The sequence below is a fragment of the Bufo bufo genome, chromosome 4, assembly GCF_905171765.1.
Source record: "Bufo bufo chromosome 4, aBufBuf1.1, whole genome shotgun sequence".
NCBI classification, from domain to species: Eukaryota; Metazoa; Chordata; class Amphibia; order Anura; family Bufonidae; genus Bufo; species Bufo bufo.
The window spans coordinates 348,680,053-348,824,231 of NC_053392.1; the positions used below are offsets into that span (position 1 = coordinate 348,680,053).

Here is a 144,179-nt window from a genome sequence, read left to right on the forward strand (position 1 = left end):
GGCACTGTTTAGGGGGATCTGTGGATGGCACTGTTTAGGGGGGATCTGTGGATGGCACTGTTTAGGGGGGAGATCTGTGGATGGCACTGTTTAGGGGAGGGGGATCTGTGGATGGCACTGTTTAGGGGGGATCTGTGGATGGCACTGTTTAGGGGGGGATCTGTGGATGTCTTTGTGATTAATTACTCTGCTTTAATTATGTTCAATTTGTAGCAATAAAAATACATCCTGCATATCAGATATTTACATTACAATTCATAACAGTAGCAAAATTAGTTATGACGTAGCAAGGAAAAAAATGTAATGGTTGGGGGTCACCACAACATGAGGAACTGTATTAAGGGGTCACGGCTTTAGAAAGGTTGAGAACCACTGCCTTAGATCTATCTGCTGCCTCTCAGATTAATGCCCTCCTTGCCCGGTCCGTGAGTTTTGGTGGGCGGCCGTCTCTTGGCAGGTTTGCTGTTGTGCCATGGTCTTTCCATTTGGTTATGATAGATTTGATGGTGTGCCTGGCGATCATCAAAGATTTGGATATTTTTTTAGAACCTAACCCTGACTTATACTTCTCAACAAAATTGTCCCTTACTTGTTTGGAGAGTTCCTTGGTCTCAGTGGCGTACCGCCAATATAGGCAGACCACGCCGTTGCTATGGGGCCCGCAGCGCAGGGGGGCCCGGAGTGCACGGAAGGCCCCGCCCCCTCCATTTATTTTAGCTAGGCAGTACTAGTACAAACACACACTGTGGGCGGCGCAGGCACAGCGCGGGCCCGCGGCACTTGCTTTTGATCGGCGCCCGGCGCCCTCCACTTGTATTAACCTGCTCATGCTGCCTCACTGCTTGAACTTTATTCTCCCGCCCGGCCAGCCTGCAGGTGTGTTCTAGTTTTCACAGACACTGGCCAATCAGCGCAAGTCAGCAGCACAAAGAGGCAGCTGCTGATTGGCCAGTGTCATTACACATTCATTCTCTGAGTCTGTCTGACCTGAGCTGAGCCACGACTCGAGTGAAGTAGGCAGCCTGCACCCTGCATTGATCCCTTCCCAGCCCCAGACTGAAGGACTGCTTGCCCGCTCCTGACCGGACACGGTTGGTGCCGGTGGTTTGTTATATTGGGAAGGGTCCCCAGGGATAGATAGATAGGTTAATGCAGGCTGCAGCATTGCCGGCCCAGGCAGCAAGAGAACTCATAGGGAGTGGGGGCCCATAGAGGACAGTCTGCTTTCCTCCTACTCTGTCCTGTATGAGCCGCACCCCCCCCCCCCCCCCCGAATCCTCTATGAGCCCCCCTAATGCCCCCATTACCCCAAAATGTCCAGGGGGGGGAGGAGTAGGAGGAAAACACACTGTCCTCTATGAGCCCCCCCCCCCCCTCCCCGAGTCCTCTATGAGCCCCTCAACCCCTAATGCCCCCCAAAATGCCAGGGGGGAAAGGAGTAGAAGGAAAGCACACTGTCCTGAGCATTTTGGGGGGCATTAAGGGTTTGGGGGGCTCATAGAGGACAGTCTGCTTTCCTCCTACTCTGTCCTGTATGATTCCCCCCCCCCCCTGAATCCTCTATGAGCCCCCCTTATGCCTCCATTACCCCAAAATGCCAAGGAGGGAGAGGAGTAGAAGGAAAGCACACTGTCCTGAGCATTTTGGGGGGCATTAAGGGTTTGGGGGGCTCATAGTGGACAGTGTGCTCTCCTACTCCTTCCCCCCCGGGCATTTTGGGGGGCATTAGGGATTCTTTAATGGGGGTGTGGCATGGGAGGAGCCAGGACAGGAGGTGGGACGGGCCAGGGGGTGCGTAGTGGGCGGAGTTAGGGGCCCAATTCAGTTGCTTGCTATGGGGCCCAGTGATTTCTATGTACACCCCTGCTTGGTCTTCATGGCAGTGTTTGTTTGGTGATGCCTCTTGCTTAGGTGTTGCAGCCTCTGGGGCCTTTCAAAAAAGGTGTGTATATGTAATAACAGATCATGTGACACTTAAATCATGTGGACATCATTTCACTAAATATGTGACTTCTGAAGGTAATTGGTTGCACCAGAGCTTTTTGGGGGGCTTCCTAACAAAGGGGGTGAATACATACGCACATGCCAATTTTCTGTTTTCTATTTCTAAACTATAGTTTTATTTATATATTTTTCTCATTTCACTTTACCAACTTAGACTATTGCGTTCTGATCCATCACATAAAATTCTGATTAACAAAACATTGAACTTAAGGGCTCAAGCACACGACCGTATGTATTTTGCAGTCCGCAAAAACGGATCCGCAAAAAATACGGATGAAATCCGTGTGCATTCCGTATTTTGCGTAACGGAACAGCTGACTCCTAATAGAACAGTACTATCCTTGTCCGTAATGCGGACAATAATAGGACATGTTCTATTTTTTTGCGGAACGGAAATACGGACATATGGAAACAGAATGCACACGGAGTAACTTCTGTTTTTTTTTGGGGACCCATTGAAGTGAATGGTTTCGCATACGGTCCGTAAAAAAAACGGAACGGACACGGAATGAAAATACGTTCGTGTGCATGAGCCCTAAGGCTGTAATTAGAGATGAGCGAATTTCATATTTTTAAATTCGTTCACACTTCATTTGTTGGTAAAAGGTGAATTGTGTTATGGATTCCGTTACCACAGACCATAACGCAATTCTATGACGGAATGCATAACGGAATGCCTTTAGAGGCATTCCGTTATTCATTCCGTCATAATAGAAGTCTATGGGCTGCAAAACGGATCCGTCCCGTTTCCGTTATGCAGGGGAGTCCTCTCCTGATCCTGAGTCCTCTCCTGCATAACGGAAACGGGACGGATCCGTTTTGCAGCCTATAGACTTCTATTATGACGGAATGAATAACGGAGAGGCATTCCGTTATGCATTGCGTCATAGAATTGCGTTGTGGTCCGTGGTAACGGAATCCATAACGCAATTCACCTTTTGCCAACAAACAAAGTGTGAACGAATTTCATAAGCGGAAATTCGCTCATCTCTAGCTGTAATGTAACAAAACACGAAAAAAGTCAAGGGTGGTGAATACTTTTGCAAGGCAATGTAAGTGGCATCAAAAGTGTCTGGCAGACATCTATTCCCCGTATTTATAGAAATAAATCTGCAGACTGGTTCAGTCCAAGAATGCGCGTTTATGAGCAGGACAACTGTTCTGCTGACAGTTATCTAAGTGATAATGTCTTAACGTGGAGCAGGAATGTGTGTGGTGGCTTCTTAGGGACAAATGTCAGCATGTTTGCCTTGAAAGCGTCTCCGTGCATGACACCTTTACTTAGCCTTCATGCCCATGGAATGTGATATGTGTTGTTTTGGCAGAATGGTTGACCCGCAGCTCTTGACGTGCTTGAAATGTTTAGAAGTGGGTGGTATATAATATATATGCTCAGCTTCCTTACAGCTCTGGCTTCATAAAGTGTAGGCCTTCAAAGCTTCCTAAGAGAACACTATTCAGACAGGGGAGTAGCTTTTGGGTAGATGTACCTAGTGAAATCAATGGCGCCTAGGTGGTCAAGATGGGATTCACACAGAAATGCAAGTCTCGTAATATGCTGCATACCCCAAAGCTAAAGACACAACCTCTGCTGAGTATACAGTTCCACAATAATATTTGCTCAGACAGAACTGGTTCCACAATGCACTCAGCAGGTCACACAATGTATCAAGAAATAAAGGCACATCTTGAAAAAAGGGAAACTGGAACACAGAATGTGCCATTGAGGAGGAGGACATTCTAGTGTAAATGAAGGCACACTGGCTGATAGCGCTCGAACAACTGGGGGGCCAACGTAGTGGTCAGATGGGTGGTGATAGTCCTCACTATGGTAAACTGACCCCAATAATTGCCAGTACACTTTTGGGGACATTTATCAAACTGGTGTAAAGTAGAACTGGCTTAGTTGCCCATAGCAGCCAATCAGATTCCACCTTTCATTTTCCAAAGGAGCTGTCCAGAATGAAAGGTGGAATCTGATTGGTTGCTATGGGCAACTCAGCCAGTTCTACTTTACACCAGTTTGATAAATTACCCAATTGGTATTTATGTATCTGGGCTCATGCACATGAACGTATTTTCTTTCCGTGTCCGTTTTTTTTTTTTTTTTTGCGGAAGTTACTCCGTGTGCACTCTGTTTCCGTATGTCCATATTTCCGTTCCGCCAAAAAATAGAACATGTCCTATTATTGTCCGCATTACGGACAAGGATACTACTGTTCTATCAGGGGCCAGTTGTTTCATTCTGCAAAATACGGAATGCACACGGACACCATCCATGTTTGTTGCGGATCTGTTTTTTGCGGACCGCAAAATACATACAGTCGTATGCATTAGCCCTTAGCCAATTTGTTCTCCATTAGGGCTCATGCACATGACCGTAAGTATTTTGCAACCTGCAAAAATGGATCTGCAAAAAATATGGAGGACACCCGTGCGCATTCCATATTTTGCGGAACGGATCAACTGGCCCCTAATAGAACAGTCCTATCCTTGTCCGTAATACGGACAGTAATAGGACATGTTCTATTCATTTGCGGAACGGACATACAGAAACGAAATGCACACAGAATAACTTCAGGTTTTTTTTTGGAACCATGGAAATGAATGGTTCCACATACAGTCCGCAAAAAAAACTGAACGGACACGGAAAGAAAATACATTTGTGTGCATGAGCCCTTACACATATGCCTATCCTGGGATATGTCTTCACTGTATGATTGGTGGTTCTGACTTCTGGACCCCCACAATCACTGGGACTCCTACTTTTGCCTTTTCTCTGGCACCCCATAACTGTAACATGTTTGGAAAAGATGTAACCACTGTTTATGTAGTGCTGACTAGAGATGAGCGAACTTCTGTTTTAAGTTCGGCGTCTAAAGTTTGGCTTCCGGTTAGCGGAGGATCCCGATATGGATTCCGAATTCCGTTGTGGTCCGTGGTAGCGGAATCAATAGATTCCGCTACCACGGACCACAACGGAATTCGGAATCCATATCGGGATCCTCCGCTAACCGGAAGCCGAACTTTAGACGCCGAACTTAAAACAGAAGTTCGCTCATCTTTGGTGCTGACCTATTCTAGAGTGTAGCACAAGGAGGCTCTGACAATATAACCAGGCCCAATATGGTCCCGCAGTGGACGGCCCCATCTGAAGCTGACAGCGGCCCCATCTGAATTTATAATTTGTTAGGTTATTACAGCCTGTTAAATGTGTGCAGAGGTTATGGTGCAAGCAGCGGACATGCTCCTAGAGGCCCTTATACACACTGAATAGTAGTCAGGCAAAGAAATCGTTCGTAGGACTTTTTTCCATCTGAAATGGCTCAAGCAGATGCCAAATATGCATAATGGATGCAACAGGATCCGTTTTTTTTTTTTTTTTTACCGGATCCAGTTTTTTTTTCTGTTCTGACAGAACAGAAATGATACAGTGATGTGAACCCGGCCTTAGCTGTCCAGTATGTGTTTGAGGTTTGGGAAAATCCTATACGGTATACATTGTACAGGTACACATACATTTCTAGATTATACTAGCAGTAGATTATAGGCCATCCTTAAAGGGCCCGCTCACACAGTGAAATTTTCCATTACAATTTTGGTGCAAAATCTGCGCCAAAATTCTGCCCGGCAGTGTACTGTCCTCCTCCCACTGGCTTTTTTGCACCTGAATTTTTGGCGGTGTATTTTTTATGTGGTAAAAAACTCCAGCTCCAGATGTTAGATACAGGTCTATAGGAAATATGAAATGTAGGACATTTTTTTTGCTCCTGGTGTTTTTGTTCGTTGGTGGCATTTTACGGTCTTCTGCCATGTCAGGTGTTTTTACATCTCCTTCTCTATAAGTCCTCTTTCACACGAAAGTGTGAGCTCCGTGGCCGTATTGCAGACCGCATTTGCGGATCCGCAATACACAGGCGCCGTTCCGTGGGCATTCCGCATCACGGATTCAAGTGAATGGGTCCGCAAATCCAGATGCGGAATGGTGCGGAACGGAAGCACGGAACAGAACCCGACGGAAGCACTACAGAGTGCTTCAGTGGAGTTTCGTCCCGTACTTCTGTTCCGCAAAAAGATAGAACATGTCCTATCTTTTTGCGGAACGGGCGGATTGCCGACCCGTTAAAGTGAATGGGTCCGCGATCCGCTGCGGCTGCCCCACAGTTGGTGTTCGGGCATTGCGGCCCGCTGCATGGCCGTGTGCAAGAGGCCTAAGGGAACAGCGCCATGAAGAAAACGCTACTCTTAAGACATGTGTTTGCAAAAGAAAAAGTGCTACAAAAAACAGCAAAAAACGCAGATGACAAAAAAGAAAATGCTTGCACGTGGCAAAAAAAAGCCAGTGCCAAATTTTTATAATAATATTTTCAATAACAGTTTAGTATTTAGTACTCATAGCATTAGTTAAGTATATTTATTAATTTTGTATTTATAATAGTTTAGTATTGCAAGTATTTAGTACTCATAGTGTTAGCTTAGTATATATATATTAATTTAGTATTTATAATATCTGCTACTTTAGCATTTATATGATTAGTATTTATAATAGTTTAGTATTGCAAGTATTTAGTACTCAAATTATTAGTTTAGTATATATGTATTAATCTAGTATTTATAATATCAGTTACTTTAGCATTTATATCAGATTAGTAATTTGTAATAGTTTAGTATTGCTAATATTCAGAACTCATATAGCATTGGTTTATTAGTATATATGATATTAGTAGGTTGCTATATATAACATAGGTATTATTTGTATCATTAGTTTAGTTTTCATAGTATTATAGTTTGATGATTCCTTCCATAGTCTGCCCGTGTCAGTAAGAGGGTTTGCCCAGCAGGGGGCAGCGCTAGGTCCATAACAGAGCGGATTCCCCCTCCCCGGGAGGAGCATGGCAGTGTGTGTCAGTCAGTGTGGGAGTACGGACCGCACGGAGGGCGCTCGCTGCGGGTCGGTTGTGCGGTTGTCCTGGATGGAGATCTCGGGATATCCAGTTCCCAGCCTGCTGCAGACCTCTGCCTAGTGGAGGAGAGTGGGCGCAATGGCCGGGGGCAGAGTTGCGTGCCAGACCCCTCCGGTGAGCGGACTGCTGCCCCTGCTGGGACTATGGCTGGCAGTCCCTGCCCTGCTGCTGGCGGAGACCCTGGGTGAGTGCTGCTGCTGATACGTGTCGTGTGAACTGTGCTGAGGGCTTGTCACCTGAACTTTCACTGCGTGTCCTGTGATCCATGTCCGGGACTGCTGGAAGTGGAAGGGGTCGGCTTCCTTTTCTTCATTTGGGTCTAGTCATCTCTTTCTTAATTATATCTTAACCCAGGAAAGCTGGGTGACCATTATTATAACTTCCAGGTGATGGGAGATTGTGTAACAAGGTAGATTCAGGGCACTAGGAAAGCTGGGTGACCATTATTATAACTTCCAGGTGATGGGGGATTGTATATCCAGGTAGACTCAGGGCACTAGGAAAGCTGGGTGACCATTATTATAACTGCCTGGTGATGGGTGATTGTATATCCAGGTAGACTCAGGGCATTAGGAAAGCTGGGTGACCATTATTATAACTTCCAGGTGAAGGGAGATTGTATATCCAGGTAGACTCAGGGCACTAGGAAAGCTGGGTGACCATTATTATAACTGCCTGGTGATGGGTGATTGTATTTCCAGGTAGATTCAGGGCATTAGGAAAGCTGGGTGACCATTATTATAACTTCCAGGTGAAGGGAGATTGTATATCCAGGTAGACTCAGGGCATTAGGAAAGCTGGGTGACCATTATTATAACTTCCAGGTGATGGGGGATTGTATATCCAGGTAGACTCAGGGCACTAGGAAAGCTGGGTGACCATTATTATAACTGCCTGGTGATGGGTGATTGTATATCCAGGTAGACTCAGGGCATTAGGAAAGCTGGGTGACCATTATTATAACTGCCAGGTGATGGGGGATTGTATAACCAGGTAGACTCGGGTATTGGGAAAGCTGGGTGATCATTATTATAACTTCCAGGTGATGGGGGATTGTATAACCAGGTAGATTCAGGGTATTGGGAAAGCTGGATGACCATTATTATAACTGCCAGGTGATGGGGGATTGTATATCCAGGTAGACTCAGGGCATTAGGAAAGCTGGGTGACCATTATTATAACTGCCGAATGATGGGGGATTGTATATCCAGGTAGATTCAGGGTAGTGGGAAAGCTGGGTGACGGCAACTGCAATAGGGGCACCATTGTTGTGATTCAGCTTTTCCTGAAGCAGAGCGGCTAGTGATGGCCACATTGTCTGGCGGTATGAAAGCCATTGCTGTACCTGTGTATATGTGGCAGGAATGGTCACTTGAGTTTGATTAGTTCAGCTTGAAAAGTAAAAGTCAAAGGCCTCGTGCACACGACCGTTGTTTTGGTCCGCATCCGAGCCGCAATTTTGGCAGCTTGGATGCAGACCTATTCACTTCAATGGGGCCGCAAAAGATGCGGACAGCACTCCGTGTGCTGTCCGCATCCGTTGCTCCGTTCCGTGGTCCGCAAAAAATATATAACCTGTCCTATTCTTGTCCGTTTTGCGGACAAGAATAGGCAGTTATATTAATGGCTGTCCGTGCCGTTCTGCAAAACACACAATGGTCGTGTGTATGAGGCCAAATCCTCATAGACCTTTTATTTTTGTTAAAACACCTGTTTTTGATCACCCCATAAATGAAGTGTCTCATGGACAAAATGATGATTACTGGCCTCAACTTGAAGGCTTAGTGCATCCCTGACTGGTGTGATCACTGAGTTATCGCTCTCAATGTCGGAATATCACAAATAAAGATCTTCAGAGATGAGATAAAAAAGAAAAAAAAAATTGTCCAGTAGGTAACCTCATCATTTTTTTTTTTTTATCATATTATGTGATAAATGGGTAATGGTCAAGGGGGTAATTCCGATGCTGGTTGTGAGACTTGTAGTCCGCCTAATGTCATGGGCAGTGGCACTCATGTCAGCCGCCATGTGATAGTCCTGATGCTGGCTACGATCTGAGCCGTTTTCTTTTTATCAGAAGGCTCTGTTCACACCTGGAATAAGCTCCGAACCCATGGATTTTGGTGGGACCAGCAACCATCTACTGGCAAATGTCAGGAGAGATAAGGATCAGAATGTTGGATTTTCAGATGCCCGATCCTTTTTTGCTAGGAGATAAGCTGCCTTGTCAGAGGTGTCTGGAAGCACTTACCACCCTTCTCCCCAATCAGAACATACGTACCCTCAGACGAGCAGAGTGTGCATCTTTATAGGGGGGAGCGAGCATTCGGCCAACAGGTATCTCATGAATGTGGTCAGCTGGCCATGCGATCAATGTTGGGTCATCTCAGCAGGACCAGCTGACCATCTAATGCGTATACGGGTCATCTGACTCAACACTGATGGCAGATGTCTGGGAAGGTAAAGAACTCAACACGTCTGACGTCGGCGTACACCCCTGCCCTCATTCATAATACATACGGGTATGGGGCAGAGATGGCTATCAGCCAAATGAACTGACAGCCCTCTAAAATGTATGGCCCGATTCAGGCTCCTCAGACGGCAATCAGGAGACCTGTCTGCGTTTTGGCCAGAAACGTGGCCGAGTCTTAAAACACACGGATGGAATCCATTTTTGCCACAGACCTATTCATTTGAATCAATGAGTCTTTCAGGGAAAACGGATAAAGTTAGTACATGCCGCAGTATTTTTTTGCTTGGACCAATGATCCGTGCAGAAAATCGCCCAGTGAAATGCATCCATTCAGATAGCCCCCCTAACGGTACAGTGGTTTGTCTACAAGTGCCTTCCTTCTTTCCCGTCACATTTCTATTGCAGTTTGATGGTCATAATGTCCCAGCTTCCTGCATTATTCTGTCCAGTAGAAGTCATTGAGACAGACCCATTGAAAGCTGATCAGATCTGTCAAGATGTAGAAGCCATTACTCCAGTGAGTACAGATCTAAGTCTGCATAAGGGCTGATTCAAACAACCGTGGTGGGCCCGGGAAATACGGTCCGTGTATTGTTTGCTTCTCCCAGACGGACTCTGAACCAAATTTTGACTGTATCATAGTAATTTATGGTTTGGATGAGGCCTTAACCAGAGTAGAGCGTGTACTTCATGGCCTGTGATCTGTTCATCAGCAAGCTACACAGTTGCTGGATCGGCAGCGATCAGCTCATGACTGGTTTTCAGCAGTTGGAAAAGGGGTTGTCCAAGTTAAGCTTGTTGAAATGTGACTTGTAATAAATACTCTACAGAAGTGCGAGCTAGAGTTTGCTTGAGTTCTGTGGACTACTACTCCATTTCTCCTTTAGGGCTCTTTCACACTTGCGTTGTTTTGTTCCGGCATAGAGTTCCGTCGTCGGGGCTCTATGCCGGAAGAATCCTGATCAGGATTATCCCCATGCATTCTGAATGGAGAGAAATCCGATCAGGATGTCTTCAGTTCCGGACCGGAACGTTTTTTGGCCGGAGAAAATACCGCAGCATGCAGCGCTTTTTGCTCCGGTCAAAAATCCTGAACACTTGCCGCAAGGCCGGATCCGGAATTAATGCCCATTGAAAGGCATTAATCCGGATCCGGCCTTAAGCTAAACGTCGTTTCGGCGCATTACCGGATCTGACGTTTCGCTTTTTCTGAATGGTTACCATGGCTGCCAGGACGCTAAAGTCCTGGCAGCCATGGTAAAGTGTAGTGGGGAGCGGGGGAGCAGTATACTTACCGTCCGTGCGGCTCCCGGGGCGCTTCAGAGTGACGTCAGGGCGCCCCACGCGCATGGATGACGTCATCCATGCGCATGGGGCGCTCTGACGTCATTCTGGAGCGCCCCGGGAGCCGCACGGACGGTAAGTATACTGCTCCCCACTACTACTATGGCAACCAGGACTTTAATAGCGTCCTGGCTGCCATAGTAACACTGAACGCATTTTGAAGACGGATCAGTCTTCAAATGCTTTCAGTTCACTTGCAGTGTTACGGATCCGGCGGGCACCTCCGGCAAATGGAGTACATGACTGATCCAGACAACGCAAGTGTTTTCTGAACTTCTCATTCTTGCTGTAGACTCGTAAAGTATTGAACCATAGCGCTTGTGGTGAATCATGCCGCTCACATGGCACCGTATTGTCTTATATGTGTCTTTCACACGGTGACGAGCAGCCATGGTGGACACGTATGACCTCTAAGTCTAGCATGAAGTGGATGTTGCTGGTTTCATTGATACATTACTAATTATAGAGTCATATTTCGGTTCAGATCTTCTCTTAGTCACTGTCTGAGATACTCTACAGACTGGTTTTCTGACTGAGCCTCCTATTGATTCTTTTCACCAACACGTAATGTGAATTCTGGTTTGATATAATTAGCGTGGGAAAGTAGTTTTAGATACTGACACATTTTCATATTGGACATATTCTGACATGAAGCACCGTTCAGTGTCCCATGGGCGCCATCTGTGAAATGGAGTTGAATTTTAATATCCACAGCCCATTTGGATGGACAAATAGTTGGCATGCCAAAAATTTATACATCCCATTGGTGTCTATTAGGGTACCAAAAATGGGTTAGGGCTTGATACAGTGATTTTAAAGATGCTGCGTAACATGGCTGTCTTAAGGTGGCACAAGATTGTTCAAAGAAAGATCTCATGAAAGACCTTTCTTTGAAGGAGCATTTCCAAAAAGATCTTTCCTTCATCATCCTGGTTTCATTGAACATGTATGGCCAGTTTGAAGCACTGTTACAACCAATATGGACTAAAATGTGTATGACCGTGTCTGAGAAACGAATGTTCACCAGATGATTGTTCAACCATCTATCTAATGTGTATGGCGACCTTTATGCCATATGGCCAGGGATTGGGCATGGATTTCATCAAGGAGGGTTTTTTTTTTTATGCGTTTTTTTGAGATCAGAAAATTATGGAACATGTCCTATTCTGGTCCGTTTTGTGGAGAAGAATAGCTATTTCTAGAAAACGGACGGAGAAAAATGTGCACACGGAAGATGTCCATACTTTGCAGATCCGTGGTTTGTAGCCCACAAAAAAAAATACGGTTGTGCACAGGAGGCCTCAGTTTAGTATATAACCAGTAGTGGTGATTGTAGGAAAGGAGACGTGATATAAGACAGCTCCAGTGTATCCCAGTCCCTCCATCACAGTTCCTGTTTGACCGTTGGATCCTGAAACCCCTTCCGATTTTAGTATTTGGACACTATTCGGAGCTATACATTCTTTTAGCTTCATTGTGTTTTCCGACCAAAGGAAGTAGTGTACGCTATTAATGGACTGCGAAAACAAAATGCCTCGCAAGTGTCTCTGTTTCCTGTCTCCAAATATACGTGAGGAAACCTGCAGTTGGCTACTAAGTATGCCGGGTGGTAAAACTGTATGGTGTGAACATGTAGGTTTCTGTGTGGACTGCATGGGGACAGTGGGGAACAGTACAACCATTTCCATTACTGCATGATGTGAGTAGGGCCTCAAGTTCTTCACGTCTTTATTGAATAGCCCAGCTATGGGCACAGTACTGTGGATTTGAGGAGCCAGTAAGGGCCCGGGCAAAGAGAACCTGTAAAAAGACCTGGGCCTGCGATAGGTACAAACTTCTTTAGTGAGAAGTGATGGAAATGTATTGGTAATTTACAGCATTGACTGAGTGTGATGTCCAGGCATGTCAAGGATCCATGTAGTGAAATGCAGTGAGACTCGTAGGACTGAGCAAAGGAAAAGCTACCAAGCGCTTGAGCCCTATCCTAATAACCTGGGCAGACATGCATACAGTATGAACGCTGTGTGGGAAATTAGATTTCATGGCGGTTAATAAGTGGTGATAGTCCTTATCTGTTGCTTTGCAAATGAAATAAATTCTCTGTTCATTGTGCCTAATGACCGATGACCCAGTTTAATAAGGAGCGAGCATCTGTGGGCTCTCCGGCTTCATCCTGATGGTTGGGAATGCATGTGTGGTGTGCAGACATTAGTTTATCTGTTTGTCCTGCTTTCAGCACAAATTGCCAGGGGAATGCTGTGTCTCCAGCATCTGCAAGATAACATCCCACTCAGCGTGGTCACAGCCCAGCGTCTGCGGAGCCTGGCCATAGGATTTCCTGCTCCTAGCGACTGGAACGTAGTGCAGAGCTGCAGACATATTGTTATCCTATCCATCTATCTATCTCCTATTTATCTATCCCGATCCTCCTCTAAGTATCTCGGCCAAGCATGTATATGTAGTGAATGGGGAGAAGGAAGAAGGCCCCTGGCATAAGCTTATTTCCTGAAGGGTTAAAATAAAGGATCAAGCAGTTGAAATTCAACATGCCCGATCCTTCTCTCCACATTATCTGCCATTGGAGGCTGGGGGTCGAGAGGCTCCATATACATCAGGTGGTCAGTCAAGATCAGTAAGGGCTGTATTACACTGGCAGATTGTCTGCCAGATCATCGGTAACAAGCATTCGCAGGAACGCTCGCTAGCGATGATCTGGCAGTGTAAAACTACCGCCGATTACCAGATGAATGAGCAAACGTTTATTCATCGGACAATCCAGGCTTAAAATCATCACTTGCTGGCGGCAGATCACAATCTGCTGCTGGCAAACAACTAGTCGGTATGGGGACGAGGGATAGTGTAACGATCGCTCCTCCTTATACTGTGGAGGAAATCGCTGCATGTAATAGCAGTGGTCTCCTCCGCTAGTGAGCAGGCGATTGCCGGGAAGGAATGCTTCGCTCCCGACAGTCATCAGCTGCATCGCTAAATGTAATATTGCCCTAAGACCGTGGCCTTGGGGCTCCAGGATTTCAAACCTCACTCTTGCTTCTATGTAGCCTCCTATGGGTGCATTCAGGGCCTATTCCAGGCCGATGGTGAATATTCCTGCGTGCCGAGCCTACCTTCTTCACATTTGACCACACACACACTGAGGAGTGATCTGGTAGTGTCCTGGGGGGTGACAGGCTGTCATCTGAGATACTTTCCAGTGATCCCTGACATCTGTAATGGCAGCATTTTGGTTTGCAAGTAAACAGAGAAAATGTGATTTGTCCACATTCTGAGGTGTTCAGTTTATAGAAGGAAGCAGAGAGGGCTGTTCTGTACTTGTAGAATATAGTATGTAATAGAAATACAACAAAAAACCTTGTGAAGAGCTTTTCTAACTGGTATAGTACTTCTAGGTAGCCACACTGATCCAGAAGATCCAAAGTCCAAATCTTTGCACATTATACAATTCAGCCAGTTAATAATGATACTGCTGGGAACAGGGTTGTGGGAGTTTCCACTCATGAGGTCAGATTGTGGCAAACGTTCCTGGACATTTCTGAAGGCTCTTCCCTTTGTTATGTGGAGATTGTGGTTATAGGTCCAGGATGATCCTTCCATGTGCACACAGAGAACAGCTTGTCATCTACACCTAGGCTTTACTTGGTATTGTCATCTTCTGGAGAGACACCAGCTGGCAGACTCGGCGCTGACTTCAGCAATTTCTGGGATTTGAATGGCATTTTAGTGTGCTGATCGGTTTCAAACAAAACACAACATGCTCTGCTGCTTTTCTCTTCACCTTCTTTCTTATGGAAATTGGCAATGACTTGGCCTGTGGATCTTTTGGAAAGTGTTTTGTCACGGGTGAGAGCTGATCAAAACCGTCGGTGTGGGAGTCATGTTTGCCACTGTGCAGATTTGGGACTAATAAATAGCACAATCAAGGGAAATCATGGATTTTAGTAGTGGGACCTGTGCTCTGTACAGTTTTATGTACCTTCTGTAAGGAGAACCTGTCACTAGGTTTGGTACCACAAAGCCACCAGGATGTAGTCAAACAGCTGGGGTTTGGTGTTCTCAACATGACCACGTCAAAACTGTCCGCTTCTGAATTGGGCATAAAGCGTGCACTCTCTCGCTGCAGATATTCCTGCAACTGAAAATCGGTTCAATCATCTGAATGGGTTTTTTTTTGTTTTTTTTTGCAGACAGTTTTCTGCAATATCCATTCAAATGAGGGGAGACTATTTTTAGTCGCATCAATTTCTGCAATAAAATCTGCTATGTGACAAGTGCTTGCATATCGCGCTATTCTCATAGCAGGGAATTGAGATGGCCCATAGACTTTTCATAAATCCAATATATTACAGATTGTGACTTTACCTTCTGTAGCAGGAATCCGTCAGCCCTTACCTTGATAAACTGCTGACAGCACTAGGTGGGGGCTGGGGAGAGCGAGACAAGCATACTTTTTGCTGAGCTTTTATTATCGGGGGGGGGAGTAGTGGGAACATGAAGTTTTATCCTGCCAGCTCCTGCATGTGCCGAGGGGGCGGTGCTTCACTGTGAAGTGCTTTCTACGTTGACAGCCCTTTCTATCTGCTCTGAGTGACAGCTGTAGCATCCACCCAGGAGACCACCTGTAGGGAAGGGACTAAAAATCATTCACAGTGAAGCCCTGTCTACTAGGCACTTGCAGGAGCAGAATAAACTGTCATATTCACTCTACTCCTGATAATAAAGGTTCACAAAAGTACTTCTCTCCCCAGTCCCTCCATAATGCTGTCAGCAGTTTACCATGGTCTGTCTGCTGACACTCCCTTTTAAGATCTGAATGTTTTTATGGGAGAACACCTCTGTACACATTCCATCTGATCAAGCATATAACATGTCCGTCCTTGTGAAATCAGAGGCATATGAAAGTACAGAAGGTGCCCTTAGGGTCTCGGTTAGAGCTCCTTAAAACTTGGAGGGAGTACAAAGCTGTACTATGGCTATGTGCAAGCGGCTTCCATAACCAAATAACAAAAATTATGCAATAGCAATACAAAGACTATCACAGAAACAACCATGCCCTGGCTGTGTAGCATTACTGAATATTAATCTTGTGGTTGGTTGGGGAAAGTATAAGGGTACGGCCACAAAGGGCGGATTTATCACGGATTTCTCCCTATGTATTGCAGAGAGTGAAATCCATGGTAGAAAATCCACAGAATAAGTTCACGTTCCGGGTCAGTTTCCCCTGCAGATTTTTTTTCCTTATGGCCCATGGACGCTGTGTGTTTTCCTTGGTGCCTACCCTCCTCGCTGACATGCTGGAAAAAACTGCTGACTACGCGCCACCTGGACGCTCCTCCAATGTGCATTTGGAGCATGAAGTTTACACAGTCAGTTATGTGCAAGCAAATACCACATGTAGTTGACTCTTGACTGTTTAACCACTTTGTAGCTATTAGGCTACAATCATATGACCGTGCAAAAAAACAGCCGTTAAAAACTGCTAACAGTCCATTTTTAACAGATACCTTTCTGAGAAACGGATGTTAAAAATTGTCCCCTTCAATTTTATGGGAGCTGTTGGTCTGTGAAAACGGACACGATAGGATATGTCCTTATTTTTGACGGCCGTTATACATGAGCCGTCACACGGCTGTTTTTCACTGTCATGTGAATATAGTCTTAAACTCCACTCTGTAGCAAAAACCTGCCATGGAGGCCATATTGGAAACCTTTCCTATATCGTGTCACATGATCACCAAATATGTGATATGTTGGGGGAGATTTGTCAAACTGGGGTAAAGCAGAACTGGCTGCGTTGCCCATAGCGACCAATCAGATTCCACCTTTCATTTTTCACAGCTCCTTTGGAAAATGAAGGGTGGAATCTGATTGGTTGCTATGGGCAACTCAGCCAGTTTATCTTTACACCAATGTGATAAATCTTGCAGCTGCTACGTGGCGGAACGTTTATGCAGGGTAATAAGGCCATATAGATGTTTATAGCCTATTGCCGGTCTGCAAGTGGTTGAATTGCAGTTTTATGTTCATGATTTGCCCTTTGGTAATACGAAAAAAGAACTATGGCAAAGTAATAAATGGGGGGGCCCTATCATTTCTGTAGACACCTATAGGGGGGGGGGGGTCGTTTTAGAGTCACAAGGAAATTGCTGACAATGTGGAAAGATAACTCGATGGCTCCGTGCTCAAATATTTACCAACTGGGTGAGTGTAAATGGGTGCCTGAAATTACACCAGAAACTAGCTCCACTGTTTGTCCAGAACACGCAAGTGCTTTTATACCAATGAGGACTGTCCACCTATTGTCCTTCTGATGAGGTGTGCCGTATCAGGATTTGCGCCAATTCCCCTTCACTTTAGTATTGATAACTATGAGACGATGCGTTGGGTTCTGCTGCTAAAATATCCTCGTGTCACACCAGAGTTTTTCTGCAGATTTCGCCCATTGCAATAAAGTCGGTGAATTGAATGCGGCCACCTCTGTCCACTACGCAGTGGACACTGTGGACTGGATCTACTACAGAACAGCTGGGGTGTCAGACGTATTCTACCCGTGGTTAATTTTACATATCTCATATACAAGCACTGCTCTCTATATACTCTTCTAGGCTAAATGCACACGATCAGGAAATCCACACCTTTAGGTCATGTACATTGTATTCTATGAGAATTTGAAATTCTCACGCACATAATGCAGATTTTTTTTTTCTACGCAGATTTTGACCTACGGTGCAGATTTTAAAATCTGCAGTATGTCAATTTTATTTTTCCTGACCTTTTCTCCATTCACTTAATGGGTAGAGTAAAATCCACATGTAAACATGCACCAAGGGATGCGGGTTAACCGCACGGATTTCAGTGTGGATTGTCCGCACATAAATCCTGAATGTGTGCATTTACCCTACTGAATCAGACTTGAAGCACTGCAGGCTCCTAGGGTGCTGTAATCCAGTGGGCATCTAAATGACACTTTCTTCTTAGGCTTTTAATGGATGTGCTTTTAAAGAGCATCCATCAGTAGATTTGTACCCATGAAACTGGCCGACCTTGGCAGCTGAAGGCATCTGTGTTGGTCCCATGTCCATATGTGCCCACATTGCTGAGAAAAATAACATTGTAATATATGCAAATAAGGTTCTAGGAGCAACCGGGGCATTGTCGTTGCTCCAACAGGCTCAGCTCTTTCCAACTGCTGTGCCCTCTCCACTTTGACTTTAGGAGCGTTTTCCCAATCTATCTTTGTGTGTGTGTGTGTGTGTGTATAATATTATTTATATATATATATATATATATATATATATATAATTTCATCATTCATTCACTCAAAAACGCAACCATTGATTTCAACGAAACTTGGTACATCCCTTGCTACCTAGAAAGAAATCTTGTGGGGGTCACAGCTCTCTAGGACGTACCGTTCCTGAGATATTCCCAAAAAATGACCTACATTAGCTAATACAAGCCTGCAAGTCTTTCTCTTCATATCCCAACTGCCATACACATGGTCACAGGTCACTATAAGCCAACAGAAGCTCACAGGCCCTTAGTCTCCACATACACACACACACACACAGTTTTACTCCAGGTTTCCATAACAACCCAGCCATTTTTCTTCACTGCTGTAGGTCAGCTTTAGGCTAGGGCTACACGACGACATGTGTTGCGCGACAATAAGTTGCACGACACATGGGGCACAACTACACTGCTACATGTGTCGCGCAATAGATGGATTTTTTGCAACTGTTGTGTCAGTGCGACACCATAGCCTATCATTATAAAAATTGTGCGACATTTTGTTTCAACAACACATGTTGTCGTGTATCTCTAGTATTAAAGGGGCAAGGTGCTGTGGAGATCACTGTTAAGGGGGCAGGGGCCACTATTAAAGGTGCAGCTGCTGTGGAGGTCACTGTTAAGGGAACGGGCCCCTGAGGAGGTCACTGTCAAGGAAGGGAGTGGGGTGCTGTGAAACCCACTGTTAAAGGGGCGGGCTGCTGTGGAAGTCCGATTTTAAAGTGGCGGGGCACTGTGTGGGGGGGTCAGTGTTAAGGGGTGGGGGCTGTGGAGTTCACTGTTTTTTTTTTTTTTTTTTTTTTAACGACACACACACACACACACATTAAAGGGAACCTGTCACCGGGATTTTGGGTATATAGCTGAGGACATGGGTTGCTAGATGGCCGCTAGCACATCCGCAGTACCCAGTCCCCATAGCTCTGTGTGCTTTTACTGTGTCTAAAAACCGATTTGATACATATGCAAATTAACCAGAGATGAGTCAGAGCTTGAAAATATGACTCTTCTCTGGTCACACAAACAAGATATGACTCTTATGTTAATTTGCATATGTATCAAATCTGTGTTTTTACACAATAATAGCACACAGAGCTATGGGGACTGGGTATTGCGGATGTGCTAGCGGCCATCTAGCAACCCATGTCCTCAGCTCTATACCCAAAATCCTGGTGACAGGTTCCCTTGCGAAGCCGGGTCCTTCTGCTAGTATTTGATAAATACAGTTACCGTAAGCCAGTAGTTTTTCAACCTAGAAATGTTCCCTAAAACTGCAGAAAGACATTTTGCTACTTTCTGGGTAAATGGTCAATGGAAAATAAAGAGTTTTAATGCGTCCTTGATGCTTTTTTAAAAAGCAACAGAAAAGCCAAGTGTAAACCCGCCCTAATATCGTCAGGCAGTTGTGCAGATAGATCATCCCATCTGTGTGCTAGTAGGGTCCCGAGCACACAAAAGGGCCTGGCAGTTTGGCCTGCAGCAATCCTTCCTGTCAAACTATGGAGGAGATAATTAGATTGTAAGTAAAGGCTGAGTCCCGGAGAGGAGGAACATCTGCAGGTGGGGGGGAGAGGCATTCATGGCTTGTCTTCTTTTATATTAAAATCCGAAAAGGATTTCCTGAGGTTTGTGGGTGTGCATGGTCGTCAGTCACAAGAATGTGTTTACCGCAGCCATTTATGAGATCATTGACCCATCAATATGCTGTAACGAGACTGCAGTAATCTCGCAAGGGAAATTCCAGCGATAAGACCTGTCGCCTATCATGAAGCAGCCTATATGGTACTTGGATTTTTTGGTAAAGCCCTGTGAGGCAGTTGCTAGAATCTTCAGTACTCTATTAATCTCCATCTTTGTAGGCATCCAGTGTATAGTACTGTATATCTACTTCTGTACAGGCAGTCACTTGCAAGTGCATCTTCATTTCCAGGAGTTCGATATTGATGACCTATCCTCAGGATAGGTCATCAATATCATTTTGACAATGGTCCAACTCCCAAAACCCCACCAATCAGCTGTTTGGTGAACGCTGCAGCCTCCTCACCGCACTCTACATTGAATGTGACTGAGCTGTGCTGAGGCTTTGTGATTGATGAATGTGACGTCACTGGCCTAGGCCGGAGAACTGTGGCCTCTTGGGTGCGGGGAGTTGGACCGTCACTGATCTGATATTGATGACCTACCCTCAGGATAGGTCATCATCAAACTCCTGGAAAACCCCTTTCTACAGATGGACTACTGAGCAATTATACCAGCTATGATACTTACTATGTGTAGGTAGCCTTCAACATAGCAAATTATTATAGACATTATTAGCCTGCATGTGTGCTCCCCACAAATAAGGGAAGCACTTCATACCCAGATGTAACATCAGAATACAAAGTTGTACCGGATTTGAATTACACAAGGTCAACAATATATGACAGTGTTCATATCTTTGTTGGAGCTTCTGTGGCAGGTTCCATCAAAAGTGCCAGAAAATATAGCACCGCATTCTTCATTATGACAGCACCGTTGGTGTCCATCCTGTAACAGATACATCACTGCCACCAATTTTATTTGTTTTGCTCTTATGATTGAAGAGAACAATGTAATTGACTGATGCAGATGGGAACAGAGCCTAAGTTTTCTCCAAAATTGGCCTAGTTACATTAGGTATATGTCTTGCCAATGACTAGGACTACGGGGTCATACATTTCTTCTGGATTGTATTTGTCATTCGGTTCCTGTGATACATCTCATGATCTTTGTCTAATCACATATCATGCAGTGTATTGCTTCTTGTCTTTCACTACATCAGCTTCTGCTCCCACACGCAGAGACCCCCAGCTGGGACTGTGTTATGTAAGAAGCAGGACACAACCAGGGTAGAGAAAGTCAGAAGATCCTGGTGCACTTTATGATTGGGAGATATTGGTAGTGCTGTAATTGTTGCCCCATATCGGTCGAGATGGTCATGTATTTTTTTGTAGTAGCCTTTCTTTGAAGTCAGTAAAGGGCTGTATCCAGTAGATTTTGTTGGCTCTATGCCGGCAGTGATAGAACTAGTGTTGGGTGTGGGGGCTGTATGTGGCCAGAAATACTTTACACCCAAACAGTTGTATTAAGAGCCATAAACTCTGTAATGTGAATACTATTATATCTTGTAATGTAGCTGTGGGACTCTAGGACTGGGATATATCCCTGGAGTTACTTGGGTTTGGACTGGGAAGCTGAATGAGAACACAAGTTCTAACATATCTGCCAAAAGAAGGCAGGAGCCTTGGGAGGCATAGAGGCTGAGTCATTTCGTCCTAATGGAGGATGTCGAATGGGACCTGGTAGCCGATGTCGCTCCCTACACACTGACATTGGCTAGCTGGACGTGTGCTTACCAGTTGGGCCACCAATGCAGATGCATAATAAGTTAACATGGCATGGCAGTAGAATACACTGACTTCTGGTGGGGTGTGACTGAAATGCTTCAAAACCTAAATAGCGAAACCTAAAAAAACTCATGTCACCATCTAGGTGGGACTGAAGAGACATTGTGCTGGTTGTGCCTATTTGATTGTCACTGTTCTTGAAGGATCCTACATTATTGTTTCTGTCTATGTACACAGAGCATGAGGCGCCAACAGATATGTTCTAGATGTAGAACAACAGATAGACGAAATGTAAGGTTGGGTCGGGAGGGGCGAAAGCATGAATGAAGAAGGGAGGTGTCACATTCGTAAAATAGCTTCCCAGGGACTCTTTCCACACCTTTCTCATACAGATAACATGGTGAGACTACTTGTATGCAGTGAGAGTGCTGTATAAACCACAGATATTTCCACCTCTACTGGATGGAGGCGTCCAGTATATTAGCGGCTGACTTCTGAATGTCATTGCTTCATAATGGCTCATTGAAACCTTTTAAAAGGTCAAATCCATGTATATGATCTAAGGTAATGACTTACTAATGGTAAAGTTGTAGGTAACTAATAATCATATGTTAAAGTAATAAACAGATGCTGGATTATCAGATTGAAAAAGAAAACTAAATACATTTTTAGAATAGACAGCCAGAATTGGTGCTAGGTTTGAGGAAGTGCAAAGGGGGAAATTGCCAGGAGCCTACACCGCCTTTGTCCTCCAGCCCTTCTGTGACCGCAGCAGGACATGGCCGTTTGAACATTTTTGAAGTGTAGCTCTAAAGATGACCATACACATTCAATAGCTGTCGGCTGATATTGCAGCCCCCCCCCTGGCTTCCCCATGCAAAGACTCAGCCGAATGTGTGTGTGTGTGTGTGTGTGTATTCTGTGGGGAGAAAGCCGCTGCCAGACACTTCTGGCCGCAGCTTTTCTGTAGGGAGATCAAAAGGATCGGGTGAAAATATTAATTTCACCCCTGAGTCAGGAGCTCCCCATACACATTAGAGCGTTGGCCGAACCTGCCATTCTTGGTAGGTTCATCCGTCAAATGAATGATGTGAATGGCTAGATAAACAATCAAAGCTTGGTTCACATTGGCTTTAATTTCCATGATATACTCAGGATAGGGAATAAGTGTTCGGTCACTGGGACTTCCAGCGATCATGAGAATGGAGGTCCACAAGTGCTGCTGTACTGCCTTATGAGAATTGAACGGCATGTGTTAACACTGATCCATTCATGCATCATTTTTGTGATTTGTTGAGGGTCCCGTAGGTCTGACCCCCAGCAATCAACCACTTGTCCCCTACCCTGTGGATAGTGAGCAAGTGTTACAATGCCAAGAGTGCATTCTCACCAGTTCAAAACTATGTTATTGATGATTGACTATTTATTGTAATTTAAACCGCTATGGATCATTAACATGACCAAGCGTGCGATCATAAGAATGCTCATTCTCCATCGTTGCCGGTGAGAATATGGTAGCCATCAGCTGACAAACAAGTAAATAGCTGATTGGATCTCTTAGGCTACCTGCACACAATGCGAATTGCCCGTGTTTTTATGTAGATTCTCATGAGGCAAAACGGCAGTCTAGTACAGTACCAATAGACAAATCTTGTGTCCAATTTATTTAATTTTTTTATTCATATGAAAATTTACCTGTGTGGATTTTCAAATCTGCAGAATATCAATTCTTTATTCAAATTAAATTTTTTATTTTTTGTGCAGCCTTTTCATGCAAGGGGGAGATCTGCAGAAAATCTGCACCTTAGGCCTCTTGCACACAGTTTTTTTTTTTTTTTCGTTCCATATACGGAACTATTCATTTCAGTGGATCCGCAAAAAAAAAACGGAAGGTACTCCGTATGCCTTCCGTTTCCGTTCCAGTCAAAGATAGAACAGTACTATCCTTGTCCGTTATGCGGACAATAATAGGACATGTTCTATCAGGGGCCAGCTGTTCCGTTCCGCAAAAAAATGGAATGCACGCGGACCGCAAAATACTGAAGCAGCCATACGGTCATGTGCAAGAGGCCTAAAACTGCAAGTAAGGCCTCATGCACACGACCGTTGTTTTTGTCTGCATCCGAGCCGCACTTTTGGTGGCTCGGATGCGGACCCATTCACTCTAATGAGCCGCAAAAGATGCAGACAGCACTCCGTGTGCTGTCCACATCCATTGCTCCGTTCCGTGGTCCACAAAAAAAATATAACCTGTCCTATTCTTGTCCGCACTTTACAGACATAAATAGGCAGTTATATTAAATGCTATCCGTGCCGTTCTGTAAATTGCGGAACGCACATGGACGCCATCTGTGTATTGCGGACCGCAAAACACACACCAGTCGTGTGCATGTAGCCTAACACACGCAGCTTTTGGTGCAGAAACAGCACAGATTTTCTGCTTTAAAACCTACACCCATGTACAGGTAGCCTTATAGCGCCTTCACACGCTGCAGATCTTGTTCCAGAAAATTCCGCGACTGAAAATCAGTTCCATTCATTTGAATGCAGCAGCAAGCACATGGATATCTGTAAGCCCCTTTCAGGTGAATGGAACAGATTTTCAGTCGCGGAAAATTCTGCAGCAAAATCGGCAGCGTGTGAAGGCAACCTTATGCTGGCATGAAACTGCTGAATAAAGAGGGGATGTGCCGCAAAGAACATACAAACTGTATGGACTGGAATGGTCGTACTGATTGTTGCTTCTCCCATGCCGTTCGCATTAGCATTTTGAAAAAGTGCCAATCAACTTCTTATATGGTCGATCAGCAGTTGTTCCTGCCGGCCCACGTAAAAGGACAAATGTTTTTTCATTCCTACAGAATCTAACAGGAAGAAAACTGTCATCCATCAGATGCGTGCTTCTAGGGAGAGGACGGTGCAGTATGGAGGCACATAGGGACAGATTCGGCAGTGTTTTTACAAACGTTTTATGGTATAAAAAAGTGGCTAATTGCTTTTACAGTCTACACAATTTAAAGAGGATCTAAGTATCCGGATACGTAGGGCATAGTCCAGGGATCTAACTGTACTTACTATTTTTTTCTGGGCTCTGCTCCGTTCGCCCGCTGTGGCCCCTGTTGTATTCTCCCGCCTGGTATGTTAATTAATAGCATCGGAGCAATGAGGAGGAGACTGAGTCTTTCTCCGTGGGCGTCTCCTTCTCCCTGGCTGCGGCGCTGTCGAATCGCAGCGGAGAGCGTCACAGCCAGGGGGAAAAAAAAAAACTCCCCTTCTCCTTGGCTGTGACACTCTCCTCTGTGATTGGACTGCGCCACAGCCAGGGAGAAGGAGGCGCCCATTGAGAAACCAGGCAGTCTCCTCCTCCCTGTACCGATGCTAAAATTAGCATACCAGGCGGGAGAATACAACGGGGGCCACAGCGGGCGAACGGAGCAGCGCCCAGAAAAAAATAGTAAGTGCAGCACTATGCCCTACGTATCCTGATAGTTTATAATGTTTGGACCCATGAAAGGTCCTCTTTAATCTATACCTGCAGTGGGATCTGCTTGCAATGGGGGCAATTTAATATTTGAAGTCTGTTTTGTAAAAATTTGCGTCAGATTTATGAAATATCACATGCTATTTAAAAAATTTGCCACAATTTTGGTCCAGATATGTTACTCCACTTTCTACGACGCTCCGCCAATCGAGTGGGTGTGTGCCTTTTTTGTAACGTTTTTAAGCTGATAAATTTGGAGCAAAACTCAAAGGAGTTTTCTGAGATTATTATCATCCTCTGGTTATCCTATTAACTGACTGGTGGGACGCCAACCAGCTGTTTTAAAAGGCACCAGTGCTTGCAAGAGTGGCGCAGCCTTCTCTCAGCTTTCCCTAGGCCAGTGACGTCATGTTCAACGGTCAAATGACCTGGGCGCAGCTCAGTCCTATTCAAGTGAATGGGGCCGAGCATGATGCCAAGCACAGCCGTTATGCAGTGTATTGCGCTGTGCTTAGTAAGCTGCGAGAAGGCTGCAGTGCTCACAGGAAAGTCAGTGCCTTCTCATACAGCTGATCAGTGGGGGTCTGACACCCGGGATCAGATAGGTCATCAGTGAAAAATAAAAATCTCAGAAAACCCTTTTAGCATGCCTAGGCACATCCACTTTTCAGAATGGACTGAGTGGTGTAAAAATAGAAAGTCACAAATTTGTGCAACTAAGCTCAAAAAGACGCAAAGATCTATTTTGTGACTTTTTTAACCCAGAATTCTGGCATGTAGGACATGTTAAATTCCTGCCACTGACTGTACCATGGGATAGCATGTTCCCTGTGGTGAAATAAATCTGCTCCAGTATGTACTACAGACGCGGTAAATGAAGTCATTCTATTGCTTCTCTCCTACAGTGGATGGATGTGGACACATTGTCTGTAATGAAGAAAGTGGAACGATAACTTCGAAGAACTATCCTGGCACCTATCCCAACTACACCCAGTGCTCAGTCACAATCCGAGTACCCGTGGGGAAAAGTCTGTACGTGAAGCTGGCAGACCTGGATATAGAAGCCCGAGACTGTGACTCTGCTTATCTTAAAATCTACAAGGGATCAAATGATGAGGAAGTTGGTGAGTTGTCAGAATACCATGGGCCATACCACGGGCCATACCACTAGATAGTGATCTTCTGCCTGGCTATCTCCTGTAATATACAAGCCGCTATATTGTTTCCCTGGAAGGGATCAAAAGGTGTTAATGACCTTTAAAGTGTGAGATACAGAATCACAATTAAGCAGTTCCTCCCTTCCTGACAGTAGAATACATCTTGGCTGTTTTTTCTGATGAAGATGACCTGGGTGGGGTGGAATACGTACTTTTAAATACAACCAATGACTAATGCTAAGTACCATAAATGTGGAGCAGAGGAACGGTCAGTTCTCCTGACCTGTCTGTTTTAGTAAAAATGTGTTTTTATTTATTTATTTTTTATATAATAAATAATTCAGGGGCATCTTTTCGCATAACTGTTCATTAGCCCTCTGTTATTCCTCTTAGAAATGTATCGATAATTGGCAAATGCCAAACTGTATAGGTACACGCCCCATTTCACAAAAAATTGTAGTCTGGTTGTCAATTTATTCATAAGTAGAGATGTCCCGAACTATTCCCCGGCGAACATAGCTTGTTCGCGTTCGCCGCGGTGGGCGAACATATGCGATGTTCGGTCCGCCCCCTATACATCATCATTGAGCAAACTTTGACCCTGTACCTCACAGTCAGCAGACACATTCCAGCCAATCAGCATACCCTCCCTCCCAGACCCTCCCACCTCCTATCAAAAAGCAAGGACAGCATCCATCTTAGATTCATTCTGAAGCTGCAGTGTCACAAATTTGACTAAGTTGTAATCGCAATGCGATTAATACAGGTTATATTGATCGCATTGTGAATTCAACTCAGAGCTGGGTTCCTAATGGTTGTATTGCTAGAATATAACGAAGATTGAGAATATAGTGTTATATTCGTCAATTCTAGCAATACAACCATCAGGAACTTAGCTCTAAGTTGAATTCGCAATGCGATTTAATGCAGGTTATATTAATCGCATTGCGAATCCAACTTACCACACTCTGCGTCAACTACGTAATTTTCCATGGGAGTTTTGCCATGATCCCCCTCCGGCATGCCACAGTCCAGGTGTTAGTCCCCTTGAAACAACTTTTCCATCACTATTGTGGCCTGTCTATTGAAGTCTATGGCTGTTCGCGAACGGAAAATTTTATGTTCGACATCTCTATCATAAGGCGTAACAGAGTAGAGACATAATGCAAAGTTATGAGAGAGAATGTTCCAGACGTATTCACTAAAACCGTTATTTCAAGAGTGAGGACAGATCCTTTTTTAAGGGTATTGCAATTTTTTTTTTTAGGAAATGGACCGACCTTTTAAACAAGCATACTCTCTGGTAGGGTGAATCCTGCTGATTAAAATGATACCTGCCTTGTGAAAATCGGTTGTGGTTTTCCTAAGAAAAAACAGGCTTTGTTCTTTATGGAAATGGGGGCTTCATACAGAGAGGGGAGGGTCCTAGCCCCTTAGTGCTCCTCAGCTTTCCAGTGCTGGCCACGCCCCTCAGTGCACCAAAGCACTAATTTGCATAAAGAATAACACCGCAATCCATTTTCTCAAGACGAGTATCCACCTTACTAACCTGGTTAAGGCTACTTTCACATTAATGTTAGTATTTTCCGGTATTGAGATCCGTCATAGGGTCTCAATACCGGAAAAAAAAAAGCTTCAGTTTTGTCCCCATTCATTGTCAATAGGGACAAAACGTAACTGAACAGAACAGAACGCTCCAAAATGCATTCAGTTCTCATACCGGAGAGCAAACCACAGCATGCTGCGGTTTGCTTTCCGTCCTGGGATGCTCTGACCCAATGTGCCACAATAGAAAACAGATCCGTCACCTATTGACTTTCAATGGTGTTCATGACGAGTCCTTCATGACGGGTCCGACTTGGCTATGTTAAAGATAATACAACCGGATCCGTTCATAACAGATGGAGCCGGTTGTATTATCAGTAACTGAAGCGTTTTTGCTGAACCCTGCCGGATCCAGTAAAAACGCTAGTGTGAAAGTAGCCTTAATACAGTTGATCCTGCTGACTGGTGCTCTTTGAGGGTGTTAGAATGTTTTTGATTTAATTTTTTTCTGGTTGTAAGATGACATATGTTAATGCTATGTAAACACCAATTATTATAACATAAGGTTGTTGTTATGCTGAAACTGTTTAGGTGCCCATGCTGTTTAGTCTAAAGTTAATAAAGACTGAGTTCAACCAAAAAATTTAGTTGGTGGAATTTAACAGATGATAATTTCATCTGACCCATGACTGTTATTGTCTGGAGAGATGTTGGCCGTGTTTTTTCCGATAGCTGGTGAGGCAGTCAACCATATCTCAGATGATCGTTTCAGCCATTGCTCGGCGTCTCTGATCATGTGTGGCCAGTCTGAACAACTGTAATGTCCAACATGGACTGAAAAGTGTACGGCCATTCCCTCGGCAGTTGTTCAGCCATCGCCTACTTCTCTCTGTAGGAGCAGCCATGTTGAGAAGTTCTGCAGCTCGTGTTGGTCCACCATGTCTACTTAGCCGTCTCAGTACAGTAAACTCTGAGGAGATTAGAGATTAATGAAGTGTTAGCTCTCTTACAATTAATTAGCCGGTTAACAGGTTGTGTTCTGGAGCTTAGCAGTCTGGGCATATGTCCTCTTACCCTCAGATGACCTCTCTGGGGCTGGCCTCATGCTTTCTTCAGCCTGAGCTTCTTCAGGCAGCTGTTATGTCACCAGATATTTGCATAGGGACTGTGTTCTCACCTTATTTTGTTATCCCCGCCCGTTCTCTTCAGTTACAGATCTCAGAATGGACTGTGCAGTTTATGTGCATTCCTAAAATTCCTGTCATGTTTAGCACTTGACCATGACACAGTCCTTGTGCGGTTCCTAGAGGTTTTATAGGCACAATAAAGAGGTTTATGGTTTGGGGCACTTGGTCCATGATCATTAACCTAAATCATATTTCTGGAAATAATACAATCCGTCTCAGATTTGTTCTGTAAGGTGTGAAAATAAGCACATACACTATTTCCAACAACCAATAGAACACTGCCTGACTGTGTATGACCAGGTTCAAGCTGGAGATACACTTTAGATGAATGTCGCTGAAATTGGAATCCAGTAATGGCCGGACTGGGGGGGCAGAGCCCTTAGGGGAGGCCACATGACGGGGGTTTGGTTAGTGAGACCCCCAGAGGAATGGGATAGGTCAGGGAGTTGGTTGGGCTAGGTAATTTATTGGGGGGGTATGATTGGCCAGTTTGAGGGTAGGGGTAGAGATTTAGGGTAATAAAGGGAAGAAGGTAGCCATTTTAAGAGAGGTTAGTTAGCTGTGATACGTGCTTACCTGACCTCATCATGGATCAGCTAGAAGGGGCCATTAGGGAGTTAAGGGCGGCACCGACTGGGTCCAGAACCAGGTGCAGCTGCTGTTGAGGGGGGCGGCTGGGGCTCCTGTCCCGCCCCAGCCATCGGTAATCCGGGCACGACCGCCAGCGCGCTTTACCCCACCTTTACCCCCCCCCCCCCAGGCTCAGCGCCAGATTCGAAGCCCTTCTAAGGACCCTCCACGTCGGGGCGCAGCAAAAGTTTCCTCTCGCATGCCCCAATGTGGGAGGAATCCATTGTGTAGGCGGAGCCCCAGAGGTGGCCGGGCTCTGTCACCTCGTGCTACAGGAAGCGGCGGCGTGGGTTCCGGACCAGGCACGGCGGGCACTTCCACGGACCCAGGTTAAGGAGGTGCCCCCCAGCAGGATCTTGATATCCAGAGGCACGGGGCTGCTGCAAGTCAGGAGGCAGAGTGCAGCAGGCCCCCTTCACTTAGGCAGCAGCAGGGAAGAAGCTCCGCCCCCCGTGAGTGATCCAGTGGAGAACCCTGTTCCATCGTCCCTGGCATGGGCACTGCCAGGGGACAGTGTGAAGACTCACCTGCTTCAGGATCTGGAGGGTCGTCGCTGAGGAGCAGTCATCTGGAGTCAGGATCTGCGGCTGATGGGGACACAGCAGCCAGGTGAGATTGCGCTGGGACCTTTTGGGGGTGGGGATGGTTAATGGCGGGGGTGGGGGGCCCCAGATGGATCTAGGTAGGGTGTTTGGGTCAGCTTCTGGGGGGACTGGCGGGCTTATTAGCAGGATGGGGTATGGGAGGGGTATCCCTGTTGCCGGCGTGGGGTGTGGCGGGGGTTCCGGGGGGGGGGGGGGGTCTGGGTTTGTGGGGGAGGTAGGCTGGAGGGGACCAGTAACGTGGCGTCGGTACAAACACAGGCGGGCGGCCAGTCTGCAGAGGAAACAGTGAGGTATATGTCTGTTTTGAGGGTCCGTTGGGGGCTCATTTGAAGTAAGAGGTGAAAGGGCGAATATGGAAAGGTGAGTATGTGGAGATTTTTTCGCTGCTTCCACTGGAGAGGTTTGACCTGGATAGGGCACGGAGGGAAGAGGGGAAGAAAAGCAAAGATTTCGATTGATACCGCAAACGTTTGCTAATTGGTTGCAGTTGTTTGCGATATTGGGGAGAAGGCCCCCGATTGTTGTTCAGGGCTGTTTTGCTTTTTGGATTCAATTGGTCAGGCGTACCGGGTGTATGGGGGGAGTTCATCCCATCTTGCATCTGCGTCCGCGAGTGGACTGTTTCTGGTTTAACGAGGGTGGCTGTAAATTCGGCGCAAAATGTAAGTTCAATCATGAGTGCTCAGTATGTGGTGGATTGCATGGAGCGGCACGATGCTTTAAGGGCGGTAGACAGAGGGGGTGCGATATCAATAGCAAAGGGGGAGACGCCGGTACGTTTGGAAAGGATGGAGCTGTACCTCGGTAGATATCCGGATAAAGGGGCCGCGGCGTTGATTAGGGAGGGGTTTTTGTGGGGATTCAAAATTCTGTTCGATCCAGGGGAGGGGGTGTTGTCAAAACGAAATTTGCGATCGGCAAGGGAGCATCCAAGAGTAGTGGCGGAAAAACTTTACAAAGAGGTCTTGCTGGGGGGGATGGCTGGCCTGTTTGCGGAACCACCATTCAGTAATTTGCGGGTGTCACCGCTGGGGGTAGTCCCAAAGAAGGAGGTGAATAGGTTTCGCCTGATTCATCACCTGTCTTTTCCAAAAGGATCGTCTGTCAATGACTGTATTGACCCCGGCTTGTGTTCAGTGGTCTATACCTCATTTGACGCGGCTGTGGCGTGGGTTAAAAAGTTGGGGAGCGGAGCGTTACTAGCAAAGATGGATATTAAGGCTGCGTTTCGGTTATTGCCAGTGCACTCGGGTTGTTTGCACTTGGGGTGTTTTTGGGAAGGGTTTTTTTTTCTTGGTTTGTTGTCTGCCGATCGTTTGTTCCCTGTCGTGCGCATACCTCGAGACATTTAGCTCATTTTTGGAATGGGCGGTGGTGGATGCGTCAGGCTGTGAATCTATTATTCACTACCTGGGCGATTTTCTGTGTATTGGCCCTCCTGAGTCGCGGGTTTGCGCTTTGTTGTTGCATACCATTGGTACGTTGTTTGGGGTTCCTTTGGCGACGGAGAAGAATGTGGGACCGGCCACGGAATTGAGTTTCTTGGGGATAGTGATTGATACGATCAGGATGGAATGTAGATTGCCTAGCGACAAGTTGGAGGACTTGAAGAGGGTAGTGGCAAGGGGAATGCGGTTGAAAGATACAATTGCGGGAACTTTAATCACTGTTCGGGAAACAAAATTTTGCGAGCCGGATTATGCCTATGGGGAGGGTTTTTTGCAGGAGCGACGGCGGGCGTAGTTGCACCACACCACTACATTAGTTTAAGAAAAGAACTGCGAGCGGACTTACAAGTTCGGAGCTCCTTTTTGGGGCAGTACATCGGTCGCTCGTTATTCATGGGGGAGGTGGTGGACTCATTTTGATTTCGAGTTGTTTACTGATGCAGCGGGGAATTGCGTTTTTTTTTTTTTTTGCGGGGGCCAATGGTGTGCTGGCAGTTGGCCTGCTAGTTGGGTTGAAAAAGGCTGGGTGAAGAATTTGGTGTTGCTAGAACTCTTTCCTATAGTAGTGGCGGTTATGGTATGGGGGGAGGTTTTTTCGGGATAGGAAGGTTCGCTTTCACTGTGATAACTTTGGGGTGGTTCAGGCAATAAACTGATTGTCGGCCTCGTCGCCATTAGTGGTACGGCTGCTACAGCGGCTGGTTTTGGAGTGTTTGTCACTCAATACCTGGGTGGTGGCGGTGCATGTGCCGGGGGTCGATAATGGTGTTGCTGATGCTCTCTCTCGTTCAGTGGGAGCGGTTTCGGCAGCTGGCCCCGGAGGCGGAGGAATTCGGGCTGCCTTGTCCGGCGTGTCTGTGGGATCTCCTGGAGGGACCGTAGCGGGGCTTATTTAGGCTTCATTGGCGCCCGGTACGTGGGCTACTTATTTGACAGCTTGGCAGTGTTGAGAGGATTGGTGTAGTAGGCTTGAAGTGGGGAATGAGGATTTAGATTTTTCATTGTTAATGTTTATAGGTCATTGTAGGGATGAGGGCTGGTCGGTAAGCAAAATAAATAGATATATAGCGGGGCTGGCGTTTGGGTTTAAGTTAAGAAAAATGATGGACTTTACCAAGTCGTTTCTGGTTATTCGGGGGAGGACACTAGGAGGCCGGTGTCTTTTGCATTACTGTTAGAGTTGGGGGAGCAGTTAATGGGGGTGTGTAGTTCGGCGTGGGAGGTGCATCTCTTTAAATTAGCTTTTTCCTTGGCATTCTTTGGAGCGTTACGCTTAGGGGAGCTGGTTTGTCCGAAAGTGAGACGGCAGGGAGGGTTGTTGAGGGATGACATGGATTTATTCCAGGATAGGTTAGAATTTGTGATACGCCGTTCAAAGACTGATGTGGAGGGGAAGGGACGGAGGGTGGATTTGTTCGCTATTCCGGACTGTGTAATGTGTCCAGTCCGTTGTATGCGGGACTACGGGGCGGAATTGAAAGTTGGGGTGTGGCAGTTGTTAGTGCATGCCAATGGATTCTTTTTATCCCGGTTTCAGTTTTCAGCAGTTTTTGCACGGTGTTTGGATATGTTGGGGTTGGGTCAGGCAGAGTATTTGAGCCATTCGTTCAGAATCGGCGCAGCGACAGGGGTGGCCAAGTGGGGGTTGGGTGATGAGGTCATAAAGCGTTGGGTATCGGCTCGTTTTAAGTCCTATATTCGGTTGAATCGTTTGTAGTTAAGGAGGTTGGGGGATGATGATGGTTTTCCTTGCGGATGTTGTTGGCAGTATTGTTCTTTGCGTTTTTCTCGTTACAGGCACAGTACCCACTCTGGTGTGGATATTAGGACATTCTTATGTCTTTTGGGGGGCCGTCCGGGCAGCGGTTCGGCCGGACGGTCAGCAACTGGGTCTTGATCGGTCGGTGGCTGGGTCGTAGGAGTATGGTGTGGAGTGGGGTGCTGCCAGAGGTGCACCGTTTTGTTAAGCGGGATAGAGCACCGGATGTGTTAGTGGTGCATGCGGGTGGGAATGATTTGGCGGTGCGGCCATTTCGGGAGCTGGTGAGGGATATCAAATTCGACATGTTGAGGTTGTGGGCGTTGTTCCCCAAGTTAGTGACTGTCTGGTCAGAGTCAGACATAGTCCCGAGGATGGATGGTTTGGAGGGGGGCTAGGTCTGTGGATGCTGTCAATAGGGCCAGAGTTAAAGTTAATAGGGCGATAGGTCGTTTTATGGCTAGGAATGGGGCAGTGGCAGTTAGATATGTGGAGCTGGAGAAGGGTGTTGGGGGATTTTGGCGGTCCGGAGTGCATCTCAATGCTGTTGGGTTGGATATGTGGAGTTTGGCGTTGCAGGAGGGAATCGAGACTGCCTTAAGAATGTGGAGGGACGCACAGAATTAAGGGGTCAAATCTGTGCATTGGTGGCGGTGGGGGGTCCTTGAAGTTGGTGATATTTGCAGGTGAGGAGATTGGGAGGGCACCATGGTTGGGGCTGGACTCACATGGTGGGCGAACAGTTGTGGCGGAAGTAAAGGGGGCCATTCAGTGGTGCTTCCGAGCTGGCGGGCAACGGCTGGAGGCAAGATGGCTCACCCCGGTGGGGCAACTCAGTTTTTGGGGCTTCAAGGACCTCCCCCGGAAGTAATGGTTATGTCTGTTTTTGATAACTAAGTGGTTATGGGTATTTATATAATTTATGCTAATAAACAGCTGCTGTGGCCAATTTATTTCAGCTTGGTGTCCGAGTTTTATTAACGGATGGATGGGGGGGTAGATCGCTGGGTTGGAAATCTATTGGGGGACGACGACAAGGGGTTAATAAAAAGGAAGAGAGGTATACAGGGGACGAACGGGAATAACCAATACCCTCGTCAAGAGTAACCTCGTTCATCGGGTAATAAGATCGTTTGAGCGGTCACTTCAGTCATCGGTTGCCGGCAGCAGATCATGCCGACTAAACACACTCTGTTGCCGGCAAACAATGAGTCTGTATGGGGATGAGTGATTGCTCCTCCTCATACTGTGGAGGAGATAATGGCGTGTAAATGTCTCCTCCACTGACGAGCAGCCGATTCGTCAGCTCAATTGTGCAGTGTAAAGGGCTTAACATGACAAGAATCCGCCACGTAAAAAACAGTAGCAGATCAGTAGGCTGACCTGCCCCTGTGAGCAGTGCAATTTTTAAAGGCAGAAATGCTGCCAGAAGTGTGCACAAAAACACCAGCTATTTTAGCCCTTCCCCATTTGGAGAAGAAACATGCCACTTCTGAAGTGGATTGCTAGTAGGCTACGGGGAAAAAAATGCCACCATATGCGCGTTTCATGAGATGTTTTAACTTTAACTTTTTTTTTTTTTTTTTTTTGCTTTTTCTAATTCAATTTTTAACATTCTTTTCCATACGCTTGAAAACATGCCATAGCATGAGCGGCTTCCATTCTAGTGTACTCGAACTGCGTTTGTATTACATGTAAATGGATGTTATTTTGTACTGCATTTCTTAGGGAAAATATCATCCGGCTTGCTGCAGCTTCTTTTCACACGATCGCCACTGCAGCTCTTTTTCTGAAAAGGGTGTCTGTGATGAAGCAACCATTTTTAAGGCCTGTTCACAACTTATGAATTTTTTTATTCTTTTTGCTGCCCAGAAATGATAATTTAGGTGCCTGCACAAATGACAGGATCACCTGATGAAGAGAGTTTCGGTGGCATATTTAGATGGGCAGATTGTTGGGAATGAGCGTTCGCAGGAATGTTTGTTCCTGATAATTTGCCTGAATATCAGGCCGTGTAAATCCACCTTTAGGAATGTGGTCTACTCTTCCATGAGACACTCGTTTGTTTGTTTTTTATCCAGAAAACAGTGATGTAAATGAGTGTGCCTCTTCTTTCATCAGATAGGAGGTGGCTGTAAATTGGGCTTTACAGCTCTGTACCTGGTTTCCTGTAGATGTTTATTTAGCAAGGTGACAAGGACTCATGTCTGCTTTTTTTTTTTTTAATCATATTACGGGACACTGTCTTTGTGTCGGTTTTTATGTCTCTCCTATTCTTCTGAGATGGTCATGTTTGGGTTCAAGTCATTCCTGGACAAATGATGGTTTCCTGTTATTTAGCCTATGCATGACGTCAGGAATTAGATTGTGTATTGTATTGTGTGTACACAGGGAAGATCTGTCAGAACGGATGTGAATCTGTTGTATTCCACCAGAAAAGGAAGCTGGAATAGTCGTGGACATGTGGTATAACTGTCAGTGATCTGCTCCAGTAAGCGGATGGAGCCAAAAAATGCCCTATTCCTATTCTGTTCCTATTCTCTGTTTCTGCAGAACCCATATAATCTATAGCGTTAATGACGACTGCATATGGTCACTAGTCGTGGAATTTTAATTGAATTTCATTCTGTGTAATCCAATGGTTCTTTCTTATGGCATTTAGTAGTATGTTTGTTTATTCCTTGCACATTTATGAAACGTTCTGTCAGTAGGTTTATATTAGTAGCTAATCAGATGTTGGAGGCTCCGATCGGTGCTTCCTCCACAGATTCCATCAAAAATAGCGGAGGTACAAGTCTCGTGTGCAGGACTTTTTCACTTTTTCACTGCTAAAAAAAAAAAAAAAAAAAACAGGATCCTGAACGGACCCCATTATAGTCATCAGGATTTAGCACTTTGGTTATATTCGTTCTGCTCCTATATTGGAGCAGAACAATGGAAACCATTAGCGGTGGTATGAAAGAGGCCTTAGCGGGCATTCTGCTAGTGAACCTAAGGAATAAAGTCACTTCCTGGCTCCATCATAGACTTCTTTTCCAGCGCTCTGATGAACGATACGAACTGTGATTTACTGAAATGAAAGGTCCATCTAGCAATGACCGGCAGAAGTGATTATAAAGATCTGTCTGCTGAGCGGAGGAAGATAGAGCTGACTATCTCCCATCAGTGCCTGTGTGCTTCTTATCTGTCTCCGTGGCCTTTCCTGTCTGATTGTGGATCTCTTCCAGGGGGAGGCTGTATGGTTTCTATATACTTTTCATCATTTCGCTAACATTTTGCTGCAGACTTGTAAGGCTCCTGGCCTCCTGCCTGCAGTAATGACTGATAAAATCCACAAGGATCATGCATGGGCTCATAATTTCTCTTTGCTACCTCACTCCAGAAAAAGGGGTTTGTGATTTTCACTGCCAGTTTATATTTGCTGACCCACTGGGCACATGTAACTTTACCGAGGGGGTTACCATTGGACTGCACTAGGGAGAAGCCCCCCCCCCCCCCCCCCCCCTACATGTCTTGTACAGCACATTTGATGTCTTTTATTTGGGACATTGCATCTGGGGCACAAGATATGGAGCTTTGAGTATCATAGCTGGGTGAATTTATCCTGTCTGATAAAAGTCTTTGTTCTTCTTTTAGCTAGCTATTGTGGAAACCAGAACACGGCATCTAAAGAGCTTTATCTGGACACCAATGAGGTCAGGATCCGTTTCGAGAGCAGGCTCCATGTGTCTGGACGTGGATTTTTAATCAACTTTGCCAGCAGTGATCATCCAGGTAATGGAAGTCACTCCATTGTAGCTTATAAAGAGCAACAAGCACTCGACTTCTGAAACCACACTAAGAGATTTGAGTATAAATAGATATATATTAAGTGGTATCGCCTAAAAATCTCCTAGGACTAAGTATAATAATGTATCAGAATCTTGGAGTCAAAACAGTATATCAAAAAGCACATAAAAACAATCGGTTAAAAACAATGGAGTAAAACAATAAATGGTGGGTGGGCTAAATACAGTACATCTATACTGTTCCTGCAGTGCAAAACAGTAAAGGTACTCTTGCAACTTAGGGTGGAATCGTAAACGTGGTTTCTATTGTTCAAACCAACAACAATGCAGTCCACATGAGAGTAATTCTGTATGTAAAGTAAAGGCTCCCTCAGTTTATTCCCCTTTGCAAAGGTTGTTTTATATCAACCTATCTTCTGAAAGGTATGATATCATTCGGAGTAGTTTCAATTCATCATAGTTTCATTCATCATTAATACACGCTTGCAGTCAACCATGTGCCAATACTCCTTAGAACGTATAAATATATATAGTAACTACGCCTTGACTGGTTGCAGGTTAGATGGTTTAAAGTGCCTGTTCAGTTGCAGCACAGTCCCCTTCAGTAAATTACCATGTGTGAATAAAACATTTTATCCCTTTATGCCTTAGTTGAAAATGTCATGCGGTACCACAGCTGTGTGGCGTCCCACGCAGCAGCCAGTACCTGGTTGTCTATTACATCCTTCCTGAAGACCGCTCCGAGCGAAGTGGTTCACCTCCCGGCTGCGCTGCATACACTGGTCCGAGAGCAGTGACTGGTGTCCCACGTGGTCGGGGTTGGCGTCCCATGTGTTTGCAGGGCTGGTCTCCAGTACGGTCTTATCCTCAGTGAGAAAGGGAGGTTCGTATACTGCTTGTCCCTCAGAGCGAATCTTCTACTTTTCGTAGGGCGCTCCTCTAGTTCATATCCATAGATATAAAGTCGTGGGTTTTGGGGTGCATAGGTATAAGGCTTCTTTAACCATACGCGTTTCGGAGTGTCAACTCACTCCTTCCTCAGATTCTGATACATTATTATACTTAGTCCTAGGAGATTTATAGGCGATACCACTTAATAAATATATATCTATTTATACTCCAATCTCTTAGTGTGGTTTCAGAAGTCGAGTGCCTGTTGCTCTTTATTGTTCGGCACATTCGTTTTTTTTGACTGGGTGTGTCAAATCCAACAAGAGCACCTATCCTTACCTGCATGTGGGTGAGCCTCTATAACCATTGATCTATATACACCATTGTAGCTTATGTATAAATTTACAGTGGGGTCATTGATGGGGTTAACAGCATGTACGGGAAGGTCGTTTTCTTGTTATTTCCTGAATATTAAGAGTTGACTCATCAGACATTGGCAGTATGTCATGAGGATATGCTGCCGAACTTTAGCGGCTTGGATCCAGTGTAAAGTCACTGATGGCTAGAGTGAAGGAGTAGCACTAGGATAGCACTACGCCACTTCATCTCCAATTGGCCCTTTCTGGGCGTCCACATAGACAGCAATGGAACTCTTCTTGCTCCCCCAATATGCAGCAGGTTTCTTACACATTTATCGAATGATTGAAAATGGCACATTTTCTGAACCACACAAATCTACGCCTACACATAGCAGCTGCAGATTTCATTTTCTGTCTTTAGTACAGTCCAAGATGCGTCAAACCTATTAAGAGAAGTGCAACACTTGAAGGGGTTGGCCACTTTCTTGTTTTTTTGACTAAGATGATTATATGACACTTACTAATATAGTATTTGTTAAAATGTCTGCACCATTTTCTATATTTCATAAGGTATGCCCCCTTGTTTGCCAAGTCTTTTGTGTTGTCCAAATGCTCTGCATCTGCATTTGTACTGTTGGGAGTTTAGTGCAGGGTGTTTGAATAAAGGAGACATCACATGGAGGTAATTTGCCTCCATCAGCGGCCAACTTATGGACAGGACCTCCGTTCGGACAGCACAGAAAATTTGCCTAACAAGGGGGCATGGTGACCTGTACAGAATATCAGAAAGTGGCCAACCCCTTTAACAAATTTGGCACATTTCACTTTGACACAAATCCGTTTCAGCTTGGCACGTGAAACTCCAGTCTTCTTAAATCTCCACCAAAGTGTGTTGCGTAAATGACACTGTCTTGCTGATTTTAACTGGCAGACAGGCTGGAAACTAAGGTGGGGGATATGGAAATGAACTGATATTGTTTGTTTATGGCTATGATTTATGATTAGTTTTTTTCCTTTGAAAACAGATTTGATCACTTGCCTGGCCCGTTCCAACCACTATAGGGATACTGAATACAGGTAACATTTTAACATCTAAGTTCCTCAGTTAGTTTTAGATACCTATGAAGGTACCGCCACCTGGGGTGGATTTTCTGCAGCCGCTTTGCCACAGATTGCAGTGAAATCTATAGAATAAATTGACGTGGTACAGATTTAAAATCCACACTAAGTCAATTTAGGCTGCGTCTGAACATACCCTGAACGTCTCTCAAACATTTTAGCTTGGTTTGACCTTTTTACCTTCAACTTTATAAAATGAGCCTATTATATAAAACAAATAGGGATTATAAGCGTGGTGAATGTGGGTCATACTTCCATGTATGGTTCGCTGTTTAATATGTAAAATACCATCCATTTTGGCTGAATTTTGCTTTGTCTTATTTTTGCAGCAGGTTCTGTCCAGCTGGCTGTAGAGATGTTGAAGGGGATATATCGGGGGATGTGCAAGAAGGCTACAGAGATGTAAGTATTACTTTGGTGCACTGGTTTTCTATGGCTTGGGTCAAAATTGAATAGGATTGTAAAAACCCCAGGAAGCTAGACTTTAGGTACCTCAATTACAGTAGCATATAGAGAGAGGTATTCTCAATTTCTGTGTAAACCTAGAATATAGAAGACCCAAGATACAGCACAACATTATTATACTCCAGAGTTTTATTGATTTATTGAGTCCCTTAATTTTTGACATTGGCTTCATTTTTAGTCCATTTAGTTAACTGATCCTGTTGTTAACAATAGGATGTGAGAAAGCCCAGTAATTGGTGAGATTTATGGGAAACAAGGTCAAGGTCAGGTGGCTGTGGTAAAATAGAAACTCAAAGCAAGTGACTATAATGAAAAGCTTGCAAGTACCCACCCATCATGGTGATGCAGTCACCACCCAACCACATGAAGGAAGCTGAGATTAGTGACCTCTAAGATCTCACCTCTGTGTCACATACTGATTGCTTGGTGTGTCCCAGAAGTCCTTTGAAGATCCTCAGGTAGCTCAAGAAACCAAATGAGAAGCCAGCAAATTGCCACACCTGACAATTATATATGACGGTGATCAAAATGACATTAGAGCGCTTGGTGCTCTCTCCTTGTACATCAATTGAGCTGTCTGGTTTCCCAACAATGGGTGACAGATGATTCCTAGTTTCAGTCCTTGTATATAGACTTCTGAAGTTATTCACGACATTGTCTTGGCTTTGCATCTCATTCATGTAAATGGAATTCACATAGAATATACTATGACCAAGCCTTAATTGTCATCAGGAAACTACAATCCAGCCAGGATTTGTTGCAAACTTCCAACTAGTCATAAAATGTTCCACGTATGACACTACTACATGCATAGCTCTTGGTTGACCTCTTTTTAATTTGTAATGTGGGGCAGGTTTTTCTGTATTTTTGCTGACCCTGACTTTGGCCCAGATTTACTAATCATATCTAATATTTAGACATTTAGCGACACTAAATTAGATATATCCTATTATTGTCCGCATTATGGACAAGGATAGTACTGTTCTATGAAGGGCCAGCTGTTCCGTTACGCAAACTACGGAATGCACACAGATGTCATCCGATTTTTATTTTTTATGGATCGCAAAATACATACGGTCGTGTGTAAGAGGCCTAAGCCAGAAATCTCCTGCATTCTAGCTTAGTAAATTTACCCTGTTGTCTGCAATATTCTTTAAAATGTCTCCCGACTCATCGGAGCTGTCTCTAATTCTATAGCCATCACTGCTTGAGAAAGGTTCCATTGAGTAGACCGAAACGTCGCTGTCACTTGGTGAATAAACATACCGTACGTTTGATTTTGGAAGTGCCGTGGAGTTCAGTCAATTTTTAGATTTATGGTTGGTGGATCGCCTCTACAGCCGCTGGCACTCCGTTTTTACTCTTCTTACTGCTGTGCTGCCTGCCTTTTTGCTTTTTTTTTGTTAATTCTATAGCCAGTTAAAAAATTGTCACATGGTCTGTACTTTTGTAAGACTAAAAAATTTGCCGTACAGGCTTTTATCTTAACTCATGGTACATGGCCTTTATTAGAAACGTGTCCCAGGGCATACAGTGAGGAACAGAAGTATTTGAACACCCTGCGATTTTGCAAGTTCTCCTACTTAGAAATCATGGAGGGGTCTTAAATTCACATTGTAGGTACATTCCCACTCTGAGAGACAGAATAAAATAAATAAAAAAAAACAGAAAATCACATTGTATTATTTTTAAAGAATTGAATTGTCTTGCACTGCTGAACATAAGTATTTGAACACCCGAGAAAATCAGTGTTAATATTTGGTACAGAAGCTTTTGTTTGCAATTACAGAGGTCAAACGTGTCCTGTAGTTCTTGACCAGGTGTGCACACTGCAACAGGGATTTTGGCCCACTCCTCCACACAGATCTCCTAGATCTGTCAGGTTTCGGGGCTGTCGCGGAGCAACACAGAGTTTCAGCTCCCTCCAAAGATTTTCTATTGGATTTAGGTCTGGAGACTGGCTAGGCCATTCCAGAACCTTGATATGCTTCTTACGGAGTCACTCCTTGGTTATCCTGACTGTGTGCTTCGGGTTGTTGTCATGTTGGAAGACCCAGCCACGACCCATCTTCAATGCTCTGACTGAGGGAAGGAGGTTGTTGCTCAAAATCTCACAATAAATTGCCTCCTTCCTCCTCTCCTTAATACAGTGCAGTCGTCCTGTCCCCTTCGCAGAAAAGCACCACTAAAGCATGATGTTACCACCCCTATGCTTCACAGTAGGGATGGTGTTCTTGGGATGCAACTCATCCTTGTTTTACCTCCAAACACGACGAGTGAAGTTTAGACCAAAAAGTTCTACTTTGGTCTCATCTGACCACATGACTTTCTCCCATGCCTCCTCTGGATCATCCAGATGGTCATTGGCAAACTTCAGACGGGCCTGGACACTTGATGACTTGAGCAGTGATTTGAAACCATGACGGCGTAGTGTTCTACCGACAGTGACCTTTGAAACTGTGGTCCCAGCTCTCTTCATGTCATTGACCAGCTCCTCCCTTGTAGTTCTGGGCTGATTCCTCACCTTTCTTATCAGTGATGCCCCACGAGGTGAGATCTTGCATGGAGCCCCAGTCCGAGGGTGTCATGCCCCACTCTGACTATGTGCGGAGGTCAGCCAGAATTGCAGCGCGAGTCTAGTATTTGTTTTGATGCTGAGCTGGATCTGCCCCGCATCAGGTGCACTGGGTGGAGTCATTAGTTTAAATGGTCTCCAGCTAAGTGCTCTGAGCGGATTATACTGTTCGTTATGGTCTGGGAAGTTTGGAAGGAAGGTTGGCTGTTTGTTCCTGCTCTCAGCAGATAAGTGTCTTTTCTTGTTTGGTTGTTTATGTCATCTTACCCATCGAGGTTCTGTGCGAGCAGGCTGCTCCTTTCTCCCCACTTCACCATCTCAGGGAGTTCAGGGTTCTGTTAGTTTAGGCTGGAGGACACAGCAAATCTACCTTCAAGGTTTGTCTGTGGGCTGAGCATTGCAGGGAAAGGGGTCAGGGATAAACAGGGGAAGGGTCACCTCCTAGTCTCTCGTCCAGAGCCTGGTTGGTGTGTTATCTGTTTAACTGTGCACGTCCGCCGTGACAGAGGGAGACTGACAGTCGTTTTTAGCCCCTTCCATTTTCGAACAATTGCTCCAACAGTTGATCTACTTTCACCAAGCTGCTTGGCAATTGCCCCGTAGCCCTTTCCAGCCTTGTGGAGGTCCACAATTTTGTCTCTGTCTTTTATTTGACAGCTCTTTGGTCTTGCCAATGGTAGTAGTTGGCATCTGACTGACTGTGGGGTGGACAGGAGTCTTTAAAGAGCTCAGACAGGTGCTACTAAGTTAGATTGAGTGGAGTAGAGGTGGACTTTTTAACGGCACAGTAAGGCCTCTTTCACACGGGCGTTGCGGGAAAATGTGTGGGTGCGTTGCGGGAACACGCACGATTTTTCCGTGCAAGTGCAAAACATTGTAATGCGTTTTGCACTCGCGTGAGAAAAATCTTGCATGTTTGGTATCCAAACCCGGTGTTCTGTAGATTGTATTATTTTCTCTTATAACATGGTTATAAGGGAAAATAGCATTCTGAATACAGAATGCATAGTAAAATAGCGCTGGAGGGGTTAAAAAAAATAATAATAAAAAAAACAAATATATAAAATGTAACTTACCTTAGTCCACTTGATCGCGCTGCCGGCATCTCCTTCTGTTTCCTTCTTTGCTGATTGTAGGAACAGGAGCTGTGGTGACGTCACTCCGGTCATCACATGATCTTTTACCATGGTGATGGATCATGTGATGGACCATGTGACGACCGGAGTGACGTCACCACAGGTCCTGTTCCTTCAATCAGCAAAGAAGGAGACAGAAGGAGATGCCGGCAGCGCGATCAAGTGGACTAAGGTGAGTTAAAAAACATTTTTTTAACCCCTCCAGCGCTAGTTTACTATGCATTCTGTATTTAGAATGCGATTTATTTTCCCTTTTTTTATAACCATGGTATAAGGGGAAATAATAATGATCGGGTCTCCATCTCGATCATCTCCTAGCAACCGTGCGTGAAAATCGTACCGCATCCGCACTTGCTTGTGGATGCTTGTGATTTTAACGCAACCCCATTCACTATTATGGGGCCTGCGTTGCGTGAAAAACGCAGAATATAGAGCATGCTGCGATTTTCACGCAACGCACAAGTGATGCGTGAAAATCACCGCTCATGTGAACAGCCCCATAGAAATGAATGAGTCGGGATTCAGTGCTGGTGCAATGCGTTCACCTCACGCATCGCATCCGCGCGGAATACTCGCCCGTGTGAAAGGGGCCTAACAGGTCTTTGAGAGCTAGAATTCTTGCTGTTTCTAGCCAGTCTATTTAACCTACAACAACCCACAATTGCAACACCTCAATCCTCAGAAAGAAACATAAAGTAAACACCAAAAATTAGGATACTGTTAGTAAAAAAAAATATTATTTTATTAAATTACATCAGACAATAAATATCACTTGTAGTCAAAAGGGATGGGATGTAGAGAAGCAAGCCTCTAAAAAATGGGCTCAACAATGCGGAGAAACGCATTGGAGGAAAATTGCACCTTGAGCAGCCACAGTTACCAAAATAATAGTCGGGTGACAATCAAATTGATAATGGATAACAATGATAATGACATCACATCAGACCTCTAACATGATTATCCAAAAAATCCTTTCACCCTCCTCAGTCTAGGACTCAGGTTGAATGTCAGACTACGGCAATATCTAATAATATGACTGGTGGACACAGCCTGTAATCATGGTAACTACTTGACACTGGGTGGTACCGTCAGTCAAGACATCAACTAAGTCTACATACCCATATTGCTTCTGCTCGTGGTGACAATGGATCCCCAAATGCCTCAACCTCGACACGTGTTTCGCCACATAGGCTTCGTCAGGAGGTACCACCCAGTGTCAAGTAGTTACCATGATTACAGGTTTTGTTCACCAGTCATATTATTAGATATTGCCGTAGTCTGACATTCAACCTGAGTCCTAGACTGAGGAGGGTGAAAGGATTTTTTGGATAATCATGTTAGAGGTCTGATGTGATGTCATTATCATTGTTAACCATTATCAATTTGATTGTCACCCGACTATTATTTTGGTAACTGTGGCTGCTCAAGGTGCAATTTTCCTCCAATGCGTTTCTCCGCATTGTTGAGCCCATTTTTTTAGAGGCTCGCTTCTCTACATCCCATCCCTTTTGACTACAAGTGATATTTATTGTCTGATGTAATTTAATAAAATTATTATTTTTTTTACTAACAGTATCCTCGTTTTTGGTGTGTCTAGCCAGTCTCCAGACCTAAATCCAATAGAACATCTTTGGAGGGAGCTGAAACTCTGTGTTGCTCAGCGACAGCTCCGAAACCTGACAGATCTAGAGGACATCTGTGTGGAGGAGTGGGCCAAAATCCCTGTTGCAGTGTGTGCCAACCTGGTCAAGAACTACAGGAAACGTTTGGGTTCTCAGGTGTTCAAATACTTATGTTCAGCAGTGCAAGACAAATAAATTCTTTAAAAATCGTACAATGTGATTTCCTGATATTTTAAAAAAATTTTTATTCTGTGTCTCAGAGTGGGAATGCACCTACAATGTGAATTTAAGACCCCTCCATGATTTCTAAGTAGGAGAACTTGCAAAATCGCAGGGTGTTCAAATACTTCTGTTCCTCACTGTACATTCCATCTATAACTGGTTTGTCTACATAATAACGTTTTCAGCAAGACCTGAATATGAATAGAACAAATTCTCAGCGTGCATTTTCGCATTTTTTTCACATTCTGTATAAAAATGGATTATCTGCTTGTGAAAAGATTGTTTCCTGCATTGAAAACCTAGTTGCTAGGACAAAGAGCTGTGTTAACATCTTTGATAAAGTATGTGCTTGACGGCTACGTCGTTTTCTTTTTCGGACAAAACTGGTCTTGTAAGTTGTCATTTTGTATAACCTATCGTGATATCCTGGTATGTGTTTGATCCTTGATCACTGGGGGTTAGACCACTGGGACCACCACCAGTAATGACAACGGGGGTCCTTAAGTGCCACAGGATTGCCTTATGGGAACGGAGCAGTGGTGCACATGTGTCGATTCACTTTTATTGGAATGCCTAGCCCAATGCTCTCAGCAGTCTCATAGAAGTGAATAAACAGGGGCAGTTCAACGGCACTTTAAGACCCCTGTGCTCGTGATTGGACTCCCAGATGTTGGACTCCTACAGATCAAATACTTATCCCTTGTCTTGTGGATAGGGGATAAGTGTTATTAGTGGCACAACCCCTTTAAAGGTGGTGCTAGTGAGATGGTTCTCTTTTCTTGGGAGGTACCTCTTTGCATATTGTTTTCCCATGGTGCACTGCCAAGAAGTCATACCACAGGACACTTCCAGTCTCCATACAGGACTAGTCTCTTTAAGGACAGCCAGTACCCTGCCTAAACTTTGGTTTTACATAGGGCTGCATGGTGTTTGTTAGCTTCTGTTCATACTTTCATATTCAGTGTATGCGCCAGGAGGCTCCAGGCACACATGCTTAACTTGCACTATATTCGCATCTTCTGGTTGTCCAGCTGGGAATGCTGAGAATGTTTAGCAGTAGGTACAGCTCTGCTGCTCCAGAATGTTTCATATTAGTCAGTGACTACTTTAGCACATTTTGTGTCACTATTCCCATACCAGTGAGATTACTTGGATTTTTCTTATTCAGAAACCCTAGCATTGCTTGAAATCAACCACATACAATCCTAATCTACATATATTGCTATAAACAAGAGCACAACACTCTGATATGCACCAGAAATAGACTCCAATATGCTTGATGGTTTTAATGTGCTGACAATAATGTATTCAGCTTTGATCCGCCTCAGTGGGTATGCGATCCGTCTATCTGTGCTGTGTGTGCATCACTGGGCAGCTGACAGACAGGCTGAGTAAATCCAGGTCATCCTCTGTACAGACAGATGTGCCAGGATAGTAGCACCTGACAGCTGCCGCTCCACAGCACATTCCTGCACAGTGTCCCCAGGGTGACGGACAGGCCTGCTATTTATTCCTGTACATAAGGTAATTTCTAAGCAGTTTCCCTCTCCGTTCAGCAGAGATGCATTTAACTGCTTTCTCCTAAGGACCCCATATTTTATTACAGTGACCAGTAAAGCAATCGCCACATCTTGCAGGATTGTTCTGTTTGTAGAAATTGCTTTACCAGTCATGGTCCAGCCACGTCCAATAGATTGCCATGAAACAATCCTAATTATGTTACTATAGATGACTGCAGCAGAGTTTGTCCAGATTTTCTATGTATCTGTGGCTTTTAAAAATGTTGCGAAGAAGAGGCATGTGGTAAAATAGCTCTACTTGCCAGAAAATCCCATGCCACCTCTGTAGCACTCTCCTCATTCTCTTTTGCGGACTTAAAGTGATAAAGTTGCGTCCATCTGCATGTGACCACTGTAGGTGGTCACATCACAGCAGAGCACCAATAAAGACTGCCGAGCGGCACTCGATTTTCCAGATGCGTAATATTATTCTATCACATCGACATCTGTCTCCGAAGGTTTTTCACCAGCCATCTGCATGGACCAGTAGGTTAGGCGTGTTGCTATTTTTCTTTGAAGTTTTTAGGCTTTGTATAAACACTTAATATTGAAATATGGCTGCAAGTTTGTCTTCTATTTCTATTGGTAATAGTACAAATTAACTTTTTTCTTTTTTGACTTTTGCAGACTTCATTACTTTGCAAAGCGGCAATTCATGCTGGCGTTATTGCAGATGAACTTGGTGGTCAGATTCATCTCGCCCAATACAAAGGAGCAAGTCGTTACAGAGGGGTGCTGGCCAATGGAATCTTCTCAAAAGAGTACGTTTATGACAGCACTGTTGTATTCTGACTGCTTCTGCTTCATCTTAACTCCTCATACACATAAGTGCCCCTTAACACTGCTCAATCGAGAAAAAATGCTTCCTTCCTAACAATCGTCTGCTCGTCAGTGGCGGAGAAAGCTGCATTTACATGATCTCCTCCACAGTATGGGAGGAGCGATCACTGATGCCACCGCTCGTCCCCGTACAGAATCATTGTTTCAGCTGATTATGCCGTACGCTTGCATTTTCAGTTGTGAAAACAAGTGAAAAAATCCAACCTGGTCATATTTTTGGCAGCCACCAATCTGTGGTCAACTATCATGAATGATCATCTGATTTGTAAACAGTCGGCTGAAATGATCAAAGTCTGCATTTTCCCTGACTTTTATCTTTTGTGTATGGGCAGCAGCTGGTTCCACATATATATACGTTTTTCAGAGGCATTTTTTCCCCCCATGCGTTTTATGTTTTCAAAAGCAGTTTTCCAGGACTCTTAAGGGCCCATTCAGACTGCCGTAGTGCTTTGCGGATCCGCAAAACACTGATACCGGCCGTGTGCGTTCAGCAATTTGCGGACCGCACATGGCCGCAACCATAAGAGAAAATGCCTATTCTTGTCCGCGATTGCGGACAAGAATAGGACATGGTCTATCTTTTCCGCGGTACGGAACCACGGATGCGGACAGCACACTGTGTGCTGTCCGCATCTTTTGTGGCCCCGTTGAAATGAATGGGTCCGCACCCATTCCGCAAAATTGCGGAACGGATGCGGACTTATTCATACGGCCGTCTGAATGAGCCCTAATGATGACCTATCCTTGAGTCATCAAAATTGGAATGGCGGGGCTCAAGCTCTCGGCAACCCCGCTGAAGCTGTTTGAGCTGATCAGCAGTGGTGTGGCTGGTTACTGCGGCTTAGACCCAGTTACAGGCATGAGAGAGGGCTGCAGTAACCAGGCATGGCCACAGCGCAGTGTATGGGGCTGTGGTTTTCTGGATCTTGGTTCCGATGCACTGCGGCTCAAGCATACATCTGATATGTGATACTGATGACCTATCCTAAAAAAAGGACTTAAAAAACTCTATATAAAACAACATTTAAAATTGCGTGTGAAGGGACCCTAAGGGCCCTATTAGACCACATGATTTTTGGGCCAATTATTGGGAACGAGCGCTTGTGTCAATGCTCGTTCCTGAGAATTGGTCCACATAATCAAGCAGCCGATAATCGAGCAAACACTTGTTTTGCAGTTTTTGCAGTAGCGATCGTTCCTCCCCCATTCAGCTCGCATCTGCCTGTTGGTGCAAACAAGCTCCGATAAATGTGTTATCGTCCATCGCCGCTCGCAGTGCCCGAACATCTGGCAGTGTAATACGGGCTTAACCTTTTTTTTGGGTATTAAAAGCTAACCTGTGGAGGAAAGATTATTGGTCACATACTTACTTTCCACAGTGCAGCCGTTCTTGAGATCTGCCTCCCGGTCACTGGTCACTCCAGATGGCTTTTCTTTGCTTCCTGCCGAAGTCCGTCTTCTTGTCTTCCTGTCTTCTCTTCCGTTTTTGAGCAGGAGACGGATCGTCACGAGTGACGTCACCGCCTCCTGCTGAAGAAAGCGCTGAGCGGCCGTCTTCACTCACCACGCAAGCGCACTATGTGAATGCTAGTGTGCATGCGTGGGATTGCCGGCCGCTCTCTGCAGTGTACAGGCTTCTTTGTGAAGCCTGTACTGGCTCCTGCACAGTGCGATGTAAGTGCTGTGCAGGAGTGAGAGCATAGTGATCAGCCACAGTGGATGATTGCTATGCTGTGGATCTCACTGGGGGCACTGACTGGCACATGGTGGGGTGGGCAATGAGGATGGCACTTTGGGGCAATGAGGATGGCACATGGGGGCACTGGATTTCACTGGGGCACTGGATGGCAAACAAGGGGGCACTGTGGATGTCACTGTTATGGGGGGCACTGTGGATGTCACTGTTATGGGGGGCAATGTGGATGTCACTGTTATGGGGGGCACTGTGGATAAGTGATGAGGCTCGTGCACAGAACCGTATCTGTTTTGCGGTCTGCAAGTCGTGGATCCACTAAATAATGTTACTGTCCGTGTGCGATTCACATTTTTTTGCAGTCCCATTGAGTTCTATGGGTTGTAGATCTGCATTATGAGGACCAGAATAGGACCTGTTCTATCTTTCGCATAACTGACATACGGATGTAGAAAGCACAGGGACGTCATCAGTGTGTTTTTTACATCTGTATGTCAGTTCCAGTAAAGACAGAACATGTCCTATTCTGGTCTTCAAAATGAGGACCTCAAATCTATAGAACTCAATGAGACTGCAAAAAATGCGGATCGCAAAATGGATACGGTCGTGTTCATAAGGGTTTAGATACACAGCTCAGCAGGCATGATCATAGAAGATAGGCTTAGATGCACCACTCAGCAGGCTGTGTCATACAAAATGGGATTAGATGCACAGCTCAGCAGGCAGTATCATACAAAATGGGATTAGATGCACAGCTCAGCAGGCTGTGTCATACAAAATGGGATTAGATACACAGCTCAGCAGGCATGATCATAGAAGATAGGCTTAGATGCACCACTCAGCAGGCTGTGTCATACAAAATGGGATTAGATGCACCACTCAGCAGGCTGTGTCATACAAAATGGGATTAGATACACAGCTCAGCAGGCAGTATCATACAAAATAGGATTGGATACACATTTTAGCACGCTGTATCATAGAAGATGGGATTAGATATACACTTCAGCAGGCAGTATCGCACAGGATGTGTATCAGGCACACATACAGGATAGGATTAGATACAGATGTGATTGGATACGCTTGCTGATTCCAGCTGTTTATCACACTCTGGAGATAGTGAGGGAAGAGCCTGCAGACGGTCAGTGATGGGATTAGATACACTGCTCAGCAGGCTGTATCACACAGGATAGGATTAGATACACATGTGAGGGCAGAGCCTGTGGACAGTCAGTGATGGGATTAGATACACTGCTCAGCAGGCTGTATCACACAGGATAGGATTAGATACACATGTGAGGGAAGAGCCTGTGGACAGTCAGTGATGGGATTAGATACACTGCTCAGCAGGCTGTATCACACAGGATAGGATTAGATACACATGTGAAGGCAGAGCCCGTGGACGGTCAGTGATGGGATTTAGATACTGGGTGAGAAGTAGAATCATGTCTGGGTGTAGTAACATGGACACAGGAATTGTAGTGGGTGGAGCTGCTGCAGACAGTGCAGAGTGGGGGGAGTGTCCAGCCTGTGACTCATCACTGTGCAGTGCAGCCAGGATTGTGTATCAATAAAGTTATGTATTCAACAAAACAAGAAAAGGGGAAAATAAACAGATCTGCCAGGATAATGTGATGTCTTCCAGGGGGGAAGGAAAGCGCAGACATGAAAAACAGGTATAGGGGGCATATGTATGCATGGTGAGGGGTGTTAGGAGCGCATATTTAAAAAAAATGATTTTGGGACTGGACAACCTCCAGACCTATATGTGAAATCTGATTTGTCAGCTGTTCTCAGATATCAGACCTCAGAGTTTCAGATTACTTGCATGACATGGTAATGTGCAGTTAGTCTGCAAGCGTGATCTGTAATGATCTAGCAAAGTTATGAATGGCTTCCTTACTGTGCGGCCCTGACCTTGTCACTCTGCCTGCAGCAATTAGCAGTCCCCTTATAGTGTGTGGGCACACAATAGTATCCTCTTTCATAGACCCATAATGGGCATTGTTAGGGGTTAAATACTAAAGTTTTATCTAGATGAAGGGAGGTAAATGCAGTTCAAATACCAGAGGGGTCACAGGCAGGGATTCCTTCTATTCTCCTATCTGTGGAAGGGCAGAGTGTCCTCACATTTACAGCGTTTATGGCCATAGATTAGTCACCAAAACAACTTTGGCTTGCATGGTGCCCCAGTTTACTAATGCTCCACTACAGACATTCTATTAGTGCTGTACTGTTGAGAAGGTCACACGCATTCTGATCAGAGCTGTTTGTTACCGGCTACACTTTACTGTCCAGTACATTATCTGTGGTTTTATGTTAAGTCCGTGGGTGAAACTGGCCATACACATCAGATTTTAATCTGCCAGAATGTGGCCAATCAGTCATTTTTGGGATCGTTCATATAAATGATCCCATCAACACCATGTCCAACTACTGGGCAACCAGTAAAGACATGACACATGTCCCATCCAATACAGTGGTACATAAACATATCTGGGCTCTGGCACTATGTCTGGGGTGTTTGCGGAGCAGTGAGGTGGAGAGGGGTACTCCGCTGCTACAGCAAGTATTACATTAAAGAGCAGTATCAGATCCTGGAGCGCAGCAGGAGATTTCCTATTCAGCACTAGGAACCATGGCCAACTGCTGAAAGCCCATGAGACCAAGCAAGATGGAGGCAAATACACTGCCAAGATTCCAGGAGTATGCTTCTCAAAAATGCCAAATGATCGTCTGAATTTAAAGTCTAGTTTCAGCTGACTGGGGCCAAATTTTTCTAATCTGACCTCATATTTGAGTGTTAAAAACTGTCCAAAACGACCATTTTAATCTTGTATGTTTGGACAACTTTAAGGGGTTTTCTACAATTTTTTTGAACTGATGACCTATCCTCAGTGGGGATCTGACACTTGGGACCCCTGCTGTTTGAGAAGGCACCAGCGCTCGCAGAAATGCTGCAGCCTTCTCGCAGCTATGCTATGGCCATGTGACCGTACGTTCATCGGTCACATGGCCTTGGTGCAGCTCAGCCCCTTTGAAGTGAATGGGGCTGACCAGCGATACCAAACACAGCCGCTATACAATGTACGGCACTGTGCTTGGTGAGCTGAGAGAAGGCAGAGGATAGTATAGACATCTCAGAAAATTTGCGTTTTCATTTTCTTAAGGCTGTATTAGACAGCCCGATTCTCCCAGCAGTTGTCGGGAGGGAAACGTTCCTTACCAACAATCGCCTGGTCGCTAGCGGAGGAGACCGCTTCTATTACATGCAGAGATCTCCTCCACAGCATGGGGAGGAGTGATTGTTACACCATTGCTCATCCCCATGCTATCCAGTTGTTTGCTGGCAGCAGATCGTAATTGGACACCACAATCTGCCGCTGGCAAACGATGATTTTTAACCTGTCAAAAGATTTGGATTGCCCAATGAATGAGCAACAGTATTATACTGCCAGATAATCGCTAGCGAGTGTTCATAAGAACGATCATTAGCAATGATTGCCTAACAATCGCCTGGTGTAATACAGGCTTTAATCCTGACACTTGAGGAAAGCGCATATTCGTATGACCCCAATCTCTGAAGACACTGTCTTGGGAACAGCTGTTGAATCACCATAAGATGGTACTTTAAATGCCACCCTTAAAAACTGAATAAACATGACAATAATCTGTGACACTGTGAAGACTATACAAACATAGACAGGGCAAAGGCCTAAAGAAAAGCCTTGTTCAATGGTCATCTGTCATCTGTGTTGGAGACCTTAATAGAAGCAGCACTTTGTACCTCTGTCACATAATGAGATTACCCGCTTTTGAAAGAATGCTTTGTCTGGCTGCTACTTATCGCTTTTCTCTTATGTTTTTTTTTTTCTCGCAGTGGCTCACTTTCAGAACGGAGATTTGTGTTTAACAGTCTTGGTAAGAAAATTGCACTGTAAACGTCTGCATGTGTCCTTGTGTTTGCACTTCTGTATTCTGTAAATTGGAGGTCATATTTCACATTAAAGAAGCAGTACACTATTTATTTTTCTTTGCCTATATAGTGCAGGATAGACCATTATTAAAGAATAAGATGGGGCTTGTGTATGCCTTATGTATACCTGTTTGATGTGCAATTTGTGGTTTGTCAGCCATCTTGATTCTATCTCCCTTCAGATATGGTTTTTCTAATGAATACTACATTTCCGATAATGCTTGGCTTTGCAGAGACATAGGTGGCTGAGTCTCGCAACACTGCACTGCTGTGTCCTCTGACGGTAGCCATGACAGATCAGTGACACAGAGCTGCTATCCCCTCACACTGCTAGGACTCCATTCCATCTCTGCCCTGTCCTCTCTCTCTCTCCTTTGTCAGCTCTTCCATACATGAGGCAGAGGGAACAGCATGAAACTACATCTTCTAGAACTATACTGGAGAGTCAGCACACACAGATAGTACAGGCAATGTGAGTCAGGAGGTTTATATAACTGCAGCTAACCACTGTATACACTTACCTACTATATATCTGCACTCATGGTCCTTTTAGATAGGAGAGATTTTGTCTTCACTAGAATACAGGGGTATACAGAGGAGTGTGAGGAGGCGCCTGAGGGCTGCCAGGAGGGATTTGATTGGTCAGTAGTTCACAGGAAGTCAGCCACAGGGAGTGACCGAGTTCCTCTTTACACAGTAGAGCAAGCTGTCAGACTTGAGATCACATGACCAGGTTCTCCTAATAATAAGGTTAAAAATTTATGGATGCCACTGTCGGGGTGAAACAAATAAAAAAAAAAATGGAGTGCTTCTTTAATGGTGTTAAGTGCAATCTAAATCTTAAAGCCAAACTGATGGGAATAAAAGGTTAAGGAACAAGAACAATGTGGATAAATAGAACTGTAAAGAAAGCAATAAATGACAAAAAGAAAGCATTTAAATCACTAAAACAGGAGGGTAGCGAGGAAGCACTGAAAAACTGTAAGGAAAAAAATAGAATATGTAAAAAACAAATAAAAGCAGCCAAACGAGACCAAGAGATTAATTGCCAAAGAGAGCAAAACTAACCCTAAAATGTTTTTCAATTATATAAATGGTAAAAAGTATAAATCTGAAGGTGTTGGCCCTCTACAGAGTAATGAGGGGGAGTTGCAGAGAGCGATGAGGAGAAAGCAAAGCTATTTAAAGGGAACCTGTCACCAGTTTTATGGTGTCCTAACTAGGGGCAACATAAATAAGTGACTGATTCTCTTAGCAAAATGCTGGGTCACTTTCTTTAATTGACCCAGTCAATCTGCCAATATCTTGTATTGAAAAGCTCCAGCTCATAATGATGAGTCCTGAATATTCATGAGCTCCTGACTCTCCCCGCTTACCTGCTGCTGAGTGACAGTTACTTTCCATATGAATCAGCAGCAGGTGGGCAGGGGAGTGGCTATATCTCTGAATTAAATAAACGCTGGACTCAATGACATCACGCTGGACTCAAATCAGCTCATTAGCATGCGGCATCTTTGTGTGTATATTATGAGGTAACCATCTGTCACACCAGTAAGTGAATACATCTAAGGCACTTTTTAGTACTTAATGATTGTATATAATTAGTTAGATTATAATCAAATATCCACATGACAGGTTCCCTTTAAATATTTTTTTTTCTCCGCTGTATTCACTGAAGAAAATAAACTGTCAGATGAAATGCAGAATGTTAGTTAATTCCCCATTAAAAGTGCCCTGTCTGACCCAGGAAGAAGTACAGCGGTGTCTTAAAAAGATTAAAATAGACAAATCGCCAGGACCAGATGGCATACACCCCCATATCCTAAGAGAATTAAAGGGAACCGGTCACCGGGATTGTGTGTATAGAGCTGAGGACATGGGTTGCTAGATGGCCGCTAGCACATCCGCAATATCCAGTCCCCATAGCTGTGTGCTTTTATTGTGTCAAAAAAACAATTTGATACATATGCAAATTGACCTGAGATGAGTCAATAAAAGCACACAGAGCTATGGGGACTGGATATTGTGGATGTGCTAGCGGCCATCTAGCAACCCATGTCCTCAGCTCTATACACAAAATTCCGGTGACAGGTTCCCTTTAAGTAATGTCATAGCCAGACCCTTATTTCTTATATTTAAGGACTGTATACTGACAGGGAGTTTTCCACAAAATTGCCGTATAGCAAATGTAATGCCAATATTCAAAAAGGCTCCAAAAACAGAGCCTGGAAACTATATAGGCTGGTAAGTTTAACATCTGTCGTGGGTAAACAGTTTTTCTAAGAGATGCTATCTTGGAGTACCTCAAGAAAATAAGCAAATAAGGCCATATCAGCATGGCTTTATGAGTGATCAGTCATGTCAAACTAATTTATTCAGTTTCTATGAGGAGGTAAGTTCTAGACTTGACAGCGGCGAATCAATGGATGTCGTATATCTGGACTTCTCTAAAGCATTTGGGCCCTATTTTTATTAATGATCGATAGAAGGCTTGCACAGTAAAATATACATTTTTGCAGATGACACTAAACTGTGTAAAGTAACACTGAACACTTAGGAGGACAGTATACTGCTAACGATGGATCTGGATAGATTGGAGGCTTGGGCAGATAAGTGGCAGAGGATGTTTAACGCTGACAAATGTAAGGTTATGCACATGGAAAGGAATAATGCAAGTCACCCGTACATACTAAATGGTAAAACACTGGGTAACACTGACATGGAAAAGCACCTAGGAATTTTAATGAACAGCAAACTAAGGCTACTTTCACACTAGCGTATTGGCTTTCCGTTTGTGAGATCCGTTCAGGGCTCTCACAAACAGTCCAAAATGGATTAGTTTTGCCCTAATGCATTCTGAATGGAAAAGGATCCGCTCACAATGCATCAGTTTGCCTCCTTTCAGTCACCATTCCGCTCTGGAGTCTGACACCAAAACGCTGCCTGCAGTGTTTTGCTGTCCGCCTAACGAACCGGAGCCAAACTGATCCGTCCTGGCACACAATGTAAGTCAATGGGGACGGATCCGTTTTCTCTGGCACAATAGAAAACGGATCCGTTCCCCCATTGACTTTCAATAGTGTCTAAGATGGATCAGTCATGGCTATAGAAGACATAATACAACCGGATCCGTTCATGACTGATGCATGTGGTTGTATTATTGTAACAGAAGGGTTTTTGCAGATCCATGACGGATCCGCACAAAACGCTAGTGTGAAAGTAGCACAAGCTGTAAAAACCAGTGTCAGGCAGCTGCTGCCGAGGCCAATACGATAATGGATAAAATGTTGGAAGACTGGCACTCTCAACACATGGAGTCGTATGGTTTAATTGCAGATCACAAAGTTTATTATGGGTACATAAAAGGTTAAAAAATTAATAAAATGTGCAAATCAATACACTATTAGTAAACAATCACAGTCTGGTATCAGTGATGACAAATATATCAAGGTAAACAATAGCAACAAGAAAGGAACCTCCTTCTTATTCGTAGTAAAAAAGATCCAATCCAACGAATAAGAAGGAGGTTCCTTTCTTGTTGCTATTTTTTCAAGGATCTGCAACATTGATAAAGTGAACTTTTTACCTTGAATATTTGTCATCACTGATACCAGACTGTGATTGTTACTATAGTGTATTGATTTGCACATTTTATTAATTTTTTAACCTTTTAGTTACCCATAATAAACTTTGTGATCTGCAATTAAACCATAGACTCCATGTGTTGAGGAGTGCACAGTCCTTCCAACATTTTATGTATTTTTTAGCCGTGAAGGGTGGTTCACATATAGGACTAGAGCACCTCACAGTGGATGCGAGTGGGTGAGCTATTCCTATATCTCTTTTTTACTTTCAATACGATAATGGGTTTGCATCAAAAGGGGCATAGATTTCCGTGATGAGAACATAGTCCTACCACTTTATAAATCGCTAGTCAGACCACACATGGAGTACTGTGCTACAGTTCTGGGCTCCAGTCAACAAGGCAGACATAGCAGAGCTGGAGAGGGTTCAGAGGAGGGGGGCACTAAAGTAATAACTGGAATGGGGGACTACAGTTACCCTGAAGATTATCAAAATTAGGGATATTCACTTTAGAAAAAAGGACTGAGGGGAGATCTTATACCATGTATAAATATATCAGGGGACAGTTACAGAGATCTATCCCAAAACCTATTTATCCCCTAGGACTGTGGAGGGACCAATCCTCTGCTGTCCTGGAGGAAAAGAAGGGTATGTACACCAAACATAAGAAGAGGATTCTTTACGGTAAGAGGAGTGAGACTATAGAACTCTCTGCCTGAGGAGGTGGTGATTGTGAGTTCACTAAAAGAGTTCAAGAGGGGCCTGGATGTACCGTATTTCTGGAGTAATAATATTACAGGCTATAGCTACTAGAGAGGGGTCGTTGATCCAGGGTTATTCTGATTGGAGTCGGGAAGGAATTTTTTTCCCCTTTAAATTGGCTTCTACCTCAGTGTTTTTTTTTGTTTGTTTTTTTGCCTTCCTCTGGATCAACTAGCAGGATAACAGGCCAAACTGGATGGACAAATGTGTTTTTTTGACCTTATATACTATGTTACTATGATTGCACACATATGTATATATTTGCATGGAGCTTGAAGTTGCAGGCCCAACACCGTAATTCCTATACTCCGAGGCCCCCATTCTGCGGTTGGTCTCATATTTGAAATATAGTTTATTACTTTTGCATGTATCAGTTCAGTAATTGGCATTGTCTGGCAAAAGAAAGTAAAGGACTGAGGAATCAGTCACCCGAAGGCCAGGAGGCTTCTGTAGCTGCTCTGTAAATATCTAGCTTGTTGAGGCAATGTGTGAAGGTTACACAAATTCCACATTCTGAGTCTGCCTTCAGGGCTGCTGTTCTGATGTACCGTCCTAGATTCACCCTCTCACATCTGTCTTTGTATGTGCTGTAAGATTACATGTATAGTGTATGATAGATAGTTTCTAAACATTCTCAGGGTTATATATGCCTGCATTTTGGTAAATTTAGATCATGGTTGACCATAAATGTGATATTAGCCAGTCAATGAAAAACAAAATCGTCTAGCGCCCATTTTAAGCAAAATGTGTATTCATACAGTTACCATGAAAGCATTAAGAAGATGGTGACCATCCTGGGTCATCTTTAGAATATAAAGATGTGCCAAGAGATCACCCTGACCTGTTTTCTTATAGTTATGTTTAGCTAACATTAGCACATCGCTAATGTCGGCCAGCTTAATACCCATTTTTCAGGTGACAGAAACCCTTTAAGGCCCCTTTACACTGCCCGGTGTTTGGGCTGATTATCGCTCCAGAAACGCTTGTTCATCGGGTGATTTGGATCTTTCATGCGGTCACCTAAATCATTGTTTGCCGACAGCAGATCGTGCTGTCTAAAAAGCCTCTGCTGCCGGCAAACAATTGTTATGTATGGGGACAAGCGATGGCATTAGTGATCACTCCTCCCCATACTGTGAAGGAGAACTCTGCATGTAAATGCAGTGGTCTTCTTCACTGATGAGCAGGCAATTGTCAGGAAGGAAAGCTTCCTTCCCAACAATTGCTTGCTACATCGGGCCTTTAGGCCAGTAATGAAGGCCATTATTCATGAATAAGAGCATGTAGAGAGCTTTATTCTTATAACCTTTACCTGTTATTCTGTCAAGATTGCAGCACTTCGCTTACTGGAGGAAATGGAGCCGACAAATTTTCAGCTACCTCATCCTGGGAGTGGAGCGGTGAGACTGGTGAAGTGATACAGTGGTCTGCTGGAAAGGCACATCTCAACACCCCAGGTGTATCTTGGGCATCCAGTCATCAGTCCGACCGTGAATGGCTAGAAATTGATTTAGGAGACAAAAAGAAAATAACTGGTAAGTGGTGATTTCTTTTCTAGTTGCATAGAGGATAAGCTGGCCATAGACAGACATAAGATTGTAGATGGTCTAATAACCGCTACCGCTCAAACTCTTTGCGAGTTTAGCTCAGCAGCAGAGGTGGTTGGACACTCTCTTGTTTCTGGAAGAAAGAAGAACCTTATTTCCTGCTTCTATGGCAGTCCACGTAGACATTACATTTCCACTGGATCTTAATGTGATGTGTGGACAAAATGTAATGTCCATAGCTGGGCCAATTCTGCAGTAGGGCTTGTTAAATTCTCTCCTTAGTGTATATACAGTTCCACAACCCAAGGCAGTAGCACTCACGTCTGGAACATGCATACATACATATATATGTCATTACTGATGTTTGCCTATGGCCAATTTTTACTGGATATTAACACATCAGTCTTTTGCTGTTTTCTTTTAGGTATTGTAACTACAGGATCCACATTGCCAAACTTTAACTTTTACGTGAAATCTTATATCATCAGCTATAAAAGAGATGGATCCAAGTGGCGAACTTACAAGGGAGCATTGAGCACTGAAGAAAAGGTGAACCCTCATTTCCGATCTGTACATACTCCCCCCCCCCCCCCCCCCCCCCCCCCCTATATAATGTACATCAGATATTAAAAAGTTAGTTGATCCGTGCAATAAACAAAATTCAAATATGACTTCCTGGGATGGAAGATCCTCTGGCTTGTATCCCTTACCACCATTAACCCAAAAAAGACTCATCAGCCTGACTTGGTGTAAAGGCCGTAGAGTCAATTTATTAACAATACAATTATTATTACCATGAATTATAAACATATCTTGTAACCATTGTAACATTAATCCAACATTTAACATTTCCTTCAGTTCATGTCCCCGAATGACGTGAAGGGATCCTAGAAGGCAAACCTAGTACACCATATTCGCCACTCGCGAACCTCCACTTATAATCCAGGTTTTTAATCCAACTTTACCCTCGGCCGCATTCTCCGACCCACCTCTGCAACTAGATCGGCCACTTTCTCTTCTAGCAAACGACATTCCATGTTTACTGTATCAATAACGATACCTAAGAATTTTACCGAAGTCTCTGGCCCCTCCATTTTATCTGGTGCTAACGGCGCTCCAAACATCGCCGCAACACGCTCCATCGTATGCAACAGAATAGAACAAATACGAGCGCCAGCTGGCCCCAAAAACAAAAAATCGTACAGGTAGTGAAGCACAGAATCCCATCCCAATTCCTGCTTAACCACCCATTCAAGAAATGAACTAAACGTTTTGAACAATGAACACGAAATTGCGCAACCCATAGGCAAACAACAATCGACATAGAATTGCCCCTCCCATTTAAAACCCAACAGGTGAAAACTATCCGGATGTATCGGAAGCAAACGGAAAGCCGCCTCTAGATCCGTTTTGGCTAACAACGCGCCTTGCCCCAAACGGCGAACCCAAGCGACCGCTTCATCAAAGGACGTGCAGGGCACGGAACAGAGCTCCTAGTCAATAACGTCGTTCACCGAACTACCAGCAGGGTAGGACAGGTGGTGAATGAGCCGAAACTTGTTTGACTCCTTCTTCGGTACCAGCCCCAACGGAGATACGCGCAACCCTGGTAACTGCGTTTCCCGAAAAGGCCCCATGACCCGACCCACCCCCTACTTCCTTCTCAATTTTCTCCTTGACAACCGCCGGCCGAGAAAGCGTTGAAACCAAATTCCGAACTCTGCCACCCAACCCAACTGAATTACACTGGATGTGAACCCCCTCCACAAAACCTATCCATAACCGTTCCACTGCTGCCCTGTCTGGGTAACTATTTAGAAAGGGGAGCTTCTCGTCCACCCTCACCGGCGTCAGACCTCTTCTGCACACTTTCCTTTTACCCGCTTAAAACACCGAGAGATGCTATGGGCCCCACCGCACCAGGAGCATTCGTGCTTAAATCGGCAGTCAGAAAGGAACTTGCAGTACCCTTCATTAATCTGCCAGCAGCTTTCTTTTCTACTGCCAGAAGGCGACTCTGCTGCCGAAGTCCCCCTGACACCCCACGAAAGGGCTGAGCGCCCCCTTTCGGAGCCGCCATAAGCCGCATCCACAAACTAATATCTTTATGATCCCACCGTATACTTGGCCGGATTGCCTGGTGGAACTTTTCATCGTATCAACCGCGCTATCCCGCTGTATACCCTATAGGCTTCCCCTATGGAATCCATATAGGCGAAAAGCGCAGAAAAATGTTTCGGCACTTTTTTTTTCCTGAATACACTTGCCAAGATTGCAAACGCCTGCAACCAATTCATAAATGTGCGTGGTATCCTCCTTTTTGCTCTCGTCCGGCTTCACCCTATCCAAATTAAACTTTTCTAACAGGAGCAAGGAAAAGATCTCTACATACTCATCCTTATAAATCTTTTCCCTCACTTCCGGTTTTAAGTGGGTCCCCACTGGCCCCTCAAAACACACGTACACCTCCCCTTTGGCCACATCCGCCAACCGGACCACATTTACTGTATCCGGCTTCCCACCACTAGTCGTCGCCTCAACCGCCGGTGGAACTAATGGCACCGAAACCTTGGGCGCTGTGACCGCAGAGGGAACGGCACTTCCCGCAGCAACCCCAGACCCGTCAGCTGCAGGAGCCCCCCAACTCCAGCCAAAGCAGACGACATCCAAACCGCTGCCGGAGACGCCCCTGTTACAGACCCGACCCGTGCAAACAGCACCGCCAGCCCCTTCAGTAATTCCTGAACTGCCCGATTACCCTAACAACCTCTGATCCTGCTGCAGAACTATCTCCTACCTCCTGTGTGACCAGGGAGAAGGGGAGGGGGTTAACCCCTCCCTCTCCCGCAGGGCCCGGCCGCCATGCGGGATTCCTCCCAGTGCGGCTGCGGGCCGCGCTAGCACCACATCCCTGCCGTCGCGCTGGAGGGTCCCTTAAGGGGCTCCCTAAGCGCCGCCGAACCAGAGGAGTAATGTCGGGACTCAGTCTCTCCAGTGGCCTAGACCTCCTCGCCCGCACCGAACTTTTTGGGGGCCCCCCTCAACTGACCTACCCCCATGGAGGGTAGGAGGGTCTCCTGCACCCATTCTGGCCCGTGATTAGCCGCTGCGGCCCTAACCTGCGCAATTAGTTGTTCGAGGGAATCCATGACATGTCCTGCAACTTCTGCTCCACGTTCCGAACGCCATAAGCCACTCCCCTCGCTGCCTTAAAACCCTGGTGCGAAAATGCTGCTCCACCCCTGCTGAACTCCTTACCACTAAGTTAACCCTATCAGCCACTACCTTCCACCAAAGTAAAGCCGCATTTCGCTAGTCTGCGCCCTGCTCCATTGCTTTTCGTATCTTTATTAGGGCACAAAAGCAAGTAGGCAACTTTAACAGAGTGCATAAAATATTACATTGGAAGAAACACTCCTGCATGTAAATTACATGATGCCCAATGGGACATATATGCGTATAATCAGTTGCATAGCTAGAAATGACTGGGCCCCACAGCTAATTTTTGAATGGGGCCCCCCTCCCCCAGTAATTTTTTCATAACCCCTTCCTTTCATGCTGCCCCCATTCCTGTGACTACTAAAGATCGCTCTCTCAGACCAGGCCCGGCAGCTGTTCCATCCATTTTCTACACTATCTATACTGCCACTGTATATAATTTCATTGTGTAATACTGTTGAGGGGGCCCTGACAAAGTTTTTTAGTCCTCTTCCCCCTGGATGGGCCCCTTCTGGGTCAGGGCCCCAAAGCGGCTGCTTCCCCTGTAGCTACGCCCCTCGACAGTAGTCGAGAACAATTAAAATTGATAACATGCCTAATATAGTGGGTGGCAATCTGTGTGGAGTTCAGTATTGTGTGTATTACAAATGGAAAAGTGGCAGCAGCTACTCTGGCAGCACTAAAGTTCTATCTTCACACCTGTGCTTTCCATTTCCGCTATTGAGATCCGCCATAGGATCTCAATAGCAAGGAAAACACTTCAGTTTTGTCCCCATTCATTGTCAGAGGGAAAAAAATTCATTCTGTTCCGTTTCACGGTGTTCCCATGACGCACACAATAGAGCTTAATGCAGCGTTTTTGAGGGTGTCCTGGGATGCGGAGCAAGACGGATCTGTCACGATTCACAATGTAAGTTAATGGTGACGGATCCGTTTTAGAGACTGATCCATCATGGCTATTAGAGATAATACAACCGGATCCGTTCATAACGGATGCAGACAGTTGTATTATCATGATGGAAGTGTTTTTGCTGATCCATGATGGATCCAGCAAAAACCCAGAGGTGAAATTAGCCTGAGACTTGCCTCCTGCCACCTTCCTCACAAACATGCACAGCCAAACATTCATGATTATTTCAATGGGGAAGATGGGAGCAATTGGTAGACACTTCTAGTCTCAAGCCAATGTTATATCCGGGTCTGGATGCTCTTCTGCTTTTAGCTCTTTTCCCGCAGCATCAGCTTTTGATATGAAATGGTTGTATGACTGCTAGTTAAGGGATAATTAATTATAGAATACATACCTTTTAGAATAACAAATTTAATATTCATGCTGTATATATTTTTTCCTTATTGAAGAATATTTCTATTGTCCGCTTCTGTGTCATACTGTATTTTTCATGTACTTGTATGTTTTTCAAGGTGTTGGAGGGCAACTCAAACTTTGAGGGTCATACTCGTAACAACTTAATTCCTCCAGTTGTGGCTCGGGTTCTTCGGATAATACCACGGACCTGGAACCAAAGGATAGCCATGAAAGTGGAACTAATGGGATGTGCGCTTGCACAAAGTATGTACAGATGTATCCATGTCTTGTTCTGCTTGTAAATGTCACCATGTATGTCTGCGCTTAAAGGGGTTTTCCATCTTCGGAGGCCTTTCGACTAGACTCCCCTACTGGCTTCTTCAATCCCCACTGCCCTGTTTTGGTGGCGCTTGTCACCATGCCATTTGACTTGAGTCACGTGTGCCACTGCAGCCAATGACTGGCCGCAGTTGAGACATGTTCCTCATGTGACCCATTAACGTGATGCTTGGGGGACACATCGCTGCTGCACACAGGACCTCTATCAAATGGGTTGTTGGCAAACAGGACTAGAGTGCAGCAGCGGGGGACTGACAGGTCCAATAAAGAGGTGGTCTGGCCGAAAGGCCCCTGAAGGTGGATAACACCTTTTTAGCCTGATGTGGATAACCCCTTTTAGCCTGATGTGAATATGAAGTTGATTACATTTTTTTTTTTTTAATTGTATTACATACATTGGAGTATTTTATATACTTCAGTTTTGTTTTTTATTTTAAGTTTTTGTGGGGGGACAGTGATCACAACATTTGACATACTGTATTATTCAACTTGTTACTGTGATGTTACCCACAATGAAATACATTTTGGTAAAATAAAGAAACTGATAATATATATATATATATATATATATATATATATATATATATTTATATTATTTTTATTTTTTTCATAAACCCTCATACAAATGGACATATTACAGTTTTATTTTGTGCAAAGCAGTAATGGGGCATCCTCAGAGGTGTGCGGAACCTTTTATTGTGCCACAGATTTCATGCTTTTTCTGACATTCAATACAAATTGTGGCATTGCTTTTAGGGGATGATATCACTATACATACAGAGCACACAGACTGTATGGCTCAGTACTATGTGTACAGCTCCAGTGCACATTCATACAGTGCATGGGGTGTTACAGGGATACAAAGGCCTCGCTCAGTCGCTTTGCTTATACCTGCTCGTAGCCATGCAATTCCTCAGCTAATGCACTCCGCATCTAGTGATGTTTGAAGTGACCAGATTCTAAGAAACCCTTTCTGAATTAGTGTAAGCTTTCGCTAATGTCCGTCTTGGTTTTACCTCCGCAGCTCACAACTCATCCACTCATCCCATGTGGAAAAAGCCGAATGAGAAGAATCGAAAAAATGTTGCCATAAAAGAAGACAAGAACATCACTGAGCCCGTTCCTTCTGAGGAAAATGATTTTGGTACCTATTCAGTATTCACATGTGTATCAGATATCTCACAAAGCAGGAAAGCTAATGAGAATACACCATACTAGTTTGTTTCACTAGGTGATTTACTTATGTGCACATTTCCATATATTCAAAAATGTTCTAGAGAGCTATCAGATAATAGCATTAGCATCAGTAAAGGTCCATGTTCTCTACTGTAGTAAGGGGGGCATGGTGTAAAGAGGACCTGTCTGCTCTCCTGACATTTCTGATTTAGCAATTACTTCGATTTCTTGTGAAATAACAATGCTGTGGCATCTTTATTTTTGGAACTTTGCTTTGTGCCCTTCCTTCTGGAAATGTCTGACCAATGTTTTCTGGGAATATTAACATTTAAGGGAAGGACTCTAGCCTGTATCTCGTCCTGAAAGATTCATACTTACCCGCTTCGGCCCGTTGCGCTGGCACGCTCCGCCAGCGTCCGGTCCCTGGCTTGTTTTCTTCAGTCCAGAGCAGCCAATGACTGCCATAGGTGGCACATACGGCTATGTCCATACCCCAGCCAGAAGAAAACAAGCCGGGGACCAGAAGATGGAGGAATGGGAGCCAGTGTGCAGAACCGTAGTGCCGGGGAGCAGAAAAGCATGAATGTTTTGGGTGGCGGTGCAAGCTAGGGCTTTTTCTTAGAAGTTACTATACCTGGAAAATCCCTTTAAGGAGAGCTGAGTGTTTGCAAGCAGTCAGGCCAACTCAGACTGTGATGTAAATCACTATTTAATTAAAGTATATATGTAACATTTGGTACATTGGATCCATAACTAATATTGTCTGTATTTTTTTTATTATAGGCTGGAAACTGATAGTAATTTTTACAACATTGGCAGTGGTGGTGTGTGTATTTATAACAGTCATCTGTATATGCATATCAAGAAGGTACGTTTCTATCACAATTTGGAGCTTCACACCCAGTTGGTGTGCTACTTTCACTTGCCTGAGTACAAGTAATAGCATAATCTAATTTGTATGGACAATGCCCCTATGTAGCTTTTCGCTAGTTTATATAGTTGACATCATTGGGCAGGGTACTGCTGAGGTATTAAAAGATCGGGGGAACAAGCCCCAAGACATATGATTTTGTCTTGGAGATGGCATATCTATAGCACAACTTATTATAATGCGCTAGGCTAAATAGAGGGGCTTAGCACTGTGCATCATCGTATACCTTTATATACTGGTCAGACATTGACTCTACTCAATAAAAATGTATACGGTACATTTGCATCCAGTGACTCACAGGCAATGTCTCCTCTGACTGTAGTCGTCCGATTTCTCTTTTTTTGTGTTCTGGCCCAGACCACCATGAAAATGTCTGACTCTTCTCTGCACACAAATTTCCCTGCTGCTGCCAACCTCTGAATGCCTAAACAGCCTCACACAGTATTTTTTAATTATTATTAGAAAGCATTGATAATTCCATGGTGCTGTACATCAAGAGGGGGTTACACTTACATAATATACAATACAATAAACTATTAACAGACTGCTACAGAGGGGGAGAGGACCCTGCCCGCAAGAGCTTACAGTCTACAAGGGAAGGGTGTAGAACACAGTAGGTGAGGGTAAAGCCTGCTCGCCTGGCTGTGGGTGACAGCATGCTCATTGCAGGTGGTAGGCTTTCCTGAAGAGAGTCTGATGTGCTGGGGTAGCGAGTTCCAGAGTATGGGGGATGCACATGAGAAATCTTATAGATTTACTGTGTGAAGAACAGATGAGAGGAGAGCATAGAAGGAGGTCCTGTGAAGATCGGAGATTACATTTGGGGATGTATGGGTAAAGTAGGTCAGAGATGCAAGGAGGGGACTGGTTGTGGATGGCCTTATATGTAGTTAGTATTTTAAACTGAATTCGCTGGGCAATGGGGAGCCAGTGAAGGGATTGGCAGAGGAGAAACAAGGGGAGAGGTGGATATACCGGGCAGCACAGTTGGGAACAGATTGGAGGGGAGCGACAGTGCTAGATGGGAGGCCACAGAGGAGGTTGTTGCAGTAGTCCAGGCAGGAGATGACTAGAGCATGTACTAGCATTTTACTCGTACAGCGCTGACTTCTTTGACAGCAGTTTACAGACATTAGCATCAGTTCTAGTGCCCCCTTTAACTTGTGTTGGCCCGTCTTCTGCCAATTCGGACTCTCCTACAGCATAGGGCCACTTTTAGGTTTTTGTCCAGGGCCGCTTTAAGTTCTCAGTCCGCCCCTGTAGAGTATACTCTCCTAACCCCAGTGCAGTTGAGCTGAGTGTCTCATTTCCGATGCAGCAGGCTTTACAAAGGCAGCTCTATAAACTTATGGCATTTCTCTGCTTGAGCCATCCTGTACGTGACCCCCAGCTACATGAGCCGTACTACTCCATAGTATTCAGCGATATCACCTGGGGTATGGGCCTGGGGCTAGCAGTAACTGATAAAGTGATAGATTAGGCTGTACATCTCCTGTGCTAATATATCAAGCTGGTTCTCTTTTCCAGAAAACGATTGAAAACAGACACATACAAGACTGAAGAACAAAATGGTGGTGAGCAAGAATTACCTGAAGCTTTACTTAGGTGTGTCTCATGACCAGTATAATATAGCCCGCTTCTCTTGTGCAGATTGCTGGAAGCAACTCGAGCAGCCATTCATGAGACAGCAGTCCACAGAGTTCACTATCAGTTACACTTGTGACAAGGATATTCTGCAGAAGTTTGACCTTGTCAAGTGCGACACAGAAGGTAAGAAACAAGTGTTACTGCATACTTTCCTCCATTTCGCCTCCCGCCCTGCTCTGAAGTTCAGCATACTCCATATGCCTGGGCATGAAATCCACACCCCACATACTTCCACCTAGCAGCAGTTTCTGCCTGGCCTAGCGTGCTGCCTTTATCCATGTTACAGGGCTAGTCTGCACAGGGGCTTTAGGGTGCAGTATCTCTGTTAGGGGGATATTGCATATAAAATTCTTTACCGCACCCTAATGTAATGCATAGCCAAAAGTAGTCAAAATGTGTTTAGAATGCGGCATTGTACTGTATCTGGATCTTGTAAACTGCATAGTCTTTACATTGAATGAGGAAGATTGTTGTTCTTGGCGGGATGGTTAAAGTGGTTTTGCTACTTTTATGTCCTGTGGTCTCTGCCATTGATTGTGGCAGAATGCCAGGATTCATTGCTGAGCTACATATTTTTACACCCAGGGTAACAGGTAAGCCACTGTTCCGGTATTGACGGTGATGAACTACTTAAAGGGCTTCTGTCACCCCAGTAAACTTTTTTTCTTTTTTTTTTTTGTGTACCTATAATCCCTATCCTGCCATATTGCCATACATTATGTTATTAATAATTTTCGTTCAGTAGATTTAGCAAAAAACTTACTTTTATGATATGCTAATTACCTTTCTACCAGCAAGTAGGGCGTCTACTTGCTGATAGCAGCCGCAGAAAACCGCCCCCTCCTTCTGTTGATTGACAGGGCCAGCCGCGATCTCCTCCTCCGACTGGCCATGGTCAGCATTTCAAAAATCGCGCGCCTGTGTTGATTCGGCTCAGGCGCTCTGAGAGAAGGAGGCTCGCCTCCTCAGCACTCCCTCAGTGCGCCTGCGCTGATGACGTCTTCTCTTTCGCGGCTGGCCCTGTCAATCGACAGAAGGAGGGGGCAGTTTTCTGCGGCTGCTATCAGCAAGTAGACTCCCTACTTGCTGGTAGAAAGGTAATTAGCATATCATAAAAGTACGTTTTTTTGCTAAATCTACTGAACGAAAATTATTAATAACATAATATATGGCAAAATAGGGATTATAAGTACACACAAAAAAAAAAAAAAAGTTTAGTGGGGTGACAGAAGCCCTTAAGAGGCATTTACTGCCCTCCCCGCTTACAGCTCGATGCCTACAGTATGTTAGTACGATTAATAAACTGTGCCTGATGAATGGGGTAATGTGGATTGCAACAAGTACAGGTTATAATTGCATAGTGAAAAGTTGTGATTTTGTTATAATACTTTCTGTATCGATTTCTTACTTTTTCAAGATCTCTTCTTGCTGTCAATATATGTGAACCTTTATGGGTTCTCTAGTCACTTCTAGAGAATGAATAACCATCTGGTCATGTGATGATCACATATGTCACAACATAGTTCATCCTGTCATGACAGTGAAGTGCTGCATGTTTTTAAAAAAAACTACAAGAAGAGAACATGAAAATTTGATAGAAAAAGTGTATCTATTAATAGTATAATGAAAACTGTACAAATCAGTTTGAAGCTTTATCTGCTAGAGACATATTTGTACTGTCATTTCATTAACATAGCGCCATCATAGTGGAGAATTTCTAGTGAAAGTAAGAATGAAAAGAGAAGAGAAAGATGTAATTGTGGCACATCTCAGAAATGTATTCATTGATTTACTTGTTATTCAGCACCAACATATAACTGAGCACTGTAGAGCAGGGTTGCCAACCATCCAGAAATTTCTGGACAGTCCCTAGTTTCCAGTGTCTGTGAAAAAAATAGATGTGTTCGTGTTTTTTTTTTTTTTTTTTTTATTGATGCTGGTGGTGCTTGACTAGATATTTTGCTGGTAATTATCATTTTAAAGCTCACAGTAAATGCTGGTAATGAGGTGTTATCAATATATTGAGCTATAGACCTGTATTACTTATCTTTTATAATTCATTTTAGTTTTTCAATTTGTAAAAAAAAATAAAAAATTTGGATGTCCGCGATTTAGAAGTTATTTAGAAAAAAAAATTAATTTGGGTAACCCTGCTGTAAAGTGTGTGTGTGTGTGTGTGTGTGTGTGTGGGTGTGTATATATATATATATATAATATATATATATATATATATATATATATATATATATATATATATAATATAAAAAATGGCAGCACAGCCTACAGGTGTATATGGGTGCACGGCCCACAGGGAAAGGCCAATCCCACAAATGTAAGTTGAAAAAAGGCAGCACTCCAGAATAAAAATTAAATCACTCTTTATTCACTCATGTGGAATGGGTGAATAAAGAGTGATTAAATTTTTTATTCTGGAGTGCTGCCCTTTTTTCTTTTTTTTTTTTTTAGATAGAGAGAGATATGCTTCACTGTCCACCATGGGTTCAGAATTTGTCTCTTTTGCTTTAGAATCAGGTTTTATATTTTTTTCATTTCAACAGATTTTTATAGTAATTTTGATCTAGAATAAGTATGTAAGTTTTCATTACATCACTAGAGCTAAACAATCTCCCAGGACTCTGGTCAGTGTTTAAGTTTTTTAATGTGTTTTTTTTTTTTTTTTTTTTTTTTTTTTTTTTCTTTTAGATTACGAGCAGAACCTTATGATCGGCACGGGCACCGTCACAAGAAAGGGATCCACCTTCAAGCCAATGGACAACGATGATAAAGATGCATTTGGAGGCCAGGAAAAAGAAAACCACTATGACTGCCCTCTCAGAACCAATGATTACGCACTGCCTCTCAGTTATCCTGAGCCAGAGTATGCCACCCCCATCATTGAGCGCCACATATGAGGGACTACACGTTCTCACCAGAGTCTGGTTACAATGTCCCGGCGGTATCTCTGGCCGCAAACAATCCTTCTCTGCTGTCAGCTTTTCCATTCTTCCAGTGCGGAGAACAGTAGTGGAGACTACCAAACGCCTCACAACATACACATTGAAGAGTGTGACTATGATAGGCCCAAGGTGCACAGTACATGGGCGGTGGAGGACAGCGGTGACTATCAGAAGCCACAGTTCTGCACTTTAGTAGCTGAAGGCTACTCTTCACCACGGGACTGTTTAAAGCCCATAAATCAGACTGCCAATAACTGCCCTCTTATGACTAGCTCCCGAGGACTATGCGTATAGAGAGCCCCGTATCGTGAATGTTACTGCACGGCTGCTGAAGAGCAATGGTGTTTACATAGATATTCTAGGATTTCCATGGTAAAGTTCAGGGATACATACAGTATCTGCAGCCCAGGTTACTTGTGAAATATGTGCAATGTGTACAGAAGATATTTAAGAGAACTAATCACTTTATTAGCTCTGTACTGACTTGACGTCATACTTGATCTGCGTGTAGTCGATGCGCTCCCGGCATTGCTACACTTGACTTGGTGCTTTAGCGTTGTTCTTTATTTTTTTCATGAACACTGTGAATGTTTGACAGAAAATTCACTTTAATTTATATTGCCTGTAAGACAGGAACTGATGAGCCCGGATCTGTTACATGATGGACCGCCACAGACTTATAATGGATCCGTCAGGTTTCCGTCACTTTCTTGCGGAGAAATGGCATGCTATTGGTTTTCCGGCATTTGTGACTGAATCTGTGATTGAGGCTCCTACTGTAACCTCCAACACAGCCGTGAACAGAACCTTGGCTGCGGATGCAGCTGTGAAGTTGACTATACCAGGTCTGATCATTTGGCCAACTGGAAACATTTCACAGAAAATCGGGCCATTTACAGTGAGATTTTGTGAAATCTTTGCATTCAAACAATCCTTCCCTTTCAACATTTATGGGATAGATACCTGCCGCATCCGCAAGGCTGTAGGTGTGATTGGCTGGCTTCAATCAATTCATACATGGCCGATGTGGTTCTGTTGTCCATCACTTTTAATGCTATGCATTCCCCGTGTCACTGCTGCATATTGATACCCCAATTTCTGTGCACAATCCTTTGAATCTGGCCACGTTTATTTTGTCATTTTTACTTCGACTGTAACACCTTAACCATTATAAGGCTACTTTCAGACTTGCGTTCAGAGCAGATCCGTCTGCTGTCTGCACAGACGGATCCGCTCCTATAATGCAGACGTTTGCATCCGTCAGAACGGATCCGTCTGCATTATAGCTTAGAAAAAATTCTAAGTGTGAAAGTATTTCAGACGGATCCGTCCAGACTTTACATTGAAAGTCAATGGGGACGGATCCGTTTGAAAATTGAGCCATATTGTGTCATCTTCAAATGGATTCGTCCCCATTGACTTACATTGTAAGTCTGGACGGATCCGTTTGCCTCCGCACGGCCAGGCGGACACCCGAACGCTGCAAGCAGCGTTCAGGTGTCCGCTTGCTTGAGCGGAGCAGAGGCCTGAACGCTGCCAGACTGATGCATTCTGAGCGGATCCGCGTCCACTCAGCATGCATTAGGGCTGGACGGATGCGTTCAGGGCCGCTTGTGAGAGCCTTCAATAGGAGCTCACAAGCGGAGCCCCGAACGCTAGTGTGAAAGTAGCCTAAATGGTTTTATTCATTCCCAATAATTGGCCTGTGTAAAGAGGCCGCCAATTCCCCGATGAACGGCAAATGCATGGAAGCATTGTTGATGTAACACCCAATTTTTTTTTTGGGCAGTGTAAATGGGGTTCTACAGCCTAGGAAAAAAATGGCCCAACCGCACAGAAAATTGAACATCTCCAAGTAAAAATTATAATTTTAAGTTGTAAAATGTTTCATTTTTATTTTTTTTTAATTTCTTCCGCTGTGTATAGTTTTAATTGTAACGTTGAACCGATGCATTTTTTTTTTCATCTTGTTAAAGCGGATTCTCTTATTATGCTGCTCAATGTAACTGTACTACTAGTAACCTATACGGCACAAGAAAAGTTTTGACTACTAGCGACACTGGAAGAATACACTGTAGTAGGTGTAGTCAAGAGTAAAGGGGATCTCCTTACCTCTCAGGACCATGATTGACAGGCTGCAGTGAATGCATTGTAGTAGGCTGTGGGACGGAGAGAGCGCTCTGCTAATAAATACACTGCACTCTTAAAGGGGTTATCCAGGAATTTATAATGATGACCTATCCTCAGGATCAGCGGTTTCAGGGAGCCGCCAGGCTCACTGGTGAGAGATGCAGGCTGCCGGCAGCTTTCCAGGCACAGCGCCATACATTGTATAGTGGCAGTGCTTGGTATTGCAGCTCAGCCCCATTGACTTGGCTGAGCTGCAACTAGGGCATGTGACCGATGTACGGTGATGTCACTGGCCTAGGAATGGGCTGCGGTGCTCACGGAGCTCCTGTCCTCTTCTAATAGCTGAGGATAGGTCATCAATATAAATTCATATCCCCTTTGTATCTAAAGTGTATTCTTCCAGCATTGCTAGTAGCCAAACGGCACAATATTTTCTTTTTTGCCTACTATTAGTCCAGACCTGTAGCTATAATATGCTGCCCTATGTGAAGAGAAAGAAATGTTGTGGACTGATGGAGTTACTTTGTTGGGGTGAATTCACATGCAACAGATTTGTTGCAGAAATATCCCTGTGAATAAAAATAATTTCCATTCATCTGATTGGGAATGTTCCTGCAGAAAGCACAAAGATTTCTGTAAACCCCCTTGAGATGAACGGGACAGTCACAGAAATGTCTGCAACAAATCTACCGCACTTGCTGATGTTGGTTCGAGCGAGCAGGAGTGTCGCTATTCCGTACTATAGTTCTAGAGTCGTAGAAGTGGCTTTGTGAGACCTATGTAGCGGGACAGTCTGCGTTACTAGCTGCTTCGGTTGGCATCCTTTGTGCCACGTAATACAAATCGGAGTTCGGCACTGTCCAACTTTACCGTATGGAAACCTCTTTGGCCAATGTTGATGCCCAGCCTGAGGATGTAGAATTGCTCATCTTGTAAAAAAAAAATAAAAAATACACTTACACCTATTTACCCGAGGAATAATGTGGATTATACATACAAAAAATGCTGAAATCAGTGTTCTCTTCTTCATTGAGTTCTTTGCTGGACCAAGAATATTCCTCAGGTAACTAAGAGCAGGGGGATGATACAGTATATGGTAGTTCACTAGAGGCGGTACATTCCTCTGAGGCAGTAGTAATATTACTGTCTGCATGCTTTCTCCCCATGATGGAAACAGACTGCCAGCCCCTGTTCACCATAGAGATCAATGATTCCTATTTAAGCTTTTATAACCAGAAAACAAGCATCTAAGTGTCCAGTTTGTAAGGCTAGGGTTCCACATAGCAGCCGAATGCTTCCCAGCAGTTTAGCGCAAATTGCCAGGGTTTTGCAGCACACTGCCACCCAGTGGCCACTATGTAGTGACCCAGCCTTAAATCCACTGTGAAGCCTTTTACTAACACTGAAGGTGCAAGTGAATCAGGTATTCTGGATTAGTAATATACCTTCATTACAGACATTTATTTCCCATTTCATGGGCTGTTTAATTTTTTTATTTTAACTTTATGAAAATATAAATTTTACCTGTTGGAAGCAAAATATTTAATTGCTGCTTATATAAAATGGATGTCTATGTCAATCTCCGCTGTACAGGGTTCTTTACAGAATTCTTCCATTTGAATGTTATATTAAGAAATAGTTGGATCACTAGAAAGACTTTTAAATGGCACAAGCCTTTCATCATGTAAATCCATCTGAATAAAATCATGCTCTGAGATCCACAGACATTTATCTTCATTTTTCTGTTAAAGCATGTACTAAATAGTGGAAAAATACAAATGTGATAGCACTCTACATCCAGCATTCTGCCCTGCCTCCATGCTGGATGAGACATTGGTGTACATTTTGGCCAAAGCGTAATAAGCCACTCACCACGTCAAGGTCGCCTCTAATGAGTGGTCCCTAACACTAGTGGCTCCAGGAGAAGTATATGGTGGCTCAGCGTGCATGTTGGTACTTGCATCCCTGGATCCGATGAAAGCTGTAATGGCACCGGACGGGGTTAAAAGCAGAGTGTGCTTGGCGTGTATGCTGACCTGCATTCCCTGGACTTTGTGTGGCTGTCATGGCCCATGAACAGGTAGGAACTAGTGTTAGGGACCACTCATTAGAGGCGACCTTGACGTGGTGAGGGGCTTATTACGCTTTGGCCAAAATGTACACCAATGCCTCATCCAGCATGGAGGCAGGGCAGAATGCTGGATGTAGAGTGCTATCACATTTGTATTTTCCGTTTTGTATATGTATTTCGCCAGAGTGATGTGCACCTACATACAGGTTGTTTGCTGAATCAATCCCCCAAATTTTTTCTATGTACTAAATAGTGTTGCGCGCAAATATTCGAATTGTGAATTTTTATCTCTAATATCGCAACCTTGAGAATTCGCGAATATTTAGAATATAGTGCTATATATTCGTTATATTGAATATTTGTCATTTTTTCCATCTGAGCACATGATTCTTCCCCGCTTCTTGCTTATGGGCCAATGAGTCTTTTGCCCACAAGCAACTTAACTTCAGATGGAAAAAAATGAAGAATATTCTAAAAAACAAATATAAGTTTTTTTGAATATTCGTCTTTTTTTTCAATCTGTACAGTTGTTCCACTTCGGCATACTCCTCCCTGACAAGCGTCCCAGTCACCATGGGAACGCCTGGGGGTTAGAATATACCATTGGTTGTGATTTTTCACGATCTCAGTGAGATTGTGAAAACTCATATCCGATGGTATATTCTAACCCCCAGGCGTTCCCATGGTGACTGGGACACTTGTCAGGGAGGAGTATGCCGAAGTGGAACAACTACAGATTGGGGGGAAAAAAAGACGAATATTCTAAGGCTGGGTTCACACGGGCGTTGCGGGAAAATGTGCGGGTGCGTTGCGGGAACACCCGCGATTGTTTTGCACTCGCGTGAGAAAAATCATGCATGTTTGGTACCCAAACCCGAACTTCTTCACAGATTGTATTATTTCCCCTTATAACATAGTTTATAAGGGAAAATAATAAGCATTCTGACTACAGACTGCATAGTAAACTAGCGCTGGAGGGGTTAAAAAAAAATAATAATTTAACTCCCCTTAGACCACTTGATGCGTATCCCGGCATCTCCTTCTGTCTCCTTTGCTGAACAGGACCTGTGGTGAGCATTAATTTACAGGTAATGGACCTATGGTGACGTCACTCCGGTCATCACCTAATCCATCACCATGTAAAAGATCATGTGATGACCGGAGTGACGTCACCAAAGGTCTTTACCTGTAATTAATGCTCACCACAGGTACTGTTCAGCAAAGGAGACAGACGGAGATGCCGGGCCGCGATCAAGTGGACTAAGGTGAATTAAATTTTTTTTTTTTTTTTTTTAACCCCCTCCAGCGCTGTTTTACTATGCATTCTGTATTCAGAATTGCTATTATTTTCCCTTATAACCATGTTATAAGGAAAATAATAATGATCGGGTCTCCATCCCGATCGTCTCCTAGCAACCGAGCATGAAAATCGCACCGCATCGCACTTGCTTGCGGATGCTTGCGATTTTCACGCAGCCCCATTCACTTCTATGGGGTCTGCGTTGCATGAAAAACGCAGATCTATAGAGCATGCTGCGATTTTCACGCAACGCACAAGTGATGCGTGAAAATCAACCGCTCATGTGAACAGCCCCGTAGAAATGATTGGTCGGTTTTCAGTGCGGGTGCAATGCGTTCACCTCACGCATCTCATCCGCTCGGGAATACTCGCCTGTGTGAAAGGGGCCTAAGGCTACTTTCACACTCGCGTTTTGTGCGGATCCGTATTGTAATCTGCACAGACCTGATCCACACTAATAATGCAAACGCTTGTATCCGTTAAGAACGGATTCGTTTGCATTCATTCAAAAAAAGTCTCGATCCATCTTGACTTAAATTTAAAGTCAATGGGGGATGGATCTACAGTATTTTCAATTGCACCATATTGTGTTAGTAAAAAAGGATCCATCCCATTGACCTTACATTGTAAAGTCAGGACGGATCCGTTTGCTCTGCATAGTCAGACGGTCACCAAAACGCTGCAAGCTGCGTTTTAGTGACCGCTCTAAAAAACACAACGGAGACCAAACGCAGCCAAATTGATGCATTCTGAACGGATCCCTTATCCATTCAGAATGCATTGGGCTAAACTGATCTGTTTTGGGCCTCTTGTGAGAGTCCTGAAACGGATCTTACAAGCGGACCCAGAAACGCCAGTGTGAAAGTAGCCTAAAAAACTAATATATTCTATATAGTGCTATATATTTGTTTTTTTTAGAATATTCATAATATTCTAAAACAAGAATATATAGCGAATAATCGAAAAAAACATCATGTGTAGAGCAATTTGGCTAATATAGTGCTATAATCTTCTTTGTCTAAGGCCTCATGCACACGACCGTTGTGTGCATCCCGTGGCCGTTGTGCCGTTTTTTTTCGCTGACCATTGACTTTCAATGGGTCCGTGGAAAAATCGGAAAATGCACCGTTTTGCAGCCGCATCCGTGATCCGTGTTTCCTGTCCATAAAAAAAAAATATGACCTTCCTATTTTTTTTGGACGACAGCGGTTCACGGACCCATTCAAGTCAATGGGTCCGTGAAAGAACACGGATGCACACAAGATCCGTGGCCGTAGGTTACTTTCATACAGACGGATCCGAAGATCCGTCTGCATAAAAGCTTTTTCTGAGCTGAGTTTTCACTTCGTGAAAACTCCAGAACCGACAGTATATTCTAACACAGAGGCGTTCCCATAGTGATGGGGACGCTTCTAGTTAGAATATACTACGAACTGTGTACATGACTGCTGCCTGGCAGCACCCGATCTCTTACAGGGGGCTGTGATCCGCACAATTAACCCCTCAGGTGCTGCACCTGAGGGGTTAATTCTGCATGTCATAGCCCCCTGTAAGAGATCAGGGGCTGCCAGGCAGCAGGGGCAGACCCCCTCCCTCGTTTTAATTTCATTGGTGGCCAGTCCGGCCCCCCCTCCCTCTATTGTAATATCATTGGTGGCCAGTGTGCGGCCTCCCCCCCCCCCCCCTCTATTGTATTATCATTGGTGGCCAGTGTGGCGGCCTCCCCCGCCCCCCCCCTCTATTGTATTATCATTGGTGGCCAGTGTGCGGCCTCCCCCCCGCCCCCCCCCCTCTATTGTATTATCATTGGTGGCCAGTGTGCGGCCCCCCCCCTCTATTGTATTAATATCATTGGTGGCCTCCCCCCCCCCCCCCCCCCCTTCCCGATCATTGGTGGCAGCGGAGATTACGATCGGAGTCCCAGTTTAAATCGCTCTGGGGCTCCGATCGGTAACCATGGCAACCAGGACGCTACTGCAGGCCTGGTTGCCATGGTTACGTAGCAATATTACAATATTGGAAGCATCATACTTACCTGCTGTAATGTCTGTGACCGGCCGGGAGCTCCTCCTACTGGTAACTGACAGGTCTGTGCGGCGCATTGCTTAATGATCTGTCACTTACCAGTAGGAGGAGCTCCCGGCCGGACACAGACAGCGCAGCAGGTAAGTATGATGCTTCTAATATTGTAATATTGCTAAGTAACCATTGGCAACCAGGCCTGCAGTAGCGTCCTGGTTGCCATGGTTACCGATCGGAGCCCCAGAGCGATTAAACTGGGACTCCGATTGGAATCTCCGCTGCCACCAATGATCGAGGGGAGAGGGGAGGCCGCACACTGGCCACCAATGATAATAAAACAATAGAGGGGGGGGGGGGGGGGGGAGAGGGGAGGCCGCACACTGGCCACCAATGATAATAATACAATAGAGGGGGGGGGGGGCGCACACTGGCCACCAATGATAATACAATAGAGGGAGGGGGGCGGACGGAGGCCGCACACTGGCCGCCAATGAAATTACAATAGAGGGGGGCCGACGGAGGCCGCACACTGGCCACCAATGATATTACAATGGAGGGGGGGGGGGCCCGCACACTGGCCACCAATGATATTCAAACTGGGGAGGGAGGGGGGTCTGCCCCCTGCTGCCTGGCAGCCCCTGATCTCTTACAGAGGGCTATGATACGCACAATTAACCCCTTCAGGTGCGGCACCTGAAGGGTTAATTGTGCTGATCACAGCCCCCTGTAAAAGATCGGGTGCTGCCAGGCAGCAGGGGGCAGTCATGTACACAGTTTGTAGTATATTCTAACTAGAAGCGTCCCCATCACTATGGGAACGCCTCTGTGTTAGAATATACTGTCGGATCTGAGTTTCACGATGTAACTCAAATCCGATGGTATATTCTAACATAGAGGGGTTCCCATGGTGATGGGGACGCTTCAAGTTAAAATATACCATCGGATTGGAGAAAACTCTGATCCTATGGTATATTAACTCCTGACTTTACATTGAAAGTCAGTGGGGGACGGATCCGTTTGAAATTGCACCATATTGTGTCAACGTCAAACGGATCCGTCCCCATTGACTTGCATTGTATTCAGGACGGATCTGTTTGGCTCCGCATGGCCAGGCGGACACCAAAACGACTTTTTTTTTCATGTCCGTGGATCCTCCAAAATCAAGGAAGACCCACGGACGAAAAAAAACGGTCACGGATCACTGACCAACGGAACCCCGTTTTGCCGACCGTGAAAAAATACGGCCGTGTGCATGAGGCCTAATAGTTTGTAATTTTTTTCTCATCTGAAGTTCAGATTGAAAAAAAAAAGACTATTAAAAAAAAAAAAAAATTACAGCTCTATCTTAGGCTTCTTTCACACTCGCGTTTGGTGCGGATCAGTCATGGATTTGCACAGACGAATTCGTTCAGATAATACAACCGTCTGCATCCGTTCAGAACGGATCTGTTTGTATTATCTTTAACATAGCCAAGACGAATCAGTCTTGAACACCATTGAAAGTCAATGGAGGACGAATCCGTTTTCTATTGTGCCATAGAAAACTGATCCGTCCCCATTGACTTACATTGTGTGTGTCAGAACGGATCCGTTTGGATCAGTTTTGTCAGACGGACACCAAACGCTGCAAGCAGTGTTTTGGTGTCTGCCTGCAAGGCAGACTGGAGACGGAACGGAGGCAAACTGATGCATTCTGAGCGGATCCTTTTCCACTCAGAATGCATTAGGGCAAAACTGATCAGTTTTGTGAAAGCCCTGAAACGGATCTCCCAAACGGAAAGCCAAAACGCCAGTGTGAAAGTAGCCTTAGCTAAATTGCTCTATATTCTTTTTTTTTATTTTTTATATTCGCTATATATTCTTGTTTTAGAATATTACTAATATTCTGAAAAACGAATATAGCACTATATTACTCTATATATTAGGTTTTTTTTTAGAATATTCGTCATTTTTTTCCATCTAAAGTCATGATTCCTCCCTGCTTCAGTAACTCAAGCAGGGAGGAATCATGACTTCGGATGGGAAAAAAAATGACGAATAATCTAAAAAACTAATATATAGCACTATATTCTATAGTGCTATACATTTCATTTTTGACCCATGCCTGTATTGATCGCGTAATATTCACATATTACACTATCATTACCTTGCTGATTTTTCGCGTACATTTTTTATTTTTTTTATATTCTACATAATATTCCCGAATTCGAATATGACCCCCTGCCTCTCATCACTAGTACTAAAATGACCTATTCCTCATGAGCAGTGTCTGAAAAGCAGGAAGTCTTGGACTAATATTGGGTAGCTTGGGAAATGCTGTGGCCATCTTAAGTTACAGAAGCATGGCCAAGGAATTCAGTAGGTGTAATGGAAGACAGCAGACAAGTGGACTCTATTTCCCAGCTAATATGACATTTTTATATGGAGTCAGAGGGTCAGATTTTATCCACAATCTTTGCTTTAGTTTCAGTTAATAAGATGTCTGGTTCTGTGAAAATCCTTATTAATGCTGCTGACATCTGATGTAGATGTGAACAGAGACTTAGGCCTCATGCACACGACCGTGACTTTTTTTTGCGCCCGTGTTGCCTTCCGCAATTTGCAGAACGGAACGGGCGCCGGCAATATAAATGCCTATTCTTGTCCGCAAAGCACGGACAAGAATAGGACCATGTTATATTTTTTTAGTGGGGCCGCAGAATGGAGCCACTGATGCAGACAGCACACTGAGTGCTGAAAAAAGGGTGGTTCAGAAGCAGCACATCAAACGGCTAGTGTAGAGCGGTAATGGAAATCATGCATAGCTGGGCAAGGGACCACAGATCCAGGGTGATCCAAAGAACGTGTAGAAAAAGTAGAGGGCCACAGCAGCATATCCAAAAAAATCTTCTTTATTGATCAGTTACCGCATGACACGGCATAAAAATAGCAGCAACGTTTCGGCTAGGGTTAGCCTTTGTCAACCATGCTTGACAAAGGCTAACCCTAGCCGAAACGTTGCTGCTATTTTTATGCCGTGTCATGCGGTAACTGATCAATAAAGAAGATTTTTTTGGATATGCTGCTGTGGCCCTCTACTTTTTCAGCACACGGAGTGCTGTCCACATCTTTTGCGGCCCCATTGAAATGAATAGGTCTGCATCTGAGCCACAGTTTTGGACCCAAACAACGGCCTTAGGCTGCATTCACACACCCGTATAAATGGGTCCGCATCTGTTCCACAATTCTGCTGAATGGGTGTGGAACCATTCATTTCAATGGGGCCGCAAAAGATGCAGACACCACACAGTGTGCTGTCCGCATCCGTAGTTCCGTTCCGCAAAAAATATAGAGCATGTCCTATTCTTGTTCGCAATTGCGAACAAGAATAGGCATTTTCTATGGTAGCGGTGATCAGCAAATTTACTGTTCCTCTAGGTGTACAGTATATATAAATATAGCATGTATATACAAATTTAAACTCCTCCTCTAAGGTCTAGTGTATAACCTGGAGAGCTCTAAAGCTGTCATTCACAAGCAAAGGGGAGGAACTGGGAACCATCAGGGAAACTCCAGTGTTAGGGCTCATGCACACAAACATGTGCGGCCCGTACCATGCACTGGGGCCTGTCGGTGTGGCCTGCGATGACTGATGCAGACCCATTCAAATAGAGCATTTTTTATTTTTATTTTTTGCTGTGCGGAGGCACAGACCAAAATGCCACGGAAGTACTGCTCATCTTTCGGATTGCAGACCCATTTCAAGTGAATGGGTCCGCATCTGTAGTACGGTGCGCACACTGCGATGTCCGTATATTGTGAACCTGCTGTTTGCGGGCCGCAATACGGGCACAGCCAGGTTTGTGTGCATGAGCCCATAGCCTAAGGGGATTACAACTTGGTTTCCTCAATAATTCGCATGTCCTCAATCCATGTATGGTTAAACCGCTTTACCTCTTATGTAGTGCTGTCAAGCAGTTTTTTTGAGAAATCAAAAACTGTTGACAACCGCCCTTTAAACCTTTTTATGTTAATGACCCTAAAGACTAGCAACATCATGTACAATAAATAATTACTTTAAAGGGGTCTTTAATATTGATGACTTATCCAACATCCCAGCCAATCAGCTGGTTGAAGAGAAGTTCTCATGCTGTGTGAACGCAGCCTTCCCTTCATTGTTTACCTGTTCGCCGTCAACATTGTAGAGGTGAGCAGATGTAATTACAAGAAGCCGTCCAATTCACTTCAATGGGACGGCTCCTGCCTATTCAAGTGAATAGGAAGGCGCCGTCCCATAGCAGTGAAAGGTACAGCTTCTTGTAGTTACACCTGCTCACGGCTGCGCTGGCATGAAGCGTGGCCTTCTCTTCAACCAGCTGATTGACGGGGGGTGCTGATCTGATACTGATGACTAGGGATGAGCGAATCGACTTTGGATGAAACGTCCGAAATCGATTCGCATAAAACTTTGTTTCAATACTGTACAGAGCGCTCAGAATGTATTGGCTCCTATGAGCCGAAGCTATTACTTCTCAAAGTCTTGTGAGACTTTGCGTAAAAACTTCATAAATCGATTTCTACTTTAAAAAAACCATTTCCAAAACTCTGGTTCGGTTCCAAGGTACCTACTGATGACCTGAGGATAGGTCATCAATATTAAAATCACAGAAAACGCCTTTAAAGAGGACTTTTCACCGATCCTGACATTGTGTACTAAGTATCATGACATATACAGCGGCGCCCAGGGATCTCACTGCACTTACTATTATCCCTGGGCGCGCTCCGTTCTCCCGCTATGTCATCCGGTATGTTCGGGGACTTGGTTATAGTAGGAGGAGACTTTGGGGACTTTGTTATAGTAGGCGGAGTCTACCCTTGTTCTGCTGGGCGTCTCCTTCTCCTAGGCTGTAGCGCTGGCTAATCGCAGCGCAGAGCTCACAGCCTGGGAGAAAAAACCTCCCAGGCTGTGAGCTCTGTGATTGGCCAGCGCTACAGCCTAGGAGAGGAGACGCCCAGCAGAACAAGGGCAGTCTCCTCCTACTATAAACAAGTCCCTGAACTTACCGGAGGACATAACGGGAGAACGGAGCGGCGCCCAGGGATAATAGTAAGTGCAGTGAGATCCCTGGGCGCCGCTGTATATGTCATGATACTTAGTCACAATGTCAGGATCGGTGAAAGGTCCTCTAAGTTGTTAAAGGGGTTATCCCATGTAATGAAGTTTAAATTATTGTGTTTATCCCACCACATGCAATTTACTAAATACATGTTTTGATCGATTCCTCCTCCTTTCCTCTTTTGTATTTCTTCTCTGAGTTGTGTACATGTGGTTGCCAATGGTACTGCCACCGCCGCGGTGTGCTCCTGTCTTCTTGTAGGCTGGATTGCCAGCTTCATGGGACTGCGCATGCGTGGTCAATCTCTTGCCTCCCTTTGTAAGTTTATTCCTCTTGCATGACCGTGCATGCGCGGTCAAACCCGTTCATCCTGTCATTTCTTCAGCCGTACAGAGCGACCGCGCATGCGCTGACTTTATCGTACACCTCTGCCACTCCCGGCTCAGACGTGTGTGTGTGTGTGTGTGTGTGTGTGTGTGGTGTGTGCGCGCGCAGGCGGCAGGGGATTATGGCTGATTTGGCTGTAATGCACTAGGAAGGTCAACTCCCCTGATTGAGCAGTCTGCAGGAGGAGAGAGCAGCCTTGGCATGCAAAACAGAAGGTGGGATAACCTTTTTAAAGTGGGGGGGTAAGTCTATTTATCATCTGTCCACAGGATAAGTACTAAGTCAGAGGTGGGCTGACCAATAACTGAAGTGATGGTAAGGCATACGCCCTGCTGTTCTTTATTTCTGTGTAACTACAAAGATATCCCAATAGAGACGAATGGAGAGCAGTGTGAGGACTATCACTCCACTCATTTGGTCAGATCACCACTGATCAGTACTTAGCCCCTATGCTGTGGATAGGTGATAAATATGTTGTCCTGCTATAACAACTTACGTGTCTTAGTGCACACAATATCTGAATGGACATAATTGTTATTAAATCCTATCCTCTGTGAGTGGATAGCTCTGGACCAGAAAAAATGCATAACCATGTTTTGTTGTTTTCTTTGTAGCATTCTTGTTGACTTTTCAATGCATTTTTTATTTAAACAATGTATATTGAGGAAGACTGGGGAAACAAGCATATTGGACACTATTTGGTTCTAACATTTACAATGCATTTGGAAAGTCTTCAGACCCTTTCACATTTTGCCATGTTGGGGCCTTGTGCTATCATTCTGCACTTAATACCTCAATGACAAAGTGAAAACAAAATGCTCAAAATCTTTGCTAATTTATATAAAAGCTAAAACTAAAGTCTTGCGTTGACATACATATTCATATCCTTTACTCAGTACTTTGCTGCCAAAGATGCTTCAACTATCACAGCCTCCAGTCTTCTTGGGTATGATCCCACAAAGGTTTGCACATCTGCAGTTGGGAATTTCCTGACATTCTGTCTGCACGTCCTCCCAAGCTCTGTCAGGTTGGATGGGGACTGTCAGAATACAGCCATATTTGGGTCTCTCCAGAGAGGTTCGATTGGGTTCACGGCAGGACTCTGCCTGTGCCACTTAAAGAGCTTCACAGAGATTGTCCCCAAGCCACTCCGGTGATTGTCTAGTTTCAGGTCCAGAGTAGTTTGGATCAGGTTTTCATTAAGAATATCTCTGTACTTTCCTTCATCCCTGACCCAGCTGCTTAAAAACACCCCCATGACATGATGCTGCTGCTTCCATGCTTTACTGTAGGGTTGGTACTGGACAGGTCATGAGCAGTACCTGGTTTTCTCTAGAGAAACGCTTAGAATTGAGGCCAAAAAGTAAACTCTTAGGTGTACTTACTAAGGTCCTTCTCCCTCAAAATACTTGGTTTGATGGGGTAGCCAGCTCTAGGAAGAGCCAGTGGTTGTTCCAAACTATTTCCTTTTAAGAATTATGGAGGCCACTGTGCTCTTGGGAACTTTCAATGCAACTGAATTTTTGTACCATTTCCCAGATCTGTGCCTCCAAACAATCCTGTCTCTAAGCTCTACAGGAAGTTCTTTCCTCCTCATGCCTTTGTTTTCTCTCTGATATGCCTTGTCATCTGTGAGGTTTTATGACAGCGGTATGGCTTTTCAAATCATGGTCCAATCAACTGAATTTACCACTGTGGACTCCAATCAAGGTGTAGAAACATCCCAAAAATGATCAAGAGAAATGGAGGCCCACCAGAGCTAAATTTCTGGTGTCCTAGCAAAGGGTCTGAATACTGAATATGTCCATGGGAAGTTAAAATTTTCCTTTATAATAAATCTGCAAAATTTCTAAAATTATTTTATTAGGGGGATTGAGTGCAGATGACACAACATAAAATGTAAAAAGTAAGAGGGTCTGAGACTTTCTGAAAGCATTTTACATGGTGGTGTGAAAACAGCCAAAATTAACTATTTTTACATGAAAATTCTTATTCCTCTACAGAGAATAACACACACAACCCAGATTTAGTGCATTTATTTAATTGGGTAGAACCTATAATCACTGTAGTCCCAAGGAGAAGACAGTACAAAACATACTGTTATGATATGGATATGTATCAGTAATGAAATCCACTTGCACTATTTTGGCATGGAAAACATGATGTACACAACGCACATGGATGGGCGGGATAAGAGGACAGCCATCCTGGACACATTCCTACTGCTGCTATCTATTAAAGCATACATGTTTTGATGAAAATGACAATGAATATATTGATAAATGCAGTATATGGTCATATGACTACTGTAATGGATGTGAATGGAGAGTTGTCAATATAATAGAAACCAAAAAAAACTGGAAAGCTAAAAAAATACAGTATAAAAAGTCTTAAACATATACATAACCTAGATTAAAGGGGTTGTGCAACTTCAAGGACTTTAACAGGACCCTGCAATACATATTAAAAAAATAACTTACTCCTACTCCCCGCCACTTTTGCTCCGCTCTCTTTTGCAATCTCCTGTTCAAAGTCCTATAAATTTCAGGACAGGGGTCACATGTGCGCTGCAACCAATGACTGGCCTCAGCAGTGATGTGTCCCTAAACAGCATGTCCCTCAGTTCTAGGGGATATGTCTCTACTGAAACCAGTTAATGGCATCAGCGGCGCACATGTCCCAATCTGTCCGAAAATAACAGATGAACAAGTGATTATGAGTTTCACAAAAGGTACAAAACAGTGCAGGCATCTGTTCAAGTCTCTGAGTTGGTCAACCCCTTTAAGTGACACCAAAAAGATCAGGTCACATACAGGAGAGACTAAATAGTTTTATAAATAGCAATTTAACTACTATATACACTTCCCATAATGCCTTTAGTGCAGCTGGAAACGGAACAATACGGGGAGAGGACTGTTTCACGTCCATTTTATACACGAATAGTGACAGGTAAGTCCCCGTTTATGTGCACTGCTCCATTAGTTGCTACAGTGTTTGGCTGGGTCCACACATGCACTTTAAACCCTGTTTTCTAAGAGAAAAGGGCCATTTTTCTCCCCTCTTGAATGCACACACGATCCACGAGCTGGCATGTTCTGATCTATTGAACAGTCTTAACGCTATAGCTAAAACAGTCAATTCATGCCTTATGGCAAGTGATGATCAGAGGTCCAAACACTGTAGCTAATCCTTCTCACAAGGTCCTCACAGGGAAACAAGGCCATGAGTACCCAGTATAGTCATACTCTGGATAAATAAAAAATACATACACGGGCGGATTAACAATCTCACTAGAAAACGTTGACATACAAAAAATGGCTGCAGAAGGCAGGATATATGTACTGCATGAGCCTTACTGGTTGGAGGATTGTGCTGGCCCAGTTGGCACTCATGATGCCCTTTCTTCCACTTTCTCTACACCTTCTGTCTTGTAAACACTACCAGTCCAGTTTCACCAATGACAGACATGTAAAGCAATTTTTCAGGTTACAGTTGAAGGACATGCTTTGGTGCTTACAAAAAAGAAGTAGAAATAAAAGAAAGAAACATGCAATGTCAACGGCTACAACTGCTAGTGGATAAGTGACAGATTTTTGCACATGTAGAATTGCTCAGACAGACCCTGAGGAAACCCGCATGGAGGCATAGGTATCCGGCCTCTTTCAAGACTGTAGTGTCTCATCCACTAGACTAGAGTATTGGTCTCTTTCTCTAAATAACAGGAGGCTGCTCCTATGACAGAGACTCGGAAGAATATGCCAGTTTGGAAGCCGTGTCCCCCGACAGAGATTCACTTGTCGACTCCAGCCCTCCGTTTTCATGTACCTCAATGTGATGCTTTTGGTCAAACACTGGAACAGAAGTGAGAAATAATAGTAAATTAACTCCATACTTAATGGTTTCCTCAAGATTATCCCTTGGGCAGGCAGACTTACCTCGTAAAGGTTTAGCATCTCCACTTCCATCTTTACTGCTTGCCCTAGGGCTAGTTCCACTTTCCTCCAATTCATCAAGATACAAGCGATAGCGATGTCCGGTTTCGTCCTCATACTCCACGTTCTCGTCATCTGAATCTATCTCTGGAGCGACATAGACTACTTCAAACTCAATTTCCCCTCTCTGAAGAAAAGCACAAGGCAGGATGGTGAAGTAAAGTTTCCAACTGACATGAGAGAGGGGGGGCCGTGGAGTGCCTGATCTGGTAAATCGGGGGCAGTGGGCAAGCTTTCCTTCTCTGATTGCCCTTATCCTGACTACTCAACATGGGGTGAAACCCAAAGTGATGTATAAGACCAGGCTTGCACATTCCTGTTGAAGTGGGTTTATGGAAATTTAAAAAGGAACGTGCACGCGGTACAGATATGCTGAAGATTTGCCGCTTCAGATTTTTTTTGCCAGCAAAGCTGCAGCGTTTTATAGTGGCAACAAAGTGGAAATACATTTTTAAAAATTGGATCCACACCACAAGTGAAATAATCTGCAGCATAAATTCACTGTGGATTTACCTCCACAGCAGGTCCGTTTCCTGCTGCAGATATCCATAGCGATTTCACCCCTTAAGGAGATATCTGCAGCAAATCCACGGAAGAATTTCTGCTGCAGAATCGCAGATTTTGCATCAAAATTGCCAAACAATTCTGCATAAAAATCTGTCTCAAAGTAAGTCAACCAATAGATTCTACACAGTGAAAGTATTTATCCCTGAACCAGATTTAGGCTACTTTCACATCTGTGCTTTCCCTTTCCGCTATTGAGTTCAGTCATAGGATCTCAATAACGGAAAGAAAACACTTCCGTTTTGTCCCATTCATTGTCAATGGGGACAAAACAGAGTCACCAGAAGGCATTCCGTTTAGTTTGGTTGTGTCCCCATCACAGACAGAATAAAGCTGCAAGCAGCGGTTTTCTGCCCGCGATGTGGTGCAGAGCAAGACTGATCCGTCATAACTCACAATGTAAATCAATGGGGGACGGGTCCGTTTTCTCGGACACAATAGAAAACGGATCTGTCCCCCATTGACTTTCAATGGAGTTCATGACTGATCCGTGTTGGCTATTTTAAAGATAATACAACCGGATCCGTTCATAACGGATGCAGACGGTTGTATCATCATGACGGAAGCATTTTTTGCTGATCCATGCTGGTGTGAAAGTAGCCTTACCATCCAGCCTGAGCCCCTGTGAAAAATCTGGTGCAGATCTAGACAGGCTGTCTAAGCTTATGCATCTTTAGGATTAGTAGAATCTGGGCACATACGTTTTATATGTAATAACACAACTATGTACATTGATATATCTTTATCTAGCTATACACAGGAATATATATTTAATACATGCCACCTATTTATGAGAAAGTGAGACCATCAAGCTGCAGCTACTGCTACAGTCAAAACAACTGGCACCAGCAAAGAGCTCATCCTGCTTATATGCACCCTATAAATGATCACAATTACCGTCAGCCAAAATAAAAGCACTCCTTACCTGCTGAGAAAGAATGGTGACCGCTTCTTTGTGTTTGGCATCCCTTAAATTTATACCATTTACCGCCAAAATTGCATCACCAACATGGATGCCTCCACATCGATCAGCAGGTTGAGCTGGATGAATTTCTGATATTAAAATAGGAACACCATGCTCCTTTCCTCCCTGCAGTACAAAGAAAGAAAAATGAAAAATTAATTTGCATCAATATTATAATAAATTAATTGCACAACAAAAGATACATATTTGCTATCCACAGGAGGACACGTGTATCCCTGCAGTGTCTGTAGCTGTAGTCACACAGGACACAGAGCTATGCATAGTCTTTAGATGAATCCAGACGTCCACTCTATATGGTTTCCAGATGTCAACCAGCAAGAGTTGATGTATGCCAAAATGACACATTTCTGGCACGCTACGAGACTATGGACGGTGTACAGTATACACATAGTGCCAACTGTATTACCAAACTGGTGCCAACAGAGGCCAATACATCCTCCACCAAAAGGTTTCTATGACTGACACAGGATTTCTGATGATGTGAGCATTGATTCACCCATAGGTGAAGACACAAAGCAAAGTAAGAGGCCAGGGGCTCGTGGTTAATTCACAAAGCAGGACTCATTGGTAATTGGGATTAGGGTCACACGTTCCCTGTAATATCGCATAGATCTGCTAGAGGCTTGGGAATATAATGTCCATGTGGCACAGTTGTGAAGAACCAGCTTTCTAGCTCCTCGTGTCAGTCATTTCTTCATCAAGAAGATGTGATTTATCCTGTATACACAAGTTCTACTATCCCCCTGCCCACAAATACAGGCTGTAGATAAATGCCAGCTCACCGTGATTGATATGCCAAGTCCTTCATGGTCTTCTTTAGCCAAAATGACTTTTCTGATGGGACCAACTCCCTGACTTTTCTTCAGGCAGTCTGGATCCTGCTGGTTCAGAAGGCCACATTGACAATCTCGCACAAAGAAATGAGTAAGAAGAAAATGTACATTTGCGTATAATGGTATATATACTGAAGAGATGACAAAGGCCCAGATTAATTAATCCTATAGATCTGGGATAAGGACTAAATCATAGGAAGGACTTGGTTTTAAACCATTAGTTGTTTTTTTTTTCACTTTGTCTAAGTGTTGTTGATTAGGAGGGACACGTCCGGAATGTGTGTTAAGATCTCCAGCCTGCCATGTTCACTCTATGATTAAGGGTCCATGTGGGCCAGAAACATGTCAGAGGAGCATCTTCCTGTACCATGGACTGCATGTTTTGCCGTTTTAAAAATGACTCAATAAAAGCCAAATTTCACTTAACAGTGCTGGCCCACTTTCATCTAAGAAAGGCTACTTTCACACCTGTGTTCGGTGCGGATCCGTCTTGTATCTGCACAGACGGATCCGCACCGGGTAATGCAAACGCTTGTATCCGTTCAGAACGATCAGTTTACATTATCATGAACAAAGTCAAAACAGATCTGTCCTGAACACCAATTGAAAGTCAGTGGGTGACGGATCAGTTTTCAATTGCACCATATCGTGTCAGTGAAAAACGGATCTGTCCTCATTGACTTACATTGTAAGTCAGGACGGATCCATTTGGCTCCGCATCGCCAGGCAGACACCAAAATGCTGGAAGCTGCGTTTAAGCGGACAAAAAAAACGCATCGGAGACCAACGCAGCCAAATTGATGCATTCTGAACGGATCCTTATCCATTCAGAATGCATTGGGGCTGAACTGATCCGGTTTTGGGCCGCTTGTGAGAGTCTGAAACGGATCTCACAAGCGGACCCAGAAACGCCAGTGTGAAAGTAGCCTAAGTTCCACCTTCATGTTTGAACATGCCGGAAAAAGTGTAGAAACCCAAGATGCATTAATGCTCCATTCACACGTCCGCAAAATGGGTCCGCATCCGTTCCGCAATTTTGCGGAACGGGTGCGGGACCCATTCATTCTCTATGGGGACGGAATGGATGCGGACAGCACAAAGTGTGCTGTCCCATCCGCATTTGCGGTGCGCGGCCCCGATCTTTGGGTCCGCAGCTCCGCAAAAAGATGGAGCATGTCCTATTCTTGTCCGCAAGCTTGCGTACAAGAATAGGCATTTCTATGGGGGTGCGGGCTGGTGTGTTGCAGACCCGCAATTTGCGGGTCCGCAACACACCATGGACGTGTGAATGCAGCCTTAAAATGTACCATTTTTGTGGCACTTTTCTGATGCAGATACATTAGTAAAACTAAGCCAAAAGTTCCCACTCAGTCAATAAAGGACCAGGTACGCTACTCTGTGTACAATCAGTCAATGGGATTCTCATGCACAGTCTAGGTCTCTCACCAACCTCTAGATTGCTGAATTTTGGTTTGGGGCTGCAGTCGCATCACTTCACCCTCGGTTTACTCAAATCCTACTGCCTCTGTTGAGTGGACCGGAAGGCAGTCTCTCTACGCAAGCCTACTGGACCAGTGACCCGTCTCACAGAAATGCAATTAGAGACCGACTTCCGGTCCACACAGCAGATGCTGTAGGATTCAAACAGGCAGAGCGGGGTCGTGTAATGGATGCAACAGTGGACCCAAACCAGAGCTCCAATTCAGCAATAGAGGTTGGCAAGATGACTGCCTCAGCTACCCTTTACTTCATGTCGTTTATAAAAAAGGGGTCAAAGAAAAAACCCGGAGTGCTTCTTTAACCTCTTCTACCCCGGCCCAGTTTTCACCTTCCTGACCAGGTCTATTTATGTGGTTCTACTTATCTAACCGATTGTTTTCTGATGACATACATCATGTCGCGGTAAATTTGGGTCAATATTTTTTTCTCTCTTTTATTTATATAAAAAAAATACACAAATTTTCTAAATGTGAATTTCTCTACTTTTAAGGCCTCTTTCACACGACCGTTTCTCCCCCCCCCCCCCCCCCCGCTGGTTTTATATCATGATACACATTGGGGGTCTCAAAACTCAGCGATCAAAAATTTGATATGTCTCTAACCCCCTTTAGGAACTTCCCTACTACGACTACCTGAGTAATATGAAGCTAATTAAAGTCTGTTCACGTGTGCTGTGTGTCATTGGGGTAAACGTCTTTTAAAATGCACTGCTATGGCCGCCTCTACATTTCACTGGGCTTCCAATACTGCTGTAATGATGGATGCAAACATGAACATCCTATTGACAGAAAGGATCATGAGTTCCATATATTTTAAGCCTAAGGACTTATTACTGAGCAGGGAACTTACATGCCCTGGAGGAGCCGATAAGGGTCGCTTCAAGTCATTTCGTCCTCTGCAGGCTCTGATAACAGTTTTATGTCTATGTAGGTGAATTTCAGCCTCGAGTTGATTCCATTGCTTGTCATGAGCTGGGACCCTCATATCACGACCAAGCAGGCTGTATCTGCTGCACCCTTCAGAGACATATGAAAGAGGTTTGTATAAATTCCTGATATTTAAGGGGTATTCCCCAGCTACTTGAAAGTGGCAAACTTTGGATCGGTGGCAGTCCGATCACTGGGAATTTTGCCCCCTGTTTAAAACAACATTCCAACAACTATATTACTAGTCAGATTGATAGAATAGCCTATGAACTTCTACTCTTACATCCTTTGTTACCCTTCTATCTTTCTCACTACTCATGTAGTCTACTTAAAGGGGTTGTCCAGGTTCACAGCTGAACCCAGAATTTCACCCAGGCAGGCCCTCTGATGTTGGCAGTGGAGCATTTCATACTCCAATGCTCTCCCTTGCCCTGCGCTGGATCGAGAAAGGGCATTTTGTTTATAATAACGGTGACATCACAGATTCTGATGGGCAGGCTTTAGCGCTGCCCTAGCCTGTAAAATGGCTAGGGCAGCGCTAAAGCCTGCCAATCAGAATCAGTGATGTGACCAGGCTGACAGTTGGGCGGAAGCCTCTGCCTAGCAGTCCTTATGGAGAGCCTGGTACGTCAGGGTTGCCTGGGTGACATTCCGGGTTCAGCTCTGAACCCGGAACACCCCATTCAGCCTAATAGTATCTATATATTGTATTTAACCCCTTCTGCAGTTTATACTTACAGCAGTATCACTGAGTCAACTTCCTAAAACGTAACTTTTAATCTACATACAAATAAAATACAAGACATAATAGGGGCGGTCTAGACTGGACCATGATACAAAATAGTATAAAAGCTGTCAAGGACAATGGACGGTTAGCAAGGAGAATTCGGACAATCGGATACAATTGGGGCAGAGAATCAGGATAACTGTCTGTTCCTATTTTGCCCTTATCAATACTACTCAGCCCAGAGATGCCACCTTGCGGTAGATGCACTCCTGTCCACGTACCTGGGCTAACCTGTCCGTATACAGCCCTATCACTTTCTGACACAAAATACAATCCAACGCGTTTCCCCTTATAGATAATTAAAGGTTCATCAGGGGACTAACAGTATCAGTATAATGGTAGGATGCAAAAGTACAAATATAAACAGAGAAATAATAAATTACTGGAGCGCCCCAGACTAGTATACATCTGTGACGAGGAAATGAAAGAGGCTCAAGGATGGAGCACTTTATACAATGTGTAATCCTAGAGATTTACTTGATATTACAACAATACTGATCAAATAGTTACACCATTCAATAATAAAAAGAAAATAAATAGAAAACAAATGCACAGCTGGGGGGGCTCCAGGGGGCCAGAAAAAACAGCTCCATTTTGCCATGGAAACTGACTCATTTAAATGAAAAGGTACTGGGCGGGCTCCAGCTGGAGAGCACTATCTCAGGCTCTGCCCCTCATAGTCCCATGATCCATGTTAACCACCATCATTGGGTGACAACATAAAAGAATCCTCCCCACCAATAGTCCTCGGGATGCCATGCGTCTCAGGACTCATTTATAAATAAGAAATTCCCGCCTTTGTGCTCCCCAAGCCTCTATGTGGAGAGACCAGCTAAAGGACCTGGCTGCTCGTGCACCACCTGACCGCGCGTCCCACGATGGATGCACGTGAAGCGCACAGTCACATGATGCGGTCAATAAAGGCAGTGCGTTCCGTGCTCAACAGCCGTGGAACGCACGGATTGTAGAGGCAGCCAGGGAAAGATTGTGCAGGATAGCGCAAACGGAAACGTGAGGGGCCAAATCATTGACCTCTCCATGTGTTAACCGTGCGCTCCACCATAGATGACCGTGGAGCGCACAGGCACCTAATGTAATCCAACATGGCCGTGCGTTCCACACAGAAAAGTCGTGGGACGTACAGGCCAGAGATAGCCGGGCATCGGCGCAAGATATCACAATACCTAATGTAAGGTGGCATGAGAGGCCCGGACCTTCATGTTGACCCTAATAGCCCCACCTCTTATTATACTATACGAGGACACAAGGAGATACCGCCCCAAACTCATAGAACCCAGTGGTATAATGTATGATATGGTTCCATTTGAAAAATAGATCCCATTAACGCCGCAATATATAACAAAGAACAGGGGGGAATGAGGACACTTTAATTGTATATTTATATTCTAGTTTGGGAATGAGGAAACTGATTTATGTACTGGTGTTCTGGATTGACCATGCCAGGAGTTCATCGGAATATAGGACATGTTAAAAACCGTTACCAAACCCACTCCCATGACAAAACACATGACTACAATCTTATACAGAACATGATATTTGAATAGCAGTCGGATAAAGGACCGTTTTATAGATAATTACAGAAATGACGCTTCATGTGTCGATGATCATTTCCATCAGGTAAAGGAGGTGAAGCAAATTGTAAAACAGAAAGGAAACTAACCCTCAAATATAGCAAGAAAGGGTAAGTCTCCTCGTTTAAGCCCCCAGGTGACTGGGATCGGAACCTATATATCCACTCTGTTTCTTTTTGGAGTATCCTCCAGTCCATCAGGTCCCTATTCTAGGTCTCCTCAGTCCAATGCTGAAAATGACAGAGACCTAGAATCTCCATTGTGGCATTCCAAGATATGGTTAGCCACAGGAGTGTTATTCTTTTTCTTTTTTTTTTTTAAATCAAATCGTTTTTATTGAATCAATAAATGCAGGATATTACAAAAACAATACATTGTCTTTTCTTACTTTATCCACCTTCTGGAATCGGTGTACTGCAGTATCCGTAGAATACCCAAGGAACCAGACTATCTACTGGTCTGCCTGACAGGGCCTGCCCATCAATTGGCATCAAAGAGGATTTTTGCCAATTTATCCGAAGCCCAGAGAAGCCACCAAATCTGTCAATCAATGCCATGGCCGGCATCCAGGGACGCACCAGTATCGCCCCATAAAAAGCAGAGTGTCATCAGCGTACATAGCCACTTTGTTGTGCAGCCCACCATATCTAAAGCCCTCTATATTTGTTGATAAGCGGATATATACGCCGCAAGCGGCTCTATTGCAAGAGCAAACAATAAGGGCGACAATGGGCATCCTGTCTGGTGCCCCTGGCAAGGGCGAAACAATCTGACAACCCTCCATTAGCTCTAATTCTCGCCTTAGGACTAGAGTACAGGACCTTTACCCACTGAATAAACCGAGCTCCAAAGCCCATGATTCTCAAGACCCCCACAAGTAGCTCCACTCCACACTATCAAACGCCTTGGCGGTGTCGAGAGCAAGCAAGGCCCTGTCTCCCTCGATTATCCGTCGGAATATTTAAACTAGCATATAGCCTACGGAGATTAATAGCCGTCGATTTCCCAGGCATAAAACCCGTCTGGTCCGGGTGCACTATGGTCAGAATCACCTTGGACAGCCTGTTCGCCAACACCTTCGCCAGGAGCTTAACATCAGCCGTAAGAAGCGAAATTGGTCTGTAGGATCCGGTATTTTAGGATCCTTCCCAGGTTTAGGTATAACCACAATTATAGCTTCCTGCATCGAATGTGGTAGTGACCTGCCTCCAATGAGTGCTCAAGCACCTTAAGTAATTCAGGAAGTAATATCCCCTGCAGCTTTTTATACACCTCTACTGGGAGGGCCATCAGCTCCAGGCGCCTTACCATTCGCCATATCCCCAAGCGCAGCTTCCTGTTCTTCAAGTGAAATCGGCACCTCCAGTCTTTCTCTATCCTCCTCTGCAGCACCGATAACTGTGCCTCCACTAGGAAATCATTCAGAGCCTCCTCAGAACTAGAGCCGGTGGAAGCATATAGATACATAAAAACTTTTTAGATATCTAATATTCCTTTCAGTGTCCTGGCTACTATTCCCCATGTCATCTCTCAGTTCCTGAATACAAGAGGGAGCCTCTCTGGGCCTGTGAACCACCGACAACAGATGACCCACCCTTCTCACCTTCTTCAAAGGATCTCTGACGATAAAAACTTATTTCTTTCTGTGGCCTGCACTAAATGACCTCAGCTGCTCTGAGCTACCGCCAGCGCCTCACTATTAATCAGGGTGGGGATCTACCAAACTCTCTCTCAGCCTCAGCCACTAGGACATGCGCCTTAACATCCGCCTCCTAGACATAGATTTATGCTTGCTAATTTCTTTCATCAAGACTCCCCTCAGGAATGCTTTCATGGCGTCCCATACACCCGGTATCGAAGCCGTCCTGTATTGATAGCAAAAAATTCCTTAATCTCCAGAGAGATCCCAGACAGGTCACCCAACACATTCAGCCAATGTGAGTTACATTTCCACAGCCTAGGTCCTTGTCTGAGCACCCCCAGGCACAAGTCAATCTGCACCAGAGAATGGTCAGACAACGACCGAGGATGATAGACAACATCCCCAAACCAGTGGCAGCATATATCATTAACAAGGGCCAAATCAATACGCGATAGCGAATGGTGCGTGGCTGATCTGCACGAGAATTCACGCTTATCAGGGTTACGCAATCTCCATACATCATGTATACCTATTTCACACATAATATTTCTGAGACCCGCGCTCCCCGGTAAACCACCTGCTCCTTCCACCCGACATCTATCTAGGGAGTCATTCAGTGTGCAATTGAAGTCCCAACCAATAGCCACAGCAAACCAAGGGAAGTCCGCCACAAAGTCCGCCACAAAGTCCATGATCTCTCTTATCAATGGGGATGCAAACGGTGGAGGCACCTACACAGACACCAGCACCACCTGTATTCCATCCACCTTACACACGACACACACATACCTACCGTCAGCGTCCACACATTCCTGCATATGTTCATACCTAATGCTACTATGCACAATCATGCTTACACCTCTAGAATGAGAGGAATGAGTTGAATGTAACGCATGGGTCACCCAATTTTTACTCATCCAGTGTAAATTATCTCCAATCAGATGCGTTTCCTGAAGACAACATATAGCCGGCTGAAACCGCTCTAAGTATTGAAAAACACACTGTCTCTTTCGTGCATCTGCCATTCCTCTCACATTCCAGCTTAAACTCTAATCAGCTGTGACATGGTAAAACGTCAAACCATACTTGAATCTCACAACCCCTCAGACTCCTTCTGCTCATAGTTCAAGACCATATCCCTTCCCCCCAACTTTCTACCTACCCTCCCACCCCCCTCCCTCCCTCTCACAATCAGATTGCTATAACTGGGGAACACTGTCCCTTTGGTATCAACCTCACACATTAAAACAGGCAATCCGAGAGCACCTTGCCCCCCAACATATAATGATCATAACAGATTATAACACCATTCCTCAGGTAGAGAATCCTCCCCACATCTGAGAAAAACATTTTCTCTCTCAGCCCACCTACTCCCTCCACAGGATCTACCTCGTGGTAGCATTACATAGTACACTTCTTAACTGGTGCAACATTTAAAGCAACCCTAGAGTGCAAATGCATATATATAGTGAACATAAGAAACCATATCTTAGCCTCCTTCAAGTGTCCAGGGCCCCACTTCTCAATTGTCGCTCGTGGACGTCCAGCCCACTGCGCGGCCTCCTCCGGATCTTCAAAAAATCTGGTGGATCCAGTGCCACCACACGCAGTTTAGCAGGAAACAACATAGCATACTGGACTGTAGAGCTCTCAGCCTTTTCTTTATTCCATAAATCTGCTTCTCCTCCGCTGCACTTCGTTGGAATAATCCGGGAATATGGACATTTTAACCACATTCAGGACCATCTCCTCATTGTCCCTTGATTGCCGCAGGATAGTGTCCCGGTCTTTAAAATGCAGGATCTTCGCCAGTATAGAACGAGGAGATCTGCCTGGCGGAAGCGGCCGCATGGGGACTCTGTGCGCCCGCTCCACCGCATACAGGGAAGATAGACCTTTCTCATGAAATAGCTGATGCAACCATTTTTCCACAAACTCTGTAGCGTTATCCCCCTCCGTCTTTTCTGGCATTCCCACAATCCGCAGGTTATTCCTTCTGGACCTGTTCTCCAGATCATCTGTTTTGGCATATAGAGCAGCTATGTCCTTAGGCAGTTGTTTTTGCCGCCATTGCAAAGGCTGAATAACATCTTCTATGGTGGACACCCTCTTCTCCAATTCAGAGGTGCGCTCAGAGATCTTGTGTAGGTCGTGCCTAATTATAGGAGTGATTAGAATTATCTCCACCTATGATACCGAAAAACGGAGGCCAATCCTCCTAATGGATCGGCATGTGTCTGATGTGGTACTTTCCCGCCCAAGTATCGCCTTCAGATGGGTAGATGCCTGCAGGAACGTTTGGTCCACAGCCACTTCTCACGCTCAATCCCAGTAGGGACATGGTTGGATAGGAAACAGTTGGGTAGGTTTCACTGTGGGGCTTGTTCGGCTTGTCGTTTTGTTAGAAATTCGATAGTCAAAAGCTACAAATATGAGCTTATACCGTGAGGGATTTTATCAATTGCAGAAGCAAAGGGATAGTGTATCTTTGTCAGTGCCCCTGTCCCTTGGATTACGTGGGGAAAACATTTAGGGAATTCAGTCAACGAATTCTGGAGCATGTTAACGATATCCAGAAAAAGAATAACACTCCTGTGGCTAACCATATCTTGGAATGCCACAATGGAGATTCTAGGTCTCTGTCATTTTCAGCATTGGAACTGAGGAGACCTAGAATAGGGACCTGATGGGACTGGAGGATACTCCAAAAAGAAACAGAGTGGATATATAGGTTCCGATCCCAGTCACCTGGGGGCTTAAACGAGAGACTTACCCTTTCTTGCTATATTTGAGGGTTAGTTTCCTTTCTGTTTTACAATTTGCTTCACCTCCTTTACCTGATGGAAATGATCATCGACACATGAAGCGTCATTTCTGTAATTATCTATAAAACGGTCCTTTATCCGACCGCTATTCAAATATCATGTTCTGTATAAGATTGTAGTCATGTGTTTTGTCATGGGAGTGGGTTTGGTAACGGTTTTTAACATCATGTCCTATATTCCGATGAACTCCTGGCATGGTCAATCCAGAACACCAGTACATAAATCAGTTTCCTCATTCCCAAACTAGAATATAAATATACAATTAAAGTGTCCTCATTCCCCCCTGTTCTTTGTTATATATTGCAGCGTTAATGGGATCTATTTTTCAAATGGAACCATATTATACATTATACCACTGGGTTCTATGAGTTTGGGGCGGTATCTCCTTGTGTCCTCGTAATAGTATAATAAGAGGTGGGGCTATTAGGGTCAACATGAAGGTCCGGGCCTCTCATGCCACCTTACATTAGGTATTGTGATATCTTGCGCGATGCCCGGCTATCTCTGGCCTGTACGTCCCACGACTTTTCTGTGTGGAACGCACGGCCATGTTGGATTACATTAGGTGCCTGTGCGCTCCACGATCATCTATCGTAGAGCGCACGGTTAACACATGGGGGAGGTCAATGATTTGGCCCCTCACGTTTCCGTTTGCGCTATCCTGCACAATCTTTCCCTGGCTGCCTCTACAATCCGTGCGTTCCACGGCTGTTGAGCACGGAACGCACTGCCTTTATTGACCGCATCATGTGACTGTGCGCTTCACGTGCATCCATCGTGGGACGCGCGGTCAGGTGGTGCACGAGCAGCCAGGTCCTTTAGCTGGTCTCTCCACATAGAGGCTTGGGGAGCACAAAGGCGGGAATTTCTTATTTATAAATGAGTCCTGAGACGCATGGCATCCGAGGACTATTGGTGGGGAGGATTCTTTTATGTTGTCACCCAATGATGGTGGTTAACATGGATCATGGGACTATGAGGGGCAGAGCCTGAGATAGTGCTCTCCAGCTGGAGCCCGCCCAGTACCTTTTCATTTAAATGAGTCAGTTTCCATGGCAAAATGGAGCTGTTTTTTTCTGGCCCCCTGGAGCCCCCCCAGCTGTGCATTTGTTTTCTATTTATTTTCTTTTTATTATTGAATGGTGTAACTATTTGATCAGTATTGTTGTAATATCAAGTAAATCTTAGGAATTACACATTGTATAAAGTGCTCCATCCTTGAGCCTCTTTCATTTCCTCGTCACAGATGTATACTAGTCTGGGGCGCGCCAGTAATTTATTATTTCTCTGTTTATATTTGTGCTTTTGCATCCTACCATTATACTGATACTGTTAGTCCCCTGATGAACCTTTAATTATCTATAAGGGGAAACGCGTTGGAATATTGTATTTTGTGTCAGAAAGTGATAGGGCTGTATACGGACAGGTTAGCCCAGGTACGTGGACAGAGTGCATCTACCGCAAGGTGCATCTCTGGGCTGAGTAGTATTGATAAGGGCAAAAATAGGAACAGACAGTATATCCTGATTCTCTGCCCCAATTGTATCCGATTGTCCGAATTCTCCTTGCTAACCGTCCATTGTCTTGACAGCTTTTATACTATTTGTATCATGGTCCAGTCTAGACCGCCCCTATTATGTCTTGTATTTTATTTGTATGTAGATTAAAAGTTACGTTTAGGAAGTTGCCCTCAGTGATACTTGTGTTGTTGTAGCAACTGTCCTTTGGAATATCCTGGCATTCAGTGATTTTATACTTTCCTCACCCTGGAAGCTACTGGCGCTATACATTAAATGATATTGTGCTGGTATCATAGGCGGTTCACTTACATTTTAACTTCAGTAATCTGGGGTTCTACCCTAGTCTTTTCGGTCAGTACTACATGAATATGTTAAAAATTAAATGATATAAACTATCAATAGAAGTTTGTTTATGGCCAACGTCAGTAAAAAAAAATTGGGCTTTCTATACATGCATGTTCAATGAGAAGCAGAAGGCTGAAATTCTCTGCCTGCCCTAGACCATAATGTCATTTACAGCCAGCAGCAGAGACCCATTCCTTACACTTTTGACCTACAGCATTGGAAAGCTGTAGATCTAGCTGCAAGGCAACAATAAGCAGTAGACTTGATTAATATTTCTTAAGCTTTTATCTGTAGTAGAGCAGACGCTGGACGTATTATCCCATAAAAGCTCTTACCTTCCAGCCAGCTCCTTATCTAAATATTTAGCAGCCAGCCTTGCGCCATAGACTTCTGCCTGGAGAACAGCAATGTGTCTGCGGAGAGCCTCATTCTCTTTACGAAGCAGCTTCACTTCAGCCTCCAACTGAGCTTCCTTCACCTTTTCCTTCTTGTTGGCCTCCAGCTCCTTTTCCTGCATTGACAATAAGAATATGAAACGTGAGAAAGTTCCCAACATTCGTAAGGAACATGTTCATATGAGGAACGTGATCTTCATGTTCTCAACCCTTAGGCTTAAAAATCTAACTGGAGGTCTATAGGTTGGACTTTCAGATCTCGATCGCTATGCTAGAACCTCTGGAGTATATATAAATTAGTAGGTCCGCACCATGATGCAGTGTGCACATGGCTGGTATTTGTGCTCTGTGGATCCAAGGATTGCGAACCGCAAAACACAGCACCCCAAAATTCCCTAACAGAGTGCTGATGCATCAGTCGGTAATCTCCCATGTTCCACAAGGCCCATGGAAACTGGCACCTGCCATATTTTCATCTGTCACACTTACTATTACTTTTTATCAACCTATAACAGTTACATTCGTTTTCTGTAGTAAAGCTGGTGCAGATTTCAGCTTGTGGTGCACAGACCTTCCGCAATGTGCCAAAATTATTAAAAGGGGCTGTCCCATTAAGACAACTTATCCCCAGCCATAGGATAGGAGATAAGTGTCTGATTGGCAGATGTTCAACCACTGGGGGCCCTGTTGATCATGAGAACAGGGGCCTGTGGTCCCCGTTTAAATCAAGTTGCAGACACACATACACCTCTCCATTCAACTATATGGGACGGCTGGAGGTAGACGAGTACAAGTGCTCAGCTATCTCCAGCCCCCCAAAGAGCTCTGAGGACCTCTTTTTTTTTGTACTGCCTCATGTTGACCTGGCAAATCAACTTAGGCCTCTTTCACACTTGCGTTGTCCGGATCCGGCGTGTACTCCACTTGCCGGAATTCCACGCCGGATCCGGAAAAACGCAAGTGTACTGAAAGCATTTGAAGACGGAACCGTCTTCCAAATGCGTTCAGTGTTACTATGGCACCCAGGACGCTATTAAAGTCCTGGTTGCCATAGTAGTAGTGGGGAGCGGGGGAGCAGTATACTTACAGTCCGTGCGGCTCCCCGGGCGCTCCAGAGTGACGTCAGAGCGCCCCATGCGCATGGATCATGTGATCACATGGATCACGTCATCCATGCGCATGGGGCGCCCTGACGTCACTCTGGAGCGCCCGGGGAGCCGCACGGACGGTAAGTACACTGCTCCCCCGCTACACTTTACCATGGCTGCCAGCGTCCCGGCAGCCATGGTAACCACTCTGAAAAAGCTAAATGTCGGCTCCGGCAATGCGCCGAAACGACGTTTAGCTTAAGGCCGGATCCGGATCAATGCCTTTCAATGGGCATTAATTCCGGATCCGGCCTTGCGGCAAGTGTTCCGGATTTTTGGCCGGAGCAAAAAGCGCAGCATGCTGCGGTATTTTCTCCGGCCAAAAAACGTTCCGTTCCGGAACTGAAGACATCCTGATGCATCCTGAACGGATTTCTCTCCATTCAGAATGCATTAGGATAATCCTGATCAGGATTCTTCCGGCATAGAGCCCCGACGACGGAACTCTATGCCGGAAGACAAGAACGCAAGTGTGAAAGAGCCCTTCGTATTGCGCTCAGCCCTATTCACTTCAATGGGGGTGAGCTGCGCCTAGACTGTGAGACCGATGAATGTGTAGTCACTGGCCTAGGGATAGGATAGGTCATCAGTATTAAAGTCCCAGAAAACCCCTTTAAATGACTGGAAAGGAAGGACCATCAGCTTCTACAATACAAACCGTTTAGTGAAAGAGGAACTACTTCTATGCGTGATACAACATGAAACTAGAAAGACGGCAGACACCATGGCATCTTTCCCATTACAAATCCCTGGCATTTCTGTGGTAGTTTCTTCCCCACTGCCCACAGCAACCTTGGTAGAAACTGCATGGAGTAAACTGCAGTGGTGATGTGCACCAGAACTTCTCTACCTAAAGGGGTCTTTTATATGGTTTTTAAAGTTTCTCGAAAAATCTGAAAATGGTGATGTGAAGAAAAGCTGATGTGAATGACAGAATCGTGCAGTACTCACCAATACTTCCATGCTAGGGACAGACTTAGAGCAAGAAGAAAGACATTTGATTAGAATAGCCATTAATGTTATGTAGCAGAGGATAAAGAAAAATATGTAAAAGGAAGGAAAAATGAAAGAAAAGACACAAAATATGCATAAGTAAGTCAGTACAGAAATAGCATGTTTAGATCTGCAACCACCTCTATGACTGTATAGATAAAGTACATGTCTTACCATAAAGGGGTGGTCCAAGCCTTTCAGGTGATGGCTGACCCTTAGGCCTCTTTCACACGAACGATACAGATTGGCTCCGGATGCGTTCAGTGAAACTCGCACCACTTTGCAAGCAAGTTCAGTCATATTTGTCTGCGATTGCGTTCAGTTTTTTCCGCGCGGGTGCAATGTGTTTTCATGCGTTTTTCAAGGGCATGATAAAAAAAAACCGAAGGTTTACAAACATCTCTATGGGGCCAGGGCTGCGTGAAAAACGCAGAATATAGAACATGCTGCCTTTTTCACGCAACGCAGAACCGATGTGTGAAAAAAAAAAAAAAAAAAAAAAGCTCATGCACGCAGACCCATTGAAATGCATGGGTCAGGATTCAGTGCGGGTGCTATGCATTCACGTCACGCATCGCACCCGTGTGGAAAACTTGCTCGTGTGAAAGGGGCCTTAGGATAGACCATCAGTTTATGATCGGTGGTAGTGCAACCCCCACAATGAACAGGAGGGAGAGTGTGGCAGTACCTGGCACTTCAGGTCACCAATACAGTCATTGACCAAAAAAATAATGCACCAAGGAGTTGTTGGAATCGAATGAAACTTTCCATGTGTGACTGTAATGATGATATATGTAAGTGATATGAGAGAAAGAGAAAAGTTTATTGGGGAAAACTGTACAATTGAAAGGGGGCTCTACTACCATGTTGGGCCACCTCCACCCTGGATACAAGATGAGGTACGGTTGGGCACACTTGTAGGTTGCCATAGCTGACGTCCTAGCTGGTCCCATAAATGCTCGATTGGAAATAAATCTGGTGGCTGTCAGGCCAAGGAAGTGTTAGAATTTGGCAGAGACATTCCTGGGAAACCCTAGCTGTGTGGGCGAGCCTTCTCCTGCTGAAAAGTGCCAATATGCATTGGCGATAATACCACTTGTACTTACCAGTTTGGCTTTGATGGCCCCAGAGTCCACATTCTGGCCAGTCTTGGCATGGAGCTGTAGCTGAACGGCATGGAGCTGTAGCAGCTGGTCATGGACCTCTCTCTCCAATACTACTTTCTCTGCTTGCGTCTCTGTCAGCTCCGATTTAAAGTCCACAAGCTGAGCCTAATAAGAATAAAAAAAAACTGAATATTTAATTCCGAGACATAATAATAAAATTGCATATATATGTATAGGAAAAAAAAAAAAAAAAAAAAAAAGCTCCAAGAACAGTGGGGGTGGGGACAATGGTGGAGGGAGAGGAGCCCAATAACTAGAGAAATAGGCATAAAACCATTTTTTCCATAGAAAGTCACACGTACATACATATAGTATCGCCATAATTGATAACATGCTCTGGAGCAGAGTGAGCGCCACACTTTCACACAGCAGACACCCGAGGATAATGTCTGCGATCAGGAGAGCCGCTCGTCCCCCTGAAGGATCCAAGGCTGCCGTGGCTATGCTGTGCGTCTGTGGTAGAGCTCCATAGGAACATAGCGATTTTGTGATACACTTCAATTCCAATTAATTGGAGTCTGAGAGAAGTGATCTGATGAGTTCATGTTCAAGTTCCCTAGGGGAACTATTAAAAAGTGTAAAAAAAAAATAAAAAAAAAAAAAGTAAAAATATTTTAATAAAAATTCTAATCACCTCCTTTCCCCCATAATAAAAAACAAACATAGAAAGCGCTGCAAATGCCCAAACTATTAGGCTGGGTTCACACTTGAGCGTTTTACAGCGCGTTCAAACGCGCTGTAAAACGTTCAACGCATGAAAATCAATGCTTCCCTATTGGCCCTGGTTCTCACTTGAGCGTTTTACAGCGCGTTTGAACGCGCTGAAAAACGCCCTACGCTCAAACAAGTTCTTGAGCTTCTTTGGGGCGTTTTGTCGCGCGTTTGCAGCCATAGGACACTGCTGTCAATCACACAAACGCGCGTTCACCATGGACAAAAACGTGCGTTAAACGCGCATATCAAATTCGCTCAAGTGTGAACCCAGCCTTAAGGCCATTTTCACACTAGCGTTTTCCCTTTCCACTATTGAGATCCGTCATAGGAGGGGGGGGGGGGGCCTTCCTTTTTGTCCCCATTCATTGTCAATGGGGACAGAACTGAACGGAGTCACCAAAATGCATTCCGTTCTGTTTGGTTGCGTCCCCATTGTGGACAGAATAAAGCTGCAAGCAGCGGTTTTCTGTCCGCGATGTGGTGTAGAGCAAGACGCAATAGAAAACGGATCCGTCCCACATTGACTTTTAAAATGGCCGATTTTCCATTTTTTCATCGCTTCATCTACCAAAAAAAATGTAATAAGATCAAAAAGTCATAAACCACACAGGTGAAGGTGAAAATGAAAAGGTCAGCCTGTCTCGCAGAAATGAGCCCTCACACAGCTCCGTAGAGGTAAAAATAAAAAAGTTACGGGGGTCAGAATATGGCATATACAAATGCGGCAACGCTGTAATTGTATGGACTCAAAGAACGAAGGTAAAAAGGTCCGTTTTACTGCATAGGGAATGCTGTAGAAACAAAACCCATGGTGGAAGTGTGTGTTTTTTCCAATTCCACCCCATTTGGGATGCAACAGTAAATGGTGCCCTTAGAAAGTAACAACTTGTCCTGCAAAAAACAAAGCTCTCACAAAGCTATGAATGGAAAAATAAAAAAAGTTATGGCTCTTGGAAGGTTGGGAGTAAAAAAATGGAAAATCGCCATGTCCTCAAAAAGGGTTAAAGGAATCCAGCCAGGTCTTTTTACTACCCTACGGCTCTATTAGATGCCATCATCGCAGACTCTGTTAAAAAAAAAAAAAGGGTACAAACAGAGCAGCATGAGCAACCCAATGGGGTCCATGAGGTGCTGGTTCCTGTAACAATAGAAATCAGTGAATAGCCGCTGTGATGCTGAGAGTTCAGCAATTGGGCTGGTACACTCACCTGAAATACAGACACATAGGAGGAGACTTATCAAAACTGCTGTAAAGGAAAACTGGCTTAGTTGCCAATAGCAACCAGATTCCACTTCATTTTCCAAAGGAGCTCTGAAAAATGAGAGGTGGAATCTGATTGGTTGCTAAGCCAGTTCTCCTTCGCAGCAGTTTGATAAATCTCCCCCCACAAAGTGCCATAAGAGGCTGGTTTGGATCTGGTCTGAACATACATTTCAGGCTTCATTTTGCACTGTAAGTGTGATTACAGGGAACAGCCACACCAAGCACACAACCAGCAGCCATGTTTTCTATGGGCACGTACTGCATCGTCCTGTAAAACCACTATTTCTCCAGGAACAGGATTATCTCTAGGGTGTGTTCACACAGCCAGGTAGAAAAACCTGTCCTGCAGAGAACGGCTACTGAACTGACCATCTGAGGCGGGCACGTTACACACTGGGGGTATAGGATTGAGGTGGAAGGAACACGGTCTTGAAACAAAAAAGACAAAAAGGTTGGTTAAATGCATAAACATCATGGAAATGAATAGGATCCCTGCAAGGCCGAGCCTTCCGCCATTTTCCTGCCGCTAGAGAACAAAAAGGACTTGGGTCCGTCCTCATCTCACCCCCAAATCTGCTCTGGGGTAGAGTCTGAAGGATGCCATGCACATCAGATGGTTTGCCAAACCTGCCGATCCAGACTAGCAAACTGGTAAGAGTGTAACAAGTATGCAGTTAAACGTTTACTCAAGCGCACTACCACCTTAAAGGGGTTCTCCAGGAATTAAGAAAATGAAAATACTTAAATGGGTTGACTGGGTCCAGCTCCCCTCCACTCCTTTAGCATGTAGGATAGGAACATGTGCAGGACAAGGCTGTTTGCTGCGAGCAGGTTATGTACCAGGCTTCACAACACTATGCTAGGCAGAGACTTCAACCTAGCAGGGAGCCTGGTGATGTCACCGGCTCGAGTGGGTAGTGTATAGCGCTGTTCTGGGCGGTAGTGATACCCAAGAGTTGATGCAAATAGGAAAATTACTTTAAAAGGGGTTGTCCAAGACCTATAATGCCCAGGCTCCTGACTTACCTCGCTCCCCGGCACCCGCATTGCTTCTGATGCCGGCATGGCCGCTGCTGCCCCTCCCTGTCGCGCAGATGAAAGTATCCGGCGACGGGGTCAGCCAATAGCCGGCTGCGTCGGGAACGAGCCTCTCTAGCATCACGGGCGACGCAGTGGCGGCCGTGCCGGCATCAGAAGTGATGCGGGTAGCGAGGTAAATACTATCTGTGTGAGGGGCCGGGGCATGTGGGGGAGCATTATAGGTCTTAGATAACCCCTTTAAGGAACGTACATACAGAGCCAATATTTAGGATTTAGTATTTCTAAATTATCATCACAACTCAATTACTTCTGTCTCGCACATACTACAATCATCGGAAATGAGAAGAAAGCCATTAACACCTTCCTGAAAAATAGCCCATATAATACTGTACTCAGTGTCCTCCACTGAGCATCCCTCATTATCAGAGAGAAAGGGCGACCGATTGTCACGTCCACGTCCTGGGCACACAAAGAAGACATGAAATCACACCAACAACCATGGCTGAGAAGACAGCATCTCCAGGGATACAGTTGTCACGGACCTCATGTTTCTACCTGCAGGGGGTGGCTTGAAAGCTAGGAAAAGAGGCCCCCGGCAGTCGACGCAGCGCCCCCAGCTACGTTTCCAGTAGTCACAGCATGAAGGTTTTCTCTAAGAGCTGGACTGGTCGATACGTTTTTAACCATTTTGACCAATCAGTTCCTCACCGGCTGAAGGAGGTTGGTGATTGGCTGAATATTCATTTCCTGTCAGGAAGTGGAGTCTGGGGGGGGAAGCATCGGAGAACCAGTAAAACGAGTATCACTTATTTCATTCGTTTACACCAATCTGAGCCAGACAACCCCTTTAATTGTGTGTGAGAAAGTCATTTATCATTTCCTCAAGATGGAGGACACAGGCTAGGACTCCACTGCGGTACCTTCATTAAAACTATGCTGAAATAATACTTCATATTTGAAAAGACATTGGTCCTCATACATGAACTAGTCTAACGAAAAGTGCGTGTGGGCCACAGCGTCCGCTCCTTCGTTATTTTCAGTGAAATGGTTGATACGACTGGTATTTTTTTTATAAATGAGGCCAATGTCTCCAGTCAATCCCCCATCCTCTCACAGTCTACACTGACTGGCACAGCTGGTTCTCCACAGGAGCATGGAGGCCCGGCGGTGTCACTCACAAGCTGGGGGCACTGGTTGCTAGGCAGCTAGGAGCACTTATTTGGTGGCAAGCATGGCGCTATTAGCGATTACTTGTTAGGGAGCCTGAAAGGTTTCCCTGTAAAGAGAAAGGTAGAACAAGAAAGAATATAATCAGTGCTAGTGCCATAGCTACGGTGCCTATAGAGAGTCTATGGGAGCCTGGAGGACACCTCCTATCCCATCGGCGGCTCAGGCTGCTCCATAAGCTATACACCATGCTTTATACTACAGCTCTGCTTTAGAAACATGTTGTGTAACAGACTTTGAACATAGCAAGTACAATAAAACTCAGAAGGCAGCCTTGCTTCCGATGGGCAGCCAATTCCAGGGGGTCAATCAGCTACCATCTTTGAGGACAGCCGTCTCCCCTGAATTAATGAGGTGTCACTACAATAAAGCCAAAGCCGATACCGATAAACACCCTGCTGCCAAAGTGCCAAATACCAGGGACTGAAAAATAACCCCTTCCTGTTCTGTGGGTTATCACATGATCACCCTCAACCAGTCGGCAGCTCTGTAAATGATCATGTGACTAAACAGAAGGAACAGCCCGCAACAAACATTTTCAAGGCTGGGAAGCATCATGCGATACATCAGGTGGCTACATTGCTGCCGCTCTCATTTTCTTCCCACCATTTGCCACTTTGGTTGTGCCTCCTGTGTACGTCTCTCACAGCAATGGATGTGCATAATGTGGCAACCCCTCATAAAGGTATGTTCCTCCCCAATCTGCCACCAGTACCCGACAGTCCCGCTCATCTAGCCTCCCGTGGTGTTCTCACCGCGATATCAGAGAAATTTGGGGGTCATTTATCATGCTGAAATACACCTTAAGGGTCCATTCACACGTCCGCAACCCGGCTGGCACCCTCCATAGAACCACAATTGCGGACAAGAAAAGCACATGTTCTATTTTTTTGCAGAGCCGCGGCCCGGAAATGCGGATGTGGACAGCATCTTTTCTGTCCCCATAGAGAATAAATGGGTCCGCACCTTTTCCGCAAAATTGCGGAACGGATGCTGATCCATTTGCGGACATGTGAATGGAGCCTTATTAGGAGTATTTCAAACGTAGATTGAGGCACAACTAACCGACTTTTCCCTGCTCAGGCCAGGTCTAAAAAAAGTGGGCATGGGAAGGGGAGCGGCCAGCAGGCCCCTCTCATTCATCATTTTCTACACCCGTTTTAGGCGTAGAAAATGGTCTAAATGGCTTACATATAGACCAACGCTGGATGCGCCGAACTTATGTAAAGGTCGGTGCCTCTTCATCCGCCAGGTATAGAGGATATTAAGACCGATGTCTAAAACGCCAGTCTTAATAAATGACCCCGTTTGTGTCCCATACTCAAATTAGGTCCCCGAGACGACCAGGAATGGTGAAAGCCAGAAATGATATCTCGGATCCCCTGGAACATCAGTCTAGAAGGGGCAGGATTCAGGGTGGAGGAGAACTTCACCTCTTTTGGCATTGTTTCCACTACATACATTTTTTTTTAATTTTTTTTTTACACTATAATGAGGGTCACAGGAACATCACTGGAGACTGGATGAGCAGAGCCATCAAGTACTGGTGGCAATTTGGGGACGATGACGACACATATCTTCTGACAGGTTCCCTGTAAACCAGCAATCATGTGGGAGATAAGCTGTTCACCAGCTATTGGGTCCAAGTCAGATTAGGAAACTAATGATGTAGTTATAACCTAAGAACTTAGGGGGTCATTTATCAAACTGGTATAAAGTTGCCCATAGCAACCAGATTCCACCTTTCATTTCTCACTGCTCCTTTGGAAAATAAAAGGAGGAATCTGATTGGTCACTATGGGCAACTAAGCCAGTTCTACTTTACACCAGTTTGATAAATGACCCCCTTATTACCTATCCAACAGTACGTGATCAGTGGGGGCCCAAACCCTGGTACCCCCACTAATCACAAGCATGAATGAAGTGATGGTCACCATGCAGAGTGTGGCTCTATTCATCTATATGGGACTGCTGGAGATAACGGAGCACTGTGCTCTGCTCCTCGGCAGCAGCTGACCCCCACTTTATTTACTCCAGGGACCCCATTCTCATTATCGGCGAGACTCCCAACGGTCCCCCCTCACCTGTGGATAGGTAATAAGTTCTTATGATGGGGCAACCCCGTTAAACAGAGTCCCCAATCGCTTTTGTATTCTTTGGGGGGACCGGAAGTCCAGTGAAGGGGGAGAGGTGGGGAGCAGGCGAGTAAGGGTTTTCCCACAGGTACTATCATTGGGGGCCTGACCCCCAACTAGTCTGTGCGGGGTCTCCCTGCATGGCCATTGTCCTGGTCACCCACTGCAATGGAAAGACATGCCAGAACACTAGAAGAGGTGACGATGACCCCAAAGGGGTTAAAACATCCCAGACACCCATTAGAATTGCTAATTCAGCTGAAAGCAATGTGTTGCCCATAGCAACCAGGAAGACGGTTACTATGTAGGCCAGCTGAGGTGTGGGGTGTCACAGATCGAAAACCCTCAGAGGCCACACAACGTCTGCCCAGCCGGGCACTCACCTCTAACTTGTGGTTGATCTGGCTGACGGTCTGGGCTTTATGGCACAGCTGAGCGAAGCAGGAGCTCAGACTGGTCATCTTCTGCCTGCCCTCATACGTGATGTCGGCCTGGTCAGGGTCTATCTCGCCCAGCAAAAGGTCAACGTCCACGAACGCCTTGTCAAACTCCTTCTCCAGCACCTCCATCCAGCGGAACATGGACATTCCCGGGACAGGCCCGGCGCACGAGGCGGCCGAACACGGAACCGCCGACATGACGGAGCAACGGGTTATAGACAGCAGAACGGGAGCGTCACGGACACTGAGCGTTCCGGTGACCCGCCTGGTGATTGGCTCGTCGCTGTGACCACGAGCGAACAGGAGCGTCCTGATTGGTTCGTCAGCGGAGCACGTCACATTCTCCGGCTGCAGCTTCTGATTGGCTGACAATCACACAGGGCGGGGAGGTGTGCGGAGGGCCAACGGTTCTATATACGCGCTGCTGGACGGTGTGTACAGGGTGAATCCCATATAACGTGCACTGCTGAATGCACAGCTGCTTGCCGGGATCTAATTTATACGGCCGGAAACGGTTCCTCTGCGCATGTAGGTAATCGCCAGCTCTTGCCTGCCACAACTTTCAGCTTCAGGCTAGAGCAATGGATCGCTGAATAATCGTCACGTGATCACATGACCATGGACACACCCAGACCTGTAAGGTGTAGAATTGCGAGTGTCAAAAAGGCAACTGGGGCAGTTATATAAATATATCCTTGTATATCTCGGTGATTATATAGAAAAAAGGTAGTAACAAGGGGTGCCAAGCCCAAGAGGGATAAGCAATTACCCAAAGTATAAATAGGAAAAGGGCAGCAAATAAAAATGGAATAACTTGTATTCACCCATGTGGTAGAGCGACGTTTCAGCTCAACAATAGAGCCTTTCTCGGGTATTATATATATTTATAATTCTGGTATTTTTTGTTAGTGTTAGAAGAGCTACTACCATTTACCTGTTGAGTGTTTCCTAGATGCCCTAAGGGTGCATTCACACATAGTTCATACCGCTGAAAAAAGACATAAGTCCATCAATAGGTGGGGACGCGAATCCCAGAAGGAAGTGAGACTCAGATTTCTACACGTTTTCATAAGCATTAGGGCTCATTCAGACGGCCGTATGCTGTCCGCAAAAATACTGAATGCTATCCGTTTTTTTGCGGATCCGCAAAAAAAATGAAACATGTCCTATACTTGTCCGTGAAAATCAGGACATGGCCCCATTGAAGTCTATGGGTCCGCAAAAATACTGAATGCTATCCGTTTTTTTGCAGATCCGTTTTTTTGCGGATCCGCAAAAAAACGGATAGCATTCAGTATTTTTGCGGACAGCATACGGCCGTCTGAATGAGCCCTTAATCTCATTTACTTTTAATAATTCATCTAAACCCTTTTTGAAACTGTCCACTGTTCCTGCTGTGACCACGTCCTGAGGAAGTCTATTCCACAGTTTTCACAGTAAAGAAGCATTGACGCTTCTGGAGACTAAACTTTTTCTTCTACAGTCGGAGGCAGTGCCCCCTTGTCTTTTAAGGGCATTTTATATGGAACAGCTTTTCAATGTATTTTTTCTATGGCCCATTTATATATTTGTATAGGTTAATCATGCCCCCCTTAGACGTCTCTTCTCAAGACTAAATAAATTCAAATATTTTAATCTTTCTTCATAACTAGGACCCTCCATGCCCCTTATCAGTTTAGTTGCTCTCCTCTGTACTTTTTTCCAGCTGCAGTGCATCCTTTCTATGTACTGGTGACCAGAACTGGACTGCATATTCCAGATGAGGCCGCACCAGCGCTTTGTAAAGTGGTAATATTACATCCTTGCCCCGCGAGTCCATGCCTCATTTAATGCATGACAGTATCCTGGGGGCCTTAGAAGCAGCTGATTGACAGTGTATGCTGTTATTTAATCTACCATCCACAAGGACACCCAAATCCTTCTCTATAAGTGACTCTCCCAGTGCTACATCACCTAGGACATATGAAGCACAGAGATTAATTACTACCAAGATGCATAACTTTACATTTGTCGACATTGAACCTCATTTGCCAAGTTGATGCCCAATCACTCAGAGTGTTCAAGTCAGCTTGTAGTGTGTGGACATCTTCCATAGACTGTACAGTTCTACACAGCTTAGTGTCACCTGCAAAAATAGATATGGTGCTATTAATCCTCAATATCATTAATAAATAAATTAAATAATAAAAGGGCCCAGAACTGAACCTTGGGGTACACCACATATAACCCGGGACCATTCTGAATAGGAATCATTGACCACAACTCTCTGGACACGGTCCTTCAGCCAGTTTTCAATCCAATTACAAACTATACTTTCCAAGCCTATAGACCTTACTTTACCTATTAAACGTCTATGAGGGACAGTATCAAAAGCCTTTGCAAAATCCAGAAACACTACATCCACAGCCGCCCCTCTGTCCAGGCTACTACTCACCTCCTCATAAAAACAAATCAGGTTAGTCTGACAACTTCTGTCCTTGGTAAACCCATGTTGGTTATCACTTATAATATTATTTATAGTCACATACTTTTGTATATAGTCCCTTAAGAGTCCTTCAAACATTTTTCCCACAACAGAAGTTAAACTAACTGGTTTATAATTACCAGTAGGGATCGACCGATTATCCGATATTCAAGATTTTGAACGTTATCGGTATCGACATCTATTTTGCCGATATACCGATAACGTATGGAGAACAAGGATCGCACTGCTGACAGCGCTCTCCGTGTTCCCTCAGCAGCACAGGGGAGAAGGAAGCAGTGTCTCCCTCCCCCCTGTGCTGCTGCCGCTGCCACCAATGAGAGGAGGGAGGAGCTGTGGCCACTGCGCCACCAATGAAGATATCTGTCTCATTTATTCATATACAGGAGGCGGGAGCTGGCTGCAGAATCACATAGCCGGCTCCCGACCTCTATGACCGGTAGCTGCGATCTGCGGTAGTTAACCCCTCAGGTGCCGCACCTGAGGGGTTAACTGCCGCGGATCGCATTTACCGCTCATAGAGGTCGTGAGCCGGCTATGTGATTGGCTATTTACCGCTCATAGAGGTCGTGAGCCGGCTATTTCATTGGTGGCGCAGTGCGCCCCCCCCACCCAAGCCCCCCAGTGTTAATCATTGGTGGCGCAGTGCGCCCCCCCACCCAAGCCCCCCAGTATTAATCATTGGTGGCAGTGGCCACAGGGTCCCCTCTCCCCTCCTCCTCAGTGGCAGTTCCGATCGGAGCCCCAGCAGTGTAAGCCTGGGGCTCCGATCGGTTACCATGGCAGCCAGGACGTTATTGAAGCCCTGGCTGCCATGGTAAGCTCCATGCTGCTGTGTGCGGTCCTATTCACCCTGATAGAGCTCTATCAGGGTGAATAGGACAAGGGTTATAGTCCCTAAGGGGGCTAATAGTTAGTGTAAAAAAACAAAACAAAAAAAACAACACACTAAAATATTAATTATAAATAAAAAAGAAAGATTTACAAAAAAAAAACCTACACGTTAACAATAAACATATTCATTTTCAGCAGATTTGTGTAGGAATTTTATTTTTATTTTTTTAATGAAAATTCACAGAATATCGTTAGAAATTATCGGCTATCGGCCTGAAAGTTCACAGATTATCGGTATCGGCCCTAAAAAATCAATATCGGTCGATCCCTAATTACCAGACCTAGATCCTTTTTTGGATATGGGTACCACATTTTGCTTGCGCCAATTACTTGGCACTGTACCAGTACCTTGAGAATCTTAAAAAATTTTGTATTTTTTTCAGCCATCAAGGCTACAAGCATGGCATGTGACCGTATATATTTTGCGGTCCGCAGATCCCCAAAATACAGATACATGCTTTATTTTCCTTGGTCCCTATTATAGAAATGGCTATTCTTGACGCCCACTGATGGGATGGGCACACCCTAGTTTTGGGACCGCTACCTGATGGCTGTTAAGATGCCCTTAGTGGTGATGGGTTTTTAGGTGCAAGACAGGTCCTGTATGGTGAGTACTTTTTCTAGCAATACTGAAGCCAGTTTTAGAGGTAACAGGTGAACCGTTTTTCTGTCAGCTTCAGTAGTTCGTAAGTACACGTGTTGGGAGAGGTAGTCACAGTTAACACACATGTTGCATAGGCAGCAAAAAGTGCCCGTCCCCTGAGCTGTGATAGAGAACTTCAGCAGAAAGGACATGCCCCCTGAGATAGGGAGAGGGCAGCAGTAGAAGCGGCATGCCCCCTGAGATAGGGAGAGGGCAGCAGTAGAAGCGGCATGCCCCCTGAGCCGTTTTAGGGAGAGAGCTACAGCAGAAATGACATGCCCCCTGTGCTGAGATAGGGAGAGGGCAGCAGTAGAAGAGGCATTCTCCCTGAGCCGTGATAGGGAGAGAGCTACAGCAGAAAGGACACTCCCCTTGAGCTGCCAGCTTACAATAAATCTAGCAGAGCAATGAATGGAGAGATTTCTGGATCCATGTGAGGTACAGGGCTCGTTCTAGCTTTATTAGAAAGAGATTGTCAGGTACTATATAAAGTCTGGTTTTCGTTTTGTACATCAATTATGAGATAACCCCTTTAACCCTTTGGATACTTTTTTTTTTCATTTTTGCTTTTTCATTTTTCCTCCCTATTTTTCTTGAGCCATAACTTTTTTTATTTTTCCATACACATAGCTCTATGAGGTCTTATTTTTTGCGGGACAAGTTGTACTTTCTAATCCCGCCTTTAATATGGCATACAATGTAGTGGGAAGCGGGGAAAAAATTCCAAATGGGGTGGAATTGAAAAAAAAAGCAATTCCTCCACCATATTTAGGGGTTTTGTTCCTATGGCATTTTCTTTGTGGCCAAACTGATCCATGCTCTTCATTCTCTGGGTCAGTACGATTACAACGATATCACATACCGGTATGTATAGTCCTTTATGTCTAAAAAGTGTAAAAATAAATTAAAACTTTGGGTAATTTTTTTTTTATCACCATATTCTGACCCCCATAACTCTTTTATAGTTATAGCTACTGAGCTGCGGGACAATCTGTAGATTTTATAGATACCATTTTTGAGTGTGTGTGACTTTTTTTTATCACATTCTATTACATTTTTTTTGGGTAAGAGAAGTGATGAATAAATGGCGAATCACCCATTTTGACCCTTTTTTCCATTTCGCCGTATTGAAAAAAATGTTTTTAGATTTTAATAGTACGGGCTGTGACACAGTGAGGGGTTGTGTCTGGCAAGGCAGGTATTTTACTCCCAGCATGTGTGGCTGGGCTGGTTTTCAGCCAGGTGAGGTCAAATACCGGACCAGAGTTTAAGTGCCGGTCCGGGTTTTGGCAGCACCTGGCTGTCCTTAAATAGGCAGCTGGGCTCAGCAGAGATGTCTCTGTTTTTAGGATCTGAGGCTTTGTGCCATGCTGGAGGGCTGAGAGCCACACGCTGGGGAAGCAGGCCCCCTAAAGCCTGCTGTGGACTACTGGAGGCAGAACTGCCAGCAAGGTGACTTATGTTATATGAACTTTCCATTGTGTGTGAATTAACACCAAGACTGCAAAGTTACGTGCTGTTTTGTGCAATTGCCCCAAGTGTGAATAAACACTGATGTTTTGAGTTAAGAACTTGTATTTTGCCTCTGTACTGCGCCCGCTTACCCTGTCTACCAGAGCGAAAAGCCACAGGGCGTTTTCGGATGCTGTGATGCCCATGATGTTTATATTTTTTGTTATTTATGTATTTATTTTTTTATTCTACAGAAAGTGGGATGATTTAAACTTAGATTTTTTATATTTGTTTTTACATTTGTTTAACTTTTTTATGGTTTAGTAAACTTGTGTTTGAGGCTACAAGACTCACTTTTTTAAAATTCTGTACCATTATGTTTCTTATATATCCATATCGGTACTAGAATTGCTCATGTTGGCTTCTTATGTTGGCCCGTCGCCTGCTGGCCAAAGTAAGAATTGCAGCTCCAGTACCCTCTCTTCAGAGAGACCCAGCATATTGAATTCAATTACCGGCATCCTCATTGGCCACAGAGGATGTCGGTAAGAAAGCTTCTGGGGTTTTGAGCTTTTAGATGCTGTGATCACACTTGATCATGACATCTAAAGGCTTTAAAGAGGACCTTTCACTTGTATACAAACTAAAAACCATCTATATCAGTGGGCAGAGCGGCGCCCAGGGGTCCCCCTGCACTTACTAGTATGTCTGGGCGCCGCTCCGTTCGCCCGGTATAGGCTCCGGTGTCTGCGCTCACTGGACTGATTTTTTGTATGAGGCGTGTCCCTTGCTGCAGCGCTGGCCAATCGCAGCGCACAGCTCATAGCCAGGCTAGTAAGTGCAGGGGGACCCCTGGGCCCCGCTCTGCCCACTGATATAGATGGTTTTTAGTTTGTATACAAGTGAAAGGTCCTCTTTAATGACCACTATCGGCATTATTGCTGGTCGCGATCATTAGCCACGGATCTCTGCTGTTTGAAACAGTGGAGACCTGCCGGCCATTGCTCCTGTTGCATGCGCGAGTGGGCGCCATGTTTACCCATCGCTCCAGCTCCGTACATGTACGACACTGGTAGAAAGAGTTAAGTCAGGGCTCGACAAATCCCAGGTCGCCATGGCGACCAGGAATTTTGTCCTGGCGCCTGGGTATTTACCCCTGCTTGAAAATAGGCCCAGCCCAGCACACCAACCGCCGGGCGCAGCCACTGAAGGGTTAAGACCGCGAGCAAAATGAAACCTTTATTTTTTTTTTATCACTTGCGCCCAGGCTCGGACTGCCACCCTGCCCGGACCCCTCAGCTTTCATCTCCATCGTGGTTTGGCCACTCTCTTTCGCCATCTATCGGTCACAGCGTGCTGATGTCGCCGTGCGTCATCTCCAGGGCAGTTGAAAATGGCGAAGCCTTTACCGGAGCCCGGCCGGTACTTATGTGATAACTTGTCTGGCAGACATCAGAGCCCGTGTCCCGGTGAGAGAAGAGGAGTTAGTGCAGGGGAGGCAGAGCGGGAGCACAGGTAGCGGCGCTGCACTCGCTGACAAGTGGAGGGAAGACAATCAGCCCATCATCATTCCTCCTGCTGTATACAGCAGGGGACATGATCGGGCAGCGCAACATCCCAGGGCACCAAGTGAGCCAGGTCCCTGCACGCCCGGCTCTGCGGCGGTAAATGATGCGCTCTGCACTTATCCGCCAGGCTCAAAGTTTGTAATGTCTGCCTGCTACGGCCTTGAACCCAGCGGGGAGCTTCATACCTGCTGCCGTCATTAGGCCGGGACTCCTGCTAGCCACAACTGGTGGCCATTCCTGCACCGTGCTCCATCCCTGCAGTTACCATGCGGCCATTTCTTAGTTCTATCCCTTTCTAGGAAATACAAAACCTACAAAAAATACCAGACCGCTTATAATGAATTAATGCTTTATTACAAAATCACATATATTTCACAAACATAATTAAAAATAAATATGGTGCAGGAGATAAAAGACGACATCACTGGAGGAAACATACAGCGGATACATGTCCATATATCAGTCCATTAATGCAATACATGGAAGAGTACCTTCGTCTGGGTACGCCGAAACGCGCGTTGGGGTTGGCGTCATCCTGGAGGAGACGCAGTATGGGTAATTGTCCTTTTCATTATAGATGATTTGTTTGCATTAGCACTTTACCTTCCCATGTATTGCATTAATGGACTGATATATGGACATGTATCCGCTGTATGTTTCCTCCAGTGATGTCGTCTTTTATCTCCTGCACCATATTTATTTTTAATTATGTTTGTGAAATATATGTGATTTTGTAATAAAGCATTAATTCATTATAAGCGGTCTGGCATTTTTTGTAGGTTTTGTATTGTGGTAGTTTGCCATAGGCTTATGCCAGCTAATTACTTTTACAAGTAATCATTCCCTGTTTGGGGTATATATTGGTTATTGTATTCCCTTTCTAGGAAAGCCGGGTGACAGCCTGTATACCACACAGAAAGCCGGGTGACAGCCTGTATACCACACAGAAAGCCGGGTGGCAGCTCCTGGTCTCCTGAGGAGAATATATCTCAGTATAGGAACATTTAGATACGTTATCATATGATTTACCCATTCAGGAGTCTTGGAAAGCCGGGTTGCAGCTCCTATGAGAACTAAGACTACTGAATGGCCAAATCATCTGATGACTTCTCTATATGTTCCCATACTGAGATATATTCTCCTCAGGAAAGCTGGGTGACAGGCTGTATACCACACAGGTCTCCTAGGAGCTGCCATAAGACTCCTGAATGGCTAAATCATCTGATAACTTCTCTATATGTTCCCATACTGAGATATATTCTCCTCAGGAAAGCTGGGTGACAGGCTGTATACCACACAGTTCTCCTAGGAGCTGCCATAAGACTACTGAATGGCTAAATCATCTGATGACTTCTCTATATGTTCCCATACTGAGATATATTCTCCTCAGGAAAGCTGGGTGACAGGCTGTATACCACAAAGGTCTCCTAGGAGCTGCCATAAGACCCCTGAATGGCTAAATCCTCTGATAACTTCTCTATATGTTCCCGTACTGAGATGTTCTCCTCAGGACTAGGAGACCAGGAAAGCTTGGTGACAATCCATGAGAGAGCTGGAAGCCCCTCAGTATTCCTAGGGTAATTCCAATGGAAATATTTTCCACAGAAGATTACCTGTTGTGGATTTTTATCAAACTCTACATGTAACGTGTGGATTTTCTGTGGAATTTAGCCACGATCAGTTACACATGGTGAAATCATATATTACCACAGTGCGGATTTGAAATGTGCACAGTAGGTTCATTTCCGTGTGGATTTTATGAAGTGTGAGTATTTTTGGTAAAATCTTATCCATTTTGCTAGTATTTGCTGCAATACGCTGTGGATTTCATAGCTGCAGTTCTATGAGATTAATGATGAGCCTGGACCAAACATCCTGGGGAAGGGATCTCAGTTCTGTCAGCTGCAGCACAGGGATTATACACACAGTGACGTCACAGCGCAGGGATTATACACACAGTGACGTCACACCGCAGGGATTATACACACAGTGACGTCACAGCGCAGGGATTATACACACAGTGACGTCACAGCGCAGGGATTATACACACAGTGACGTCACAGCGCAGGGATTATACACACAGTGACGTCACAGTACACTGATAAACAATGAAGAAATGCTGCACACAGTGACGTCACAGTACACTGATAAACACTGAAGAGATGCGGCACACAGTGACGTCACAGTACACTGATAAACACTGAGGCGATGCGGCACACAGTGACGTCACAGTACAATGATAAACACTGAAGAGATGCGGCACACAGTGACGTCACAGTACAATGATAATAAACACTGAGGAGATGCGGCACACAGTGACGTCACAGTACAATGATAATAAACACTGAAGAGATGCTGCACACAGTGACGTCACAGTACACTGATAAACACTGAAGAGATGCTGCACACAGTGACGTCACAGTACTCTGATAAACACTGAGGAGATGCTGCACACAGTGACATCACAGTACAATGATAAACACTGAGGAGATGCGACACACAGTGACATCACAGTATACTGATAAACACTGAAGAGATGCGGCACACGGTGACGTCACAGTACTATGATAAACACTGAGGAGATGCGGCACACAGTGACGTCACAGTACACTGATAAACACTGAGGAGATGCGGCACACAGTGACGTCACAGTACACTGATAAACACTGAAGAGATGCGGCACACAGTGACGTCACAGTACACTGATAAACACTGAAGAGATGCAGCACACAGTGACATCACAGTACAATGATAAACACTGAAGAGATGCAGCACACAGTGACGTCACAGTACACTGATAAACACTGAGGAGATGCGGCACACAGTGACGTCACAGTACACTGATGATAAACACTGAGGAGATGCGGCACACAGTGACGTCACAGTACACTGATAAACACTGAAGAGATGCTGCACACAGTGACATCACAGTACAATGATAAACACTGAAGAGATGCAGCACACAGTGACGTCACAGTACACTGATAAACACTGAGGAGATGCGGCACACAGTGACGTCACAGTACACTGATAAACACTGAGGAGATGCGGCACACAGTGACGTCACAGTACACTGATAAACACTGAAGAGATGCGGCACACAGTGACGTCACAGTACAATGATAAACACTGAGGAGATGCTGCACACAGTGACGTCACAGTACAATGATAAACACTGAGGAGATGCGGCACACAGTGACGTCACAGTACACTGATAAACACTGAGGAGATGCGGCACACAGTGACGTCACAGTACAATGATAAACACTGAAGAGATGCGGCACACAGTGACGTCACAGTACACTGATAAACACTGAGGAGATGCGGCACACAGTGACGTCACAGTACAATGATAAACACTGAAGAGATGCTGCACACAGTGACGTCACAGTACACTGATAAACACTGAGGAGATGCGGCACACAGTGACGTCACAGTACACTGATAAACACTGAGGAGATGCGGCACACAGTGACGTCACAGTACACTGATAAACACTGAGGAGATGCAGCACACAGTGACGTCACAGTACAATGATAATAAACACTGAGGCGATGCGGCACACAGTGACGTCACAGTACACTGATAAACACTGAGGAGATGCGGCACACAGTGACGTCACAGTACAATGATAAACACTGAGGAGATGCGGCACACAGTGACATCACAGTATACTGATAAACACTGAGGAGATGCGGCACACAGTGACGTCACAGTACAATGATAAACACTGAAGAGATGCGGCACACAGTGACGTCACAGTACACTGATAAACACTGAGGAGATGCGGCACACAGTGACGTCACAGTACAATGATAATAAACACTGAGGCGATGCGGCACACAGTGACGTCACAGTACACTGATAAACACTGAGGAGATGCGGCACACAGTGACGTCACAGTACAATGATAAACACTGAAGAGATGCGGCACACAGTGACGTCACAGTACACTGATAAACACTGAGGAGATGCGGCACACAGTGACGTCACAGTACAATGATAAACACTGAAGAGATGCTGCACACAGTGACGTCACAGTACACTGATAAACACTGAGGAGATGCGGCACACAGTGACGTCACAGTACACTGATAAACACTGAGGAGATGCGGCACACAGTGACGTCACAGTACACTGATGATAAACACTGAGGAGATGCGGCACACAGTGACGTCACAGTACACTGATAAACACTGAGGAGATGCTGCACACAGTGACGTCACAGTACAATGATAAACACTGAAGAGATGCTGCACACAGTGACGTCACAGTACACTGATAAACACTGAGGAGATGCGGCACACAGTGACGTCACAGTACAATGATAAACACTGAAGAGATGCTGCACACAGTGACGTCACAGTACACTGATAAACACTGAAGAGATGCGGCACACAGTGACGTCACAGTACACTGATAAACACTGAAGAGATGCTGCACACAGTGACGTCACAGTACACTGATAAACACTGAGGAGATGCGGCACACAGTGACGTCACAGTACAATGATAAACACTGAAGAGATGCGGCACACAGTGACGTCACAGTATACTGATAAACACTGAAGAGATGCTGCACACAGTGACGTCACAGTACACTGATAAACACTGAGGAGATGCTGCACACAGTGACGTCACAGTACAATGATAATAAACACTGAGGAGATGCGGCACACAGTGACGTCACAGTACACTGATAATAAACACTGAAGAGATGCGGCACACAGTGACGTCACAGTACACTGATAAACACTGAAGAGATGCGGCACACAGTGACGTCACAGTACAATGATAAACAATGAAGAGATGCGGCACACAGTGACGTCACAGTACACTGATAAACACTGAAGAGATGCGGCACACAGTGACGTCACAGTACACTGATAAACACTGAGGAGATGCGGCACACAGTGACGTCACAGTACACTGATAAACACTGAAGAGATGCAGCACACAGTGACGTCACAGTACACTGATAAACACTGAGGAGATGCGGCACACAGTGACGTCACAGTACAATGATAAACACTGAGGAGATGCGGCACACAGTGACATCACAGTACAATGATAAACACTGAGGAGATGCGGCACACAGTGACGTCACAGTACAATGATAAACACTGAGGAGATGCGGCACACAGTGACATCACAGTACAATGATAAACACTGAGGAGATGCGGCACACAGTGACATCACAGTACAATGATAAACACTGAGGAGATGCGGCACACAGTGACGTCACAGTACAATGATAAACACTGAAGAGATGCGGCACACAGTGACATCACAGTACAATGATAAACACTGAGGAGATGCGGCACACAGTGACATCACAGTACAATGATAAACACTGAGGAGATGCGGCACACAGTGACGTCACAGTACACTGATAAACACTGAGGAGATGCGGCACACAGTGACGTCACAGTACACTGATAAACACTGAGGAGATGCAGCACACAGTGACGTCACAGTACAATGATAATAAACACTGAGGCGATGCGGCACACAGTGACGTCACAGTACACTGATAAACACTGAGGAGATGCGGCACACAGTGACGTCACAGTACAATGATAAACACTGAGGAGATGCGGCACACAGTGACATCACAGTATACTGATAAACACTGAGGAGATGCGGCACACAGTGACGTCACAGTACAATGATAAACACTGAAGAGATGCTGCACACAGTGACGTCACAGTACACTGATAAACACTGAGGAGATGCGGCACACAGTGACGTCACAGTACACTGATAAACACTGAGGAGATGCGGCACACAGTGACGTCACAGTACACTGATAAACACTGAGGAGATGCGGCACACAGTGACGTCACAGTACAATGATAATAAACAATGCCCATGTTGTTTGGTTCTAGAATTCTTTATATGTTAATTTAAGAGGTGTTATTTTTGTCGCTTAAAATAAGGCTTTATAAGGTAAAAAAAACAAAAACGTCTCCTAACTTTTTTAGCTGGCTCCTAGAGTCCAAGGAAATTTGTCAAGCCCTGGGTTAAGTGACAGTATTTAAAGCCAGGCACACACAAACAAGTTCAATGCAAGTTTGAGAAACTCGCCTGTTCCAGTTCTGACCTCCACCATTATTTATAATGCTGTGTGATCCTGAGAGTCCTGGAATGCTGTCAGTATAATGCAATAGATTACCGGTTTTACAGGGTCAAACAGCCTAATAAATCAGTATTATGCTATGCGGTCCTGTTAGAGGAGCAGAAGTCAGAACTGGACCTTTTACTAACACACTAACAGGAAGCCGGCGACGCGTTTCCCCTTTCCAGCGCCGCCGGCATCCTGTGCATGTAGGGGAGCGGGGAGGATCCGGCCGCGCACGCCAATAATTGTAAGTCGGCACTCAGCTGTATCGGACTGTGTAACGTGAGTCACTTGACGCTGACTCACCACCTAGGGCTATTTAAACAGGCAGCCTGCTGGTCACAGGTTGCCTGTGATTGGTTTTTGCTACCCTCATCTGCGGATTTGGATATTGATTACTGTGTGTTTTGACCTCGACCTCGTGACCTCTTGGCTTCTGACTTCAGATTGTATTGACCTTGTTTTTGCCTTTTCCCTGTGTACCTTTTGCTTCCTTGACTCTGTTACGGTTTTCTCTTTCCTCTTTAGGCCCCTGCACGTATCTAAGCTAGGGACCGCCGCCAAGTTGTACGCCATCAGTTAGGACGGGCCGTGCAAGTAGGTAGGGACAGAGGTGTGGGTGGAAATCAGGGCTGCACTCTTCCCTTCCTACGTAACACACACGCTGCGAGTTTATCGTGTGTGTGTCTGGCCTTACGTTATAAAACATCCGAGGAAAAAATTTAAATAGGGTGTCATATCGGCCTCAAGTGGTTACAGTAAAGTATAGCTTTGGAGGTCCTTCCTCTTCATTTTGTAGCACCCTCCAGTCATTTCCATTGTACCTATATTCTACTCCCAGTGCTGCTTTGTTTCATTATTGGCTACCTACCGGTAACTGATATGTCCACTGGTTGAACATGAGTTCCTGAATTTATAGTCCTTTCTGTATTTACTGTTGTACTTTTATTTTCAATAAAAAATTATAGCTGAAAACAAATCCTGTCATTTATCCAAATTTTTTCACCTGTCAATGATTCAATGCCTTGTCCTGATTGTACCTCCCTGGAATATGTAGTGTGAGGCTAGCTGTGATCCTCACTTTGATGTGGGGCAAAGATGGTACCTGCTCCTGTCTAAAGAAGCAGGTGTCTATTGGTTTGAAATCAATTTTTGGCCGAGATATTCTATATATTTTGGGAAAAACAGGATGCCATTTTTCAATTGTATATTTTTTTTCAGCATGGATACTCCTAGTGAAAGTGGAGGGGGGATCAGCACAGCAGACCTCCTGTAAGTCACTGAATAGAATGAAGGAGTTCTTCTGGTAAGGTTATTAAGTTAAGGGGGTTCTGCACTTTCATTTAACTGATGATCTATTCTCTGGATAGATCATCAGCTTCTGATCGGCGGGGGTCCCAGCTGTTTGAGAAGGCAGCAGCGCCGCGGCCTTCTCACTGTTTACCGCTGGCCCAGTGTCGTCATGACTAGTATCAACTAGCGTGGTCAGGGCTATGCTCTGTTCACTTGAATGGAGCTTAGCCGTGCCCACGCTAGTTGATACTAGTCATGACGTCAGTGGGCCGGCGGTAAACAGTGAGAAGGCCGCGGCGCTGCTGGAGCGCCGCTGCCTTCTCAAACAGCTGATCGGCGGGGGTCCCGGGTGTCGGACCCCCGCCGATCAGAAGCTGATGATCTATCCAGAGGATAGATCAACAGTTAAATGAAAGTGCAGAACCCCTTTAAGGGTGCTATTACATGCGTGTAGCAGAGCCTCGGTAATCGCACCACGTTTAGCGGTTCCTGCAGCTCAAACAGCATGTGTAATAGCATTGTAAAGCCGCTCATACACGTAGTGGTAGTCTGGAATCTGATTCACCTCTCCTCCACACTCTGATACATCCTCCACCCCGTCCTCTCTGGTATCTAGGCAGGGTCAGACTGGAAACTTAAATGGCCCTGGGAAAAAATCTAAAAGTGACCCCATGTTGTAGTCGGGTACAAACAGAAGATGGGGCAACACAAGTAGGCGGGGACAAAATAAGTAGGCAGGGCCTGCAATTCCATAGTGCAGCACAAAATACCGCCCCAGCAGAACCAAATATCAGCATGAAGCACAAAATACCGCCCCAGCAGAACCAAATACCACAGTGCAGCACAAAATACTGCCACCTGCGCCACAGTATGAAACTGTATCATTGTCCTGAAGAGGGTTATACAGATGACTTCAGGAGGACACCTGTTGGCCAGGAGCACAACTGACTGGTGCTCCGAGTCCTACTGTCACGGACGTTACCGCGTGACAGGTGGCAGGAGATCGGCGAGACTGGTAACACGTGGTTTGATCTGACATGTTTTCCGTTTGGATCAAATGATGTCTGTGTTGTTTCTGGTGCTTGCCACACCTTCTTTCCCCAGGTCTGGCTATTATGGTCATTTAACCTTCTCTATTTATTGTTGTTTCTCCCACTATGCTATGCGGTTTATAGCTTCTGTTGGAGTTGTGGATAGCTGGTGTGTGGATCTCGGCTGAGTTCCTGGTGCTGTCGTAGCCACTTGAAGTTAAGTGTTTTCTTTCCCTTTTGTATTTTGTTTGGGCTATTTTGTGCGTTGCATTTCTCAGTCATTTGTATTAAGGCCTGAGGGAGACTCCTGTTCGTCCTTCCTTTTGGAGGAACAAGTTGTCTCAGTCCTGACATTAGTACCAGGGTCCTATAGGGTGAGTTAGGACACTAGGTATTCCAGTGTATGAACTCACCTACCTCTGGGGTCTGTTCATACTGGTAGGTAGTCAGGACTTTGATTAAGGTTTTACTAGGAGGTGTCCATCTCCTTTCCCTAGTTCTCAGGCCTTATTCCCTCACCCCTTTCTTTCCTATGTTCGTTGTGGTGTTTCCCTCCCACACCTGAACTTGACACCTACATTAATTAATGCTGAGAGCACCAGATGTTCATGTACCCAGACAGCTGCCACGAGGACGAGGAAATTTCCCTGTAGGGTCTATGGCCAGTCCACCCCTGTATCTTGGAGGGGGGTTAGAGCACAGTAAGGCATCATGCACACAGCCATATCCAATTTTGGGTCTGCAAAAAATGTATTCTTAAAAAAAAAGGGATAGCGTCTGTGTGCATTCAGTTTTTTTCTCCCAACAATAGAAAGGGCATATTCTCATCTACAAAAATGGACAACAATAATACCTGCCATGAGATTCTCGGATTGGGCACAAGAAATTTGGGAAAAAACTGATCACCCCATTGATTTGCATGGGTCAGTATGCTGTCCATTTTAAAAATGAAGAAAAACACGGTTGTGTGCATTAGCGCTAAAGAACAGAGTGGATGTCAGTCCTGAGCTGACAAGTGCATGGAGCTGTGTTCTGTCAGTAACTATGTCAGAGGCAGTATCAAAGCCAGCTACGTAAAGGAGTTGTCCAACCTCTGGGGCCCCTGCTGATCACAAAAACCAGGGCCCGGTGAGAATTAGGACCACCCCTTTAAAAAGAATAAAGGGGTCGTTTATTAACCACCTCCGGACCGCTGTACGCACAGACGCGTCCTGGAGGTGGTTGTTTCATTCCGAGTGGACGCGCCGGCGCGTCTTCTCGCGAGACGCGAGATTTCGGTCACAGCCGGCCCGCGCATGCGCATCGCGGGCCGGCAAAAGTTCGAGGAGAGTTGCATCAGCAACCTGCCAGCCAATGATCGTCGCTGGCAGGTTGCTGATTTTTAAAAAATCGAATCACAAACCAGATAACAGATCATATTAGTAAATATGATCTGTTATATGGCTTCTCTGCTCCTCTGCTGGTCCTATTCGTCGGTTGGATCCAGCAGAGGAGCAGACTTCACAGTGAGTACACCAAACAGCACACCTTAGCCCCAGATCACCCCCCTGCACCCCAATTAACCCTTTGATCACCCCTTTGATCGCCCCTGTCAATCACTAGTGAAAGGAAAAAAAGTGATCAGTGTAAACTGTCACTTTTTTTTTTTCACTGGTATTGGCTGTTAGGTTTTAGGGATAGTTTAGGCCCCTTGGTTAGGTAGTTAGTGTCAGTTAGCGCCCACTCCACCGCACCGCAGTCACTTTTATTCGCTGATTAGCGTATCGCTAATCAGCATTTGTACTTTTATAGTATCTGTAAGTGATCAAAACTGATCACGGTCAGATCTATAATAGTATTAGTGTCACTTTAGTTTGCCCTCCACCCAAAACGCAGTGTTTGCCCGATCAGGCCTGATCGGTCGCCCACACGTGCGTTCACCCACGCCCGCCCCACCGCAGTGACAAAAAATTATTATTTTTTGATCACTGCACATTCACTTTACACGCACTGCGGCGATAAAAAAATCTGTTTTGATATTTTTTATCAACCGCAGCGGCCTCCGGTACTTCGCTAGCCTCCCCTTTGTAAGACAGGTTTGCTTTTTTTCTTGGGTAGTCTCAGGGAATACCCCTAAATTTAGTAGTCCAAAATGTCAAACAGGGGGTATTCTTCTGAAGAGGCCTACAGGATTCTGACCCAGTCGGATGAGGAGTGGGAACCCTCATCTGACGAATCTAGCGGGTCAGAATATGAACCTGTAGAAAGCAGTGGCTCTCTGACCCAAAGTTCGGACGAGGAGGTTGAGGTCCCTGGCAGCACCAGGCGTACCCGGCCCCGTGTCGCTAGACCACAGGTTACGCAGGATCCGCTTCAAGAGCAGCAGAGTGGGGCTGTCGCTGCCGGATCACGTGGTGAGGCATACACCAGCAGCGCAGCCCTTCCTGGACCTAGTACCAGCACTGCCGTACAACCTGGTGAAGTAGCGAGCACCAGAAGGGCAGTTGAAGCTGGTACGGTGGCACGTGCAGTAGTTACCCCGTCGCAGCCACCGCGCAGACAGGCCCGTAGACCCCCTAGAGTCCCTGAGGTGCTGGCAAACCCTGATTGGCAGTCACCAACTTCAGCCGCACCTGTAGTTCCCCCTTTCACCGCCCAGTCTGGAGTTCGGGTTGAGACGGCTCAAATCGCTTCGGCCCTGGGATTTTTTGAGCTGTTCTTGACTGCGGAGCTCTTGGACTTAGTCGTGGCAGAGACCAACCAATATGCCACACAATTTATAACCGCAAACCCGGAAAGCTATTATGCCCAGCCTTTCCGGTGGAAACCAGTCCAAGTTTCCGAACTTAAAATTTTTCTGGGCCTTCTCCTCAACATGGGCCTGACAAAAAAGCATGAATTGCGGTCATATTGGTCCACGAACCCAATTCATCACATGCCCATGTTCTCTGCTGCTATGTCCAGGACACGATTTGAGACCATCCTGCGTTTTCTGCATTTTAGCGACAACACCACCTCCCGTCCCAGAGGCCACCCAGCTTTTGACCGGCTCCACAAAATTCGGCCCCTCATAGACCATTTCAACCAGAAATTTGCAGATTTGTATACCCCTGAGCAAAACATCTGCGTAGACGAGTCCCTAATACATTTTACCGGGCGCCTTGGCTTCAAACAATACATCCCAAGCAAGCGTGCCCGGTATGGGGTCAAATTGTATAAGCTCTGTGAAAGGGCCACAGGCTATACCCACAAATTTCGGATCTATGAGGGAAAAGATCAGACCCTGGAGCCGGTCGGTTGCCCTGACTACCTGGGGAGCAGTGGGAAGACAGTCTGGGACTTGGTGTCACCCTTATTTGGCAAGGGGTACCATCTTTATGTGGACAATTTTTACACAAGTGTGGCCCTCTTTAGGCATTTGTTTCTAGAACGGATTTGCGCCTGTGGCACCGCGCGAACTAGTCGCGTGGGCTTCCCCCAACGGCTTGTAACCACCCGTCTTGCAAGGGGGGAGAGGGCTGCCTTGTGTAACGAAGAACTGCTCGCGGTGAAATGGAGAGACAAGCGTGACGTTTACATGCTCTCCTCCATTCACGCAGACACGACAATCCAAATTGAAAGGGCAACCCGTGTCATTGAAAAGCCCCTCTCAGTCCACGACTATAATGCGCTCATGGGAGGGGTGGACTTCAATGACCAGATGTTGGCTCCCTATTTAGTTTCCCGCAGAACCAGACGCTGGTATAAGAAGGTGTCTGTATATTTAATTCAATTGGCGATGTACAATAGTTTTGTTATCTACAGTAAGGCTGGGAGAACGGGATCCTTCCTCAAATTCCAGGAAGAGATCATCGCGAACCTCCTTTACCCAGGAGGTTCCGTGGCCCCATCCACCAGTGTAGTTAGCCGTCTACACGAGCGACATTTCCCCAGTGTCGTTCCTGGTACCTCAACCCAACCGTCACCCCGAAAAAAATGTCGTGTCTGTAGCAGGAGTGGAATAAGGCGTGACACCCGCTATTTCTGTCCTGACTGCCCTGACCACCCTGCCCTATGCTTAGGTGAGTGTTTCCGGAAGTACCACACACAGGTACACCTAGCATAGGGATTGCATCTCACAGGACAGGCACACAGGGCTATTAGGGCCCTTTTACTCACAGCTGCTGCAAACCTCTCCTTTCACCTGGGATAAAGTGCATAACGTACTTCGCCACATCTTTGGGCGATTTGCGCTTTGCACATTGTCCCATGGGGAAGGAGAGGTTTGTTCTATAAAGGTAAAAAAAACTAAACAAAAAAAAAATTACCGGTAAGGAAAAAAGTTAAAAAAGTTAAAAAAAGTTAATATGTTCTGTTCTAAAGTTAATAAAGTTATTGCTTTGCGGCCTGGTTTTTTCTTTTTTTTTTTTTTTTTTTTTTTACCTTTCAGGTGGACCAACCGATCGACTAGCTGCAGCACTGATGTGCATTCGGACAGAAGCATTGCGCTGCTGTCAGATTACACGCAAGTCGGTGTATGCGGCGCTGCAAGACGAGATTTCTCCTCTGCAGTAAAAGATATGTTTGCCGAGGCATATGAGCTGAGGAGGTGGCGGTGTTCATATACTTTGGCAAACACTTTGTATATATAAAAAAAAAAATCCCGGCAATGATTTATTCATCCACATCGATTGATGTGAATGGAGAAATCTGGTTTGCCAGGGCATACGAGCTAAGTGGGCATGGATGTTGGGCGGAGCTCCTATGTCCTGGCAGACGCCTTTCCCCTCCTTTTTCTTTTTTTGGCAGAGATTTTTTCATCCACATTGATTGATGCGAATGAAGAAATCTGTGCCGTTCATTTTTTTCTTTCAGCCCAGCGGCTGAACGGAAAAAAAAAAATCTCATTACCTGTATGCTCAATATAAGGAGAATAGCAGAAACTCCTAATGCTGGGCATACATGTAATGATTGCGGAGACCCTCAAATGCCAGGGCAGTACAAACACCCCACAAATAACACCATTTTGGAAAGAAGACACCCCAAGGTATTCGCTGAGGGGCATATTGAGTCCATGAAAGATTGAAATTTTTGTCCCAAGTTAGCGGAAAGGGAGACTTTGTGAGAAAAAAAAAAAAAAAAATCAATTTCCGCTAACTTGTGCCAAAATTTTTTTTTTTCTATGAACTCGCCATGCCCCTCATTAAATACCTTGGGGTGTCTTCTTTCCAAAATGGGGTCACATGTGGGGTATTTATACTGCCCTGGCATTTTAGGGGCCCCAAAGCGTGAGAAGAAGTCTGGTATCCAAATGTCTAAAAATGCCCTCCTAAAAGGAATTTGGGCCCCTTTGCCCACCTAGGCTGCAAAAAAGTGTCACACATGTGGTATCTCCGTATTCAGTAGAAGTTGGTGAATGTGTTTTGGGGTGTCATTTTACATATACCCATGCTGGGTGAGATAAATATCTTGGTCAAATGCCAACTTTGTATAAAAAAATGGGAAAAGTTGTCTTTTGCCAAGATATTTCTCTCACCCAGCATGGGTATATGTAAAATGACACCACAAAACACATTCCCCAACTTCTCCCGAGTACGGCGATACCAGATGTGTGACACTTTTTTGCAGCCTAGGTGGGCAAAGGGGCCCACATTCCAAAGAGCACCTTTCGGATTTCACAGGTCATTTACCTACTTACCACACATTAGGGCCCCTGGAAAATGCCAGGGCAGTATAACTACCCCACAAGTGACCCTATTTTGGAAAGAAGACACCCCAAGGTATTCCGTGAGGGGCATGGCGAGTTCCTAGAATATTTTATTTTTTGTCACAAGTTAGTGGAAAATTATGATTTTTTTTTTTTTTTTTTTTTTTTTTACATACAAAGTCTCATATTCCACTAACTTGTGACAAAAAATAAAAACTTCCATGAACTCACTATGCCCATCAGCGAATACCTTGGGGTCTCTTCTTTCCAAAATGGGGTCACTTGTGGGGTAGTTATACTGCCCTGGCATTCTAGGGGCCCAAATGTGTGGTAAGGAGTTTGAAATCAAATTCTGTAAAAAATGACGAGTGAAATCCGAAAGGTGCTCTTTGGAATATGGGCCCCTTTGCCCACCTAGGCTGCAAAAAAGTGTCACACATCTGGTATCTCCGTATTCAGTAGAAGTTGGGGAATGTGTTTTGGGGTGTCATTTTACATATACCCATGCTGGGTGAGATAAATATCTTGGTCAAATGCCAACTTTGTATCAAAAAATGGGAAAAGTTGTCTTTTGCCAAGATATTTCTCTCACCCAGCATGGGTATATGTAAAATGACACCCCAAAACACATTCCCCAACTTCTACTGAATACGGAGATACCAGATGTGTGACACTTTTTTGCAGCCTAGGTGGGCAAAGGGGCCCATATTCCAAAGAGCACCTTTCGGATTTCACTCGTCATTTTTTACAGAATTTGATTTCAAACTCCTTACCACACATTTGGGCCCCTAGAATGCCAGGGCAGTATAACTACCCCACAAGTGACCCCATTTTGGAAAGAAGAGACCCCAAGGTATTCGCTGATGGGCATGGCGAGTTCATGGAAGTTTTTATTTTTTGTCACAAGTTAGTGAAATATGAGACTTTGTATGAAAAAAAAAAAAAAAAAAAAAAATCATCATTTTCCACTAACTTGTGACAAAAAATAAAAAATTCTAGGAACTCGCCATACCCCTCACGGAATACCTTGGGGTGTCTTCTTTCCAAAATGGGGTCACTTGCGGGGTAGTTATACTGCCCTGGCATTCTAGGGGCCCAAATGTGTGGTAAGGAGTTTGAAATCAAATTCTGTAAAAAATGACGAGTGAAATCCGAAAGGTGCTCTTTGGAATATGGGCCCCTTTGCCCACCTAGGCTGCAAAAAAGTGTCACACATCTGGTATCTCCGTACTCAGTAGAAGTTGGGGAATGTGTTTTGGGGTGTCTTTTTACATATACCCATGCTGGGTGAGAGAAATATCTTGGCAAAAGACAACTTTTCCCATTTTTTTATACAAAGTTGGCATTTGACCAAGATATTTCTCTCACCCAGCATGGGTATATGTAAAAAGACACCCCAAAACACATTCCCCAACTTCTACTGAATACGGAGATACCAGATGTGTGACACTTTTTTGCAGCCTAGGTGGGCAAAGGGGCCCATATTCCAAAGAGCACCTTTCGGATTTCACTCGTCATTTTTTACAGAATTTGATTTCAAACTCCTTACCACACATTTGGGCCCCTAGAATGCCAGGGCAGTATAACTACCCCACAAGTGACCCCATTTTGGAAAGAAGAGACCCCAAGGTATTCGCTGATGGTCATAGTGAGTTCAAAGAACTTTTTATTTTTTGTCACAAGTTAGTGGAATATGAGACTTTGTAATAAAAAAATAAAAAAAATAAAAAATCATCATTTTCCGCTAACTTGTGACAAAAAATAAAAAGTTCTATGAACTCACTATGCCCATCAGTGAATACCTTAGGGTGTGTACTTTCCGAAATGGGGTCATTTGTGGGGTGTTTGTACTGTCTGGCCATTGTAGAACCTCAGGAAACATGACAGGTGCTCAGAAAGTCAGAGCTGCTTCAAAAAGCGGAAATTCACATTTTTGTACCATAGTTTGTAAACGCTATAACTTTTACCCAAACCATTTTTTTCTTACCCAAACATTTTTTTTTTATCAAAGACATGTAGGACAATAAATTTAGAGCAAAATTTATATATGGATCTTGTTTTTTTTGCAAAATTTTACAACTGAAAGTGAAAAATGTCATTTTTTTGCAAAAAAATCGTTAAATTTCGATTAATAACAAAAAAAGTAAAAATGTCAGCAGCAATGAAATACCACCAAATGAAAGCTCTATTAGTGAGAAGAAAAGGAGGCAAAATTCATTTGGGTGGTAAGTTGCATGACCGAGCAATAAATGGTGAAAGTAGGGTAGGTCAGAAGTGTAAAAAGTGGCCTGGTCTTTCAGGGTGTTTAAGCACTGGGGGCTGAGGTGGTTAAACTGGTGTAACATAAAACTGGCTTAGTTGCCCATAGCAACCAATCAGATTCCTCCTTTCTTTTTCCAAAGGAGATGTCCAAAATGAAAAGTGGAATCTGGTTGCTATGGGCAACTAAGGGTACTTTCACACTTGCGTTGTTTGATTCCGGCAGGCAGTTCAGTTGCTGTATGCAAACGCATGTCATTTTTCTAACTTATCAGGCATTTTTCAGACTGATCAGTCTGAAAAATGCCTGATCAGTCAGAAAAATGCATTGCAATACCGGATCCGTTTTTCCGGTGTCATCAGGCAAAACGGATCCGGTATTTATTTTTTTCTTTCACATTTTTAAAGGTCTGCGCATGCGCAGACTGGAAGGACGGATCCGGCATTCCGGTATTTTGAATGCCGGATCCGGCACTAATACATTCCTGTGGAAAAAAATGCCGGATCCAGCATTCAGGCAAGTCTTCATTTTTTTTCGCCGGAGATAAAACCGTAGCATGCTACGGTTTTCTCTTTTGCCTGATCAGTCAAAATGACTGAACTGAAGACATCCTGATGCATCCTGAACGGATTACTCTCCATTCAGAATGCATAGGGATATACCTGATCAGTTTTTTTCCGGTATAGAGCCCCTAGGACGGAAATCTATGCCGGAAAAGAAAAACGCTAGTGTGAAAGTAGCCTAAGGCCTCTTTCACACTTGCGTTGTTGGGATCCGGCATGCACTTCCGTTGCCGGAGGTGCCCGCCGGATCCGTAACAACGCAAGTGTACTGAAAGCATTTGAAGACGGAACCGTCTTCCAAATGCGTTCAGTGTTACTATGGCACCCAGGACGCTATTAAAGTCCTGGTTGCCATAGTAGGAGCGGGGAGCGGGGGAGCGGTATACTTACAGTCCGTGCGGCTCCCCGGGCGCTCCAGAATGACGTCAGAGCGCCCCATGCGCATGGATGACGTGATCCATGTGATCACGTGATCCATGCGCTTGGGGCGCCCTGACGTCACTCTGGAGCGCCCGGAGAGCCGCACGGACGGTAAGTATGCTGCTCCCCTGCTCCCCGCTACACTTACCATGGCTGTCAGGACTTTAGCGTCCCGGCAGCCATGGTAACCACTCTGAAAAAGCTAAATGTCGGCTCCGGCAATGCGCCGAAACGACGTTTAGCTTAAGGCCGGATCCGGATCAATGCCTTTCAATGGGCATTGATCCCGGATCCGGCCTTGCGGCAAGTCTTCAGGATTTTTGGCCGGAGCAAAAAGCGCAGCATGCTGCGGTATTTTCTCCAGCCAAAAAACGTTCCGTTCCGGAACTGAAGACATCCTGATGCATCCTGAACGGATTACTCTCCATTCAGAATGCATTAGGATAATCCTGATCAGTATTCTTCCGGCATAGAGTCCCGACGACGGAACTCTATGCCGGAAGACAATAACGCAGGTGTGAAAGAGCCCTAAGCCAGTTCTACTTTACACCAGTTTGATAAATGACCCCTTAAATTTGCATTTAAGAAGCAAATGCACAAGAAAAAAAACCCACTAAAGTATACATGGGGCTTACAACATTTCGCAAGTTTGGATTCAGAGGTTGGTAAGTATGAACTCCGCACACATGTAAGCCATGGCGTCAGCAGAATCGTTCAGTTAAGCAGCCTCAGGCTACAAATTTTAAATGAATATTCAAGATTCTTTATCGTTCTTTCCTGTGTATACAATTGTTTTATTTTGCTTTTCACATATAAAAGTAACACAATGGAAATGGCATTGAAATCCAGTCATGCAATAGACTTTATAACAAACTTTATTAAAATCCATAGGAAGCATTTGATAGGGTCGCATCTTCTACGGGAACTAATAGTAGCGTTAAACACACCTGTATTTGCATAGTTGATCAGTATCACGTGGCAACCTTACTTTGCCCCCATACTTGGACTGGTTTGTGATGGAAATGGGCGGAGGGAGTGCAGTAAGTGGCCATATGTCTCTGCAAACTGATAGGGGGCAAATAGTGAGCCCCCATGTATATAAACTTGGTGATTGCCAACACTCAAACATAGATAAAGTGCTTATCTGCCCAAAGAGATAAAAACTCACATGTACTCATGAATAGTTACTACTGTACAGTCTCATTGATTTGAGCTGTTTGTGCTCCAGAGCTGCCTTTCTTACAGCCCCTGTACCTTTTGCATACCTCTCATCTTTTGGGCAGAAGAAAGTATTATATATGCAAGTAGTGCATATGATGGGGATATTTTGGGGTTCCCCTTTAATGGTAATAGATACAGGACCGCTCGCAGTGAGAGCTACAGCCTCCTATAACAGTGGTATCTACAATTAGGAATTCTCCTCATTCGTGCTGCTCCTTTGGGGTACGGCCACATGGTCAGGTTTCCTGATACAGTTTTGGGAGCCAAAATGAGAAGTGGATTGTAAAAGGAGAGAAGATGTAAAGGACAGGACTCTTTTTTGAATTTTGGCTGAATGTGTGGCTTAGTATAGGGATGAACAGCCTTTCTTGGTCCGGTGGCCACATAGACAGACAATATTATTTAAAGGGGCCACAACATTTTGACATAATTCTATAAACTAAGGCCACTTCCAGACGGTCAGTATTTGGTTAGAATTTTCCATCAGTAAACCAGGAGTGGGTCCAAAACAGTGAAGAGGCACAAATATTTCCATGATACGTTTTCACTGTTTATGGTCTGCTTCTTAGGCCTCATTCACATTTCAGTTATTTGGTCAATGATTTGTGAGCAAAAACCAGGTGCAGGTCAAAGCCACAGAACAGGTGCAGATCTTTCCATTATACCTGATCTCTGTGGAGGCTTCATGTCTGGTTTTAGCTCACAATTAGGGATGAGCGAATCGACTTCGGATGAAACATCCGAAGTCGATTCGCATAAAACTTCGTTCTAATACTGTATGGAGCAGGAGCTCCGTACAGTATTAGAATGTATTGGCTCCGATGAGCCGAAGTTATAACTTCATAAATTAATTTGTACTGTAAAAAAACATTTCCCGAACTCAGGTTCGGTTCCAAGTGGTACTTTGGAACCGAACCCGAGTTCAGGAAATGGTTTTGTACAGAACAAATTCATTTATGAAGTTATTCCACGAAGTCTTGCGAGACTTCGCAAAGCAATAACTATAGCTCATTGCAGCCAATACATTCTAATACTGTATGGAGCTACTGCTTCGTACAGTATTAGAACAAAGTTTTATGCGAATCGACTTTGGATGTTTCATCCGAAGTCGATTCGCTCATCCCTACTCACAATCACTGATGGAAATCACTGACCAAACACTGAACGTGAAAATGAGACCTTAGAGGATTTATAGCATGGGCGGACTGGCCATATACCCTACAGGGAAATTTCACTCTGTGTCTCACCGGATATGTACAAAAAATTACCCAGATACAATAGTATCAAAAATTGAAAAAAGATATATAAATGGAACTGTAATAACAAAAAATGGTATGTAAATCAATGAAGCGAAATGATCAATACACACTAATGGTAACGACTGCATATATATCGATGTTGGATAATAAATACTGCTATCACAATAAATGCATATGGTATTGGCCATGAAAAACCCCCAAATGAGGAAAGCCCAAAGCAAGGAACAATCCTATAAACACATAGCCTGAGAGATCTTGAAAATGTGGCCAGGAAAATTGTCCCCCTCGACGGGCGTTTCACCTACTGGCTTCGTCAGGAAGTGTATTGAATTAAAAAAGCCAGGCATATATAGGCGTCTAATCCAGTAAGTCTTATTAAGTCCCCATTAGGCTCACCTGCGACATGCAAAGCGGCGCAACTGCCAAAGCGTGCTTCCGGGTCACGTGACATCCGACGTGGTCTTGACCTCACGCAACTCTGATGTGCTCCGGCCGGTAGAACGCGGCGCACCAATGCCGCGTGTCTGCGCATAAAGAAGGATAAGCCTCACAAAATGTAAGTGAAGAAATGTATCGATACCTACCCCACATACCCAGATGTGACAAAATGTAAATGGAAAATATGTGATTATATGAGAAAACAATGCCAAAATACATAAAATTACATACCGTAATTATGATTATATGCCTTATATTGATGAAAATACATGATTACAAAATATGTACAAACCGGATTCCAAAAAAGTTGGGACACTATACAAATCGTGAATAAAAACTGAATGCAATGATGTGGAGGTGCCAACTTCTAATATTTTATTCAGAATAGAACATAAATCACGGAACAAAAGTTTAAACTGAGAAAATGTACCATTTTAAGGGAAAAATATGTTGAATCAGAATTTCATGGTGTCAACAAATCCCAAAAAAGTTGGGACAAGGCCATTTTCACCACTGTGTGGCATCTCCCCTTCTTCTTACAACACTCAACAGACGTCTGGGGACCGAGGAGACCAGTTTCTCAAGTTTAGAAATAGGAATGCTCTCCCATTCTTGTCTACAGGCCTCTAACTGTTCAATTGTCTTGGGCCTTTTTTGTTGCACCTTCCTCTTTATGATGCGCCTAATGTTCTCTATAGGTGAAAGATCTGGACTGCAGACTGGCCATTTCAGTACCCGGATCCTTCTCCTACGCAGCCATGATGTTGTGATTGATGCAGAATGTGGTCTGGCATTATCTTGTTGAAAAATGCAGGGTCTTCCCTGAAAGAGATGACGTCTGGATGGGAGCATATGTTGTTCTGAATATATTTTTCTGCATTGATGGTGCCTTTCCAGACATGCAAGCTGCCCATGCCACACACACTCATGCAACCCCATACCATCAGAGATGCAGGCTTCTGAACTGAGCGTTGATAACAACTTGGGTTGTCCTTGTCCTCTTTGGTCCGGATGACATGGCGTCCCAGATTTCTAAAAAGAACTTTGAATCGTGACTCGTCTGACCACAGAACAGTCTTCCATTTTGCCACACTCCATTTTAAATGATCCCTGGCCCAGTGAAAACGCCTGAGCTTGTGGATCTTGCTTAGAAATGGCTTCTTCTTTGCACTGTAGAGTTTCAGCTGGCAACGGCGGATGGCACGGTGGATTGTGTTCACTGACAATGGTTTCTGGAAGTATTCCTGAGCCCATTCTGTGATTTCCTTTACAGTAGCATTCCTGTTTGTGGTGCAGTGTCGTTTAAGGGCCCGGAGATCACGGGCATCCAGTATGGTTTTACGGCCTTGACCCTTACGCACAGAGATTGTTCCAGATTCTCTGAATCTTCGGATGATGTTATGCACAGTTGATGATGATAGATGCAAAGTCTTTGCAATTTTTCGCTGGGTAACACCTTTCTGATATTGCTCCACTATCTTTCTGCGCAACATTGTGGGAATTGGTGATCCTCTACCCATCTTGGCTTCTGAGAGTCACTGCCACTCTGAGAAGCTCTTTTTATACCCAATCATGTTGCCAATTGACCTAATTAGTGTTAATTGGTCTTCCAGCTCTTCGTTATGCTCAAATTTACTTTTTCCAGCCTCTTATTGCTACTTGTCCCAACTTTTTTGGGATTTGTTGACACCGTGAAAATTGGAATCAACGTATTTTTCCTTTAAAATGATACATTTACTCGGATTAAACATTTGATCTGTCATCTACGTTCTATTACAAATAAAATATTGACATTTGCCATCTCCACATCATTGCATTCAGTTTTTATTCACAATTTGTTTAGTGTCCCAACTTTTTTGGAATCCGGTTTGTATAAAGTGCCTCCTATTCATAAAAATACATGATTACAAGAAATGTACAGAATAAATACTATAAAAAAGTGACAATACATAATGTGTCAAACACAGCATTTAATGTGCATGAATAAAAATATCAAATATAAAATAAAATTAATTGAGAATAAAAATAAAAAAATAAATCCAAATATATGAGTATGAATGGAGTTCTTCTCAATCACATAGATCACTTCATCCGGACTTCACAATGATAATTTTCAACCATAGATGTCAACACGTCCTAAAACTAGTATAGGGACAATAGACCTAGAAGAGAAGTTAAAAAAAGAATATAAAAAAAGAAATCCAAATGCCTGACAAAATGAAAAAACGCCTATTATAAGAAGGATTGGAAGCTGACCGCCTGATTGAGTCCTGATGGAATCACCATATTCGGTGAGACAATCCATTTTGTCTCTTTTTTTCAATAAAGCCTTTTGGAGGTTTCCACCTCTAGAGCCTAAAATAGACTCTATCTATGCCTCTCATTTTAAAACCACTTGGATTACTGTTGTGATAATCACGAAAATGCCTGGGGATACTTTGCAACTTGTCCACAGCATCACCTCTCACCTTACCACCAGTTTATGGTGTTGCAGTGCGACACCAGAGACTATCATTATAAAAATTGTTGCGCAGCATATGTCGTCGTGTAGCCCTAGCCTTAAAGGTCTAGAAGTCATACCTACATGGATAACCCACATGGACATGTTGCCTAATAAATAACAGCTTCAGTAAGACAGGTGATGTTGTGGACAATTTTGTATCGATGAGCTCCACTAGAATCATCAAATGATGTTGCTTTAATCATGAATTTGCAAGCCGCACATCTTCCACCAAGAATATGAACACCATTTTTGGCCTTTACTTCCAAAAGGGCACTCGGCCTTTGGAGGGATATAATGACTAGAAGTCAAAATATCTTTTAGATTGTGGCTTCTCCTCCATGTCTCATGGCTTTCCCCACCTATCTGCTGCTGATTCATATGGAAAAAACTATCAATCAGAGGCAGGTGGGTGGGGAGAGCCATGAACTCATGATTATGGAGCCTCGTTGGACCGTGCTGGAGCTGTTCGGATTAAAAAGGGAGGGCAGCAGAAAACTGGTGACAGATTCCCTTTAAGTTCCCAGTACATATGGGTGTCTGAATGAACCCTAACCACTCCTCCAATGCCTTTACCCTATGCCAGTCTTTGCACTGGTTGCCCATACAGTATAGGATTCAATTTAAACTCCTCACTCTCACCCACAACACTATCCATGGTGCTCCACCCCCCATACATCTCCTCTCTCATCTCTGTCTACCACCTACCCATGATCTACCCTCTGAAAGCAATGTAAGCCTGGCATCCACCATAATCCAAACCTCTCACTCTGGAATACCCTACCCCAAGGAATAAGGTTAATTCCCAAGATCCACAGTTTTAGGTGCTCCCTAAAAACACATCTTTTTAGGGTGGACTATCACATACCCTAATCCAGTGATGGCTGACCTTGGCACTCCAGCTGTGGTGAAACTACGACTCCCAGCATGCTCCATTCATTTCTATAGAGTTCTGAGAGCAGCCAAGCAAGGGGGGCATCTTGGGAGTTGTAGTTTTACCACAGCTGGAGTGCCAAGGTATCTAATTTCTGTATTCATCTCCCCTCCCCAACCTCATCCTTCAGAGCCTGATCCAACTGTATCCATCACACCCTATGCACCCAGACGCACTACAGATATTGGCTGATGACTGACCCCCACAGCTTTACCTCTACTCCCAGACCATTGTACAGATCAAGCACTTACCTTCTGTGTCACCCCCATGATCTAACAGATTGTAAGCTCTTGTGAGCAGAGCCCCCATCCTCTTGTTTTAACTGTTGACTTGTAATGTATGATTTTGTCTGTACCGGAACCCTCAGATTGTAAGGCGCTGCAGAATATTATTACACAAGATTATTATTACACAATCTTCAGGGAACGTTGTAGTCAAGAACAGGTGATGGTCGACATCCACAGTATGACAAATGTAATCCACTTCCTTTAGAAAGTTATAAAAATATATTTTAACACATACAAAGGTGATGTAGCGTAAAAAGAAAGCAGCTTTGGCAATGTCTGACCCTATAGGGGATTTGTCTAGTGTGGATGTGATTATAAAAGTAAATCTGGGTTTCTCCACACATTATCTTCTTCTTGTCATCTCCATGATCTATCTCTACAGTGTTATCTGGTATACGTGGCTTATCAGAAAACACACACCGTGCAGATAGGCACATTCCAGTACAGGTTCTCAGCATACTGGTGTTTACCCACATCACCAGCCCTGGTCGGGGCACTATTGTTTCCTATCACCTGTAAACACACATGGTCACAAGCTACAGCACATATATAGATGCTCAGGCCTATCCCTGGTGCTGAAGACATAATGATTATCACTACAGTTCTGTGTCTTGCTCTCTACCTGGGTGGGGGTATGGCCTCCTGCCCTCGACGCTGCAGCTGTGACTCCCCCAGGACCATCCAATGTTACAGAGTGTCGGCCATCCCAAGTAATGTTCCTGCTACCATTGGGAAGCTATACATCAGTCACAGCAAGATCAGGCGCGTACAGGTAGGACGACGTCAGTAATTATGTAATCATACATTACAATTATAACTGCCATTTGATGCATACCTGTGTATACATGTGTTAGTAGATTTCCATAAGTGGTTTGTCTATATAAGCAAGAAAACACACTTAAAGGGGTTCTACACCTTTTACTTAGGCCTCATGCACACGACTGTTGTTCAGGTCCGCATCCGAGCCGCAAAAACTGCGGCTCAGGTGCGGACCCATTCACTTCAATAGGGCAGCAAAAGATGCGGACATCCGTTGCTCCGTTCCGTGGCCCCGGAAAAAAATAGAACATGTCCTATTCTTTTCCGTTTTGTGGACAAGAATAGGCATTTCTACATTGGGCCGCCCGTTCT

General features: G+C 44.8%; 3 protein-coding genes across 3 annotated transcripts in view; 2 read left to right on the plus strand and 1 right to left on the minus strand.

Moving 5' to 3' along the window:
- The first annotated feature begins 6,917 nt into the window (after positions 1-6,917).
- DCBLD1 (discoidin, CUB and LCCL domain containing 1) lies at positions 6,918-72,149 on the plus strand. The gene is given in 18 exon segments (XM_040428917.1): positions 6,918-7,152; positions 25,842-26,060; positions 36,904-37,041; positions 39,331-39,382; positions 39,754-39,826; positions 47,631-47,764; positions 53,414-53,454; positions 59,185-59,391; positions 59,828-59,952; positions 64,045-64,192; positions 65,292-65,411; positions 66,227-66,311; positions 67,902-67,948; positions 68,025-68,144; positions 70,725-70,928; positions 70,931-70,984; positions 70,987-71,019; positions 71,022-72,149. Coding segments are annotated over 18 exon segments (2,157 nt in total). The 5' UTR covers positions 6,918-7,046; the 3' UTR covers positions 71,273-72,149.
- A 13,855-nt stretch (positions 72,150-86,004) lies between these two features.
- GOPC (golgi associated PDZ and coiled-coil motif containing) lies at positions 86,005-112,314 on the minus strand. Its single transcript, XM_040428918.1, is given in 10 exon segments — positions 86,005-87,835; positions 87,920-88,103; positions 89,466-89,630; positions 90,308-90,403; positions 92,708-92,857; positions 92,859-92,874; positions 101,831-102,006; positions 103,990-104,013; positions 105,138-105,302; positions 111,962-112,314. Coding segments are annotated over 10 exon segments (1,350 nt in total). The 5' UTR covers positions 112,217-112,314; the 3' UTR covers positions 86,005-87,716.
- A 31,368-nt stretch (positions 112,315-143,682) lies between these two features.
- Positions 143,683-144,179, plus strand: part of LOC120999209 (nephrocan-like) — a 17,061-nt gene continuing 16,564 nt past the window's right edge. The window contains exon 1 of the mRNA XM_040430083.1: positions 143,683-143,820. Coding sequence (XP_040286017.1) covers positions 143,683-143,820 — 138 coding nt within the window. The remainder of the gene's footprint in view (positions 143,821-144,179) is intronic.